Source organism: Saimiri boliviensis, chromosome 8 (assembly GCF_048565385.1).
Source record: "Saimiri boliviensis isolate mSaiBol1 chromosome 8, mSaiBol1.pri, whole genome shotgun sequence".
In the NCBI taxonomy this organism is placed as follows: Eukaryota; Metazoa; Chordata; class Mammalia; order Primates; family Cebidae; genus Saimiri; species Saimiri boliviensis.
Genome location: NC_133456.1, coordinates 23,337,151 through 23,459,046, shown reverse-complemented (window position 1 = coordinate 23,459,046; position 121,896 = coordinate 23,337,151). Strand labels below are relative to the sequence as shown.

General features: G+C 49.9%; 2 protein-coding genes and 1 pseudogene across 3 annotated transcripts; 1 reads left to right on the top strand and 2 right to left on the bottom strand.

Annotated features, from left to right (window-relative positions):
* Positions 1-466: 466 nt before the first annotated feature.
* Positions 467-1,165, bottom strand: DNAJB8 (DnaJ heat shock protein family (Hsp40) member B8). Its single transcript, XM_003926136.4, has one exon. It carries the CDS (start codon positions 1,163-1,165, stop codon positions 467-469), a length of 699 nt encoding a protein of 232 aa, XP_003926185.1.
* A 17,253-nt stretch (positions 1,166-18,418) lies between these two features.
* GATA2 (GATA binding protein 2) lies at positions 18,419-32,098 on the bottom strand. Of its 2 annotated transcripts, none has more exons than XM_003926139.4 (6): positions 31,801-32,098; positions 25,743-26,016; positions 24,667-25,308; positions 22,819-22,964; positions 20,817-20,942; positions 18,419-20,314 (listed from the first exon to the last, which is right to left on the bottom strand). In XM_003926139.4, the coding sequence occupies exons 2-6, from the start codon at positions 25,969-25,971 to the stop codon at positions 20,015-20,017; spliced, it is 1,443 nt and encodes a 480-aa protein (XP_003926188.1). In that variant the 5' UTR covers positions 25,972-26,016; positions 31,801-32,098; the 3' UTR covers positions 18,419-20,014. The 2 variants fall into 2 exon arrangements, with proteins under 2 accessions (XP_003926188.1, XP_010335188.1); XM_010336886.3 differs by lacking the exon at positions 31,801-32,098 and adding an exon at positions 26,645-28,202.
* Positions 28,003-77,744, top strand: LOC120367164 (transmembrane emp24 domain-containing protein 10-like; annotated as a pseudogene).
* The last annotated feature ends 44,152 nt before the right edge of the window (positions 77,745-121,896 follow it).

The following is a 121,896-nucleotide window of genomic DNA, read 5'->3' as shown; positions in this document are numbered from 1 at the left end:
TCACCAGGTAATGCAATTGAACATGGGTTTGGCACAGCTGTCCCGGAAGAACCCATGCGGGTGGGTAGAAGGGGGAAGGCTGCGAGCTGAAACAGCAAGGCCTATGCAGATGGCAGGGGCCAGCAATAGAGAGTAGTTGGGGTCAGGATTGGGTTTGAGGTCATCAGGACAGGGCAGCCATGTTATTTATCAACCCAGATTGTGGGCACAGAAAAGATGACAGACCCCCCTGCAGAACCAGCCCTGGCTTCCTGGGGGAAACAGCTCAGGCCCTGGAGGCAGCACGCATACCCTTCTTCAAGTCCACTAGGCTGGAGCCGGCCCCACGCCCTCACAAAGCTGAGCAAGCTGTTCCATGAACTCACTTGGCACATTTATTAACCATAGGCCTATGTCTGCGGCCCCATGTGTCTGCTGCCCTGTGCTCAGTGGCGGTGGTGGGAAGGCAGGGCCTGGTGCCTGGCACCTACTTGCCATCCACCCGTTTGAGCTGCTCCTTGCCGTTCACGGTCACTGACTTGAGCTGCCCGTTCTCCTCCACCTCCACACGCTCCTGCCCGTTCTCCACGATGCGCTTGGTGGTGATCTTGTGGCCATTGATCATCTCGGTAGACGACATCACCGACTTGAACCCCGAGCTGCCAGGGCCAGAGCCCCCGAAGGAGGTGGATGAGAAGGTGGTGTGGCTGCCCCCGCTGCGGCCCAGCGTGTTGAAGGACGAGAAGGCCTCCATGAAGGCCGGGAACTCTCCAAAGCCTGTGGAGAAGGCCCCCCGCAGGCCATGGCCCCGGCCACCGCGGTCACTGTTGAATGGGCTGTCCCAGAAGTCAAAGGAGAAGGGGTCCAGGCCACCAAAAAACTCCCGGAAGATGTCCTCAGGGTTACGGAAGGTGTAGCCGGTGTCGAAGGGGCTGCTGTAGGGCGTGCTGGCCCCACCGGCGGCCCGCCAGCTGTCGCAACCCGCACGGTCGTACAGGGAGCGCTTCTTGGAGTCGGACAGGACCTCGTAGGCCTCAGACACCTGCTTGAACTTCTTCTCCGCCTCCTCCTTGTTGTCGGGATTCTTGTCGGGGTGCCAGCGAAGGGCCAGCTTGCGGTAGGCCTTCTTGATGTCCTCCTGGGAGGCGCTGGCCTGCACGCCCAGCACTTCGTAGTAGTTAGCCATGGTCGGGGATGTGGGTGAGAGGAGAGGGGACGTGGAGGCCAGGCGGGCGCAGGGACCCAGCTGGTCAGATGGACAGGGGAGAGGTGGCCGCTGGTCTGGGGCCCTTCAGCAGGGTCCTGGCTGGACTCTGCAGGCTCCGGGCGAGATTCTGCCCAGGAGTTCACCTTTTCATAGTACCAGTTCTCAGGGACTGGAGAGGCCCCCACTGAGAGGGGTGGGGGAGGGGAAGGACACTGCAGCTGTGGGGCCAGGCCTGGGTGGGCTGCCCTTCAGAACTCCCTTTATGACATCAGCTCCCGGGGTGTGGCAAACCCCCGCCCCAGCTCTGCACCAGGCAAAGCTGGGCTTGCCCCTGCCGGGGAGGCAGACACCATGGTGGGCCAGAATGGGATGCCCTGTGACCCAGGCGGTGTGGGCTGAGCCCTGGGAGCCAAAGGGCAGAGGCAGGATCGGCCACGGGATCCCAGCCTTGGTGGGTGACAAAGGTCCGTGGCCGTGGTTGGGGAGATGAGCGAAGACCTCCTGGGTGTGTCCACTCAGCCGATGGCTGGGTGGCAACTAAGATGAGAGGAGGCCGAGATGGGGGTCAGGCAGGCTGGGGTGGGGACGGGAGCCTGCTCTTCTCCTGCCCATTCTCTGGCCAGGTCCTCCGTGGCAAGCTCCACAGAGGCAGGAAAGTCTGTCCTGTCTAGGATAGTGGCTGGCCATGGGTAAACACTTGTCAGATGGGCGAGGCTCAGAGACACCAGGTGCTCCAGGTCACACAGTGAGTCAGTCAGGGAGGAAGTGTGAAAGCAGGGCCAAGACTGCGGTGGACAGCAAACCAGCAAACCTAAAGAAGCGTTCCACTCAATTCTGGTAAGAAAAATAGGGATTGATGATAAATATTGATTACTGAGTACGGTGGGTTGGCTAGTGGCCCCCCAAAAAGAACGTTCCCATCTGAATCCTCGGAACCTCTGAATGTGAGCTTATTTGGAAAAGGGATCTTTTGGGATGTAATTAAATTAAGGATATCGAGATGAGATCATCCTGGATTATCTGAGTGGGCCCTAAATCCAGTGACATGTGTCCTCAAAGGAGGTGGACACTGATGGGGTGCTGCAGCTGCAGGGATGCAGCCAGATGCTGGGGCCAGTAGGCCCCCCCTGCAGCCTCCAGAGGGAGTGCAGCCCCATTGGTGCCTCGATTTCAGACCTCCAGCCTCCAGAACTGGGGGGAAGAGATTTCTTTTGCATTAAACTACCCCGTTTGTAATAATTTGTAACAGCCCTGGAAAATGAATCAGATGAGTGGGGTAACCAAATGTTCTTAGGTTTTTATATTCCTTTAATTCTTGTTCTTGTGTTGGATCATATATAGAAACAGCAATTCACAATACTGATTAATATCTATTTCTACCTTCACCTCACCCAGCTCCCGTTAAGATCAAAACCATGCTAAACTACATACTAATCATACCAACGAAGATCCTAAAGTCAACTAAAGATAGCCTGTCTTCCTTCCCTCCCTCTCATCCTCTCTCCCTCCTTCCATTCCTCCCTCCCTCCTTTTCTTCCTTTCTTCCTCCCTTCCTCCTTCCCTCCCTCCCTTCCTCCCTCCCTCCCTCTCTCCTTCTATTGCTCCCTCCCTCCCTTTCCCTTTCTCCCTTCCCTCCCTTCTTAACTCTGGCTTTTTTCCTTCCTTCTTTCTTCCTTCCTCCCTCCCTCCCTCCCTCCCTTCCTCCCTTCCTTCCCCCCTCCCTCTCTTCCTTCCTCCTTCCCTCCCTCCCTTCCTCCCTCCCTCCCTCTCTCCCTCTATTCCTCCCTTCCTTTCCCTTTCTCCCTTCCCTCCCTTCTTCACTCTTGGCTTTTTTCCTTCCTTCTCTCTTCCTTCATTCCTCCCTTCTTTCTCCTCTTCCTTCTTCTAGTCTTTATCCCTTTCTATTGCCCTCCTTTTCTCTTTCTTTTTTTTTTTTCAATGAAACCAAACCTGCTAGGTTTCAGGCTCCTAGCCTGAAATTGGTTAGACAGTATGTTCTAACCAATCCTGAATTCCAGGAGGGATGGAGACTGTAAAGACATTTTGCAAACCCAGCCTCCAGTGACCATCGCTGTCTCCCCATGCAGCTTATCAAGAGCGCGACGCCCCTTCCCCATGCCAGGCATCCACCACCCACACCTGCTGACACATGTGGCTTAGCAGAGGAGTTGAAGAGCAGAACTTCTCCACTGGGTGTGGCTGCAGATAAACCTGGTTCCATATCTCTGTGGCTGGATTTTTGTCACTATGTCTCTGTTACCAGTTAGCACCTGCTGTCCCTGGCAGGCTTGCCCATTGAGGTGGGGGAAAGATGCTTGCCCTACACAGTTCTCCATGGTGGCGGTGGCAGTGAGAGTGGTGCCGCTGTTGACTGTGGTGCCGGTGGGGAGTGGCACGGTGGGTGTCCATGGAGATGGATAAGGTGTCATTAAACAGTAGAGGTGACCATGATAGCAGTGTTGGTGTGGAGGTAGTGGTCACGGTGGGGGTGAGGGGGACAGTAATTGTGGGTTAAGGAGGAGTTGATCACAGTGATGGTGACGCTGGTGGTGACAGCTGGAGAGTAATTGCGGTGGTGGGGTGGATGGTCATGCCAGAGGAGACGGTAATGCTGAGAGCCTGTGTTGTGGGTGGCAGTGATGGTGCAGGTATGATGAGGAGGTGATGGGAATGGCTCCTAGTGGAGCCATGGATGTGGTTGGCGGTGGTGACAGTAATGGTGATGATGAAGGTAAAGATGGTGGAGGTAGCAGAGGTTGCTTCTTGTTCGGCTGTGCCACAGTGACGGCTTCCGGATCTCAGTGGCTTATGACAAACATCTAGCTCCCCCCACTTCACCAGCCAGTGCCTACAGGCAGCTGCCAGGGCCCTGCCTCCCATAGCTTTTCACTGTGGGCCCCAGGCTGAAGGAGCAGCTCTGACCCGCACACCCCACTCTCACGAGGGTGCCGCTCGGAGCCAGCAGGAGCCTGGGCTGCCTCTGCAAGCTTCTGCTGGGCCATGATGTGCGGCACTCCTGCTGCCTCCTGTGGCCAAAGCCAGTGTCTGTGGGGAGGAGAATGACTCCTTCAGGAAGGTTCTGCAAGTCTCAGGGCAACAGCGAGAGAGGCGTGAAATTCTCACAGGGAAGAGGGAGTGAGCAGTTCTCCAACATAAGCCAGATGCCAGTGGTGGGTCTGACAGCAGGGGTCGGGGTGGGGGGACAGGGCGTGGTAATGATGGCCCTGCTGGGAGCAGTGTGGCTGCTGCTGGTGCCGGGACACCAGCAGTGGTGATGGGGCAGGAGGCAGGAATTGTGCTATGAATGGACAATGTGAGGGTGGTTGTGGAAGAGGCAATGGTGTGGGGTGCTACTGAGTGGTAGGAAGGACATGGGGGTGGAAATGGTGGAAATTAATATCTATTTCTACCTTCACCTCACCCAGCTGTGAGTGCCGATGGGGATGGTGATGGTGATTGTACTGATGTGTGGGGATCTGTAGTTTCCTTTGCTAACTTGACATTACACCAGCCTCTTCTATGGTTTCCTTGCATCCTAGGGAAATCTGAGGGATTTTCCAGAATCCCATCACTGGTGTAGTTCCAGGTTAGAGCTTGCCAATGCACGAGATCTGGAGAGTGGAAAAGAGAGGCCGTTGCAGGCAGGTGACAATGGCAAGCTTTGCAACAGTTCGGAGCAATCTTCTTCAGAGCCCTTGCTTCCGAGCCACGGGCTGAGGCATCGATGGGGGCTTCCCAGAACACCATGAGCTCCCTGGCACCTCCCAGGCAAGCTCTAGAGAGCCAGCCACCTCGGAGCTGTGGGTGAGCATCTCGATTCCTTGTTCCCTGACTGCTGCTCACAGACCATTCAGGGTGCAGCCTGTCGTAAATGCCCTCCTTGGTATACATGCAAGGGCTGTGTACTGTGAGGGTGATGGCGGCTTGGATGAGGGTAGTGGTCGTGATGGAGGTGGGTGTGAGGACAGCAGGGAGGAAGCAGACGGTGACTCCAGGGAGACACTGGAGGGGCGGTGGTGGCGGTGGCAGTCTAGTTAGAGGCTTGTGGGTCTGACTGAGGTAGACAGTGGTGGTGATGGTGGTGGTGACAGCGGAGGCAATGATGGTGGTGATGGCAAAGGCAGTGGGAGTGGTGACACTGGTGGCAGCAAAGATGGCAGTGCTGATCAGGTGATGTCACCGGGCGGAAGGTGGGTGGAGATGGAGGTGGAGGAGGTGTGGTGACAGTGATGTGGTGGTGATGCAATGCTGACGTGGTGAAGAGCGCCATGGTCACAGTGACAGAGATGATAGTGATAGTGGCAGTGAAGGAGATGGGGACGTGGCGCTGCGGTATTGATGGTGATGGTGACACTGTTAAGGGTGTTGGTGGCCTGACATTGTAAAGGTGAAGCCTGAGGTTTCCATGACAATGGAATCAGGACAGTGGTGGGGGGAGGAGTGGTAACAACAATGTTAAGAGACAAGGGACCCAGCATGACAAGGCATCCGAGGCTCCTGTAGCTGCCTCCCTGTCCCGGCCCTCCCTGCCCTGCTGGAGACCCTGGCGTTGGTCTGTGTTGTACTCCCAGGGGGACTTTCTTCCAACCACTGCCCTGTTCTGACCCCAGTTCCTGGGGTGTGTCTGTGGGAGTTAGCCAGGATGGGGACAGGGCTGGAGACCCCCTCACTGCTGCCCATTCAGAGCTGTCTTAGAGCACACGGAACAGACCACTCAGTAGGACTTACGGGAACAGGAGTGTCACCTGGGAGCAGATCCCATACCTCACCATCAATAGCACCTTGAGATGGAGGCCCCTGTGGGGAGCTCCCCATAAAGGGAGTTGGGGACCATGGAGCGGGGCAGCGGGCAGAAAAATTTCCCTTCTGCTAAGGGTTCAGGCTAATCTTCCACACTGGTGCTTGGGAGCTGAAGAGAGCAGCAGCGGCTCTGAGGCCCCCACAGGGCCTGCTGGAGAGACAGGCACACACAGGCATGAGTGTGCACTTAGGCCCCACACGTTCCATCCTCACTGCTGTGAGGTCACCTTCCCTCTTCAAGTCTCTCTGTGGCCATTCCCTGGTGGGTGCTTTCAGGGCTTTGCCCTCTCTGGGGAGCCAGCCTAGCTTTCTTGGCCTCTGATGCCCTATGTCCCTGGTCTTGGGCCCACTCTAAAGTCAACCCTGAGCCATGCCAGGGAGAGAAGGAGGACCTTCAGTGACCAGGAGAGGCCCAGAGAGGGCAGGGCACACCCAAGGTCACACAGCAGTACCAGGAAGGTCTCCCCGGGGCGCTGATGGAGCCGATTAAGCAGCCAATTGGTATTCGGAGCAGCCAGAGGCCCCTCTCTGTCTCCGTAATTAATGGAGTGGCTTTTTAAAAGGATTCTAATCACCCCCGATCCTATCTGCTTATCACTAGAGTTCCTAATTAGATGATCCTGGCAGTCACTCAGCTAATTCCCTCCAGCCCCCTGCAGCCCTGCCCGACCCGGGCAGCGCACTCCACCCCCGGCCACCCTGGCCTGGCCAGATGGGCAGTTTGGGGCCTTCTCTCCCCTCAGGGCCCCTAGTCCTCTAACTGCATTAGCTCCAGGATGGATGGGTGACAGCGATGGATGGATGGACGGGTGGCTGGATGGACAGAGTGGCAGGCGAGTGAAGGGGCTGAACAGTGGGCAGCCACAGAGTAGATGGGTGGATGGACAGGCAGACGGGCCAAGGGGCAGATCCCAGAGTGGGGAAGGGCTCAGCCTGTCAGGTGAGACAGCCTGGGTTCAAACCCCAGCACGGCCACTCCCCAGGCGGGTGTCCTTGGGGGAGTCACATAGACTGGCTGTGCCCAGAGTCCTCATCTCATCTGTAAAAGGGAAGTAATGATGGTCCCCTCTCACAGGGTTACTGTGAGGAGCTTAGAATGGAGAAGGAGCCATGTGTGTGTGTGCTGGCCTCCTGGCAGTGTTGATAACGTCTGGGCAGAGACAGATGAAAAGGCAGTCTGGCTGGTGAGCCAGTGGAAGGCGTAATAGGCAGACAGGCCCGTGAGCAGGCTCACATGCAGATTGGTGGCCAATGGGGTGGGCAGGCGGTGGGCTATGTGGGCTATGCAACTGTGGAAGGGCCGGGGAGATCACGTTCTCCCCTGAGGTGCCAGGGAGATCTCCGCTCAGACATCCTGTCAGACCTCCAGGCAGCCTTCCTGCCCAGTCCTTCAAGCCAGTGAGGACAGGTGCTCACTGGGTTCCCCGAGTTCCTTCCCTGCCATCCCAACCCAGGTACACCCTTCCTGGTGGTGGACCATGTGGTCTCTGGAGGCTCAGATCTAGCTCCAAGTAGGGGTTTACTGCCTCAGTGAAGGCATCATTTGTGGGGCCCTCTGAGTTCCAAGTTGCTTCAGCCAGTTAGGGCAGCTTCCCTCTTCCAGGGTCCCAGCCCCAAGGCCCCCTGGCATGGAACAACCCTAGGCAGGGCTGTGACCCTGTGTTCCTCAGTTACTCGAAGCCTCCAGGATGATCCAACCCCCAGAGCCTCTCCGTTCACCCATGGGGCTCTGCAGTTTCTGGGGTGTGAAGTTTCCTGGGTCTTTCTGGAAAGAGTATAGAACAAAAAAGCTGATGTATCTTCCAGAGTAAAGGGCTGCATACATATGCACACATCTATGCCAGCAGATAGCCACCCATTTTCCTATGCACATAGCCATCCAGCTATCCAGCCACCCAGCCACCCATACACCCAGCCACCCAACCACTCAACCAGCCATCTACCACCTAGCCACCCATACATCCAGCCATCCAGCTATCCAGCCACCCAGCCACCCATACACCTAGCCGCCCAGCCACCCACACACCCAGCCACCCAGCCACTCAACTATCCAGTCACCCAGCCACCCACACACCCAACCACCCAGTCACTCAACCAGCCATCTACCACCTAGCCACCCATACACCCAGCCACCCAGCTATCCAGCCACCCAGCCACCCACACACCCAGCCACCCAGCCACTCAACGATCCAGTCACCCAGCCACCCACACACCCAAGCCACCCACCACCCACATACTCACACACCCAGCCACCCCCCCACCCAGCCACTTACCACCCAACTGCCCACACACCCTACGTTTCCTGAGTGCTTGTCCATACGTATGCCATGTGCCAGGCACTCCCCTTGGTCCAGGGATCCATAGGTCAGTGAAGGCACTGGACAGAGCCTTGCCCTTATGATGCTGACATGCAGTTGGGGAGATACAAGAAACTGATAATGCGTGAACATTTAACATGATAGCAGGTGGTCATCGATCCGTGAGGGAAAACAAAGCAGATGGGGGCTTACAGGAAGCTGGGGCTCTTAGGGAAGTCAGATTGGGTGCCCCAAACCTCCACATGCATCCTCAGGCCCCCAGGCCCCCATGCATGTGAGCACATCTGTACACATGGTCCTCCATGAGGCCCCATAGCACTGTTATGTCTCCAAAGGTGTGGCCCCTGCCGGCCCTCTCTGGGAGGTCTGGCTGCCTCATGCCTCTCTCAATCTGGGCCCTCCAGTGACCCAGGCCAGGCCTGCTCCCTGGAGCCCAAGGCACATCTGTGTTGTGCTAGGTCTGCTGGCAAAAAGCCTGGGCAACTCCTATGCAACCAACAATTCCGATCCACAGTCCTTCCCTGCACTGGTCTGAGTTAAGGCTAGAAACAGTTGAATTCAGAAGCATCACCCCTGTCCTCCCACACAGGGAACTCCCAACCCCAGGCCCTGGGAGAAGGAACAGACACACACAAATGTGCGAATGCAGCTCCAACACTCACTGAAAGGAGAGGTGACACTGTCTGGGGCGTCTGGGAAGGCTGGTCAGAGGAGGTGACGCCTCATCAGGGTTTGGAGAGGGAGGTTCCAGCAGGGTCAGCCTCACACACATGAAGGGCCTTGGATGTAGACACTGGACGTCCTTCCCCAGAGAAGTAGCTCATTCAGTCATGGGACATTTCAAGGTGGGAAGAAGGTGTTCATCACACGGCTGTGATCACGTGCCCATATGCAGACCACCCTGTCCTGGGTGCATGAGGAGTTCATCTCCTAAATCCGTGGTTCTCAACTGGGACAGTCCTCCCTCCCCAGGGGACATTTGGCAATGACTGGAGGAGTTGCTACTGGCATCTCCTGGATGGAGGCCAGGCAGGGCTGCTGCTGAACATCCCAGTCTAGTGCACAGGACAGCCTCCACCACAAAGAATCATCCAGCTCCAAATGTCAGCAGCACCAAGGTTGAGAACTCTGTTCTAAACCCTGAAATTATCATTTGATAAGTGCAATTATAATGCAATGTCTTTTCGATGCACCAAAGGCACCAATGTCTTCAATGTGAATATTTAAAACATACAGTTGACCTGTTTGGTGATTTATTTCTTAATAAAGCAAGAGCCTTGTAACATGGGAGTGGTTCCATGCAAAGGCAACAGCATGCACGGGGCTCAGTGGCTCAGTGGCAAGAGAGCAGGCATCTGTAGTCGACTGCATCTGGGACCAAGGGGATGATGGGAATAGAGCCCAGAGAGGGGCAGGGCCTGCACCAGGCAGGGCTCAGATGCCAGGCCACAAACAGAGTGTGAATTGTATCCTGGAGGGGGAGACCTTGAGAAAATTTAAAGCAAGGGGATGACGGGATCCACAGCATGTTCTAGAAAGAGTTCTCAACAAGATTCAATTTTTTTTTTTTTTTTTTGAGACGGAGTTTCACTCTTGTTACCCAGGCTGGAGTGCAATGGCACGATCTCGGCTCACCGCAACCTCCGCCTCCTGGGTTCAGGCAATTCTCCTGCCTCAGCCTCCTGAGTAGCTGGGATTACAGGCATGCGCCACCATGCCCAGCTAATTTTTTTGTATTTTTAGTAGAGACGGGGTTTCACCATGTTGACCAGGATGGTCTTGATCTCTTGACCTTGTGATCCACCCGCCTCGGCCTCCCAAAGTGCTGGGATTACAGGAAGATTCAATTTTTTATCCACGAAATTGGTAAAACTGTCAGTTTGACATTGCCAAGTGTTGACAAGGAAATGGAGCAACTAGAATTCTCACACCCTGCTGGTGGGAGCATGTATTGGAACAACCAATTTGGAAAATCCTTTGGCCTTCTTTTTTTTTTCATTTTTCAAACGGGGTCTCATTCTGTCACCCAGCCTGGAGTGCAGTGGCACAATCACAACTCACTACAGCCTCAACCTCCCAGGTTCAGTGATTCTCCCACCTCTGCCTCCTGGGACTACTGGTGTGCACCACCATGCCTGGATAATTATATATATATATATATATATATATATATATATTTTTTTTTTTTTTTTTTTTTTTTTTGTAGAGATGGGGTTTCACTCTTACCCAGGTTGGTCCTGAACTCCTGGCCTCAAGTGATCCTCACACCTTGACCTCCCAAAGTGCTAGGATTACAGGTGTGAGCCACTACACCTGGTCCTCTGGCATCTTATAGATATGAATGTAAAGTCTCTTGTCTCAGTAATTGCACTTATAAGGCAATTATGCCCCCAGGGAAACCCTGTCACATGGGCATATGGACAAGAACACTCCTTGCTGCACTGTTCACGGTAGTGACAGAAGGGAGCGACTAAAAGGTCCATCGTGAAGAGAATGAGCAAATACACTGTGTTACAGCTTTGAGGAGACTATGACACTACAGTGAGAAGGAGCAGACTCCATGTGTGAGCACGGAGGAGTAGCCCCATCATGGCGGTGAGCAACACAAGCCAGTCATTGAAAGCATCATTGTGACACCATTTATAGAAAACATGCAGGATAATGCATTAAGGATTTATACCTATAGAGTAAAAGCATTAATAACATGCATGGGAAAATGAAGCCCTGGCTACCTCTGGAGTCGGATAAGGGAGACAAGAGGGTCATGAAGGTTCCATGATCTCTGCGGTGTTTCCTCCCTAAGCTGGGCTGGGGAGGGTGTCAGAGGGACTTGACTCTGCCTCTACTTTCCTAACTCCTGGAGTTTGTGCCCTGGAGAGTGAGCAGGAACATGATCCACGTACCACCAATAGCATATGCAAGGTGGAGGGATGTTACCTGGGCTGCGCTTCACCAGCGCTCGACGCCTCTGTCAGCTGCAGGCTGTGCAGGAGTGAGCTGCCGAGATTCCTGCAGCTGCAGGGAGGTGAGCTCTGCCAGTAACCTGGAGGGGCTGGGATGCAGATCCTTTCCTAGTCGAGCCTCTGATGAGAAGCCAGCCCTGGTCAGTAGGTGGACTGCAGCCTGGTGAGGCCCTGGGGAGAAGCTATGGCTGAGCCACGTCTGGGCTCATGGCCCATGGAAACTGTGAGATACTAAACACTGTGATTTCAAGGGGCTAGGTGTGTAGTGGTTTGTGATGCAGCATAGAAAATCAATATCAAGGCTACCATGGTGTTGCTTATATTATTAGCTATATTTTTGGATATCTGAAATATTTCATAATTAAGAGGTTAAGAAAGACCCCTTAGGAAGAAGAGACAGACTACAGGGCATGAGTCTGGAGGCTGGGAGGCCCAGGAGGAGCTGGCACAATGGAGAGGGGACAGGCCATGCAGTGCAAGGTGAGGAAGCAGGATGGGGCTGGTGTCAGGGCCGGTGGGGTGTGTGTGTGTGTGTGTGTGTGTGTGTGTGTGTGTGTGTGTGCATGTAGCAAGTCCCTTCATGCCTAGATTCTGAGGAAAGGGAGGGGCCCATGCCAGCATCCCCTCAAAGCCTAGGAGACCTGGATTCCAGCCTCACAGCATTAGAACATCAGAACAGCCAGATCTGGCAGGGCAGGGGCCAGAGAGAAGGAGCAGAGGCAGCATTTTCCCAGGGTCCCCTGGGGAGCCTGGCAGTGTGGGCTGGGGGTAGGGCGGGGAAGGACAGATGGGGCTGTGGGAGAGAGCAGCTGCCACCCCCCTCTCCAGGGATGCCCGTTCCCCAACTCCAGCCTGCATACCAGTGGGAGAGATGGTGAGACCCTCCCCACTCCTTGCTCCCACTGATCCTCAGTTTCCCTAGTGATACTGGAGGGATGATCTCTGAGGACCCCCCCTGAGTTGGGTGGGATAGAGAAAGACATGAGAACACCTACAGATAGCCTAGGTCACCCCACTGGCACTCCCCCTGGTCCTGGCAGCCTTTCTGTGGTTCTGTGGGAGAAGGAGGAACACAAAGAGCAGGCAGTTTGCCCAGGGTCCCCAAACATCCTGGTCTTCCAGCAGTGGAGGTAGGCTTGGGGGCTCAGTCTGAAGCCCTTTAGGCTACCCAGGATGAGCCTAGAGTGGGGGATAAAATGGCATTAGAAGGATGTCCTTGCTGGGTGGTTTCTCCAAGACCCTCTGTCTTCCTCATATTATCCTTCCAACAACCCTGCAAGATGTGGTCTTGTTTGACTGATGAGGAGCCAGGGATCAGAGAAGCCAAGCCACTTGCTCGAGGCTGCACAGCAAGGGGAAGTCGGGTCTGTGTTTTGTAAGGGGCTTTACCCTGAGTGGCCTTGGTTAGGGACCAGGAAGGCCTGAAGGGCTCCAGGGAAAGAACTCAGATAAAGTTTCCCTAGGATCCTTGATCAGGGTTTTGAAGAGTGAAGAGAAATTCCCCAGGCTGCCCTAAAGGACAGAACATCCCAGGGAGAGAGACCAGCTAGGAACAAGACATAGAAGACAGGTTTTTGTGAATGACCAGGTTTTAAATTAGACATGTGGCATATACTCAGAACACATCAAAACAACAGCCCATGATTATAAAGGGAAAAGAGCCCCTTCCGTGCCCCGGGTCTGCGTCACACCTCCGAACCAGCTATCATCATCCAGGTACATGTCTTCTCAGGTGTTTTTCTATCTCTAGACAAATATTGTAAAAACAAAAACAGAGTTCACTTTACATGTTGTTTTCCAGCTTGCTTATTTTCACGTATCCTAATGTTTCTGTGAGATGTACAGGAGGAAGCTTGCTGGGCAGGAAAGCGTGCAAAACCTAGATCATTTCTGCCCGTGCGAGGCATCTCCAGGCTGCTTCTCCACACCTGCCTGGTCTTTTCTGCGTCTGCTAAGATGAGAGGGGAAAGTGGTGCCCCATGTGGAGTGGGCATGGATCTGATCATTTGTAAGACGGAACACCCATCGGGATGTCTAGTGGCTGTGGATTCCCATTGCTGTTGGGGATGTCCTCTTGTGTATCCTTCCTGTCTCCTTCCACCGCTTGTTACGTGAATCTCCTAATTTGAAATCATTTGCAACTCATTCACATTTTGTAAAACCACATGCTGCCCAAACACACTTGCCTGCTGTCTGGACAGAACAGTCAGCGTTCACCAAGTGAGATGCTAACCAGCTAGTTGTTCCGACGCCACTGGATTGGGTAATCCTCCACCTTTGCATTGATTCAGGATGTCTCCTTTATCACCCATTATCTTGTAAATAATAGGGTCTGTTGTGGGTTTACTGAGTCTGTGCCATTGATCTGTTTAGTGGGACCACAAGGTTTGAACGACTGTGATAATAGAATCTTGTTTCATATCGGAAAGCATTTCCCTCACACACACACACACACACACACACACACACACACACATTTTCTCTCTCACACACACTTTATTTTTCCTAAGTTTTGACTTATTCTGCTGATCTTGTTAGTTTTTCCAGATAAAGTTTGGAATCATTTGTCATTTTGCCTTTAAAAAAAAAAAAATCCCAGCAGAGTTTTAATCAAACTGTCCTGTATGAGAACTCATTTAGGCTCTACCCACCTCCTCCCTTGCTGTCCCTCATCTTTCCCACTCCTCAGGTGACTCTGTACCTGTGTCAGGTAGATGGCAGGTGTCACCCAGGGGTGGCATCCATTTCTGTGGCCCTGAGGACTCTTTCCCATCCTAGCCCTGGGTCACCAGAGGGGTAGGAGGTGCTGTGGGGAAGAACAGCACTGCTCCCTAAGAATTACAAAGAGCACTTGATTTCTTCCTACAAATGGACATCAAAGCCAGGCCTGGAAGTGTCTGTCCCTGTGCAAGGCAGGGAGGAAGGGGCCAGGCAAGCCGAGCTGAGTCCAGGACTGACCAGCCCCACCGGGTACAAATGGAGGGAAGAAGGCCGATCCACTCGGTCACCCTGGCACCAGGCCCTGGGGAATCATCGAGGGCACCCTGACCTGCTCAAGATGGCCTCCTGCAGCTCCCAGCCTGCATGCCTGGCCCTGCTTGGGCACTTTGTGGCTACAAAATTCAAACTGTTTACCATGCAGAGTGACTCGGGGAGCCAGGAGTCACTGTTAGAAGTGAATTGTTTAATGAAAGAGGGAAGAGAAGCTGTAAACTGCAGCCCCTGAGCCTCGGTTCTTTGCTCTGAATTGACTTGCTGGGACTTGAATCTGAGGCTCTCACCCCGATCTCTACTCAACACCATTCCCCAACCTTCCCCAGCTCTGACTGCTGCGTCCTTGTGAGAAACAGCCCCTGCAATTCAGGTCCAGTGGCTCACACCTGTAATCCCAGCACTTTAGGAGACCGAGGCAGGCATTTCCCTTGAGCTCAGGAGTTCGAGATCAGCTGGGGTAACATAGCAAGATCCTGTCTCTACAAAAAAAAAAAAAAAAAAAAAAAAAAAAAAGCTGGGCATGGTGATGCACTCCTACAGTCCTAGCTATGTGGGATAATGGCTTGAGCCCAGAAGTTAGAGGCTGCAATGTGCTATGGTTGTACCTCTGCACTCCAGCCTGGGCAACAGAGTGAGACCCTGTCTCCAAAATGGAAAGAAGAAAGAAAAAAGAAACAGCTCCTGCTTTCCAAGAGTTTCCTGGCAGTAAGTCGAGGGAGTTTGCCACAGGAACAAAATTCTCTGTGTGTGCTATTCCCCACCTAACACCAAGAACAAACGAGGCTGATGAACATGTGTGGGAAAGTGAATGCGTCTAGTCTGCAGGTGACTGGGGTGCGCCTAACACCAGCCCCTGGGGGCATAGGGGACACAAGAGTGACGAAGTACAGCCCCTGCTCTCTTACAGTGGGTGTCAAAAGGCCAAGGGATGCTTTCATCCATGTATCCACTTGTTTCTGCTGGCTGCCCGCCTTCCAGCACTCATGAGAGAACCTGGCACTGTGTGCTGTAAAAATGCTGGTTGACAGGAGGAAGGAAATACACCAGGAGAGCAACAGAGAAACAAGGAGGCCTCTTTTGATGGCTAGTCTGGGTTAGGGGTCTGGATTCTGGCCTTTGAGTCCTGAGGCAAGTTCTAGGTTCGGATTTGGGGGTTCTAGGTTCTGGACCTAGATTCTAGACCCAAGATTCCATGTCCTTAATGCTGAGTTATGGGTTCTGAGCTCCAAGCTCTAGGCTGTAGATTTGGAGTTCCACACCCAGGGCCCCAGGTTCTGGGCTTTGTGTTCTGAGAACTGGATTCTGAGGTCTAGGATCTGGACCCCTGTCTTAGAGGTCTTGGTATGTTCTGAGTTCTGAGCCCCAGGCTGCAGGTTCTGGGTTGAAGGGTCCAGGCTCTGAGCTCTGTGTTTCAGGCTCTGGTTCTTGAGTTCTGGGGCATAGGGCTATGGTTCCTGGTGTGGGGATCTAGGCTGCAGGTTCTCGATTCTAAGCCCTGGGGTCCAGAGCTGGCTCTGGATTCTGGATTTTGGGCCAGGCAAGTAGGATGGTTCACCAGAGGCCAAGTAGAGTTATTATTCATTCTTCATGCTTGGAATGTAAGCTCCTTGAGGACAGATTCTTATTTGTTTTATCCCCTGCTGTACTCCACATCTACAACAGTGTGTGGCATACAGGAGATGTTCAACAGGTACATCCGTGCACACGTGAACACCTGATAGCAGAAACACACAATCCTGCTATCAGGATCCAGGGGCATAGGAGAAAGGGCCATATCTGCCCTCACTGTAGCTACAGCTGGCAGGAGGAGAGGCCTCCTGCTCTGGAGCTATGGAGGGTGGAGGCCAGGGGGCTCAGGGCCACTATGCATCAGGTAGGAGACACGTGTCTACCCTGCCAAGGCCTAGGCTGGCTCCTGTTTGCACTCAGTGTCAAATCCACTGGGAAGGACAGGAGGGGGTACTGGTGCCACACCAGGACAGGAGTGTCCAGAGGTGAAAGTCTATCCTGATGGGCTGGGGCATCAAGGTCAGCTGGGACAAGATGCTGACCTTCCCAGGACTTTGGCCTGTCCAGCTCTAAGCAAGGGACCTCCCAGTGTCAGCAGCATGGTATTGGGAAGAATTAAAGGAAAATCTCCTGGACCAAGTGGACATCAGAGCTGTCAACAAAGAAGGTAGCAATCAGAAATACCCGTCCTCAGGGCCCCCGGTGAATAAAGACCCTGGTGGTCAAAGATGATGACAACTAAGGTTAAGAGAAGCCATGGCTGACCAGAGACGTACAATCAGAGTGACTCGTCATTAGGGATGGTGGAGTCGGCCAGAGATGATGTCTGTCAAGCATAACCTAGTCAGGGAGGGGCATGTCACATACTGGCCATCAGGAGCCAGTGCTCAGAGGTCTTGGCAACCAGAATCATTGTTGATTAAATATATCATCAGTCATTGATCAGGGGCATGGGTGGCTTCAGCTATGGGTGACCGGGAGCATTAGTGGGGAAAGCATAGAGTGTCCATGTCCTTGATGGCCAAAGGTACACAAGATATTCGTGACCAGAATCAATGACTGGAGACATGGGATCCAGAGATCTTGATGAAGAGAACCAGATGCAGACCATTAAGGATCAAGGGCACTGGTAAGCAGAGGCATCAATGATTAGAGAATTTGGTGATTAGAGACATTGGTGACTGGGGATGCTGATGACCAACCAGTGATCAGAGGTATAAGGGACTTTGAAAAATGGGGACATTGGTCAGCAGAGACTTTAAAGAAGATTCAGCAATCACTGATGTTGGACATCAGAGACATTGGTGATAAGAGATCTTGATGATCGCCGGGCGTGGTGGCTCAAGCCTGTAATCCCAGCACTTTGGGAGGCTGAGGCGGGTGGATCACGAGGTCAGGAGATCGAGACCATCCTGGTCAACAGGGTGAAACCCCGTCTCTACTAAAAACACAAAAAATTAGCTGGGCATGGTGGCGCGTGCCTGTAATCCCAGCTACTCAGGAGGCTGAGGCAGGAGAATTGCTTGAACCCAGGAGGCAGAGGTTGCGGTGAGCCGAGATCGCGCCATTGCACTCCAGCCTGGGTAACAAGAGCGAAACTCTGTCTCAAAAAAAAAAAAAAGAAAAAGAAAAAAAAAGAGAGAAATCTTGATGATCATTAAAGTTGAGCAGTCAGGGATATTGGGAACCAGAAACACCAGTGACTGCACTGATAGGAAATTTGATGGGGAGAGGATCCTATGATCAGGGACACAGGTCATCAGGCACATCGCTGGGGAGAGAGAATGGTGATCAGAGACAACTGATCAAGGACATTGTTAAAGAAACACTGGTGATAAGAAACAGTGTGATCGGAGATGTTGGAGATCACATGTGAATGATCAATCTATCTCGAGAAAAAACACTTATCAATCACACTGGTGGTCATACTTATTGATGGCCTAGAACATTAGTGACAAAGCTCATTGGCGATCAACATATTGGTGAGAAGAGATACTATGATCAGGCATACTACTGGTGAGCAAAGACAGTCACTGGAGACATTGGTGATCACATTTTGTGGGTGTCAGTGATCAGACACATGGTTAAGAAAAGGTATTAATTAAATATTGGTGATCAGTTGTTAGTCATCAGGTATCTCTGATGGCAGGCTCTCATGATCAGACATGTCATTGATCTGGAAGGAATATCAGTAATGGTGCCTGTCACTGATGACCAACAACATTGATCAAAGATGACAGCAATCAATGACATCAGTAATCACAGACGTGGCTGGTCAAGTTAGTCAATGAACAGGAATACTGATGACCAAATATCCCAGAAACCAGAGCTAAGAGGAAGCTCAGCACCTGGGAGGAAGCAAATGGAGATGGGGTTTGCAGGAGCCTTGCTGAGCCCTCAGGGGTGAACCACAGACTGGAGAAACGACGGCCTCCCTGCGCTTCCCTAGTATCCTCCCATCCACTAGGACAAATCAGACCCAGACCAAATCAATGACTAAATCAGACCCAGGCCCAATAGGGCCCAACCCCAGATTCCAGGGGCCTTCCCCTCGCAGCCACCCTGGCAATAAAAGCAATGCAATCTGGCTGCCCAAATTCGCACCCGGGACTCAGTATCCCGGGAGCCCACAAGACAGGCCAGAGGCATTCACAAAAAGTATTTTATTATTCTTAACAGTACTCACTTTTAAGGAATAAGAGGATAGCATACATTTTTTACAGACAATATATAAATGTTGTACATAATTAACAATAACTTAGTTCACTAATCCAAAATAAAACAAGCCAAATAAAACATAAAAACAGAAAATACTGCCGATTCTTTTTCTTATGCGGACACTAGTACAAAATAAGTTACTTCCGGCCATGGTGCTCCCCGCAGCGACTGCCCGCCCATATTGCACTTGGTCACTGCATCAGCACAATCCCCTCCTGGGCCAGGGGCCCCTCAACGGCCACCACACCCCACCATCACCGCATACAGAATCTAAGCTCGGGACACATTTATATACAGCTGTACCTTGGGAAGGATCCAGACAGCCACAGCCAAGCTGAACCCAGGACCCCAGCAGGGACACAGCTTCTCCCTGGGTCCTGGACCTGACCTGCCCCCCTCTCCTGCCTTCACCCCCTGCCAGGCCAGCAAATGCCAACCAGCTCCCGGAAACCAAGGGCAGCAAAGGCCCCTCCCCACCCCCAGCTTTCATACTAGGGCTGTGGGATCTCAGCACTTTTCCAAAAACAATTACAAAGCGCCAGCCTTGTGTGCGGGTTTTATTCCTTTCAGAGCAGGGCTTCTGTGGCTGCGTACAATTGACTGGACCCAAAAAGAGTTTAAAAATAAAACAATTAACTCATCAGCGAGTTAAGCTTATGCATTTTTTTTTAATATTTTTTCTTTTGTCTCAAGAGTAAGAGGGGAGGGGGTTGAAGGGTTAGCAGAAAAAGGACGTATTTACAGGGTCCACCTGACAAACAAGACAGACTGTGGCTTGCGCTCAGTAAGGGGACACGGTCACACCAGCTTCAGCCTCAAAGCCAAGGGAGCGATCTGGGAGACGTTTCCCCTTTCAAGAAAATGTTGTTTCCTTCCTGTGACCCAGCCCTGGCCTGGGAATCTGTGCAGGACCGCCCGTGATTGTCTCTGCCCTCCAGGGCCTGGCCCATCGAAGGAGGCACCAGCTCACCCTCCCCAGGCCGTGACTCCTCTGGCTTTGGCTCAGCCCAGTCTGGAATTTGGCTGTTTCAGAGAGGGAAGCCAGAGGAGAAGGGGTACGGGCTGAGGTCTCTGCAGATCTGTCCCCCAGAGCCCTGGCAAGTGGACCCGCCAAGTCCCGAGGAAGAACCAGAGGACTTGGGACAGCTCAGACCACCAAGTCTCCAAGTCCTTCTTAGAAACAAGAGCAAAATAAATTATTTTTGCCTAATCCTTTTTCCTTCTAAAAATGGTTGCCTTTGTCTGTCCCATCCCCTCCTTTTCTCTCCAAAAAGTTGTCCTTGTTCTCCAAACACTGTCCATGCAGGAAACCCCACCTGGGCAGTGGCCGAGAGCGGAGGGCGGCCCCTCAGCGGTGGGGAACATTCACAGTAACTGCTGGCAGGCTGCCGGGCACCCTCCAAGAGAGGGGGTGCTGGGCCGAGCCAGGCTGGCAGGAGTGGTGTTGGCCTTCGGGAAAGTCTGGGCAGCTAAGGATTTGGTCCACCCATCCCGGGAGTGCCTGGTCCTCGACGTCCATCTGTTCCCTAGCCCATGGCAGTCACCATGCTGGACGGGTGGGGGTGGCCGAAGGAGAGGCTGGAGGACGGGTGGATGGGCGTCGGAGTGGGCAGAATGTGTCCCGAGTGGCTGAAGGGCGGGAGGTGGCCCACAGGTGCCATGTGTCCGGCCAGGGCAGCTGCACTGAAGGGGGACGACTTCTCCTGCATGCACTTGGACAGCTCCTCGAAGCACTCCGCCCCTTTCTTGCTCTTCTTGGACTTGTTGGACATCTTCCGGTTCCGAGTCTGGATCCCTTCCTTCTTCATGGTCAGTGGCCTATTAACCTACAGGCGACCACCAGCTTTCAGGGGGCCAATTCCTTCCTCCAGCAACATGTCCCACCACCGCCATAGCGAGGGCCAGAGGCAGGTCAAGCTGAGGGTCCCAGGAAGCCAAGAATTCTGCCTGACCTTCACAGCCCCCTCACCAGATGGCTACCATTCAAGGAAGGGCGGGTTCTGGTGTATGGGGCTAACCCGCACCCTCCCTGGCTCTGCCCACGGCATGCCAGCACTGCCCAGCCAACTGAAGTCCTCCCCAACAGCCTGACCCTTTTTGAGCAGAGAGACCACCTCCCTAGCCTCCGGGACCCTGCCCCAGCCAGCTCCACCTCCCGAGCAGAGGCAAAGCGCCCCCTCTGACGGGAAGCCCTTCTGGCGCTTGCTCAGGGCAGCGGCTTCCCAAGCCAAGCCAAGCTGGATATTGTGGCTGGGGCCTCTTGCCTGGCAGCACAAAGCGCAGAGGTCCCTGGGGAGGGGTGGGGCAGCCAGGGCGGGGCGCACTCACATTGTGCAGCTTGTAGTAGAGGCCACAGGCGTTGCAGACAGGGTCCCCGTTAGCGTTTCGGCGCCATAAGGTGGTGGTCGTCGTCTGACAATTTGCACAACAGGTGCCGGCTCTTCTGGCGGCTGACTGGGAGGGCAAGGCAGCGTCAGCAGGCTGGGCTCTCACGCCCACCTCGACCTCCCTCCCCGACCCTCGCCCCACCCGCGGCCCCCACCTACTCAGTCAAGGAGGGCTAAATCTCACTGGGGAAGAATCAAGGCATCTCAGAACCATGAAATCTTAGAATTTGAGAACGAAATAAGTCAAGACTCACAGAACTTTAGAATAAAGAACTCTCAGAAGCTTGATGTTAGAATCAACATGATTGCAAGAGCTAGAGGGGAGAATTAGCTACCTCCCCCAACTGCCCTGCTATCTAACTCCGTAAATGGGGAAACTGAGGCCCTCAGAAGGGCTCTCTAGTAGCACAGGCATTCTGAGACCAAGCTGGCTTGGTCCCCTCAAGCCCCTGGGTCTGGGGCCGATTCTGTGTCTCCTCCAGCACGACTCCCCTCAAAATCCATAATCCCAGGTGAGTCAGTGCCCGCAGCAGCCAGCGAAGGTTTACAGAGCGCAGAGCTGCACTGGCCACAGACAGACACTGAAATGAGCTCTAACTACAAATTAACAAAGCTAAAAATCCTCAGTTGCACTAGCCGCATTTCAAGTGATCAATATTCACATGTGGCCAGGGGCTACCACAGCGGGCAGTGCAGACACAGAACTTTTCCATCTCTCCAGCTGGTCGAGTGCTGACCCCCACCTATCCAGGCAACCATACCCCAACTTTCAGAGTTTTAACCCCCAGTCCTCTAAGTCCTAGTCCCTCAGGAAATGCCTGGCAGAGGTGGATCTGGAAATACGTGCCTGGTCCCTAGAGAAACTAGAGGGTGGCTTCACCCAAGAAAGCAGATTCCCTCTCCCGGTTCCACCAGTGCCAGCCCCACAGTGACAGAGAAGGTCCCCCAACACTTCTAAGGCAACTGCAGGCTGGAGTGCGCCAGGTGGTGAGCATGGGGGGGCTGGGGGCTGAGACCTGCAGAGCCTGGAATGGCCCCAGGCCCAAGCCTGGTCACCAAAGGGACAGAGAGACTGCAGCCACGGGGGCAGGGAGGGGTGAGTAAGCAGCCTGAAGCTGGAATTCTGACTCAGGGGCCAACACTGCACCTCTACCCCCACCCGGGCCTCACCCTGCCCTCGCTCCAGGGGAAAAAAAAAGGCCCCCAAAGCGGGGGAACGATTTAAGCCTCATAAATCACTTTGCCCTGAAAAAATATATTTATTATTCTTAGCATTTTACGCATTATTTGCAGAGCGGAGGGTATTAGAAATTTCAAAACAGCCCAGCGAGAGGCAGGACTGAGCTGAGGAGACTCTAAAAACTCACAGAGTCCGGAAACAGATACACGAAGTTTCCTTATCTTCAGGCTGCAGATGTCCGGATAGGAAACTCCGGCAGGAGATCCGAAAGGGCATTTTTTTAAAATCACTCAAATGAAAATACACAGTATAGGTGACTCCATGGAAAAATAATAAAGGGCAGGTTTTTTTAGTGGCCGGTGTGAGTTTGTGTTTTATTTAAATAAGCTCGAGGAGCTTGTGAGTGGGGCGGTCGGGGAGGGCTGAGCCACAAGGAAAAGTACTTCATGGCCCTATTTTTAAAAAGAGGTAAGCAGAGGCCAGAGGACAGGAGTCGGACCCATGGACACTCAACTTTAGGGATCCCAGAGCGGAGTGGGGTGGCGCAAGGGTAGCCGGTGGGCTCCCTGCACCCGAGGAGGAAATCTGGCCAAAAAGAATCTGGCCAGAAAGAGGGACGACCCCAACTGACATCCCAGTGCTTTTCACAATAAAAGAGGATTTCAAGGGGCAAAGCGTCTGCATTCGAAGAAGGTTTTTTCCCCTTAATTAACCGCCAGCTCCTGCCCAGCAGCCCCCTTCCAGCCACTGTGCCCGCTCCTACCAGTCTTCTCTTGGGCTTGATGAGTGGCCGGTTCTGCCCATTCATCTTGTGGTAGAGGCCGCAGGCATTGCACAGGTAGTGGCCGGTGCCGTCCCGCCGCCAGAGAGGGGTGGCTGTGGCCCCACAGTTGACGCACTCCCGGCCTTCTGCAGGGGAACAGGGAGAGACACAGGCCCTGCTTAACCGGCAAGGTCTCTGGAGGGAGCCCGTGGCAGGCGAGCTGCTGGCTGAGCTGTGCCGGCGCATCTCAGGCACGAGGTCAGCCTGGGCCTGGCTGCGACGGCCTAGGCTGGAAGAGGGACCCAGAGGGTCTCCCACTTGCGAGGGGACCGAGATTCAGAGTCGTTGAAGGCCAAATTCCCGGCTTCCAATCCTCCCGAGGAGGCAAGGAAACGAGAGAGGAGGGGAGGAGGGGCCCAGGGCCCCAGGCGTTCTGGAGCGACCACGAGGGCGTTTACTGCAAACTTTGCCGAGGGCAGGGCGGTGGCAGGAGTCACCCAGCTCAACTCGCCTGGGCCCAGGAGGTTCTCTCCTTCCCGCTCCAGCCCGCCTCTTCCCCTCTCTTGTCTCTCTCCTTTCTACCCAGCTGTGCCTGTCCCTCCCTGTCTTTCTGCTCTAAGTCCAGGATTATTTCCCTCTTTCTTCCCAACTTTTCTCTTCTTCCATGGAATCCCTAGAACTGAGTCCTGGAAACAATGGATCGAAGTCGTTGTTCTTTAAAATAAAATAAATAATAAGCTCTTTCATTTTTAGACTAAGTGGCCTTATTTTTTTGTTTGTTTCAGTTAAAAGGCCATCTGGAATTCAAATAAAATGCAAAACAAACTTGGGAGAAAGGATCAAGAAAAGGCAAGCTGATGGGCCTGAGCAGAACTAGGACCCTAAGCCGGGGCTCAGCGGGTACTGGGGCCTACGGGGGCTGGGGCTGGGGCTGGGGCCGAAGTTGAGCAGGACTGCTGCCTGGCATCGTGTTCCCCAGGAAGTTGTTCTTGATTTAGTTTAAACTAAATGAGCAATGCAGAGTAGGGAGAGACGGTGGTTCCTGCACTCTGGAGTAACTGTTTTAAAAATCTTCTCGCTCCGTGGCTCAACGGGATCAAGGAAAGAGACATGGACAGCAGGAGTCCCTCGCTAGCCACGGGTTTCTGGGTTTCTGCTCTGCGGCCAGATTCTTGGACAAACCCAGTCTGGCCCCAGCCAGCTGCGGGAAAAGGGGCGGGGGCACTGCAGCTTCAACCCCTCACTTCAGCCCTCAGGGAGGGATAGAGAAGGGCTGAAGGGGGCAGGGAGCAGGAGCAGGTCCTGGGAATTTTGCTTCAGGGGAAATCTCCCAAGGAGATTGGGAACCATTGAAATCCCAAGATCAGACTGATTGAGTTGGAGACCCAGATTCCTTAAGCATCTGGAATCTCCTGTGTGCCTGAAACATGCACACACAACATGCACACAGACACACGTACACACATGCACACACGCTCCCTAACACACACACCGACAGACTTGCTTCTCTCCTCTCACAGGCTCAGTCCTGAGGAGGCTTGAATTTTCACTTAGGATTCAGGGAAGGGAAGGGGGAATTCCCATATTGTGTTCCTGTCAGGCAGTGACCAACCCTGGAGGGGCGTGGGGCAAGGAACTCAACTTCGGGGGCCACGGGAAACCCTTAAGAAAATGCCAAAACTTCTCTCCTCAACCCTCGGGTCTTAAACATCTGTTGGGGACTATTAGAGAGAGACATCACCCATTCCCAGATCTGGGAGGCCGACACTAGCCCCTCTCCCAAGTCACAGCCCCCCACCACAAAAATGCAAATGCTCCCCTCTTCCAGTTCCCAGCACCTGCCTTTACCTGAGCAGGAACGCGCCTTGCTGCGCTGCTTAGGGGTGAAGCTGGAGGCCGGCCCCCCCAGGAAGCCTCCGGGGTGGAAGAGTCCACTGCTGTAGTCGTGGGCAGCCGCAGGCACATAGGAGGGGTAGGTGGGGATGGGGTGGTGTGTAGCAGGCTGACTGCCCATAGTGGCTAGGCCTGGGCGCAGGGGACTGCCACTTTCCATCTTCATGCTCTCCGTCAGTGACACCTGGTACTTGACGCTGTCCTTGTCCTCCCCTCGGGCTGCGCTACCCCCAGCGGAAGATGAGGCTGGAGAAGCAGCCCCTGTGGTGCTGGGGTCAGGAGACACTTCTTTGGGTGGCGTGGGTGGGAAGCCGAAAAGGTGAGAGCCAGAGTGGGCTGCTGTGGGGGTGAGGGAGGCCACTGAGCTCCCGCTGCCTCCCCCGCTCCCACCCCCAGCCCCTGGGTACACAGAGAGTGGGCCTCCAGGGCCTCCAGCAGCTGAGGGGTGCAGTGGCGTCTTGGAGAAGGGGCTCACGGTCCAGGGGTTGTGGTGGTGGGCCGCAGCGGCAGAGAGGGCTGCTTTGCCCCCGTCCAGCCAGGGCAAACCCGGGCTGTGCAACAAGTGTGGGCGGCACATCTGGCCTCCAGTCAGGCGGGCTGCGGGCAGAGGGAGAGAGGGTCAGGGTGGGCAGAAGGATCAGGGTAGGCAGAGGAAGGGGCGCCCCTGACAGACACGTGAGATCACGACTCCCAGAACAAGTCGTCATCCCCTCCCCAAAGAAAACCAGAAACATAACACCCCACCGATAATAATTAGGAATGTCAGTCCGAGCTGAAGGACAAGCGGCATAGAAGGAACCCCACCGGAGAGGCCCTACAGAAACCCTCAAGGGCCAGCTGGAAATGGACAGAAACCCTATGGGTCCCAGACCCTCCCCAATCGGCCGCTGCCCCCACCTTTCCCGCCCCGATTTTTCAGCAACTCGATTCCTGCAGATCCCACATCCGGGAAGCGAGTAGCCGGGCCCTCCTCCCCTTCCTCGCCAGGCGCGCAGCTCCTGGGTTCCCATCCCTGCGGGCCCAGCGCTCACCGTGCGCCGGGCTGTAGGACACGCGCGCCCGCGCGTGGGCAGGGTTGGCGTAGTAGGGGTTGCCCTGCGAGTCGAGGTGATTGAAGAAGACGTCCACCTCGTCGGGAGGCAACAGCTGCGCGGGTTCCATGTAGTTGTGCGCCAGGCCCGGGTGGTGCGAGTCGGGGTGCTGCGCATTCAGCACCGCCGGGTGCGCCATCCAGCGCGGCTGCTCCGGCGCCACCTCCATGGCCGGCGGCGGCGCCTCGGGCTTTGGGTGGAGGCGGCAACGGCCCTGCGCGAGGAAGGGAGTGTGAGGCGTGCCGCCAGCGCCTGACACCCCCAAAGTCCCACCACGAGGTGTCCTGCGCGCCACGGAGCCCCAGCCCAGCTCCTCCGAGAACGAGGACCAGTCCCGTGTGGGAGGAAGCCCAAAGCTCAAAACGAAAGGAAGGCGGGGGAGGGGGTTCAGCCACGCACACTCATGTGGTGACCCGTGGCCCCAGAGCCACACACTCCTGCACATGGAGTCACACCCGGGGACCGGCCCCGACACCAGTGACCCCAACAAACGCACAGAGCAGCACTTCAGTCAGACACTCATACTGAACCCCCCGCCCGGTAGACAAACACAGGAACACAGACTCAAAGTTGGAGACTAGGGCCCGGGCACCCAGTGGGGCACTTGATCCCAGAGACACGCACACACCCACGCTTGGCGCCAGATACACATACTGACCTCGACCCCCAAGTACGCACAAGCAGCCCCTAAGCGCAGTCCTAAGCGGCACAACCAGAACCTCTCAAAAAGGCACACCAAAGCAGTCACCCGTAGCCTGGCCCCTCGCCGGAGCCACCCCCCCAGTCCCCTCAAAGCTAGGAGCGCCCCAGGCCCCCAGCCTGCTCACGAACCCCAAACTTACAAACGCAGCCGTGGGGAGGGGAGGGACGCAGCCGCTCTGAGTGAAAGAGCTCGGGCGGGAGCCCCGGCGGCTACGGGCCCAGGGACGGCGCGTCCAGAGGCTGGCGGGGCTTACAGGGTAGGAGCGGGGGGTAGCGCGCGCCTCGGCCTCGGGCCCGCCCGACTCCGGCCCCTCGGCATCCTCCGGCCGCCCTGGCGCCAGCTGCCGACTCCTGCACAGACATGAAGCGGGGGCCGCGCACGCCTAAGAAGCCCACGCCAGCCAATCAGTGGTGCGCGCCGCCCAACCTCCGCCTCCCATTGGCTGCGTCCGCAATTCCCGAACCGCTGGACTCCGGGACTGACCCGCCGGCTTGTCCCCCTCCGCCGGCGGGCCCCCTCCCTGCGCACTCCAGGCGGCCCCTGCTGCCAACGCGCCCCGCTACCAAGGGACCCTCACCCCAGGCTCAACCACTGCAGCCCCTCCAACGAACACTCCGGGATCCCTCGACGCTCTGGGGCCTCCCTAGCAGTAACTAACCACCAACTTTCCCCGTCCCCAGGAGCCCGGGCCGCGCACCCTCTGGATGGCCTCTCCCCGAGACCCTAACCCTGCTACGATCCTTCACCGCTGAACGCGGTCAGTCCGAGCGCGGCTACCCACCCAGACCGTTCCCTCCCCTAGCTCCAGCGCTGGCTGGGCTGGCTGGGGGTTGGGAGGGCCCAGAGGACCGCTGCAGGACAGCAGGAACCGAGACGGGCAGAGAGGGACAGGAACTGCAGGGCCCTAGAGGGCACCTGAGCCTTAGACACGCGGCCGCTCAAGAGCTGTGCTTGACCCAGTGGAGGTGGCAGAGCCGGTGGCTCCAGAGAGAGGGAGGGGGGATCCTCTCCCCGGGCGTGGCCTTCGAAGGCCAACGGGCCCAATTGCCTGGGGCGAGGCCGTGGAGACCCCGACTGGCGCCGGCGCCAGCTGGAGGGAGACGCCCCTGGGCAGGAGGTGGCATTTTTTCCTCCCGGGGGTCCCCGAGGTGGCCTCTGGTGAGGGGGAGGCGGTGGTCTGAGGTCTCCGTCCCCGAAGTCACCTGAAACTGCTCCCCACTCACTTCCAGCCCGGAGATCCGGCTCTACGGGTCGAGTGGGCCGGGCACACAAGTCTTGCCCCCTCCCACTGTACAGACTGGGGAGACAGAGGCCCGAAGGGAGCCCCGGGCCGACTGGGGTTCCAGGACAAAGGCATTTGGGAGGACCTAGACAGGTGCTGAGTGCTGAGGGGACTGAACCGCGTCCTCCAGCCCTCTTCCCTGCTGGGCCCGAGGCTCCCGGGGCAGATGTCCAGAGGGCCCCCAGGTGGGTCAGGGGCAGGAGGAGGGCTGGGGTCCGGGCCACCCCCGGGAGAGTGGGGGAGGGGCGGCGGGATTGACAGTCGGTAATTGGGTAACTGGAGGCGGCTTCTCAGGCCGGGCGGCCCCGCCACCGCGACGCCGAGCCCCTGACGTCACCCGATTCGCCAGGAAATGAACTTTTTAATAATCCGAGGAGGGAGGAAAGCCCTCGGTCCCCTCCGCTCCGGGGGCGCCCGGCTGGGCCCAGCTCCGCGGGCACGCCCCCGTCACCCCCTCCCCGGCCAGCTCAGGGCAGCGCCGACCGGGCGCGGGCTCAGGCTGGGGCTTCCTCCTGCTTCTGCGTCTGGCGTCCGTTTGTCTGTCCGAGTCCGAAGCGCAGGTAAACCGCGGGCCTTGGGGGGCGCAGAGCTCCACTGGGCTGGGAACCAGCGTGTCTAGTGCCCTGGGGGACCTGCCTGCCCTAGCCGCCTGCTGACCCTCCCGGCTCCCCTCCACTCTGGGGCGCGCGGAGCCGGGTCTGCTCCGAATTCCACTCCGCGGGAACCGAGGCCTGCCCCAGCCGGGAAAGGCGCGCGGGGCCGGAGGCAGAGCGCTAGGTCCCCGGCGCCGGGCCTCCGCGGCCAGGCCGGGCAGGTGAGCGGTCTCCGTGCCTCCCGGTTCCAGCTCCCCTCTACGCGTGCGGTCCGGCCGGGCCACTGTCTCTCCGTCGGTCTCTCAACTTCTCCCATTCTTTAGCTTACGATTCTTCATCAACGCGTAAAATGAGATCGCCGCGGAACTCGAGCCTATTTGGCGTCTCCGGAGCCTAGCAGGACCCTTTCAAAGACACCGCTGCCCGGGGATAATCCCCCGCGTCCGGCAAAGCTGCCCAGCTCGAGCGCGAACCCTGGGACCCAGCGCAGGAGGCAGACCCGCAGCTGTCCGCTGGGCTATGAAGGCCAGGACCGAGCGGAAGCTTCCCGCCCGGCCGCGATCTGCGCCGCGGCTCGCAGGGAAGTGGCTGCATACTGCCCTCGGGAAAGCAGGTAATTCGCCTTTTTCTCCCAAAGGCGCGATAAAAATTACCCCTCACCCCCCACCTCCGTTCTGTGTGCAGCCGCGGTTTCAGCGCCGCGAGCTCGGTGCCTAACCCCTCCGCGGCGGCGTCCTGGCTACTGCGGTAGTGGAGGTGGCCAGCCTGACTGAGTCCCCTGCCCAAACGTCAGCCCTGCGCTGCTGCCTGCCTGGCGCAGAGCGGAGCGAGGGAAGGGATTTAATTACCCCGCTCGGCAGCTCAGAAAATCGCCGCAGAGAGGCTTAGCAGGGCGGTTAAGGAGTGCTTGAGCCGGAGCCTCAGGAGACCCGAACCAGCCTCCTTGCCCGCAATCCAGTTGTGGCGGAAAAAAAGGAAAAAGGAGTTCTGCCAGGTCCCTGCAGCCCTTGGAGTTGCCTTCCTTGACAACGCAGGCAGGGGCCGGCTTAACTGAAGCCTCCACCTCGGTTGCAGGTCCTGCGTAGGATGCGGGACTGCTGCATTCTCTGGCGGAAACGAACCCGCCTGGGAGAGAGAAATGCGGCGCCAGGTAGCAGGAGGCCCAGTTGGCCAATAAATGGGGACCTGCGCTCGTGAGTGTCTGTGTGAGCCAGACAGACCGACGGACACCAACCGGGCCCCTCCCCACTAGAACGGAGACACCATCCTCCCACCTCGGGCCCCAAACTCCTGGGGAGGGTCTAGGCGGCCCCCAGAATCGGCTGGGATCTTGAGACGCTGTTCCAGGCCTGTTGAGAGCAGATTGACTCCAGTTTCTGGCCTTGAACTTTGGGGTCCCCAGATACCTTCAAAAGGACACATTCCCTTTTTCAGTATTTTGTTCGTTCGGGGAGCATAGTTGGAAATGCTGGCGCCGCCTTTGATCACATTAAGAAGCTGTCGCTTTCCTTACTTGGGAACAAGATTTCTCCGAGGACTGGAGATAATCAGCCAGGAAACAATTTTCTAAGGACCCCTTTCAAGTGGCCGGAGAGCTCACAGTGGCGATCGTCACCGTTTGAGTGCGTGCTTCTGCCTGGGAGCTGGGGAGGCAGCAGATTTGGTCCCCGGTTCTAGAGTGCTTCGCCTGCCTCTCCTAAGCCGCTGGTCTCAGGCCGGACACAGAGCTGCCCAGGTCTCCCGGGCCGCGCAGCCCTCCCCTCTGAGCCCTTTGTTTAAACTTAGCTCATCCGAGGCGGCCCCTTTGGGACGATAAGTTTGCCCTCCCTTTGTAACCTAATTCTTCTCGCGTTTCCTTATGGGCAGCTAATTGGCCCGAGGTGTGGGGCTGGGAGTGGGGTGTCAAGAAAACCCATTTGCTAAGGGACTACCTTCTATAGAGAAATTTAATTCGCAACCCAGCTGTCTCCCAGCCCCAAATTGGCAATAAACCTTGAGGGGTACGGAGAGGAAGTGGGGTGCTTTAGCAGATGGGTGCAGAAGTTCCCTTAAAGACGAGTCATTACATCTCAGGCCAGCAGTCATCCCTCCAGAGGGGGTGCACAAGGGGGGACTACGGCTATAACGGCCCCTCCTGCTCTTTGGGGTTCAATTCCAGCCCCCCAAATCAGAAGGCTCCCACCCTCAGCCTCAGTGCAGGTTCTCCCACCCCATTGCTCTTCTGCCTTTTTGGGAATCCTAGAGTCTGTGGCCCCCACGTCCTAGGTGTCTCAGCACCCTGGACCCAGGCGCCTCCGAGCTTCTGTATTGCTTCTGACCCCTACGTTCAAGCCTGGCAGCCTCCCCACGAGGCCCTGCTGAGATCCTCAGACAATCCGGCCGCCCTTCTCCCTCCTCCACGAACAGTCACGGTTTACTTGGAGCGGCCGAGCCGGCGGCCTGACAACTGGTAAATCCGTTTCGTTAGACGCAATTTGTCTGCAATTTGTCAACCCGGCTGGGAAACGCTCTCCAGACGCCTGGGCTGCCGCACGGGCCCTCCCTGGTTCTCGAATCCTGCCTGCTCATAAACGAATCCCAGCACGGGGTGCCTGCGTAGACCTGGAGCTCACCATTAGATGTTCCCGACCTCGGAAGAGGAGGCTTTTTCCAAAACAACGAATTTCCTTCCTTGTTTTCCGGTAAAGGAGCGGCCGCCATACACGGGGGCCCTGAACGCGGAGCCTTTCCCCTCGTGGTTGGAGCAACCCGGAGTTCAAGCCTGGCCGCCACCAAATAATTTTAAATGCCCCGTTTTCAAACAGATCCAGAATGTCGTCTACGCCTACCGGCGGCAGATCCTCAAGCCTGCGGCAGCCCCATTCTTATTGAAATCCTACTAAACGGATTCCGACTCTGGCTTCGGGCGGGGGGAGACTTCCAGACCCGGCACTCTCCCCCACCCGCACCCCAGTCACACAGGATAAAGGGCTGCGGGGCGCAAGCAGGAGCGAGCCGGGTTAAGCCGCGAAAAGCCGGCGCACGGGACCATCCGGCAGGTGCAGCCGCCGCTCGGCGGCCCTGCTCGGACGCATTTGCCGCGGCGGCCTGGGGGTTGGGGGCGGCCGAGACAAAGGCCCCAGTTCGGGGGCCGGGAGGCGGGGGTACTTTTCGAGGCTCTGGGAATGCCAAGGACTCTTGGCCTGTGGCTCCGAGAAATGGGAAGACTGGAGGCCCCAGGAGGGCCTGCTGTCCCCAAGTCCCCAAATACTCCCTTTGGTTCAAGTCCCTATAATCAGGGTTTCCGGTCTCTGTCAGGGCCAAGGAGAGCCCCAAAGGTAGGGGCCACAGGGCAAACAGACCAAGCGATTTGGTGCCCGGCTGGCCTGGCCGGGGGCGGGAAGGTCCCGGCCCAGGCGGGTGGAAGTGGAAGGAACTCACCGAGCGAGGCGCGGTGGGCGGCGCCCCCGGGCGGACGTGGTCGGACCGGAGCTGTGAGCAGGGAGAGGTGCCGGCTGGCGGGCTTGCAGAACCTGGGCGCGGGGTGACGGCGCTCACCAGCAGAGCCTGGGTGGCTCGCCGAGCGGCCGCATGGTGCCCAGCGGACGGCTTTTGTCCGCCTGGTGGGCGATGGGGCCCGGCTAGGGTGGAGGTGGCGGCAGGCAAGAGATAGACTTGAGCAGCGAGCACCGCGGCACTGGCCTCGCTACCTTCCTCGCGCTCACGCTGCTTCTCTCTCCCACACCGGCCCGCAACGCGGCTTTTTATTTCGACATCACTTTGCGGGGGGGCAGGGGGTGGCGACGGGGGCGGGAGCGCCGCAGGGGGCAGGAGGGTGCCCGGGGCTCTGCACCCGGTCTACAGGGTCCAGCCGCCAGGCCGGCCGAGGGCCGCTAGGCACTCAGGGCGCGCACATCCTGTGCATCCACACTCCAGGCCTCTCCCGCCCTGTCCAGAGCGCACACGCGCGCCCCTGACCTCAGGGATGCTCGATCAGAAAGCCTGGGACACGTCTTTACTGAGACTCTCCCCGGGGACCCTCAGGAGCTGCAGGCACACGCAGTCACGCACTATGGTACTCAGACGTCCGCTCCCCTGTCTTCAATCCACTTCCAGGAGTGCTCGCACCGACATGCACACGTTTGTGCACATGTGCACGCAGCTGTGGCCCTGAGGACATTCTCAGACGGCCTGGATCACACCGACACACAAGGCCACACACTCAGATGCAGCTCGGCACACTCAGGACGCCCTCACAGCCAGACTGGTTTAGCTAAGCGCAGAGGCACAGCTCCTCTCCCGGTCCCACCCCCACTCCAGTCCCTAACTCTGGGGGACCCAGAGCACTTTAGACCTCCACCGTCTGGCGTCCCTCTGGCCCATCTGCGGGGTGGGGGGGGGGGGTAGGTAGACTCTCACAAAGGGGGAAACAAGGAAGGGTGAAGAGGGTTTGTTCACAGAAGTGGGGGGCAGGAGGTGGGGAGAAGGTGAGTGTGGGAGTCCTCATCCCGGGAAGGCCCCCGAGTTTGTGGGCAAAGAGTCCAGTCCTTGTGTTGCCAAAGTTCTTACTAAGGGATTCAGCCAGCCAATGTCTCCCCTCACCCCTCACCCCTATGATTCCCATTCCATCAGACCAGGGAGAGTGAAAGTGGCCTGGGTACCTTGGACCCAGAGAGAAAGTCCTTGGCCTTGGAAGGACTGGGAAATTTGAGCTCCTGTGCCCAGGTGTGCCCCAAAGGAGTGTGTCTGTCCCCTGATCTTTGTGACATCTGCTGTCTATAGGTCTTTCTCCAAAACTGGTGGTGACTATTGCATTGTGTGTGTTTTCTATGCATGTGGCCCAAAGTCTACGTCCTGTGTGCCCAGGTGTGTCTGCATGCATTTATGATTATATCAGGAGTGTCTGCAAAACTTGGTATATTAGTATGTCCATTTCTTCTTGTGGGTTCCTGAGAGTGCGCGCATTGGTCAGTAGGTCACAATGCGGCTACTTCAGAGCATGACCCTGGAAGTTGGCACGAGAGAGTGTGTCTGTGGAAATGCTTGTGTGTCCCTTTGGCTCTGTGTCTGTGGGGTCATCGTGTCAGAGACTCGTAATGAGGGAGTGGGGATTTCCAAGTGTTTGCCTGAAAATTACAGTGTGTCCCTGTGTTTGTAGCAGTGTGCGTGCGGCATATCTATGAATTGGTATGTTTTGGAGTATGTGTGTGTGTGTGTGTATGTGCATATATCTAGGCATGTGTTACTGTGTGTCTTTTTGTTGTTGTTGTTGTTGTCGTTGTTGTTGTTTTTAAGACAGGGTCTTGATCTGTTATCCAGACTGAAGTGCAGTGGTTCTGTCACCGCTCACTGCAGCCTCAACCTCCCGGGCTCAAGCCATCCTCCCACCTCAGCCTCCTGAGTAGCTGGGACCACAGGCATGTGCCACCATGCCTGGCTAATTTTTTTATTTTTATTTTCATAGAAACACAGTCGTACTATGTTGCCCAGACTGGCCTTGAACTCCTAGACTCTAGCGATCCTCCCACCTCAGCCTCCCAAAGTCCTGGGATAATAGATGTGCATCACTGCACCTGGCCTGTGTATGTCTTTAATAGTTTGTGCCTGGGTATCTGCATGTGTCCTTGAACTGGTGTATGTGTAGGTATGTGTGTGTGTGGTGTGTTGCATGTGTCTGGATATCCATGTATAATTCTGCAACTGATGGCTGTGGGGTGCGTGTATTTGTGTATCTGAACATTTGTTTGGCTGTATGCATGCCCAACTGTCTTTAACATAGGGTATCAGTGTGTATCGTTGTATCTTTGAACTGCTGGTGGGGAGGAGATGTATCCGAGCATGTCTGCATGTCTATGTACAGCTCCATGTATGAATTGATGTGTGTTGGGGTGGGCATTTGTATCACCTATCTGGGTTGTGGGCAACTGTACCTATGACTATGTCTTTGAAATGCATGTTTCCCTGGCCAGCGCTGCCCTATTCTGTGGACTGCGGAGGTGTGTGTCCTGGGTGACGTGGGGGGAGGGGGTGCATCCTCCAGGATCACCCACCATCCAGACCTTCCTTAACCAGCAGGGCAGGCCGCCAGTGGAGCTCCAGGGTACCATTTGCTGGGCACTTTCTGCCTGTGGGAGGGGAGATGAGCTGATAAGCCTTATCTGCTGTCGCCAGCGCCATGCTGAATAACTGCTCTAATGAGGTGTCCTCGCTGGGACCACCAGATCCCAAGACCCCGGGCCTCACCGGGGAGGGGCAAGGGTGAGCTAGTCTGAAGCACAAGAGCAGGGCCTGGATGCCTACGGGGCCTTTTCTAGTTCTGTCTTGTTTCCTTGGAAAGGGGGTTCCAGGCCTTCCACCTCCCCACCTCACCTGCCTCCTGCCTACTGGGCAGTGCTGGACTGGCCAGACCAGAGCTGGCTGGAGCCTTCCAGTCTCTGGTCTGCAGCCAGGTTCATAGCCTTGAGAGGCAGGAGGTATGGGACCTGGAGGTGTGGGGCCCTCAGGGTGGGGTGGATGGGGAGAAATGGAAATCCAGTGACAGAAAGATCCAGAGAGAAAAGGAGTGGGGAGAGACAAGGAGTGGGGAAAGAGATGGGAGGCCCAAGGACAGATTTTTAAAAACAGTAAGGAAGAGGCACTGGTTGGGACAGGGCTAGGGGTTGGGGACACTCAGGGACAGAAACAACTAAAAAGTGGCAGAAAGGGTCAGAAAGATGGGAATAAAAGCAGAGAAGGTGATAACCAGAGAGACATAGAGACATGAGACATAAGAGAGGCTGGAGAGATAAGAGACAAATAAAGAGATGGGAAGAAAACCCCAGAGAGGCTCAAAGAGCCACTGCGAGATGAGGGACAGAGGTGAGAAGGGCCCTGGAGAAGAGTGGATACACAAAAGAAAGATGGGCTGGATGGGACGGACAGACTGAGATGGAAAAGTAGACGGGGCTCAGCCGCCAGACTCGATGCGCCGGGGCGCGGGGCGAGGCCAGGCTGGGCAGGAGCTGCGGGCCGCCGGCAGGGCGGGGCACTGAGGCGCGGGCGGTGGCGGCGGGCAGGGGGCTCCGCGCGGGGCTGCGCCGCTGTCCGGGGTAATTTTTCATCTCGGCCGGCTAATCTTTGTTCCCGGCGAAGATAATGAATAGCCAATCGTTATCTGCCCGGCTCCCGGAGGCTGCCCGAGAATGGGGTTGTACAGGGCTGGGAATTGTTTCCAAAGTGCCGCGGAATAAATGGTGTTCCTTATCTCTGCCTTCCAGATTATCGGAGCCCTTTCAGAGAGCGCACAACAAATGCGCCCGCCATCGAATGCATCATTTACCACCGCAGATCCGCGCGCTGATGGGCAGGCAGATAGCCGTCCGCTGGGGGCACGCGGGCGCCCAGTGCCCGCACCACCCGCCTGCCTGCCAGGGCCACAGAGTGTGTGCCCCTGTGTGCCCGGCGTGTTTGGATGGACACGTGGGTGTGCCAGGGCATGGGCTAACGCTGATGCGAGTGTGCGGGTGTGTCAAACAAGTGTGCCACAAAAAAGTGCACATGTGCGAGTCCATTCATGCACATGCATGGCGGTCGTGTGTGTGCTGAGTGCCCGAATGTACCCGATGAGGCGGTTGGAGGGTGCACAGGAGGCAGCAGTGCACTGAGCATGTGAGCAGGCATGTGGCCCAGGGTGGCTGGACACGTGGTGGAGGAATGGGAGTGCAAGCCCGCGTGTCCGAGTGCAGAGGATGAGCGTCCTGCGAGTGCCTAACTGTGTTTGCCCTGGAGGTGGCTGTGTATTTTAGGGGGGGGGGGGGGCATGCCAGAGGCCACTAGGGTCGATGTGCGGTGTGCATGCAGGTGCCCGCCCTGCGTTGTGTTTCAGGGCACACAAGCTTCCTGTGCCTTCTGGGGGTGAGCGTCCAGGTTTCAGTGCTCCCTCTGGGAGTGAACTTGTGGTGTGCTCGGGTCTGCGTGAGGCTGTGTGTCCTGCTGTATCTCTGCCCAGGTGTGCCCAGGTGAGCTGCGTGAGGGGCACGGGGGAACGGCAGTAGTTGGGGCCTGTCCTTGTGCCAGCGTGAGTAGACTCTGGGCTGGGGAAGCGACAGGGAATGGTGTGTGCGAGTGTGACAGACGCCAGAGCGGCGAGGTGGAACGTGCTGTGTCACAGGAGACTTTTTGGCAGAAAACGGAGTGGGCGAATTTAGGAGGAGGGGCCGTCCGCGGAGTCTGGGGACACCCGGGGTCCGAGCCCCAGAGCCTCCCCGCCGGAGCTCTGCCGCTGGGGCAAGGAAGCCCGAACCCGCCGCCTGAGGTCCCCGCGCCGTGAGTGACACGCGCCGCCGACAAAGGCTGTATTTTTCCAGGCTTGCGCCCCGCCCGCGTGCGCGCGATGGTCCCCATGGCGACGCAGATAGCGCCGCAGCCATTTTCCCTATCTCCCCGGAGTCTATTATACTGCGGGATTAGCTCATCTCCAGGCAGGTCAAACCCAAAGTCACACAACCTGCGACGCAAGCCCCGCCTCCGCTCCCTGGCCGCCCCTCCCCCGCCCCCCCGGCCCAGGCCCCGGCCCAGGTCTGGGCCCCGGCCCGGCGACCCCCGGCCGCTGTCCAAGCGCAGGCGCAGAGCGCCACCTGGCGGCCGCGGAAGTCTCCGGTGGAGTCCGAGGAGCCGGCTCCCGTGCAGAACAGGTTGGGTGACGGTCTCTACTTCCAGAAGGCGGGCTTCCTGGGAGCAGGGGCTTTGCTTTGTCACTGCTAGTTCTCCAGGGCCAGGCTGACACACAGTAGGTGCTCCATAAGTGTTTGTTGAAAGGATGGGTTGATGGATGGGCAGGAAATTATAGACGGGGTGGGCGGGGTGGGAGGCAAGCTGCCAAAGGCTACAGTTTAGTTGGCAGCAAGAAATCGTTTCTGAGAATGCATCCCACTGAATTTAGAATAAAAGCCAAAAAAAGCCAAACTTTTAGAACCTATGTAGTGGCCCTTACTGACCTCTCAGACCTCATTTCCTTCTTCCTCACTGCATCCCCAGTGGCTGTCTTCCTGTTCCAGAGTGTTCCATCTCAGGCCCTTTGAGTCTACCGTTCCCGCCACCCCGAGTGCATTCCACCTCCACTCAAGTGTCACCCTCCGAGAGCCAGGTCACTCCCTTGTGCCTCACTCTTCCCTGTGAATTTCTTTTTCTTTCTTTCTTTTTTTTTTTTTATTTTGAGACAAAAGTCTTGCTTTGTTGCCAGGCGCCAGGCTGGAGTGCAGTGGTACAATCTCCTCTCACTGCAGCCTCAGCCTCCTGGGTTCAAGCAATTCTCCTGCCTCAGCCTCCCGAGTAGCTGGGACTACAGGTGCCCACCACCAAGCTCAGCTAATTTTTTATGTTTTTAGTAGAGATGGGTTTTCACCATGTTGGCCAGGATGTTCTCAATCTCTTGACCTCGTGATCCGCCTGTCTTGACCTCCCAAAGTGCTGGGATTACAGGCATGAGCCACCGTGCCAGGCCCTGTGCATTTCTTTCATAGTGCTTAACACAGTCTGAAATCGCCTCGCCCCTGTGTGCGTGCTGTCTGGCTCTCCCTCTAGTATGCCAGGCTTCTTGTGGAGGTGGGGGCTCTGTTTTGCTTGTGGCTACAGCTCAGCAATTGGAATCATATCCGACAATTGATTGGCATCAGTCGAAACTCTGGAAATGAGGGAATGAGGATAGAGGGGCCTGGACGGCCTTCATCATTGTCATTTCTCTTTATCACTACGGGAGCTCCTCTTCCCGTCCCGCTCCCCCCATGACTTTCTGCAAGTCATTCAGCAGCCACTCCAGCCCCACTGATCTGCCCCCATCCCAGAGGGGCCTGGGATGGAGGGAGAGAACCACTGAGGCCCCTCCACATCCCTGCACCGCCATGCCCATCGGGGCGGAGAACACTCCTCACCTGGCTCTCGGGAGCTGTGGCCTCTCTAGGGAGGGCTGGCCTGCCAGTGAGACTTCAGTCATAATACAAGATAATTATGCCAGAGTTGTCATGAGGCAGTGATGATTAATTGCTGTGCATGGGGCAGAGACCAACAGCGAGGTATAGAGAGCAAAGAGAAGGCCAGAGCCCAACTGGGCTTCCAGATGGGAGCTCGCCCTGCCCATCTCTGCCCTGGAAGGGGCTCAGCAGGCATCAGGCCAAGCTTTACCTGCCCAGGCAGGCTTGGGACAAACCCTGGGAAAGAGCCTTGGCCAGGAGCTCTGAGAATTAGCTTCACTTCCCTCAGAAATGCCCCAATTCCTTCCTGGAAGAGGAGCTGTGTGACAGCTCAGGCCAGGGGGTCAGGACTCCCCTATCTCCTCCGAGCACACTCACATACATACTCCTACCAGCTGGGTGGCTGAACGAAAGTCATTTTTCTGCTCTGAGCCGCAGGGTCTGCCTCTGCCCACCTCCCTCTAGGATGACTGGGAGAATTATGTGTGAGCATGCATTTAAAGAGTTGTGTTTTGTAAGCCCAGGCTTTGCAAATTGTCAGCCCAAGTCTCAGGGGCCTGTGCAGTGACTGATCATTGCCAACATTTCGAAGTAGAAAGATGTCACGTAAAGAACGTCATTTCCAGCTTCTCTTGAAAAGTTGTAAGATGAGCCACCCTGGGACTGTATTCCTGAATGGCAATGTAAGGGTGGAGTCCTGCAGCGTCACCGCCTATGATAGTGTGCACCAGGGTTCCCACCCACCAGCTGCCGGCCCTTGGGTCGGGCATGTGCCCCTCATGGAAACACCAGTTACTGTGGCTGTGTTGGTTTCGACTTTCCTTCTCTGTAGCCTTCCAATATCTTTCTCCCTCGGGGTACTGTAAACCACTTAGTAATTAATTAGTTAATCAATTAATCTTATCAGCACTTTTAAATAATGTGCTAGGCCATGCTGTGGTGGACCCCAGGTGGACAGCAGCAAACCAAACAGCCATGGGACCTTCCCTCAGGGAGCAGTCAGTCCAGTGGAGGAGTCAGATATGACTCACCACACAGATGGAAAACTCTCCACAGATGATGAGACTGCTGAACACAGATGGCCTGCGGCTGAGTCCAGTCTTACTTGCAGAGATCTACGCTGGGCCAGGCCCTGTGCTAGGCAGCAGAGGACATGGAATAAAATGGAATGCAGTCTCTGTGTGCAGACAACTCGTGGTTTGGTGGAGGAGCAGCCCCATCAACAGGTTCTGTTAATTCCAGCCTGTGAGAATTAGAACCACAGGGTGAATTTTGGAAGAGAGGCACTTACACTAATCTGGAAGCATAATATATAAAGAGTACCTACAAATCAATTTAAAAAATACAATAGAAAAAAAATGATCCAAGCATATGAACAGAAAATTCAATGAAAAGAAAATAGAAATGGCTCTTAAATGAATGAAAACATACTCTCACTCAGAGAAATGAAAATTTAACATGTCAAGATACTTAGGGTGAAGGAAGTGTTCTAAAATTAGATTGTGGTGATGGTTATAACTCTGTACATTTACTAAAATTTATTGAAGTGTATGCTTAAAACAAATGAACTTACAGCATGTCAGTTACATCACAATAAGGCTGTTTTAAAAATAAAACCACATTGAGATACCATTTTATACCTGTTGGTATTAGCAAATGTCAAAACACTGGATAACGCATCATGTTCCTAAGGGCATGGGGGAGACGGCCTGGGGCAAGTGTCCACTGATGCACTCTGGGGTTGGGATGGGCAACACGACACTGTGAAACGTACAAATATATTTACCCTTTGAGCTGGGAATTCCACTCATAGGACTTTATCTGATAGATATGCTTTACATCTGTAAAATGTATCAGGAAATTCACCGCAGCCTCAGAGATTATGGCAAAAGTTTGGAAACAAAAGATGTTCGTCTACAGATGAAATGCTATGCCACTGTTGGAAAGAGAGAGAGAGAGAGAGAGAGAGAAAAGAGTGAGAAAAAGGAAAGAGTAGCTCATTGCATACCGATACAGCATAATCCCAAGATAGAATTCTTGTGAAAATAAAGGTGCAGTATGTGATGTGTTACCACTTGATTAAGAACTGGCTAAGGAGAGAAAATATATACATTCGCTTACGTATTTACAGCGTTTCTCTGGATGGAAAACAAAGCTGTTAAGAATGGTTGACATCTACCTGGGTTTGGGACCTGGGTTTGGGTGGCTGGGGACAGGGATGGGAGAAAGATTTTCACGGTGTACCTTTTGATTCCTGTTGAAATTACATAGATAGGTGATAGGTAGAGCTAGAAAGCTATACACATGCACACATGCATACCCACGTGTATATATACCCTATATAGGAAAACGAGATTAAAATGCAAAATGAGAAGTTTTTGACTAAAACAAAGATTGGAAAAAAAGTTTTCCAAGAAGAAAAGGCAGGGGAAAATTCCAGCCACTGACTAAAACGTAAAGAAACAAGAATTCCCTTGCCTTATTGCCAGGAATGTAAATTGTTCCAACTATTTTGCAGAGTAATTTGGCTGTTTCTGGCAAAGCTGAAGATTGGAATGCCACATGGCCCAGCCAGTCCTCTTCCAGGGATATGAGAAGCCCTCACACATGAACAAGAAAGAGATGTGTCCAAAGACATTCATGGAGCCCTATTTGTTAAAAGATTAAAAAAGAAAGAAATTAAGAAATACCCAGCCTGGGTAACATAGGAAGACCCTATCTCTACTAAAAGTAAAAAGTTTAAAAACTAGCTGGGCATGGTGATGCACACCTGTGGTCCCAGCTACTTGGTAGGCTGAGGTGGGAGGATCACTTGAGCTCAGAATATCGAAGCTGCAATGAGCTATGATCGTGTCATTGTACTCCAGCCTGGGAGTGACAGAGAGTGAGACCCTGTCTCAAAAGAAAGGAGAAGGAAAACAGAAACCAACTTTGGACTCAGCTGACGGCCCATCCTGAGGGTACCAGATAGCAGAAGCTGGGACCTTCTTCAGGTGGACGCCACACAACATTTTCTTTGCAGGCGCCCATGCTGATGTTCATAGAGCACACAGCATTTCAGCTGAAGAAAGAACTGGCAGGATTTTCATCAAGAAAGGGCACTATCATTTATGAAAATGAAGCATATAAAGTAAAAGTTTGGAAACAGAAATGAATTAAATCTTCGGACAGATTTTAAAATAAGATTTAAAAAACAGCAAGACGTGCCATGTTCTTGGATGGGGAAACTTAATACCAGAAAAATGTCAATTTTCCCATTTTTCCCATAGAAATGTAATGTAATTCAAATTACCTTACCAACAGGATAAGTTTTTAAAAACTGGATACAATGATCTCAAAGATTATATGGCAGGTTAATTGCCCAAGAATTACCAGGGAAGGCTGGAAAAAAACTGCTGTGGGGGTTTTGCTTTCCTGGAAATAAGAACATACTACAAAGTCACTATACTCAGATCAATATGGCAGTGGTAGAGGACTAGACAATGGAAAGGAATGGAGATTACAAAAATAGATTTCAGGATATATGAGAAGGAAAAATATGACAAAGGTAGTATTTTGATTTGGTGGGAGAAGGGCATATTGTGAAGTAACTGGTGCCAGCTACAACTGAATATCCATCTGGAATAAAATAAAATTGCACTCCTCTTAGAGATCCAAATCAACTTCAGATGGATTAAAATTTTGAATGTAAAAAATATAAACGACTAACAGTCCTGCAAAAAATCTTGGAGATGACCTGTGCCATCTGGAGAGTGGGAAGAACGCATGAAAGGTCAGGGAATGGAGCAGCCCAGCACGTTCTGGGAAAGGTAGGGTCCCCCAAGGCTGGGATGACGGTGGAGACGTGGGTGTGTGAGAGCACGGGAGTGGAGCACATGGGCCAGGAACACCCAGAGAGGGGCTGGCGCTCTGCCACAGGCCTGCGCCCCAAAGCGCGGTCATTCCCAGCACCACCTTCACGGGTTTCTGCCCAAGTCTTTCTGCTGCATCTCTTCTCCCCTGATTCCTTAATCATTTTTTAAAAAATCAGTTCATGTCTTTATCAACCAAATGATTTCCAAAAGGCAAATTTATATTGCCGCCAAAATCAAGGGCCAATGAGCTTGTTAGGTAATTTTCTGAATCACATGGAAATAAATGCATGGACCATTAAGAAGGAACCAGTGTCTGCCGCTAGCTACCTCGGTGTGCTGGCCTCAATGTGCATTTTTGGAAATTGCCCTGCCACCTTGTGGGCAGGAGGGACTGGGCGGGTAGGGAGTCGGAGTGAGCATGAAGGTGACCAGAAGGTCCATTCCCTAGAAGGTGGGGAGGTGGAAGCCAGGGTCCAGGCCTGGGGCCCTGCCCACCCACTTCTCACATACCGTCCTCTCATCCGTCATTCCAGAACCTGACCACTTCCCGCCTCAACGAGCAGCAGGCCTGGTCCAAGCAGCCGGGGTCTCTCTCCTGGACTATTGGAATAACCTCCTTGCTGGAAGTTCCCCGCTTCCCCACTGTCTGTTCAGAGCACGGTGGCCAGCAGGGGCCTGTGAAGATATGTCAGGCCAGGCCCACACCTGTAGTCCCAGCACTTCAAAAGGCTGAGGCGGCTGGATTGCTTGAGCCAAGGAGTTCGAGACCAGCCTAGGCAACATGGCTAAACCCCATCTCTATAGACAAAAGTTAGCCAGGCGTGGTGCTGTAGTCCCAGCTACTTGGGAGGCTGAGGCGGTAGGATCACCTGAACCCAGAAGTCATGGCTTCTGTGAGGTGTGATTGCGTCACTGCCCTCCATCCTGGGCAACAGAGTGAGCTCCTGTCTCAAAAAAACAAAAACAGAAACAAAAAAAGACGTAAGTCAAACCTGTCCCGTCTGTTCCACACCCTCCCGCAGCACCCGGGCCCCTCACAGCCTCTTTGTCTCATTCCCTTTGCTTGCTCCACTCCTGCCCCACTGGCTTCCTTCTTGTTTCTCAAATAGCTGGCACGTGTCCACCCCAGGACATTTGCACTAGCTGTCCTTGTGCCCAGATACCCATGGGCTGAGACATGGCTCCCTCACACTTTGGGCTTGGTTGCCTTTCTAGACCACCTTCTGATGAGCTGGGGGTGACAACTGGGGTGCAGGTGGGTTCTAGAAGCCCCGCAACCTGGGGTCAGGGTGAAGTCTACCTAGGGCCAGCAGGCAGGCCTGAGAGGCCAGTCTCCAGGCTTTGCAGCTCCTGGCAAGAGGCCCCAGAGCTCTTGCCCTTCCAGAGATGGTAGCCCCATGTTTGAAGCCCAGAACGTGGGGCCATCTGGAGACAAGGCCTGGGATGTTAGAGGAGAGGAACTGGGGACTCCATGCAAGGACCACAGGTCAGCCTGGGCCTGTTCAGACCACCTGCATGGGACATGGCAGGGGCCCGGAACTGGGCATCCAGCAGGTCACTGTAGCAGCATCCATGTGTCCATATCCAGGTCGCTGCACCCAGATTTTCCCTCCAGGGACCACCCCTTCCCACTCTTAGTCCAAGGTGCTCCATGTGAATTGTCTAGCCAATCAGAGCCATTCTGGCTGATCGATTCTGGGCACATGACTCAAGAGGATCCATGGAGAATACAACCTGGAAACTTGGCAAGAATCCTCGGGGACTGCCCTCCTGCTGGGGTCACAGGGCGGATCGTGTGGCCCTGGGAGCTGCGGGTAGCCATCTTTACCTCCACTCTTAGGAGAGCATGCCTGAAAGTGAGGCCAGCACAGAGCAGCAGAGCTGAGAGAGACTGGCTCTCAGACCCAGTGCCGAAAGCCAGCTAGAGCCCTGGCCTTTTCAGTGACATGAGCCAATGACAACTCCCAGTTCTCTCCCTCCAGTCAGTCTGAGGTGGGCTTTGTGCCTCTTACAACTGAAAGAGTCCTGGTAGTCACAGATATGGCTGATTAAAGATGGCCACCAGGTCTTTGTTACTCCCTCATGCTGGGGGCCTTGAGTGTGGGCGTGCTCTGAGATGACTCGACCAGGAGGATATGGTGGCACGGTAGCAGTGACACTGCAGTTTCCAGCCCAGGCCCGAAGGGATGATTAATGCCCACTCCTTGTTTCTTGAAAGCCTCTCCTTGGGAGTCCTGAGCTGCTATGTTAAAAATCCAACTGCCCTGAGGCCACCATGATGTGAGGAGGCCAGAGCCAGGTGGAGAGGCCACCGGGTGGCGAAAGAGCTGCCCGACCAGTTCCCACCGTCCCAGCCCCCAGCCATCTGAGTCATCCCCACTGAGGACACAGCTATCACAGAGCAGATATAAGCTATTCCTGCAAGTCCCATCCAGATTCTTGACCCACAGTTTGTGGGATATAATAATAATGAACTGCTTGAGGCCACTGAGTTTTGGGGCCATTTTTAAAGCAGCAATGGATAGATGGAATGAGTAAAGGGCCACGTATACCTATTGGATTGGGAAGCAAGACAGAGGTGGGGCTGCCGACATGCGCCAGAATATCTCACCTCCTTGGGAATTCTTACGCCCATGAGTGCAGGATGTGTGGGTAGGATAGTGGAACAGAAAGGGTCTTGACAGCAGATTGCCTTGAATCTGCTCATTAGTACTGTGTTGCTAGGATGAGATTCAGCTGCACATAACAAGGAGATAGAAGTTTTTTCTTCTGTCATGTGAGAATTCACAGGTAGGCAATCCAGGGCTACTATCACTCCCTGGTGTCAGAGAGCCAGACTGGCCTTCCTTGCCTCACATTCCAAGATGGTTGCTACAGCCTCACCATTGTATCTACATTCCAGGCAGCAGGAAGGAGGAAGTGAATAAAAGAACAAAAGGTGCACATCAGCTGTCTCTTAAGGAAGTCTCCTGAAAGCTGACACATCCACTTGTATCCCATTGGCTAGGGCACATGACCACATCTAGCTGCAAAGGAGGCTGGGCAATGTCGTCTTGCTCTGAGAAACCACGTGCTCAGCTAAAACTCTGTGGAAGAAGAATAGCTTTTGGAAGATACCTGACAGACTCTGCCACAAGTATCTATGCCAAGAGTTTTTGTAATGACTGGCACGATTTTGAAGAGCTTTTGTTTTGAATCCCTGCTGCCTGCCAGCTCCCATGAAGCTAACTACAAAAGACATAATCAGAGCTTTTGTAAAGGACATGGCAGATGGGCTGACACATAGTAGGTACTCAATAAACAGGGCATCCTTCTTTGCTCTTCTAGCTGCACACATTGCCACTCTCCTCAAGAGCGTTTCTCCACCCCCACCCTCCAAGGATGAGCTCCCTCCCCAGGAGGACACCCTGATTCATTTTCTTCACATCATTTACCATAACTATTTGTTTCTTCTTATTATTATCATTGTTTTTTTTTTTTGAGACGGAGTTTTGCTCTTGTTACCCAGGCTGGAGTGCAATGGCGCGATCTCGGCTCACCACAACCTCCGCCTCCTGGGTTCAGGCAATTCTCCTGCCTCAGCCTCCTGAGTAGCTGGGATTACAGGCACGCGCCACCATGCCCAGCTAATTCTTTGTATTTTTAGTAGACGGGGTTTCACCATGTTGACCAGGATGGTCTCGATCTCTTGACCTCGTGATCCACCCGCCTCGGCCTCCCAAAGTGCTGCGATTACAGGCGTGAGCCACCGCGCCCGGCAACTATGTCTTTCTTAATTTACTCTTCATTCATCTCTCTCCACTCTAATATACACGACACAAAGAGACTGAGAGTATCTCTGGGGTCCCACCAGGGAAATAGAAGTCACTTGAAAAGTGTAAAGCTTAATTTAAAAGTTAAAATTCAGGGACATGATTGTGCAGGTGATGGAATTGCTAAGAACAGGGAATAGTGAGGCAGTAATTCTGGAAATTTGGAGCAAGAAGCTATTACCTCCCCAGGGCTGGAGGGGCAACGGGAGATGGCATTACCAGAGCCCACGGCCTAGGTGATGCAGGGAGGCTCAACAGGCCTGTCCGGTAGGAGCTGGAGCTGTAGGAAAGACAGAGCCATACCAGAGATGACACCTGAGATGGAGAGGAAGTGGGAGAATAACCTGGCTCCTCCTCTGTTCCCTCCAGAGCCTCTCATTGGCTGAATCCAGCAGGAATGCAGCTGGCCTCATCCCTTGGGGCTAAAGTCCCCTCCCCAAAGGGTGACACAGAGCCCAGGGATGGGATAGCAAGAGCTGAGGACAAACTAGCCCAGGGCTGGCACTGGTGGCTTCATCTGCCTTGTCATCCTCTGCATCTGGAGCTTCAAAGGCACAGCCCGGCACACAGTAGGACCCCAATAAACAGTGGACGGATAGATTTGGGTTCTCAACTCAGCACCTACAGAAGCTGTTTACAGTCCACAAAACAACTCTCATGGCCATGAGGGCTCCTAGGTGTCAGGCCTACAGAGGGAGGCATGTTATAGCCACAGTGTTGTGCTCCGCCAGGATCCGAGAGGCTAATTGGAGGATTTAGTCCAAGTTGCTGCATCCTCTGTCCAATGGAGCCTGGCCTCCCTCTCAGCCTCCATCAGCAACCAGAATCTTCCATGACAAGCTCCTATTACTTCAGGGCAGAGGGTGGGCATGCCGTCGCCAGGGAGAGAAAGGACAGAGACAGAGAGATGGGAAGAGAGAAACAGCCGCACAGCCAGGGCTGGGGCTTTGCCTACCATTGCCTTCTATGCGCTCTGTGGCAAAACCCGTGCAAAGCATATAGAGTCTACACAGGGGGCTTCCAACCACTGGCAAAGGAAGAGGAAGCATATTCCTGTGGCCTGGCAAATGCGTGGGGATGGCTTCATCCACATCCTATGGGAAGAAATTTAATTAATTGACAGGTCCAAATGTGAGCAGACATGTCGGGCAGCAGGAACTCTGGCATGCCACTGGTGGGAGTGCTTTTTGGAAAGTGCACTTTGCAAGATAATTTGGCAATACTAATAAGGAGATGTGTACAGGTCAGCTCAGCAGTTCCCTGCACAGGTAAAGTCTCAGCAGCATCCATTGATATAAACACAACCACAGTAACAATGCCTGTGAGCTACCCAGGTTCATTCACAGGAGAAAGGATAAATTAACCGTGTCATGTCCACACAATGGAATACTCAACAGCAATGACAATGAGCAACAGCTTCATGCACCAATGCAGATGCACCTCCCAGCAATACTGCAAGAAAAAAAGCAAGTCGAATAACGTGTATGTATGAGGCCATTCAAATAGCCCTTCTGGATTTCACTTCTGGGGACATCAAAGACCCATTAGAGTTTCCAAGCTGTGTTCAGATGTCACCTCCTTGACTAAAGGGACATGACCATTATATGCAATGTGGGGTCCTGAACTAGATCCTCGAGCAGCACAGAAATAGCTATAAAGGACATTCTTGAAACAACTGATGATGCTTAGATATGGACTGTGGGGTTCCATCAAAGTATCGTATCAATGCAGATTGTCCTGGCTCTGATAAGCACATGTGTTTACATAAGAGAATGTCCTTGTTTTTAAGAAATAAACACTGAAATATGCAACAGTAGAGAGGCATCTTGTCACCACAGTGCTCTCAGATGGTTCAGGAGAAGTACACATGTGTCTCTGTATATATTAATATAGAGAGAATGGTTCAGCCAGTAGGGCAAGTTGTGAGCAATTGGTGAATCTAGGTAAAGGCTATATGGGAAATTGCATCAAAATTAAAAGTTACGAAAATGGGGGGAAACCCCAGTTCTTCTATAAAAATAGTCTCAAGCCTCTCCCTCCAGCACAACCTGTCCCCATGTGTGGGGCATCCAGCATGCCTGCTCTGGCTCTTGTCTCTCTGGGTCTTAGTCCCACTTAGCACCCCACACCCAAAGATCATATATTTTCACGGATGTGTATCCTCAAGACTAAACACGTACTTGAGGCATTCACGTGACTATACATATTTATGGAAAAAGAAAATTCTTGGATTCACAAAACTGAACACTCCAGGGTGGAGTGCCTCAAGTGGTTTTAGTCAGGGTGCAGACAATGCCCAGATGAACAACCAGGCTTCTCTTCCCACCATGGCGGGGCCATCCTCCCACAGACTCTAGTGGCTACAAGGTGGTGGCAGCAGCTCAACTCCTGTACCCTTTTGTGGCCAAGTCCAGTGGGAAAAATGTGAGGTCTTCTTCCAAAAGCTTCTGCTGGGTCATGTGTCATCCCTGAACCAGCCTCTGGGGCCAGGAGTGTGACATGGTCAGACTAGCCGGGCCTGAGCCCCAAGCCCCAAGTCCAACCTCTTCATGAAGCACAGCTGGCTGGGGCAGGGCGGTGCCCCCAGTGGAAAATCAAGATGCAGTTTCAGAAGGACGGAAATGGATGCTAGGTGGCAAAACCACAGAAACCCACCCCAGCCCACGCCCTTGCATGTCTAATATCCATGCACATGCTTCTTCCAGTGCTCCCTCTGGAGGTGATGTGCCAGGCAGAACCACAGCTCCCCACAGTGCCACCCTCATCCTTGGAAACTGTCACTGCCCATGAATTTGTTACCTCACATAGCAAAAGAGACTTTGCAGATGTAATTAAGCAGCTAATCAGTTGATCTGAAAATAGGGAAAATGTCTTGGATCATCCACATGGGCTCAGTGGATCACTCAAGCCCTTAAAAGCAGAGAACTTTCCACGGCTGGTGGCAGAGGCAGAAAGGACATTGGAAAGAGATGGCATGGGGGAAAGAGGGATTTAAAGCTTGGGAAGGAAGGACTGAAAGCCCAGTTGCTGCTTTGAAAACAAAGGAAGCCTTGGGGCTCGTGGCAAAGAAATGGAGACCCCAGGCCTGCAATCATAAGTGACTGAGTTGTGCCTACAATCCTAATGAGCAGGAAAGAGCCCAGCCTGCCAACACCTCGACTTTGCTCTTGTGAGACTCGAAGCAGAAAATACAGTTGAGGCACCCTCTGCCCAGACTTTCAGTGCGCAGAAACTGAAGCTAAATGGATGTTGCTTTAAGCTGCTCAGTTGGTGGCACTTTGTTATGGCAGCAGTGGCAAATGAATACCGGAGGGAACTCTTTCTCTCCCAGCGACAGATCCACTCCAGGAGCTGGCCCCCAGTCACCCAGTGTGAGAGCCTAGGCTCAAGGCCCTCCTCACTCCCAACATCATGCAGAGAAGAAAGGAAAAGTGCCACGTCAACTTCCAAGTGGGGAAAAGGAGGATGGGCGACCCCTAGTCTGCAGCACATCCAAAGCCCTGCTAGAAAATTACTGGGAAACGTTAGACATTGAGCGACCACATACATGACCCAGGATTACAACTCCTGGGTGTCTATCCAAGGCAAACGAAAACACGTGTCCCCAGAAAAATTTGCACACAATGTTCATAGCAGCATTATTTATAATAACTGAGAATTGGGAACAACCCAAATGTCCATCAGCTGAACAGTTAAACAAAATGTGGTATATCCATACGATGGAATATTATATTGCCCTATAAAGGAATGAAGAAGCCAGACACAAAAGGGTTTGTATGATTCGGTTTATATGGAATGTTCATAGCAGAGACAGAAAGCAGATTAGTAGTTGCTAGGGGCTGTGGGGAGAGAGGAATGGGGTTTCTTTGGGGGGGCAATGAAAATGTTCTAAACTTAGATACGACGATGGCTTTGCAATTGTGTGAATATACTAAAAAGCACTGAATAGCATTGAATGGTTCACTTTTAAACGGGTGAATTTTATAATATGGGCATTATATGCAATAGAAAAAGAAGTAAAATGTATAATATCAATAAAGATGTAAAAAGGAAAATGCCATGTTGAGTTTCTTGGGCCGCCAGTTCAACAGGCCAGTTCTGCCTTCTGGGAGGAGAAGGGGTGCTCCCTGCCCACCCTTCCTAACTCCTACATCTGAAGTGAGATTGGGGATCGCAGCGCTCTAGTGGCCAATTCTCAGTGGTGCAGATTCCAGACTGCAGAGGTTGCTTGGGATGGGAAATATTGTCACATAGCCTTTTTAAAAAAACTTTTAGGCTGGGCGCGGTGGCTCAAGCCTGTAATCCCAGCACTTTGGGAGGCCGAGGCGGGTGGATCACGAGATCAAGAGATCGAGACCATCCTGGTCAACATGGTGAAACCCCGTCTCTACTAAAAATACAAAAAAATTAGCTGGGCATGGTGGCGCGTGCCTGTAATCCCAGCTACTCAGGAGGCTGAGACAGGAGAATTGCCTGAACCCAGGAGGCGGAGGTTGCGGTGAGCCGAGATCGCACCATTGCACTCCAGCTTGGGTAACAAGAGCGAAACTCCGTCTCAAAAAAAAAAAAAAAAAAAAAAAAAAAAAAAAAAAAAACCCAACTTTTTTGTCTTTTTTTTTTTTTTTGACCAGAGTTGGGATTTACAGGCATAAGCCACTGCACCCAGCCTCCATCAAAAATTTATTAAGCATTTCCTTGAGTTTATTTTTAAATATACCTGTATTTAAAATATGCATATATATACCTATATTTAAAATATGTATATATATATATATATATTTAAAAATAAACTCAAGAAAATGCCTAATAAATTTTTAAATATATATGTATATATATTTAAAAATAAACTCTTTCTATATATATAGAGAGAGAGGGAGAGAGTAGGCTGGGCATGGTGGTTCACACCTGTAATCCTAGGACTTTAGGAGGCTGAAGAGGGAGGCTTACTTGAGCCCAGGAGTTCAAGTCCAGCCTGGGCAACACAGCAAGATCTCATCTCTACTAAAAATAGAAATTTAAAAAATTAGCCAGGCTAGGTGCTATGGGCCTGTAGTCCTAGCTAATCAGGGAGGCTGAGGCAGGAGGATCGCTTGAGCCCAGAAGTCAAGATTGCAGTGAGCTATGAATATGCCACTGTACTCCAGTCTGGGCAACAGAGCCAAACCTTGTCTCAAAAAATAATAATTATACATATATTTCAGCCACACAGAAGATTAGATCAGATAATATAAAAAACACTTATGTACCCAACATCCAGCTTACATATTAAGTATTAAAATTTCACTAATACAGTTGAAAACAGAAATACAATTGAAATTGAAATTTTAGATAAAATACAACTATAGTTGTAGTTCAAATTTACTGCATACTAGATAGAATGTACAACTTTCTTATGACTTTGGGGTGGGAGGTGATTTTCTGAGCATTGCACAGAAAGCAGAACTGTAAAAAATGAATGATCTATTGAATTCATTGTACTATATAAAAATTTCAACTTCTGCCTAGTGAAAATACTGTAAACAAATTTAAAAGATAATCGAATAGATTGAGAGAATATTTGGAATGTATATAGTGAATCAATATCTACAATATACAAAGTGTTCCAAAAAAGCAATAAGGAAAAGACCAAAAAAATAGAAAAATAGGCAATTCATACAGGAAGAAATATAATGGTCAATTAAGATATGCAAAGTATACTCTTATTCATAATCAAACAAATGAAAACTTAAAACAATGATGAGATACCATTTTTCAGTTAGCAGACTGGCAAAAATTTACACAAGTAACAAGAGCAATAACATTTATCCAATGGCAAGCCTACAGGAAAGCAAGCATTTTTCTACCCTATTGGCAGGAATATAAATTGAAGCAACCTTTTTGGGAGAGCAATTGGCTAGACTCTATCTTAATGTAAATTGTGCATACCATTACTAATCACACCATTAGTAATATAGCATGCAGAAATGCTAGCACATAAGAAAATAAATGTACAGAAATCACTTGTAATAGCAAAAGCATCAGAAATATCTTTAAGCCCATAAATATGGACGGATTAAATAGCTTTTTTTTTTTTTTTTTTTTTTTTTTTTTTTGAGACAAAGTTTCGCTCTTGTTACCCAGGCTGGAGTGCAATGGCGCGATCTTGGCTCACCGCAACCTCCGCCTCCCGGGTTCAGGCAATTCTCCTGCCTCAGCCTCCTGAGTAGCTGGGATTACAGGCACGTGCCACCATGCCCAGCTAATTTTTTGTATTTTTAGTAGAGACGGGGTTTCACCATGTTGACCAGGATGGTTTCGATCTCTTGACCTCGTGATCCACCAGCCTCGGCCTCCCAAAGTGCTGGGATTACAGGCTTGAGCCACCCCGCCCGGCCTATAGCTTTTGATATAACCACAACATGGCGTTTCATGCATCTTTTAAAATAATCGAGTCAGACATTTATCAGCTGATAGGGAATGTTTTCCATAGTTTCTTTTCAAGTCACTCCACAGCTATGTCTGTCGGGGGACAGGGGGTGTTTATATGGGATCTCTCTGTACCTTCTTTCCAATTTTGCAGAGAACCTAAAACTGCTCTTTAAAAATTAACAGTTTTTGTTTGTCTGTTTGTTTGTTTTGAGACAGAGTCTCACTCTGTCACCAGCCTGGAGTGCAGTGGTGTGAGCTTGGCTCACTGCAACCTCCGCCTCCTGTGTTCAAGCAATTCTCCTGCCTCCACTTCCTGAGTAGCTGGGATTACAGGTGCACACCACCACACCCAGCTGTTTTTCATATTTTTGTTAGAGAGGGGGTTTCACAATGTTGGCCAGGATGGTCTCCATCTCCTGACCTCATGATCCACCTGCCTCAGGCTCACAGAGTTGTGAGCCACCACGCCTGGCCTAAAAATTAAGTCTTTAAAATCAAGTTTTAGAATAATAGACATATATGGCCTCATTCATATTTTAAAACCATATAGGATAATATGTATATGCTCATTCTTTAGGGTTACCTATTTGTCTGTAAATGGCATTGTTTGAGTTGTAGTAACAAAGATCATATTTTTTTATAATCTAAAAAAACACCACAAAAATTTAATAAGGCTGGGTGCAGTGGCTCCCTTCTGTAATCCCAGCACTCTGAGAGGCTGAGGCAGGCAAATCACTTGAGGTCAGGAGTTCAAGACCAGCCTGGCTAACATGGCAAAACCTCATCTCTACTAAAAATATAAAAATTGGCCAGGTGTGGTGGCACATGCCTGAAATCCCAGCTACTTGGGAGGCTGAGGCACAAAAATAGTTTGAATCCAGGAAGCAGAGGTTGTAATAAGCCAAGATAGTGTCATTGAACTCCACCCTGGGCAACAGAGAGAGACTTTGTCTAAAAACAAACAAACAAACAAAAAAAATATATATATATATATATATTATAAATATGTGATTAAAATAATAAAAATAAATTCCATTTTATAAATTTGCTTTCATAGATTGTGCCTTTTGTGTCTTATTTTTAAAATATTTGCTTAACCCAACGTCACTAAGATTTTTTTCCTATGTTTTCTCCTAGACTTTGAGAGTTTTAGCACTTATGTTTAGATCTATAATGTCTTTTGGTTAATTTTGTAGAATGCTGCAAGGTAAGGGTTATTTTTCCCCCCTAATGATATTTAATTGTTTGAGCACCATATGTCTAAATAGCAATATTTTTCCCCATTGAAGTACCTTGGTACCTTTACAAAAAATCAATTGGCCATATGAGTGTGAGTCAATTTTTGGTTTATTCTTCATTGATCAGAGTCTGAGACCAGCCTGGTTTAAGGTTTATCTTTACATCAATATCACAACATCTCAATTACTACAGCTTTACAGAAAGGTTTGAAAGCAGATTGTATAATCCATCTGACCATCATGTTTTCCCAATATTATTTTGGCTCTTCTAGGTCCTTTGCCACTCTATATAAATTTTTAAATTAGGCTGTCTCTTTTTAATAAAGATGTAGGATTTTGATTGGGATTGCATTTAATGTATACATCAATTTGAGGATAATTGTCACCTTAACAATATCGGGGCTTTTAGTTAATGCATATGAGTATATCTCTCCATTTAGTTAGATCTCTGATTTCCCTTTGTAAGCTTTCATAGTTTTGAGTGTACAGATCTTGCACATCTTTTGCTCAATATATTCCGAAGTGTTTTATCTGTAATAATATTGTAAGCTGAGTTATTTTTTAAATTCCATTTTCCAATTGCTCATTGACAGCATATAGAAATATAATGAATTTTTATGTATTGATTTTTTATCCTGAAAACTTGCTATATTCATTTATTAGTTCCAGCTTTTCCCAGCCCCCATTCCTTAGAGTTTTCTGTGCAGGCAATCATGCTGTCTAAAAATAAAGACAATTTTTCTATACTTATGCCATTTCTTTCTTTTTCTTGCCTTATTACATTAGCTAGGACCTTCAGTATAAATGTTGCCTAGAAGCTGTGAGAGCGGGTGTCTGCACCTTGTTCCTAATCTTAGCATTGAGCCTTTCATCATTGAGTATGCTGTTACTGTAAGTTCTTCATGGACATCCTTCATTACACTGAGGACACTCCCTTCTATTCCTCGTTTGCTGAGAATTCTTATTGGGAATCAGTGTTAAATCTTGTTAAATGCTTTATCTGCATCTTTCAAAATAATCATGTTTTCCCCCTCTTATTCTATTAATATAATAAATTCCTTTGATTTTTGGATATTAAATCAACTTTGCATTCCTAGAATAAGCCCTACCCGGTAATGATGTTATTCTTTTTATACATTGCTGAATTTAATTTCTTAAAGTTTTGTTGAAGACTTTTTCATCTATGATCATGAGGGTTTTGGGTTCCCAGTTTTCTTTTTTTGTAATGCTCTTGTCTGTTTTTGCTATCAGGATAATACTTAAATCATAAAGTTGGTTGAGAGGTATTTCTTCCTCTTCTATTTCCTGAAATAGTTCATATGGGATAATGATTATTATTATTATTATGAGACAGGGTTCCACTCAGGCTGGAGTACACTGGCATGAACACAGCTCACTGCAGCCTATGTGCAAGCAATTCCCTTGCCCCAGCCTCTCAAGTAGCTGGGACTACAGGTGCATGCCACCATGCCTGGCTAATTTTTGTATTTTTTTTTTTTTTTTTTTTTTTAGAGATGGGATTTCACCATGTTGCCCAGGCTGGTCTCAAACTCCTAGGCTCAAGTGATCCTCCCACTTCAGCCTCCCAAAGTGCTGGGATTATAGGCATGAGCCACCGCACCTGGCCAGGATTGAGATTATTTTTTCTGTAATGTTTTCTTGTAGAAAGATTTTGAATGACAAAATCACTTTCTTTAATTGACATAGAACTATTCAAAAGTTCCCACAGCTTGTCTGTCTGAACCAGATCCAGATAAGGTCCACATATTGCAGTGGGTTGATAACTTTTCTAAGTTTCTTTGAATCTATGCCACCCCTTCTTTTGTTCCTTGCAATTTACTTGTTGAAAGAGTCAGGTCACCTATCTGTAGAGTATCCTACACTCTGGATTCTGCTGATTTGCAGCCCGGTGGTGCCTTTTAACAAGTTCCCCTATCCTCCACTTCCTGTTACATCTTGACAAGATTCGGGGCTGTTTTGGCAAGAACCTTTCACAGGCTCTGTCACAGGATGATGTCTACCTCGTTCATTCAGGATGCACATCACCTGCAGATAAGGCTGGCTGTCTCTCTTTTTGTGAAGTTAACAGCCTTGATGAGAGCTCCAAGATCTATGTCTCATTAGTAGTTGCATAATCACAGTATTCTATCATTCACTCCCATTCATTAGCTAAAATACACTTCCATTCACCAACTATTTGATTGTCCCAAGGAGAAGTTCATATGGGAAAGGCAGGAGAAATGCTTGATTCTTTCCCTATATTTACCAGTTTGCAAAATAATGAGTTGGTTCCGTAGTGCTCTCCAATGGTGATGGGTGAAGTTGCTGTTATTTAAGAATCATTATATACTCATATATCTAATGTAGGCTCCATTCCCAGTGCCTAGAAAGCTGCCACATAGTTGATGTTTAAAAAAAAAAAAAAAAAGCAGGGGCCGGGCACGGTGGCTCAAGCCTGTAATCCCAGCACTTTGGGAGGCCGAGGCGGGTGGATCACGAGGTCGAGAGATCGAGACCATCCTGGTCAACATGGTGAAACCCCGTCTCTACTAAAAATACAAAAAACTAGCTGGGCGTGGTGGTGCGTGCCTGTAATCCCAGCTACTTAGGAGGCTGAGGCAGGAGAATTGCCTGAGCCCAGGAGGCGGAGGTTGTAGTGAGCCGAGATCGCGCCATTGCACTCCAGCCTGGGTAACAAGAGCAAAACTCCGTCTCAAAAAAAAAAAAAAAAAAAAAAAAAAAAGCATCTGGACAAATTCCCACTGATGGGAGACCAAGGCAGGCAGATGACCTGAGGTCAGGAGTTCAAGACCACCCTGACCAACATGGAGAAACCCCTTCTCTACTAAAAGCGCAAAATTAACTGGGCATGGTGGCACATGCCTGTAGTCCCAGCTATTCGGGAGGCTGAGGCAGGATAATCGCTTGAACACAGGAGGCGAAGGTTGCAGTGAGCGAAGATCATGCCATTGCACTCCAGTCTGGGCAATAAGAGTGAAACGCCACCTCAAACAACAACAACAACAAAGAATGAGAGGGAATAATCCAAAGGCTTACAGCTCTGGCTGGAAAGAATCGAACCAAATGATGCCCTAGCTGGAGTGGGAGACAGAGAGCATGATTGGGGATAGTCGGGGACATCTCCTCTCCCTTAAAAATGATTTAAAACCGAAAATCCAGAAGAAGCATGATAGGTATGCTGGTTAGATATATGGGGTAAACAATATGAGACAGAGCCAAGAAGTTTGAAAGAGACCACTTGGAAGGGAAGGGGGAAGACAGTCACACGGGGCAGGAGGATGCTATTTCTCCTAAAAAGCCTTGCAGAACCACTGGCCCCTTTTCAATCTCTATATGTAAAACTTTGATTTACAATTTTAATATTAAATAAAGAAAAAAGGAAGACCCATGGGACCCTGTGGGTGAGCCACTTGGCAACGTCCAGAAGGGTGATAATTTGGACACTCGTCCACCCAGCCATTCCATTTCCATAGGGCAACCTTCGGGCACGGTCCCAGAGAAACTCTCCCTTGAATATGAGGATGCTCCTTGCAGTATGTTTATAACAAGGAAAAACTGTAAGGAAGAGAAAAGAATGGGACAAAAGATTCTTCGGCTTCATCTGAAATATTTTGTTTCTAATATTTAAAGAAGGATCTGAAGAAAATGTGGTAAAATGTGCATTGCAGGGAGTCTGTATTTATAAGATTGCTCCTTTTTATTTTCTGTATTTTAAAATGTTTGCAAACTGAAATGGGAGTAGGGGTAGGGAGGAGATGTTTGTGCCAGACCCAGTGCTGGGTACTGGAAAGATGGGGCTGGATAAGGTAGAGATTAGCATCCGCAGAGGCTCACAATTTTAGTGAATCTTGTGTTAGACAACTTGACGCTCTCAGTCACAGCAATTTCATGAATTTCCTGGTGCCACAGAGAGATCGATTATTTTGGGTTCAGATTCTAATGTCATTTACTAGCCATGTGATTTTCCGTAAGACAATTAATTTCTCTGAGCTTCAGTGTCCACCTCTGTAAGATGTGACAGTAGTATTAATTTACAGAAAAACGATGTGCAATGCAAAGAATAATAGCAAGTCCCTGGCACTGAGAAGGTCCTGGATAAGGAACAGCTGCTGTCGTGAATAGATCTTTTAAGTCCATTTCCCATCCTCCAGCTCCCAACCCCAGAGGGTCTTCCTGCGGATATGGGGAGCTGGGTGGTGTGGGGACAAACAGTCAGGCCTCAGCATCGGACAGACCTAGGTTCAAATCCCATCTTCACCCCTTAGTAACCATGTGACTTTGGGTGGGTCACTCAAAGACTATCTGCTCCCTGCTGAGTAGCGGAGATCGAAGTGAAAACATGCGTTTTGCAGTGCCCAGCACACAGTAGGCCTCATAAATGATGGTCATTGTGACATCAAGGATTAGCTCCCGCTTCCCAGCCCCATGGGGAGAAACTCAGTGTAGGCTTGATTAATCTTCCTCATGATTCCATTCTGGGGCAGAGACTGCTCACTCTTCCTCAATACCCATTTCCTTCTTCTTTCCTTAGTAGCAGGACAAAGCCTACCTGCCCAGCCTCTTTGCACTTCAGAGTGAACACATGATTCAGTTGAACCAAGTGAAAATAAGCAAAAGTTACATCTGAACTTCCAGGTCACACCTTTAAAGGAGAGTGGCGTGTCTCCATCCTTTCTCCCCTTCCCACTGGCTGGAATGAAGATGTGATGAGAGGAGTTGGGGCAGCCACCTTGGGTTACAAGATAAAAGCCTCAGATGAAAAAGGCAGAGGCACAAGATAGAAAGAACCTGGATTCCTGTCCATTGTGGACACACGAATCAGTCTAGGACCACCAAGTTGGGCTTTTCCTTGAGAGAAACATAGACATTGCTCTTGTCTAAGCCACTGTCGTTTCTGGACGTTTGTCGTAGCCACTGAACTTGAGTCCTATATTGAGTAGGCATGGACATGTGCCACAATTGTGGCCATCTGGACATGGGAGATGGTCTTCTGGGGGGCTTTGGGGAAATGTTTTCTTCTTCCTAAAGGTGCACAGGAAGGGACCCTGCCTTCATCTGGCTTTTGGACATGGCTGTGATATGAATCCTGGAGCTGATGCAGCCACCTTCTGACCTTGAAGAGCCAATCCTAGGGAGGAAAGTGAATCTGCCAAGGCTGGCAGAGGGGAAGATGGACAGCCAGGGGGTTCTGGGTGATGTCCCCAGTCCACTGTTTAAGCCAAGAATGCATGCCTCCAGACTCCTTGTGACATGAGAGAACCACTCTTTGATGCATAAGCCAGCAGTTGCCAGGCTTTCTGTTACTTGCGGCCAAAGTAACAGAATATTTTGGAAGCCTCCTCATGAGCTCATGCGTCCTCAACAAAACTGCCCTGGGCTGCATGCTGAAGGGAGCTTCAGGACTTGGATTCTTCCTGCCTTCGTGCAAGGGGCCAGGACTCTTCTGGGACCGCCAGTCCTCATCATGTCTCTCAGCAACCAGGCATGCCAAGAGCTGGGAAAGCTCTGCTCCTTCTAACATCAGGATTCATCAGGCATCCGTTAGGCTGTATGTGGACTCAATTCTCTGAGCCTCTGTTTCCTTATCTGCAGAATAAGTTCATATATATATATATATATATATATATATATATATATACAGTCTCTCTTACAAGATCTTTGTGTGAATCGAATCAGATAATGGATTATTTTCTAAGCTTGTTGTATGTCAGTTTACCGTACTAGAAGAGTGATTTATTGAGAGCAAATGAATGGCCATGATATCTATGTAATCCACAGACCTGTGACATGGCCTCACACCAGCCAGATACTCAGGAAATATTTACAGGGGAATGTTAGGCGTGACTAATCAGGGCACTGCAGTTCTCTCAAGGCTCAGAGATGGCCAAGGCCAAGTCACTCAGGCCAATTAAAGTGAGTCCTAGGACTTTCAGTCAGACAGCTGGAAAAGATACTGATTTTCCCACTCACCTCTTTAATAGTGGGGAGTATGAAGCCAGAACTGCTGCAGTTAATTTGCCACACCAGAGGAGAAGCTTTCTAAGAATGGAATCATGCAGAGGAAACAGACCCCGGACACAGAAAGCAAACAAGATTTTGACAGCATCATTTAAGCCCTTGGATCGAGCCATACCTAAAGACCACCTTTTCCCCCTTTTTTTTCCGAGAGAGTTTGGATCCCTGCTGCTGTGATTTATAACAGAAGGGCACTTGGTAAATGGTTCGGCCTTGGACCTGTGTTTGAAATCACTCCTGCTGGATGGGTGGGCAAAACTGCTAATGGCTAGTCCCGGGTTTTCTCTGCCTAGATATGGTGTGGTTAAGGCTCACCTTTGCTGTGGGAGTTAGAAGGCAATCAAAAGATTTCCTCTTTCCAAAAATGTTCTAGACATCTTCCAAAGTAGAGTAATTCACAAGTGTTTATACCGAACGCTAACTCTGTCCAGTGTTCTACCTCCTGAGTGGGGATGTCCTCACCAGAAAGCCTCAGTTAGACGCTGGTTTCACACTTGTCTGTAATGGCCAACTGCTCTCTCCTTCAGCCCGAGGGTGCCTTTCTTGGTTTAAGTCTGTTCAAACAATGCCCCAACAAGGGCGGCCAGACGAGGAGAGGCTGGATGGGGAGAGGCTGGAACAGACTAGTGCTGGGGAGCGGAGGATCTGCAGGTTGGAATCCTAGTTGTTTGCTTTTGTTTAATTGGTCCTCGTACTTGCCTAGGTGGGCTCCCTCTGGAGCAGGCTCCAAGAGATCTATTGAAGAGCTCTCAAAAGCAGCATCTGGTGCAGGAACAAGGAGGTGGGACTGGGCAGAAGGAGGAGTTGGGCTCGACCACCATGGAGGCTCAGCCAATCTCATAAGGGATGGAGGCTGGGATGGCCCTTGGGGTTGTCCAGAGTCAGAGCAAAGGAGCTGGGCCTTTAAGTGTCCTTGGTGGAACTGGCTGTCTTTAGCTGACAACGATCTCTGAGAAGGCCTCATCAGGAAGAGAGGGGTCTGAGCAGGGGACCTGTGAGACTCGCCACACTGCCCGCTACACTCCCAACTCCAACAGCAGCTTTTGCAAGAATGGGAATGTCACCAGTGCTCCTTCTGCCTGGGCTCCTTTGACCCAGAGATTCCTCACTTCTGGTTGGGAACACCATGAAGCCATGTGGATCACCCCCATACCTGGAACGATGGGGCCCAAATGCCTGTGGAAAAATGGCCCAGGGGCTCTGATGCTCTCTAAAGACAGCCAAGCCCAAAGTGCTGGCCAGCCATTCACAGCTGTCCATGGGGAGAGAGGCACAGGCTGGTGCGGGTTCCTGTCTCTTCCTGCGTCGGGCTGAACTCTCCCTCTCTCCTCTTCGAGTGGCTGTGGGACTCGCTCTGGAGCCCACGTCCTCGGGACTTGCTCTGGAGCCCCCCTCCCATGCCTCCTGAAATGATGCTGAGCTTCCCCCGTGCACCTGCAGGTCCTCTCCGGGCTTGTAGCCTGCATGGGATCCAGCCCAGGAACTGAGGTGGCGGTCTCTCTCCAGTGGGACTTCAGGACCTATCTCCACCTGATCCCCAAGAGGATGGTGGCCTCTCGGAGAACAGTGAGGCCCTGGGCGCCTCCTGCGCTGCCCGGCCGGGGGTGCATGCAGGGCCTGGGGAGAGGGAGTGTTCTGCGGAAGGTTCCTGGGAGGCGCTGTCAGGGTCTCACTCTCAGACTTCCTCCGGCCGCTGTGGGAGGCCTGCCCGTGCCCGCGATGCGTGTGGCACAGCGGGCTGGGTTGCAAAATATATCTGGCATGGCAGTTGGTGAAGGAGTTATGCAACCACCACCAACTTACGGAAACCACCGACCGATGTGCCCCGCGAGCAGAGGTGCCTGGCTTGGCCACGCTGGCCACAGCCTCTCATTCCGTGTTGGCAGTGTGAAGAGTGGCCCAGGCTGTGAGGTGTCAAGAACTGTGACAGGTCTTCCCTGAAGTCACCCTGGGAGTACGTGACCCTTGAGACCCCGGCAGCGCTGGCCTCTTCTCTTCCAAGGATCTCCTTCCCATTCTACACAATCCAGAAGAGAGCCTCATCTGGTTATCAGCAGCCTGTCAGACCCCCGATCCTCCCTAGGAGGCCCACCCCCTGAGGGGACAGGGCCAGCCTGGAGCAAGGGTCTCAAGCAACTGCAAAGGGGACGCAGCCGAACGCCCACCCTGGGACGAGCTGAGGTGGCTCCGCCTGGAGAAAGGCGGTGTCAGTAATCCAGTCACCATCCTTCTGAGGAAGCAGGCAGCCTTCAGGGCACAGATGGCAACACTGGGCAGATCCCAGCTCCATCTCAGCAAGAACTTCCTCCTGCCCAGAGCGCTGCATGGATGGGATGGGATGCCGAGAGGGATGTCCTAAAGGGAATCCCCGGCATGCCTGTGCCCTTGGCCTGAAAATGCCCTTTGCCCACCAGGCTGCTCGGGAGAGTGAGGAAAGGAATTCGGAGACCAAGCAGGGGACACAGTGAGGAGGAGTCTCCTTTCCCTACACCGAGTCCCTCAAGCTCCCCTGAGCCTCCACGTCGCCTCCCCCAGGGAGAAGTGGGTTGAGGGCTGAAATCAAACCCACCTGAAGCTGTTCCCCCCTCGGCCACCTATCCGCTGTGTGGCCCTGCACAAGTCCCTTCCCTTCTCTGAGCCACTGATTTCTCCTCTGAGGATTATATGCCATGACGGACACAAGAATCCCGGACATGACGTCCATGCACAGGAGAAGAAAAGTTCATTTTATTTCAAGCTCACACCTGGCTGCCTTCAGCCCTCACACCGAATCCTTACACATTAGACTCACCACCTTCCGGGCTGACAAAATGCACATCAGGTTGGAATGCATCCTTCTAGACGTTTTCATATGCCCTATGTACGTGTGTATGCATGGCCACAGGAGGGTTATGATGCTTCACACGGTACTCGGCACCTTGCTTTTTGCACTCAAAGATATATCTTAGAGGTCTATTAATGCTAATAAATAGACCCACTCATTCTCCTTAACTACTATTTAGTGCATGGCTACATCATGGTTTACTTAGCTCTTCCTCTGTGATTGGACACTGACGTTATTGCTATTGTTTCGCTCTTACAAACAATGGCTATCTTCACTGATGCCTTCTGGTGTGTATACACAAAGGTTACTTTGAGAATACCAAAGGGGAATCTCTATGTCAGACAGGATGCACATTTGTCATTTTAATAGATACAGGCCAGTCAAAATTCATTAGTAAATAAATACAATTTTCAGTCGTGTTAAACCAAAGGCAAGTTTCAGGTATTGTGGGGTTTTTTCTTAATTATTGAAATTGCCTTTAAAATTGCACAATGAATGCATGCTCTTTGTAGAAAATAGACGCCCATTTTTTTAAGTGCAATTTCCTCCTTTCCTAGCCCATTCCCTTCTCCCAATTGTGAACAGTTGACACAGATTTGCTTTGCATTTGCAAACACACAAATCAATATGAATTTTTTACATAAATGGGATACAGATAGATAGACAGATATAAAACCTGATTTTCTACTTTACTGGCATATCTTGGACATCTTTCCATGTTAGTAGATTCGTATCTGGATCTTTACTTTTAATGGTTACATAGAATTATATTGTAAGAAGGACTGTAATACATTTATTCCATCTCTTATTGATAGACGTTTTCATTGTTTTCCATCTTTTGCTATCATAAATGAAATTGCAGTGAACGTTCTTGTACATGTATACTTGTAAGCTTTGAAAATACGTTGAACTAAAGCAAACAAAACTAATCCTGGAAATGTTGACAGACAGGCGTTAGAAGAGAGAAACTCGCTACCCTTTGGGGAAAGGCTGGTGACTGGAAAGGGGCCCCAGAGGGTCTCTGGGTTCCTAGAAATGGTCTGGTTCTCGTTACAAGGCTGTGTTCTGTTTCTGAAAATTCACCAGTTGTGAATTGTGCATTTTTCTATATGTATTTTACTATTATGTATGTATGTTACATATAAAATTTTACTTTAACATGTAAGTGAAAAATATATCAGTTCTTCAGAGGAAATGTGAGAGATCTGAAGCTCTATAACAAGTTAAATTCTTTTCTATTTCAATTTCCGTTTCAGGGGTACATGTGCAGGTTCATATCAAGGTATATTTCAGCCGGGTGCAATGGCTCACACCTGTAATCCCGGCACTTTGGGAGAGTGAGGTGGGAAGATCCCTTGAGACCAGGAGTTCAAGATCAGCTTGGGCAACATGATGAAACCCCATTTCTACCAACAAATAAATAAATAGCCAGGCATGGTGGTGTGCACCTGGAGGCTGAGGTTGGAGGATTACATAAGCCCGGGAGGTCAACATTGCAGTGAGCCATGATTGCACACCACTGTACTCCAGCGTGGGCGACAGAGCAAGAACTTGTCTCAAAAATAAAAAAGAGGGGAGGATATAGTTCATGATGCTGGAGTTAGGGCTTCTATTGATCCTGTCACCCACATAGTGAACATAGTCCTCAATAGGGAGATTTTCAGCCCTTGCCCTTCTCCTGCCCTCCCTCCTTTGGGAGTCCCCAGTGTCTGTTCTCATTTTCATGTCCAGGCGAACCCAAGATTTAGCTGCTACTTATAAATGAGAACATGAGGTATTTGGTTTTCTGTTTCTGCATCAATTCATTTATGATAATAGCTTCCAGCTGCAGCCATATTGCTGCAAAGACATGATTTTGTTCTTTTTATGGCTTCATAGTATTCCATGGTGTCTATGTGCCACATTTTCCTTATCCAATCCACTGTTGATGGGCACCTAAGTTGATTTCATGTCTTTCCTATTGTGAATACGAGTTAAATTCTAATTTGTGCAAAACTTACACACTGAAGCAGTTGTACAGTTTGCTCACAGATGTTGAACAACTAATTAGGGGAAGCACAGGGTGTAATGGAACTAAATTTATTTAGGGATTTATAAGTCCAGGGAGTTAAGAAAAACTTTACTGAGGAACTTATGTTTAAGCTGAAACTTGAAAGATAATGAAGTCTGTTTCTTCTGTCCTTTTTCTTGGGTTTCAATCACACCCATCTTCTCATTTGCCTGGTGATTTTTAATTGTGTGCCTAACATTGTCTATGAAAAACTGCAGAGATAATATAAAGTTCTGAATGATAGTATCTTTCTTTAGAAAGGATTTACATTTGTTTCTAGAGAACAGCCAGGGTAGAAACATTACCGGCCTTCAATCTTCTCAATCCCATCATGGAGATAATTCACAATTAAGCATCAGTCCTGATGAGAGACGGCCTATTTCTGGTTCACTCGCTTGTTTGGTTTTTAATAATAGTTCTATTGAAATATGATTCTCACATCATACAATTCACCCACTCAAAGTGCAAAATTTGGTGGTGTTTAATATAAATAATTCATGGATTTATGAGAGCATTTCCAAATCAATTTTAGAATATTTTTATAGCTCAAAAAAAACCCATATCTTTTAACTATCCCCCCAAATGCACTCACTACCTCTAAGCAACCACCAATCTACTTTCTTTCTCTATAAATTTGCCTAACTGGACCTTCAATAAAAATAGGATTATATTCTTTTTGTGGTCTTTTGTGATGAGCTCTTTCACTTGACATAATGTTTTCAAGTTTTATCTAAGTAGTAGCATGTGCCAGTATTCCTTTCTCTTTATGACTGAATAATATTCTATGGATATATCACATTTTATTTACTCATTTATCAGTTGATGGATATCTGAGTTGTTTCTACCTTTTAGATATTATGAATAGTGCTTCTGTGAACATTTGTGTACAAGTTTTAGTATGAACATGTGTTTTCATTTCTCTTGGGTAGATACCTAAGAGTAAAATTGCTAAGTCCTAGGGTAACTCTGCACTTGACCATTTGAAGAACTGCCTAACTGTTTTCCAAAGTGACTGTACTAGATTCCCACTGGCAGTGTATGAGGGTTCCAATTTCTCCATATCCTCATCAACACTTGTTATTTGACTTTTTTATTATAGCCATCCTAGTGGATGTGAATCAGTGTCTCCTGGTTTTGAATTGCATTTCCCTGATGACTAATGATGTTGAGCATTTTTTCATATGTTTATTGAACACTGGTATATCTTCTTTGGACATTTCACAATGTCCTTTCCCCATCTTGGTGACATTGTGAAAAATCTGTTGGCCACAGATGCATGGATTTAATTCTAGATTTTTATTCTATTCTATTGGTCTTTATGCTTATCCTTATGCACATACCACACTGTCTTGATTACTGTTGCTTTGTAGTAAGTTTTTAAATCAGGACATGTTAAGTCTTCTTTTTTTTTTTTTTTTTTTTTTTTTTGAGGCGGAGTTTCGCTCTTGTTACCCAGGCTGGAGTGCAATGGCGCGATCTCGGCTCACAGCAACCTCCGCCTCCTGGGCTCAGGCAATTCTCCTGCCTCAGCCTCCTGAGTAGCTGGGATTACAGGCACGCGCCACCATGCCCAGCTAATTTTTTGTATTTTTAGTAGAGACGGGGTTTCACCATGTTGGCCAGGATGGTCTCGATCTCTTGACCTCGTGATCCACCCGCCTCGGCCTCCCAAAGTGCTGGGATTACAGGCTTGAGCCACCGCGCCCGGCTTATGTTAATTAAGTCTTCTTACTTCGTTTTTCTTTCATGTCAAAATGGCCAAAGGACTTGAATTTGTTTATCTGGCTTTTTAAAAAATTATTGAGTTGTAAGTTTTTTTGTGTTTTTAGATAAAGTCCTTTATCAGATACATAATTTGCAAATATTTTCTTCCATTCTGTAGGTTGTCTTTTCACTTTCTTGATGGTATCCTCTGAAGCACAAAAGTTTTTAATTTTGACAAATTATTTATTTATTTATTTCTGTTGTTGCTTATGCTTTTGATGTTGAGTCAAAGAATCATTGCCAAATTAGAGAGAGGTCTTCAAGATTTACTCCTACGTTTCTTTTGATAGTTTTACAGATTTAGATCTTTTTTTTTCCTTTGACAGCTTTAGGGGTACAAGTGAGTTTTGGTTACATGGATAAACTGTATAGAAGTGAATATTTAGGTCTTTGATCCATTTTGAGTTAATTTCTTATGCTTGTAAGGTAAGGGTCAATGTCTTTCTTTTATATGTGGCTATTCTGTTGTCCCAGTACCACTCGTTGAAAACACTATTCTTCCCCGCCTTGGCAACATTGTGAAAAATCAGTTGGCCACAGATGCATGGGCTTAATTCTAGATTTTTATTCTATTCCATTGGTCTTTATGCCTATCCTTATGCTAGTACCACACTGTCTTGATTACTTGGTTTTGTAGTAAGCTTTAAAATCAGGACATGTAAGTCCTCCTTTTTCTTTCTCTGTCTACTGTCTTTTCTGTTCTTCTTTTTCAGAATTATTCTGGCTATTCCTGATCCCCTGCAATTCCATATGAATCTTAGAACCAGATTTTCTATTTTACCATTGGAAGAATTCAGCTGTGATTCTAACAGAGATTTTCTTGAATCTGTACATCAATTTGGGAAGTACCGTCATTTTAACAGTATTAAGATTTCTGATCCATGAATATGAGATGTCTTTCCATTTATTTCTATTTCTTCTTTCTTTCTTTCCCTTCCTTCCTTCCTTCCTTTCTTTTTTCTTTCTTTCTTTCTTTCTTTTTCTTTCTTCCTTTCTTTCTGTTGTCATTTTTCCAAGACAGAGTTTTGTTCTTGTTGCCCAGGCTGGAGTGCAATGGCTCGATCTTGGCTTACTGCAACCTCCATCTCTTAGGTTCAAGTAATTCTCTTGCCTCAGTCACCCAAGTAGCTGAGATTACAGGCATGCACCACCATGACTGGCTAATTATTTCTATTTTCTTTAGATTGCTTAACAAAAATGTTTTATAGTTTTCAGACTGTATTTTTTATTCTTCTTTTGTTAAATTTATCACTAAGGATTTTAGGTTTTTGGTGCTATTGGCTATTGAATTGTTTTCTTAATTTCATGTTGAGATTTTTCATTGCAAGTGAATACAAATAGAAATGATTTTTATATATTGATCTTGTATTTTGCAACCATGCTTAATTCATTAGCTCTAATACTTTCTCTAGTGAGTTCCTCGGGATTTTCTGTTTATAATATTATGTCTTCCATGAATAGATATAATTTTACTTCTTTCTTATCAATATGAATGCATTATGTTTCTTTTAATTGACCAACTAGCCAGCTAGAACCGTAGTATGATGTTGAATAGAAGTGGCAAGAGTGGATATCCTTGACTTGTTCCTGATCTTAGAGAAAAAGTATCCAGTCTTTCACCACTCAGTATGATGTTAGCAGAAGGTTTTTGTAGATGTCCTTTAACAGGTTGAGGAAGTTCCCTTCTACTACAGGTTTGATGAAGGTTTTTATTATCAAAAGTTGTTGGATTTTGCCAAATGCTTTTTTCTGCACGTATTGAGATGATCATTTGGTTTTTCCTTCATTTTATTGACACTGTGTATAGCACTGATTGATTTTTAAATGTTAACTAACCTTAAATATTTGAATAAATCCCGCTTGGTTATAGTGTATAATTTGTTATATATGTTGCTGTATGGTTATATATGTTGCAGTATTTTGTGTAGGAATTTGGCATTCATATTCATGAGATGTTGGTCTGTTGTTTTCTTTTCATGTGATTTTTTTGTCTGGTTTTGATATCAGCATACTGCTGGCATCATAGAAAGAGTTGAGAATTGTCCCCTCATCTTTTTTTTTTTTTTTTTTTTTTTTTTTGGAGAAGAAGTTGTGAAACATAGGTATAAATTCTTTAAATGTTTGGTAGAATTCACCAGAAGTCATCTGGCCCTGAGTTTTTCTCTGGGAGCAGTTTTGTTGTTGTTGTTGTTGTTTAGTAACTCAATCTTTTTGCTTGTTACAGGTCTATTCAGATTGTTTGTTTCTTCCTGAATTAGTTTTGGTAGTTTGTGTCTTTATAGGAATTTGCCCATTTCATCAAGGTTACCAAATTTATTGACATAGAATTGATCATAGCTTTCAATTATAATCATTTTTATTTCTGTAAGGTCAGTAGTACTCGTCCCTCATTCATTCCTGATTTTAGATATTGAGTCTTTTCTCTCTTTTACTTATTCAGTCTAGCTAAGTCTATTTTGCCTAACATTAAGGTAGCCACTCAAGCCCTCTTGTGTTTGCTGTTTGCATAATATATCTATTTCCAATTCATTTTTTCAGTCTGTTTATATCTGTGACTCTAAAGTGTGGCTCCTTTAGACTATGTATAGTTGGGTGTTATTTGTTTTTCCAGGGTGACAATCTCTGACTTTTGACTAGATTGTTTAATCCATTTACATATAATGTTATTATTTATATAATTGGATTTACATCTGCTATTTTACTTTTTCTTTTCTCTGTCTACTGTCTTTTTTGTTCCTCTATTCCTACTTTACTGCTTTACTTTACATTAAATATTTTCTAATGTGGCCTTTAAATTTATGTAATGTTATTTTCAATATATCCTTTTGAGGTATTTCCTTAGTGATTGATCTAGGGCTTACCACCAACTTCAGATTTTTACTAGCTTAACTCCAATGAGATGTTACTCCTAATAACTCTATTCACTTCCCCCCTTTTTAATAGTGTTATTATATATATATATATATATATATATATATATATATACATATATATTACACTTATGAATGTTATAAACCCAACATTACAGTGTTATAATTATTATTTTATATAACTTCAGGTCTCAAAGAAACTGTGAGAAAAAAGGAGAGCAACTATATATTTATAGTTTTTATTATATTAGTCATCTTATTTATTTCTGGTTCTCTTAATTGTTTCTGTGGATCAAAAAAACAATCGGGTGGGGCATGGTGGCTCATGCCTGTAATCTCAGCACTTTGAGAGACCAAGGCAGACAGATCACAAGGTCAGGAGTTCAAGACCATCCTGGCCAAGATAATGAAACCTCATCTCTACTAAAAATACAAAAATTAGCTGGGCATGGTGGTGGGTTCCTGTAATCCCAGCTGTTCGGGAGACTGAAGCAGAGAATTGCTTGAACCTGGGAGGCAGAGGTTGCAGTGAGCCAAGACTGCACCACTGCACTCTAGCCTGGGCAACAGAGCAAGATTCTGTCTCAAAAAAAAAAAAAAAAAAAAATCAAAGTTCTGCTTTGGTACTTTTCCTGGACTACCCTCTTCACCTCTTTCTTTGACTAATCTTAATCTGCATCCTTTCCCTGTAATAAACTGTAACTGTGAATTTCACAGCTTTTAGTGAATTCTGTGAGTCTTTCCAGTGAACTGTCAAAACTTGGGGATCCTCCAAACTTGCAATTGATATGAAAAGTAAAGGCAGTCTCATGGGGACTGTGTCCCTTCTGACTTTGCACTTGGCCTGAACTGCACAAGTAATTCCCTAGGTTAGTGTTTGAAACTTGTTCTAACTCCCAAGAGGGCCCCTCCCAGCTGTCTTTCTATTCAGCAAACTAGCCAGCTTGTAGTTTAGCCTGTTTCTCCAATGAATCTAGCAACATCCCCCACATGGCCTATGGCCTTTCACCACAGCCTCCACTGATTCTGAGAGTGCTCTTGGGCTTGAATTTATCCAAACTCTGTTGCATAGGAAGTCAGGTCCTTTGGGGAGGGATTTGGAGTTTTCTATTTTATGGCTTGCTTCTCTCTCTGGGCAACATCTCTGAGCCATGGCACTCGTGCTTGGGGCAGGAACAATGGTGAGCCAAGACTGCACCACTGCACTCCAGCCTGGGCAACAATGCTCTCCTCTGAGTGACACCCCAGTTTTAGGAGCTGAGCACTCAGAGGAGAGGGGGTGGCAGCAGCCCCAGGTCTCCTCAACTTACCTTTCCCAGCATGGATCCTACATCCCACAGGACTGGAGTGAGCAGTAGAGGCCCCAGGATTCTCGGTGGTACTGTGCCCTATACTCAGCCTTTGTCCTACAAGTTGGGGGTGCTGGGCAGAAGGAAGCCTTCACTCCTGAGATGCACTCACCCAGAATTTAGCCTCAGCAACAGGTAGCTGTGGGAAGAATGGGAAAAATCTGAAGATCTGCCCCTCCCAGGAGAATAGCCCTTCAACAGGGAGCTGCGGGGTGGCGGGGTAGGGAGTCCTGTGTTCTTGGCTGTACTAGCAAGGTGCAGGGTTTCTATCTACTGAGCTGGGAGTGATGCGGAAAGAGGGCCTTGGTTCAAATACCACAGACTATTACAGAGTTTTAGGAGATTTGCTTGAATAAACATTTCTTTTGCCATATGTTCTTAGGACCGTTTCCAGAGACTTTAAGCGATTGTTCTAGAATAACTTTTTTTTACCAGTTTAGATTGCAGCTGGGTCCATAGAGCTCCTCACACTGTCAGGCCAGAAGTATAAACTTCTAGTTCACTCTTGCTTCCAGGGTGTAGTGTCCTTTGGGGTCTGAACGTGGGGATTTTATTAGGGCCCCTGCTTCTGGGCAGTTTCTGACCTCCATTTCTTACCTTCTCAGACACATGTCAAGAGTTCAGTTTACTGTCGGGCGCGGTGGCTCATGCCTGTAATCCCAGTACTTTGGGAGACACGGGCGGGCAGATCACTTGAGGTCAGAAATTCAAGACCAGCCTAGCCACAATGGTGAAACCCCCATCTCTACTTAAAAACTACAAAAAATTGCTGAGTATGGTGGTGCACATCTATAGTACCAGCTACTTGGGAAGCTGAGACAGAAGAATCACTTGAAATCGGGAGGCGGAGGTTGCAGCGAGCCAAGATTGTACCACTGAACCCCAGCCTGTGTGCAGAACCAGATTCTGTCTCAAAAAAAAAAAAATTCAGTTTACTTACTAACTTTTCAGCCTTTCAGAACCTGTCTTGAGAGGAAAATAGTATCAAATGCCAGACACCCATCTGCCAGACACTCATCTCTGGATGTCTCTTCTCTCCTGTATCTTATCTCTGTAATCTTTCATTGCTATAGTACCTCTTCAAAGAGATTTTTAAATATTGAGTCCAAATTTTCTCTCTTTCTTTCTTTTTTTTTTTTTTTTTTTTTTGAGACAGAGTCTCGCTAGGTCTCCCAGGCTGGAGTGTAGTGGCACAAGCTTAGCTCACTGCAACCTACACCTCCCGGGTTCCAGGAATCCTCCTGCCTCAGCCTCCTGAGTAGTTGGGATTACAGGCGCCCACCACCATGCCTAGCTAATTTTTGTATTTTTAGTAGAGATGGGGTTTCACCATTTTGGTCAGGCTTGTCTTGAACTCCTGACCTTGTGATCCGCCTCCCTTGGCCTCCCAAAGTGCTGGGATTACAGGTGTGAGCCACTGCACCTGGCCTAGTCCAGATTTTCTAGTTATTGTCAGAGGAAGGCTTGGTCTGGAAAACATAATCTGCCATTGATGGAGGTATGACCTGAAGTGGTTAACAGTGAAGATGGAAAGGAAGATGTGAGCAGAAGAAACAGTTAGGAAGCAAAAGCAAGAGACCTTACTGATTGATTGGATACGGGAAGAAGAAAGATAATAGGATGTTGTGAAGATTTTTATCTGATAGTTTCATGGTTGGTGGGACCCTTCACAGTGACCCGGGAAGAGGAGCAAGCATGATAAGAAGGAGAGATCATGAGTTCAACTCTGGGCAGTCCAAATTTGAGATGCCTATGTGGCATTTCATTGTTCAGGAAATAATGCATTATTGAAGTCTGAAGTCCAGGAGAGGAGCCTGCACTTCAGACCGAGATTTGAAAATTATCAACAAAGAGGTAAGGACTGAAGCCACGAGGGTGGACAAGAGAGAGAGGGCCCAGAGAGAAGAAGAACCAGGGAGATCACTGGAAAACACTGACTCTGAGGTGACAGAAGAGACAGTTGGCATCAGAGACGCAGCAGCCACAAACTCAGGAGGAATTTAGGAAAGTACATCCAGTAGAGAAAAGCAAAGGAGAAGGGCAGGATCCACACATCGAGTGCTTCAGGTGTCCCAAGCAAAGGAGAGAAGCACCTTCCAGCCAGGTTTCAGTGGCAGTGGGAGCGGAATCCAGGTGGCCAAGGCTGAGGGAGTGGTCAGGTAGTTAAAGAAGCAGAAGACAGGAGTGTAGACAACTCTTTTCAGAAGTTCCTAAGAGGAGTGTGCAGGAGCGCCTCTCTATTCTGCTGGGCCACCTACTTTAGGTGTGCTGCATGTCTGCAGCCTACACTGTCTTGGCTTTCTCACCTCCCACTTAAGCTCTTGAGATAATTCTATGGGGATGAATTAATTGTCGAATCTGGTTATTTCTCCCTTTGCCTCCATCTGTTTGTCCACTCAGCATAATTTAACACCATTAACCACCCATCTCTACCTCTGGTCCAAGATAACACTGTGGTAATTTTTAAACATTGATGAAAATTCCTTGACACTGCCTCCCTTTGATCCCCCGCTTGACTCTGTTTTGACCAGTCCTATCATGAAGGTGTGGTGGAAATTATGCTATGTGACATTCAATGCTAGGTCATAAAAGTCGTGCAGCTGCTGCCTTGCATGATGCTTTCTAACTCATTTGTACTGTTTCATGAGCAATAACTCTATCCCTTTTATTGCTTAGTAGTATTCCATTGCACAGATCAACCACAGTGTGTTCATCCATTCACCAGTCAACAGACAATTGTGTTGCTTTCAGTCTTGGGCAATATGAAGAAAGTATCCCTAACTGTTCTCATATAGGTCTTTATGTGGACATATGTTTTCATTTGGAATTTGCCCCTCGTTCTTTCTCCTTTCCCCATCCTGCTGCCTAACATGTGGACATGATGGCAGAGCTCTAGCTGCCATCTTGAGCCAAGGAATGAAGACCTTCATCTGGGATGGCAGAGTTGAGTTGGGAACAGCCTGGGTCTCTAGCACTGTGCAAATCCACAGCAGCCATGGATTGGCCACCTATGGACTTCTCAAAAATAAATACATTCCCATCTTATTTAAACCACCGTTATTTTGAGATTGTCTATTTCTTGCAGAAAATATGATTTTAACTAATACACTATTGCAAAAATTCCTTTTGGGGAGACAGTATAAGCTTAAGTTACATGGAGTCTCTTCGAATTGCTTACAAATAAGAACTCCAGTTGAAAGCTTTCCTGTGACGGTAGAGAAGACGCACATCTTCGCCAGATGTATCTTGTCTGCTCTTGCACCTAGATCCAAAGCAGTCAATTCATGACCGTGAACATGCTGAGGACTGTAAGAGGAAGATGAATGGCACCTGCTCCATTTGTGGTTCCATTCCTGCTGGCAACTGTGAGCCACTAACTTATCCAAAGTTGGAGCTGCCCAATCCTCTGGGCTTCACGTTGTATGAGAAAATAATTATCATTGACAAAGAAACTTGTAAGTGATCATCTATCACATGCAATGGACAGAAACCAATAAATACATTCCTTCTCCTAACACCTTCTCATAGCATCCAAGGACTTTACCACCTGATTCCCCCACCTTTGCTGCTTCATGTTGGCTTCCATCTTTGTTCAGTTTCCTGACTGCAAAGTTCTTTCATGTACTTTGTCTCATGAAATTCTCACAAGACCCCTCTCACTTAGAGTTTTTTAAATCCCCATTTTATGGGTGGGGAAATCGAGGCTAGGCAAAATTAAGACTTAACCAAGATGCCCCAACTAGAAAGTGGCAGAGCCTCTCCTCACTTCATGTAGGCCTGTTAACACCACATCTTGGGTTCTAGTCATGACTCTAGGCTGTCTGTCTCATGAACCTATACTCTTAATATAGGCTTTGTGTTTGACCCCCTCACTGTGCCTATCCTCAAACATTCCCAAGAAAGCCCTTTCCCCATCTCCACTTTCACAAATCTCCTCCATCCTAAATTTAGTGTGAGCTCAAACATCACTTCAAAAATAAGACAGTACCAGATGTCCTTGGCCTCAGTGATTGGATCATTGGTAATCACATGACACACACTGAACCAGTTACGAGTAAATTCTGGGACTTTTGCTGGTACCACTGGGAAATTTAAAAGTCCTTTTCTCCCCGCTACGGTAGGTAGCCCAACTGGAGAGACAAGAGCCTGAAAGTAGCAGCGATTTCTGTGCCACCTTGTAAGAAGCCCACTTAAGGACAGTAGAGACAGTAACGTAGAGAGACTGGTTTTATTGTCTCTGTCTAGAGCCTTATACTTCCCAGTTATGTCAGCCACACCACCTTGTTTTTGCCTGTATATTTGAGTTGTAATTCTGTCACTTAAAGTCAAGAGTTCAGACTAATAAAAGCCCCTAATTTACAATACCTTCCCTCATTCGTTTAATTTTTTTTTTCAACAAATGGTATGAAGCATTTATCATGCACCGAGTGCTTGCCATGGTCTATTAAACAGCCTCATGGAGAAGACAGACATCAACCAAGAGGAAACACAAATGAATGTGTAATTAGACAAAGTGGCAAATGTTCTGAAGTGGTGATTCTATGCGCGTACCTGGAGAACGTGCACTAAACTGGGAGCAAAGGCAAAACCACATCCTGGCCTTGATCCAGGATCTGGCCTTGCAAGTCCCGGGCATGTTGGAGGGGCATACTTAGTATTCTGAACTTCATCCTAAGAGCCATGAGAAGCACTGCTGGGGGATAATGTTTTAAAAAGTATCCGTTTTTTGCCCACAGACTTCCATCAAGCCTTCTCTTACCTCTTCTCCTATTCAGGTCATCAGGTCATTTCTGCACTCATTGCCTCAGGGAGGGACATGTCAAAGCAGGAAGCAGAGGGAAAAAATAAGTCACTTCATGGCTTTGGCTTAAGTAAGATCAAGGTTTATTTCGCCCTCAAGAAGCAGTCTGGTGAGGAGCAGCCCAGGGCTGGCAGGACAGCTCTTCTCCATCAGAGTATCTGGAGATCCAGGTTCCTTCCATCTTGTTGCTCTGCCATCCTCGGGTTTTGCCTCTGTCTAGCCCCTGGTGACACAATGATCCCCTCCATGCTTGCCTTTCAGACCAGGGGAAGGAGAAGGAGGACTCCAGGGGCAGCGGCTTGTTGCTCATCACTTCTCCTGAAATCTCATTGGCCCAAGCTTAATCACATGACAACTCTGATTACAAAGAGGCTGGGAAATGTGGTCATTAGCTGGGTGACTATGTACGTAACTAAAATTTGGGGTGTCTTATTACTTGTTAACATTTTTAATTGAGGTATAATTCACTTACTATAAATGCACTTTTAAAACTTCCGTGATTCAGTCGTTTTGAGTATATCTACAGAGTTTTGCAACCATCACCCCTATCTAATACCTCTGTTCTAATTTCAGAACATTTTTATCACCCCATAAATAATCTCTGTGCCCCTTAGCAGTCGCTCCTCACTCACCCTTTCCCTCAGCCTCTGGAAAGCTCTAGTTTACATTCCATCTCTATGGGTTTGCCTTTGTTGGACATTTCATGTAAATGCTATTATACATGCAGCCTTCTATGTTGGCTTCTTTCACATATTTTAAGGTTTATGGCATAGCATACGACAGTGCTTCACTCTTCACTTCTTTTTTTCTTTTTTCAGTAACCATGTTGGCATGGCTGTTTTTGTTTCTGCTCAGCCCCAGCTTGGTCCTCACCATCTCCTTCCACCTGCCCATTAACTCCTGAAAGTGCCTCCGTGAGGAGATCCACAAGGACCTGGTAGTGATGGGCACGTATGAGATCTCCAATCAGTGTAGGGGTGCTGGCGTCCTGCGCAGACACCCCAAGGTCACAGATTCTGCTGGCCACATTCTCTACTCCAAGGAGGATGCAACCAAAGAGAAATTCACCTTTACTCTGGAAGATTATGATGTGTTTCAAGTGTGTTTTGAGAGCAAGAAAACAAGGTGGATACCTGACCAACTCGTGGTCCTAGACATGAAGCATGGAGTGGAAGCAAAAAAAATACAAGGAGGTTGCAAAAGCCGAGAAGCTTAAGCCATTATAGGTGGAACTGCAATGCCTAGACCTCTCAAAATTTATTGTTAATGATTTTGCTACATGAAGAAGAGAGAGGAGGAGATGTATGATACCAATGAATCAACAAACACTTGAGTCCTGTACTTCAGTGTCTCTTTAATGTTCTGCTTCATTGGACTAGACACCTGGCAGGTTTTCCACCTGTGTTGCTTCTTCAAGGTCAAGATGTTGACTGAGTAATGAAAGAAGTGCACCCTCCTCCCACCATGTATCTCAGGAGCAGAACATCACTTGACATCCTACCAACAGCACCATCAAGATGCATTGGAGCCCTCTTGCCAGAACTGATCTCTTGGTGTGGGAGGACAAGAGTACCACCTACACCCAACAAGTCAATGAGAGATTTTTAACTTGGTAGGATTTGGACTCATTTTGCAACAATAGGACTAGTATTAGAGTCACCTATAACAAAAAATAAGCATTATCAAGATAATGCCAAAGCCAGAATTTGTACTGGGTTTCCTTGTGGTATCTGTTTGAACCAAGTTTTCTTTCCTTCTCTCACTTTCTCTGCAGCTTGGGTAAAAGAACTCTAGTTCTTTTTTTTTTTTTTTTTTGAGACGGAGTTTCGCTCTTGTTACCCAGGCTGGAGTGCAATGGCACGATCTCAGCTCACTGCAGCCTCCGCCTCCTGGGTTCAGGCAATTCTCCAGCCTCAGCCTCCTGAGTAGCTGGGATTACAGGCACGCGCCACCATGCCCAGCTAATTTTTTGTATTTTTTTTATTAGAGACGGGGTTTCACCATGTTGACCAGGATGGTCTCAATCTCTCGACCTCGTGATCCACCCGCCTCAGCCTCCCAAAGTGCTGGAATTACAGGCTTGAGCCACCGCGCCCGGCCCAGAACTCTAGTTCTTTTACCAAGATTGGTATGGCCATGTTGAACTTGTTTCCTTCTGATTGTCTTCTTTGGATTTCCTTGTGAAAACACCCTTAACTTTCTCCTTGCCTTTAGCCAAAATGTTCACGTAGTTTCTGGTGCTATCTTCTCATAATTTTATGTCTTTTAAAAGGTGGATAGATGTGACACTTCAGAAAGTGAGCTTTAAACTGAAGATAACTCTTAAAGAAAATATCATTTTAGACAATTAAGATATTTATGCTCCAAAAAGACATAATTTACATATCACTTTTTCACTCTTTTTATGGCTAAATAAAATTACTTGACACAGATATTCCATACTTCATCCATCCATTCAACAGTTGGTGGACATTTGGGTTGTTTATAGCCTTTAGCTATTAGGAATAATGCTGCTTTGAACATAATATAAGCTTTTGTTTGAGCATTTGTTTTCATTTCTCTTAGTCATATACCTAGGAGTAAAAGATGGATCATATGGTAGTTTTATATTTAACTCTTTGAGAAACTGCTTACTTGTTTCCAAAAATGGCTGCACCCTCTTACATTCGCCAGAAACAATGCAAGAGGCTTCCAGTGCTTCAATATCCTCACCATTTCATCTTTTTTACAGCCGCCCTAGCAGGTGTGAAGTGGTGTCTCAATGCAGCTTTGATGTGCGTTTTCCTACTGATGCTGAGCATTGTTTCATGTGTTTGTTGCCATTTGTCAAACTTTTTTGGAGAAATGCCCTTTCAAATCTTTTGTCCATTTAAAAAATTGGGTTATTTGTCCTTTTGTTGTTGAGTTTAAGGAGTTTTTTATATATTCTAGATTCTAGACCCTTATCCCTGCCTCAGCCTCCTGAGTAGCTGGGATTACAGGCACGCGCCACCATGCCCAGCTAATTTTTTGTATTTTTAGTAGAGACGGGGTTTCACCATGCTGACCAGGATGGTCTCGATCTCTCGACCTAGTGATCCACCCACCTCGGCCTCCCAAAGTGCTGGGATTACAGGCTTGAGCCACCGCGCCCGGCCTTTGAGATCTTTTTATGTGCTGTCTCAGTCCCTGGAGGGAGTTTCTAGGCTGCAGTGCTGGGAGGGAGGCTTACACAGACTCTTGTGATCTCCCTGATTTACAGAGACAGTGTTCAGAAAAAACAAGGTAAATAGAATTAACAGAGCAGAGTACCAAAGAGAGAGCTGCAGAGAGGGGGTGGGTGGTATTGAAATTCTATACAGGGCTCTCCTTGGTTAGTCAGTGCAATATTGATCATTCCATGTATGTGAAGAAACTTGTGAGGCTAGGTAAAGAACTACTGAAGAGTAGCAGGCAGAACAATCCCTAGAGTTGGCACAGGGCCAGGAAGAGTTTGTGTTCCCACTCACCAGAATGGAAAGTTCTCTTAACTCAATAGTGGCACCAAATTAGTCCTAGACTAAAGGATATTCTGGGTCAATGCTTAAAAGGAAGTCACAAAAGAATCAAACTCTATCTCAGAACAAAGCATAAATAGACAAAATCCAGCACCCAGGATCAAAACACTTACAATGTCTGGCATTGAATCAAAAATTATCAGACATGCAAAGAAACGGGAAAACATCGGAAGAAAAATTAATCAATAGAACAGACCAACACATGACACAAATGATAGAATTATTAGATTATGGCATTAAGACAACTATTATAAAAAATACTCAACATGTTCAAGAAGGGAGAAGAAAATATGAACATGATGAAAAGAGAAAGTGAACATATAAAAAAGTCAAAAATTAAACTTCTACAAATAAAAAATACAATGGATGGGATTAATGGCATTTTAGACATTGCAAAAGAAAAATAAAGCAGGAGAAGAAGGAAAAACAAAGAACAGATGGCACAGAAAACAGCTAGCAATATGCTAGGCTTAAATTCAGCCATATCAATCATCATAGTAAATGTAAATGTTCTAACATTCTAACTAAAAGGCACAGATTATCAGATTTAAAAAAAAATTTTTTTTTGGAGACAGAGTTTCTCTCATTGCCCAGGCTGGAGCTCAATGGTATAATCTCAGCTCTCTGCAACCTCTGCTTCCCAGTTTCAAGAGATTCTTCTGCCTTAGCCTCTCGAGTAGGTAGAATTACAGGCATCCACCACCACACCTGGCTAATTTTTTGTATTTTTAGTAGAGACAGGGTTTCACCATGTTGGCTAGGCTGGTCTCAAACTCCTGACCTCAGGTGATTCACCTGCCTTGGCCTCCCAGAGTGTTGGGATTACAGGCATAAGCCACCATGCATGGCCAAGATTTTTTTTTAATAAGACCCAACTATATGCTGTCTATAAGAAATCTATTTCAAATATAAAAGCTATAGATAGGCTAAATTTTTAAGTGGAATATATATATATTTCATTTGTATATATTATATATATTATGAATACATAAATATGTATAATATAATATATTTTTTGTTATATATTATTTTATGTGTAATATATGTATTACATATATAGCTCATACATAAAATGCATATTCCATATAGAACATATATATTCACATACAATATATATTCCATATAATATATTATTCCATATTCTATGATATATATTCCCTATTATATATTTTACATATATAATATATATTCCATTTACATAATACACACACATACATCATGCAGTCACTCTTTTTGAAAAGCTGGGATGCTATACTAATATCACATAAAATAGATTTCAGAACAAGGACTACTGCCAGGAATACAGAGGGACATTTCATAACGATAAAGAGTTACTTGGTCAAGAAAACATAGAAATCCTAAATGTTAATGCATCTAATAACATAGTTTTAAAATGCATGAAGCAAAATCTAAAAGGAAAAACAGACAAACCGACAGTTATGGCTGGAGATTTCAACACATCCTCTCAATAACTGGCAAAACAGGCAGACAGAAAATCAATAAACGCATAGAACAGAGGTCTGAAAACAGATTAGCCTTGTTTTTGTAAATAAAGTTTTATTGGAAAACAACCACAGACACATATTTACATACTGTTGGTGACTGCATTCATACTATAATGGCAGAGTTGAGTAGTTGAGTTGCAACAGAGATGGTGTGGACTTCATGAACAAATTATTTATAATCTGGCTCTTTTAAAAAAAGTTTGCCATTTTTGCGGGGTGCAGTGGCATGTGCCTGTATTCCCAGCTACTGGGGAGGCTGCAGTGGGAGGACCAATTGAGTCCAGGAGTTCTGCAGTGCGCTATGTCGATCGGGTGTCCGCACTAAGTTCGGCATCAATATGGTGACCTCCCGGGAGCGGGGGACCACCAGGTTGCCTAAGGAGGAGTGAACCAGCCAAGGTCAGAAATGGAGCAGGTCAAAAAAAAATTTGCCATTTTTATTTTTTATTTTATTTTTTTTATTTTGCGGCAGAGTCTCATGCCATAGCCCAGGCTGGAGTGCAGTGGTGCAATCTCGGCTCACTGCAACCTCCGCCTGCCAGTTTCAACTGATTCTCCTGCCTCAGCCTCCTGGGTAGCTGGGATTACAGGTGTGTGCCACCATCCACCATGCCCAGCTGATTTTTTTTTTTTTTTTAAGACGGAGTTTCGCTGTTGTTACCCAAGCTGGAGTGCAATGGCACGATCTCGGCTCACCGCAACCTCCGCCTCCTGGGTTCAAGCAATTCTCCTGCCTCAGCCTCCCGAGTAGCTGGGACTACAGGCGTGCACCACCATGCCCAGCTAATTTTTGCATTTTTAGTAGAGACGGGGTTTCACCTTGCTGACCAAGATAGTCTCGATCTCTTGACCTCGTGATCCACCCGCCTCGGCCTCCCAAAGTGCTGGGATTATAGGCATGAGCCACCGCGCCCAGCCCCACGCCCAGCTGATTTTTGTATTTTTAGTAGAAATGGGGTTTCACCATGTTGGCCAGGCTGGTCTCAAACTCCTGAACTCGGGTGATCCACCTGCCTCGGCCTCCCAAAGTGCTAGGATTACAGGGATGAGCCACCGTGCCCTGACTGCCAATCTCTGATACAGAAGACATGAACAACATTATCAACCAACTTGACCTAATTACTATTTATGGAACACTCCACCCAACATCTGAATACATATTTTTCAAGTACACATAGGGCATTTACCAAAACAGACTATATTCTGCACCATAATACAAAACTTGATATATTTTAAAGGGTGAAAATCATACATCATACAAAGTATCTCCTCTGACGAAAATAGAATTAAATTGGAATTCAATCCCCAACTAAATAACACACTTCTGAATAACCCATGAGTCAAAGAAAAAACTGCAAATAAAATTAGAAACTATTTGAAAAATGCAAATGAAAACACAGCATAGCAAATTGTGAGGCATGCAGATCAGGTCAGACTTTAGTAGGCTGCCATGTACTTAGTTCAAGGACATCATGATCAATTAACCACCGCTGAAGATCTCTGTGGCCCAAGCCATCCTGATTATTGCTCCAGCCCACCTTCACCCTCGCAGGAAGGGGCTACCTCCCTTACTCTCCCGCTTCCTTGAATCAGTTAACTTCCCCCAAAACCTAGTGGTTCAAACACTAACCTTTCGTTTTGCTTACAGTTCTGTGGACCAGCTGAACAGTTCTTGTGTTCTGGGTAACCTGGGCTGATTCCTGCTGAGCTCTTTCATGTGCCTGTAGTCAGCTGAACAACCTAGGACAGCTTCAGTCACATATCCGGCAATTGGCTGGCTGTTGGGCAGAGTGACAGGGGCAATGGACACACATGCCTTTCATCATCCAGCAGTCTAGCCAGACTTCACTGGGGCTGGACTCCAAGGGCAGAAGAAAAGGGCAAGCAAGCCCCAGTGCACAAGGACTTTCCAAGCCTTGCTTTGCATGCCCTTTCTTACTGTTCCATTGTTCCAAAGCAGGTCACCTGTCCAAACCCAGAGACAAGGTATGGAGCAATAGACTCCACCTGGGAAGAGCTGCAGAGTGCTGTGGATGAAAAGAGAAGTATTCATGGCCGTTGATGCAATTTATTCAGGGAGCTTATTTCAATGGGGGCATCTCCCACTATCATCACTGGCCTACAAAGAGTAGCCATGACGCAGCCTTTCCAGGTGCCCATGCTTCCGTCACCAATGTGTTACCCAAAGCTCTGGTCCAGAAAATGGCCTCTGAACTCCTTACCTCAGGGATCATGGTTAGGTGGTAGATGAGTATTTGATTGCTCAAATCTCAATAATTTCCAGAGCCCCAGCTGCAAGTGAGTTCAGAAAAGGTACTTGGTGTTCTTCCAGCTCCAGCCTCTGCAGCACCGGAAGGACCCCAAAAGGTGGTGCCATGGATGCTAAGCACCAGTCCAACGTGTCCAGCCATGCCAATGAGCTTCATGAGGAGGGAGGTACACCCTGCAGCAACAGGGAACGAGACAGGCGGGAGTTCCCTGTTGCCTGCTCCTATCTGAAGGCCTCAAAGTCCAGCTAATTGATGCCATGTCTGTAGGGACCTCCCACCTACTGACGCAGGCCAGCCATGACTAAGGCTCGAATCAGTCTCAACAGGAGAAAGGCGGCCCCCATTCCCTGGCCAGACCAATCCCAGCACACAGGGTGCAGACCCAGAGCCCACAATAATCACATTTGTCACCAGCCCCACCATGTGCCAGGGATAGTGTTCTGCAGCTAGAGAGACCATCTTGTTTAATCCTCAAAACCATCAGGGGCAGTAGGGGATAGTTCCGCTCCTCTGGAGATAAAAACCAAGGCTCAAAGAGATGATGTCACTTACCAATATCACCTATAATAGTGACTGAGCTGGGGGTTGAATACAGATCTAAATCCTCAAAACCACCAGGGGCAGGGAGGGATAGTTCCATTCTACTGGGGACAAAAACCAAGGCTCAAAGAGGTGATGCCATTTACCAATATCACCTATAATAGTGACTGAGCTGGGGGTTGAATACAGATCTAAATGATGGGGAAACCTTCCTGCTGGGTTGCACAGCTGCCCTGCCTACCATCTTCCAATCTCAGTGGTTGTCAGGGGAGGACCCCTCTGCCCTGCTCCCTAGGCACCCAAGGTGTTCTTTGTCCTTCACTTCACACCATGGAGAGCTGCCCCCAAGCCTGTACCTGGCTCTCTGCGGAGGTCTTACCCAGACCCTGTCCTGCTGCCCACAAACATGTCACTGGATAAGAGGGGTGCAATCTTCCCTCTGACCCTAGAGGAAAAACAAGTGTGTGATCACTTGAAAGATGACCCTGTATTTCCAACTGGACTTCCCTGGAGTTGGCTATATTAATGTGGGGGGCACCAGCTGCCCTGATTCAACTTTCCCCTCCCTGAAGAACAGACTTTTCCTAAAGGAAATTCCTTAGGATATTTTACAAGGATTGGCATCACCTCTCACAGAGGCACCAGAGTCCAACCTGAGGCCTGTGCAGGGCCAATCACAGTGACTGTGATTATTTCAGGGGTGGGCATATGACCCAGTTTGAGCCAATAGTCAGCCAGTCTGGTGATTTTTTTCTGGCCCAAGTGGGAAAGGGAAGTTTTCTTTCCACTGGAATTATTGAGCTGGTTAATTATGAGCCTGAAGCCTTTGGGAACTATCCTGTTAGCACAAGGAGAAAGTCTCCAGAGAAAGAAGCCAACACAGAATCCCTGGAGCCAGCCATTCCTGAGGCTGGGAGAGCTTTCAAGTGCATAAACCAATAATTTCTCTTTTATCCTGAAGGTGAATTGGGTTTCTGTCCCATGCACTCAAGTGGAACCCTGACTTCACTTTTGCAATTTATTGCATCCAACAGGATCGCTTTTTGCAAGGCATAAACTACGCCCATTTCTCATCAAGTAAGAAATAAAATCCTCCACACCCAACCCATCACTTCAGCCATCCTGCTGTCTCCCTTCCAGGCCTGTCCAGTCACCTCCTTCTCTAGACACCCTCCCACCCCACACACAGCATGACAGATCCTCAGCAGCCAAGCCCACCTCTCCCTCCTTTCTTGACACCCACAGTTCGGCCCTCTGGTCCATCCTCCCTCCAAGGCGGTCCAGGGGATACAGGCTCCAGGCATGGGGCTGAGCAGAACAGCCTCAGGCTGATGGTCTTTGTGGGCTATGCATCCTATCTGAGAAGCACCTCCGTGACCATCCGTTTCTTTATAAATGACATACTTTGCAGCGCCATTTGCATTTCAGGTCTTAATAAACCTGCAGTAATTAATTTTTTAGATGGATGTTTAAATAGAAAACCTCCTGTTTCCTTGCTTTTCGCAGCCTCTTGTTTCTATTTTCTTGTCTTTCACACTCTGTGGTGACTGCGGGACCCATTTGGTGGGGGTGGGGCCGTGGCTGGACTCTCCTTCCCACTCCCAAGTTGTTTTCCAAACTTTCAGTATCATGAGTAGAAGGAGGGGCCCTGCCTGGGGAGGGCCGTGTGAATCACCCCATGGAAATACTGGCGCCCTGGGCTGGGGGCAGGGTGGGCCTGGTTTCCAGGAAGGGCTTGGGCAGGAAGCCAGGCAGGAAGAGGCTGGGGAATTTCTGGAAGGGCAGCGCAGAGAGGCCTGGGGAGGCCAGTGGAGCTCTCAGGGCAGGGCATTGGCCTCCCCTCTCAGAGATGGGGAATCCTTGGCACTTCCTGGCACATGCCAGGGCATGGGGGTGGGGCCGGGAGGCCAGGGCAGGAGGCGGCGGCCACTCCCCAGCGGGCCTCCAGGACGGGTGGCTGTGGACAAAGAAGGGAGGGTGGGATGGACCTGGCGGAGGTGCCCTAGGGGCTTCTTTGAACTGGGCCCCAGCACCTGCAGCCTGTCCTTGGGGCTGGGAGTCCCATCGTATGACCAGTACTTTCAGCCAGAAGGACATTTGGAAGAGGGGAGGACAATGGAGGGGGCAGGTTGAAGAGGTCGCTGGGCAGAGAATCCCACTGATGGGTGGGGATGGAGCTGCTCCACAGGGGGGCCCTCTCTGAGACTTCTGTAGCCCCCATGGCGTCTAGCCAGGAGGGACTCCCTTCCCATAGGAGTGAACTTACAGGACAGAAATCCAGAGTTCAAGTCGGATAAGCAGTGTAGAGGTGTGTTTCTCTCTCAAGGTAGAGTGGTTGATTCAGTCATTCATCCACTTGTCCATGCGTGAGTTCACTCCAAAAACACTCATGAGCAACTCCTAAGCTCCAGGCTGCCCACTCCTCATTCAGGAAGGTCCTGCCACCTTCAAATCCTGTGCCCCACCCCACAGTGACTGGTCTAGGGTAGGAATGCTATCCAAGCTGGTCCAACTGGGGCAAATGTCAGGACTCTGGCAGGTAATGCCTGGACAAAGATTTACGCCTGGGAGAACGAGGGCCCTGAAGCAGCTGGGGACCGCTTGGCACCCGCAGGAAGAACTGTACGGAGAGTGGCCGCAATGGAGAAGAGAGCAGATCCAAGAAACGGGGAGAGCTCCTCAGATGCTGTTTGAGCGCCTGGATCCACCGCACCTGAAGCAAGCGCTACCCCCAGAAAACAATGTCCACTGAAGCCAGTTTGAAGCTGGTGCTCTGTTGCCTACAACCCAATCATGCTGGCTGATAGGGATGAGTTGAGGGTGCGCAGCCACAGAGCACCAGCAGGACCGGGTGAGTGAGAGGGAGAGCCGGGCAAGCCATGGAGGGAGCGGGGAGGGCACTGGCGCCTGCCACAGAGGCAGCCTCCACCTCACCCTCACGGCCCCTTCCTCCATCTCACCAGGACCCAGCTCACTGACATCATCACCATGGGAAACAGGAACTTCTCGACCTCAAGCCAAGAGCTCCATCTGTTAGAGCAATCGGGCCCTTCAGGGCTGCTCAGAGGGGCAGGTGGAAGCTGCGTTGTTTCTAGCTGACCCGGGAAGAAGACTGTGGTGGGAGGGGGTGAGGGGGTTGGATCTCAAGGTCCCTGTCCACCAATACTGGGTACCATCCGTGCTTAGCGATCACATCCAGCTCAGCAATCACAAGCACAGAGGCCAGCGTGTCTGGCGTGGGACACAAGTCAGGGTCCTTGCTGCTCTGGCCGCTGCCCAGGCCACTCTGGCTGGCACACCGAGAAATCTCTCTCCTCACATGTTCTCCCTGGAGTTTAAGCCAAGATCTCCCCTCCAGTGGACATCCTCCCTCCCAGCCTCATGAAAGATTCGAGATATTTTTAAAAAGCTCTTTCTTAAAAATCTGTGTAAGATGGGCTTACTGCAACCTAGCAGGCACCTGAAGAGACTAAGGATAAAAGTCAAGGCCACAAGAGCCCAGGGAGAAAGGACAGCTGCTGCCAGGCAGGAAGCCTCCAGGACAGTCTGTGGGAGCTGTTGGAAGGCAATGCAGGCAGCAAACACCCCAGGATGGAGGAGAGGGTTGCCACAGCTGTGTGGGCTTGAAGACTGTTCCCCTGCGGGTCCCTCGGGAACAGGAAGATGTGGTATGGTCCTTTCTTCACAGAGAGAGCAGTCTGTGGGGAGGTTGGGGCTCCTTGGGCAATCCCTCCCCTGGGGCCAGGGAAGGCTTCTCTTGGCTGGACCTGCAGGGCACGAGTCAGGGCTCAGCCACTGTGGCCTGCCCTCAGCATCCGCTCCCACCTCCTTCTGTGTCCCAGACCCTAATGCAGAGGCTAGGAAACTAACAAACTTCACAACTGAATTCAGATTAAGTTCCGCCAATAAGGTGTACTTGTGTAATTTGGGAGGCAAACGGAAGGAAGACACCATCTCTACGCGTACCCTTTGGGGGTTTTCTGCTGGTAAGCGAGGCATGGAGGTGGTAGGTGTCTCTGCAAGGACAATCCAGAGTCTCGGCTTCAGCTTCTTGGGTATCCATCAGCAGCTGCAGCTGCTGAAGTGGCTTCTAATCCCTGGATCATAGCTGAGATGCTACATTCTATGTTTTTCTTTTCTTTTTTGAGACAGTTTCTTGCTCTGTCACTCAGGCTGGAGTGCAGTGGTGCAGTCACAGCTCACTGCAGCTTTGACCTCCTAGGCTCAAGGAATCCTCCCACCTCAGCCTCCCGAGTAGCTGGGCCCACAGGTGTATGTATCACTACACCTGGCTAATTTTTTTTTTTTTAATATTCTGTAGAAGCAGGGTGTCACTGGCTAGGCACGCTAGCTCACGCCTATAATCCCAGCACTTTGGGAGGTCGAGGGGGATGGATCACAAGGTCAGGAGTTCAATACCAGCCTAGACAAGATGTTGAAACCCCATCTCTACTAAAAATACAAAAATTAGCCAGGCGCAGTGGAATTACAGGCACCTGTAATCCCAGCTACTAGGGAGGCTGAGGCAGGAGAATCATTTGAACCCGGGGGAAAGAGGTTGCAGTGAGCCGAGATCACACCACTGCACTCCAGTCTGGGTGACAGAGTGATATTCCGTCTCAAAAAAATTTTTAATTTAATTTAATTTAAAATAGAAAGAAAGAGGATTTCACTGTTGCCCATGCTGGTCTCCAACTCCTGGGCTCAAGAGATCTTCCCACTTGGCCTCTCAAAGTGCTGGGATTACAGGCCTGAGCCACTGCACCTGCCCTCAGATGCTGTGTCCTTAAACCAGCAGTTCCCATGATGATCTCATGACTCCCTACTCCCCAGCTACACCAGAGGTCTGGCAACAGCTCCCCTGACAAGCCAGTTCTGCAATGTTTTTTCCGGGACCAGCTTTGACACAGTCCACCAGCCCCTCGACAGGTATTGAAGCACCCGAGTCCCTGTATTAAATCTCCTGCTGCTTAAAACACCTAGAGTGACCTCTGTTTCCTACAACAATATATCAGGCAAAAAGGGCACCCAAGAATGTTCCAGTTGAAGCCACTGGCACGAGTGTAATCGCCTAGCCAAAGATGGAAGAGGGTGGGGCAGAGGCAGGGGCCGGGGCCTAGTTCGGAGTTACTGCATGATGTGACAAGATCAGGAACTAAGTCAAGGACACTGGATGGAGCAGTGGGAAGGATAGGGGTGAGGAATAAGCTAGACTCGGTCATTGTTTGCCTGAGGCCATAAAGAATGACCTTGAGGTCTCAAACCAGGTGGATGAGACCAACGAGATTTCACGTATCTAGGGAGGTAAATAAGGCCTGTAGAGGGACCTGGGAATCAGGCATGCAAGTGAAAGACAGAAAAGCCCCCAAGCCTTGTGGGGATTCTATGCCGGCAGAAGAGACCTGGATAAAATAATTTCCAAAATGACAACTACTTCAGAAAGATCCAAAGATTGGAATAGAAAGGGATGAGCAGTCAGAGAAGGCCTCTCGGAAGAGGGGACAACAGAGTTCAGAAATGAATGAAGAGGCCAGGCCCGGTGGCTAATGCCTGTAATCCCACAACTTTGGGAGGCTAAGGCAGGTGGATTGTCTGAGGTCAGGAGTTCGAGACCAGCCTGGCCAACATGGTGAAACCCCATCTCTACTAAAATACAAAAAAATTAGCAGGGTATGGTGGTGGGCACCTGTAATCCCAGCTACTCGGGAGGCTGAGGCAGGAGAATCCTTGAACCCAGGAGGCGGAGGTTGTAGTGAGCAGAGATCGTGCCACTGCATTCCAGATTGGGTGACAAGAGCAAAAATCTGTCTCAAAAAAAAAAAGAAGTGGATAAAGAGAAAAAGGTGACCACTGTGGGCAACTGAGAGCTCAGTCCAGGCAGAAGGAACAGAGGGCAGAGCCCTTGGTGCGATAAGGAACTTGCTGGGTCCAGGCAGCAGACACGGCTGCATGCCCCGGTGCGGCCGTGTGGAGTTGAGTAAGCACGAGAGGAAGGAAGGAACAGGCTCACAGCAGAGCTGGAGAGATCACAGAAGCTCCCTGATGCCCAGAGCCTCTGTTCGGTCAGAACACCCTGTGTCCACTAACAAGCCTTGCCATTTACTTGGTAAACGAGTGAATAATGTTCTAAAACTCAGATGTCCTAAGTTCTGGTTTTCCAAAAAGGCAGGAACCATACACACCAGTCACCAGAGGCCAGACGCAAAGCATGAAAACTGAGTCACAGGAAAGGGAACCAGAATCCAGTAAATATAGAAACCACTGGTTCCCAAACACCAGACCAGAGGGGGCCAAGCAGGGCCCCCCAGATGACAGGGAGAGAAGGTAAGGATTCCAGGTCAGATTCTAGGTCAAACAGGACTTTTCTGGTGGCAGGTGGCAGTGACCTAACTGGACTGGCTTAACAGAAATCAGCACTATTGACATAGGTAGCTGGAAAACCCAAACACCGGGAGGCCCAGGGTGAGTGGGGCTAAACGCCACGGGTCACCAGGGCTAGCTTCTGTCTTGGAACTCAGCCCACCTCCTCAGATGACCACACTCTCTCTCCTCTGGTGGCAGGATGGCGGCAGCAGTTCCAGGCTTTACAGCCGCTCAGCCCTGAGGCCATGGGGAAACACGGAATGCCTCCAGTTGACTATGGCCATACCATCTCCGAGTCTGCTGCTGTGGGCAAAGGAACGCAAGGATTGATGAGGTTTTGCTGTCATGCCTATGACTAGGTAGGGCCTGATGGAGTCAGCCCCAGTCAAATCACACGGGCTGAGTGGGTGAGCGAATCAAGGTGGGTTTCAAAAGAAGAGCTAGCGGATGTTGGTCCACCAGGGACTTCCAACAAAAGGGAACTTACGCCACAGTGCCACTGCTGCTGAGAATCGGCAGCCACGGAGGCCCCCGGTCCTGTCAGACTGAGCACTTTACTCGTGGTCCCTCAGCCCATACCCACAACCGCAGGCCGGGCACTCCTCATCCATGCGGGCAACGACTGCGTATCAAGCACCTTCTGAGCGCCAAGCCTTGTTCTAGGTGCCCTGGCATCCCCACCTTCAGCAGTGAAATAAGCCACGCTGTGGAGGCAGGGAGTGCCTCCTGAGACCCCGAGAGCACGGAGGGCAGGGGAGGGTTTCATTGGAGGCAGCTTTTCAGGACCGAGGAACCACACCTCGGAGTGCAGCCCTGCACAGCTAGGGGCCCTGTGGCTTTGAGGAGCCTCGGAGTTGGCGGCGCTGTGGGTGGTGAGGGAGTGCGGTCAAAGGGGAGGGGAGGGCTGGCAGCCTCGGGAGGGCTCGAGCAGACGGGAGGCGTCGTGTGGACTGGACCCCGCCAGCTGCGTGTGGAGAGGAGGCTGTGGCCTGGGCGGGAGGCAGGGGTCCCTGGAGGGGAGGCGGGGACGGGGACCCGGAGACGCAGGGGATTGTGCGCAGGGGCAGGATTCACGATGTACTCCGGGCAGAGCCGGCAGTAGAGGGGACAAGGGAAAGAGCCTCGTCTACGCACAAGAAAACCTGGGCCGGGGGTCTGGAGCCGAGGTGGGGCTGCCGTTTTCCAGGGCGCGACCGGGCAGTCCCCCACTTCTGTCCTGTGCGCACTGCATCGGGTGGCCGGGGGTGCGCGCGGCGGCCGCGGGCGCTGAGGAGAGGCCGGCGGAGACCGGGGCACCCGGCGTGTTTTTCAGGAAGGAAGCCTTCGCTCCTGTAACAGGCTGGGGCTCGGCCCGGCCCGCGGCTGCCTCGCCAGGAAGAGCGCCGTCCGCCCCCTCGAGGCGCGTCCGCAGCGGGCACTTTTGAGGACAGGAAGGGAAGAGGTGACCTGAGCATCCACGCAGCTGTGGCATTCGGGGACGGGCGGAGGACGGGGGTTCTCGCCACCCTCAGCGCTGGGGGTGACTCCAAGCCCCCGGGTGGGGGTTGGGGGTGGCCGGGCAGAGTGCCCGGCTCCACAATGCATCGCCTTACCCGGCCGGAATTCCTGCAGGACGCTTTGTTCTCGGATGGCAGAGCTGCTAGAGCCATCGGACCTGTGCGGGGGGCCCGGGGGCAGGCCAGAGCCAGGCCTCAGGAAGCCCGCAGCGGCTTCGGAGCTGGTCACTGCCCCACGTGCCCGCCGCCCTCCCCCGGGAACCCCTCACCCACCGGCGCCACAGCCCCCCCAGCGCCCCCGCCCCTGGAGCCGGCTGGAAACTGGTCCAGGTCCAGCTGGACAAGCTGTGTTAACTCCAGCTGGGGGGCTTCGCGGAAGCCACCCATTTCCTGCGGCCGTGCAGGCTGTCTGCAACAGAGACCACCCCACCAAGCTCCCTCCTCTCTCTCCCAACCAGCCCTCAATGGCAACCTACTGGACACTTAGGAGGTGGTCTCTGGATGGCCCCCAATGGACACTCTTAAGACCTGTCCCGGGACCAGCCCCCGCCCCAGCCGTGGCAAGCCATGTGACGTCAGGAGATCAGCTTAAACTCTCTGGGCTTCAGCTGCCTGCTCTATAAAGGAGGCCTGAGGCTTCTACCGCGGTGCAGTAAAGCAAAGCATCCTTGAGAGGAGAGCTTTTCGGCTTTGGAGAACTGAAGCAGAATGATGCAACCAGAACAATCTGGAGGGAAAGCATGTTAATTTCAGTACTGCCTTGTGTTGTTAGTTTGGTTGGAATTTTTAAAAACAAGCACATCCAGCACTTCTTCTGCACCCCGCACTGCTCTAACTCCTCACCTGCATGCAGGTGCCAGCAGCAGCCGCCTTGAGCTCTCCAACAAGGGGGCGAACACAGCAGGGAGAGGTGGACACAGTGCCCAGAGCCAGGTCACTGACAAACGGATGCAACCCTGGCATCTTGGCCCAGGGCCCATAGTCGCAGACGCTGAACCACATGCCCACATTCTTAAGACCCACTTTTTTTGTTTTTTGGACAGAGTTTCTTCTTGTTGCCCAGGCTGGAGTACAATGGCACGATCTTGGCTCACTGCAACCTCCGCCTCCCAGGTTCAAGCAGTTCTCTTGCTTCAGCCTTCCAAGTAGCTGAGATTACAGGCATGCACTACCACGCTGGCTAATTTTTGTATTTTTCGTAGAAACGGGGTTGTGCCATGTTGGTCAGGCTGGTCTCGAACTCCTGACCTCAGGTGATCCACCCACCTCAGCCTCCCAAAGTGCTGGGATTATAAACCTGGGCCACTGTGCCCAGCCCAGAACCCACTTTTTAGACGAAAGTAGATTGTTCCCCAGAACTGCTTGCTGGGGTGATGTGCACACGTGAGAGTATGAGAGTGTGTCTGTATGAAAGCGCATCTGAGTGTGCACTATGTGTGTGTGGGTGTGGTGTGTGAGTTGTAAGAGTGTGTTGGTGTGTAGGTGTGTGTGTGAGTGTGTGCATAAGAGTGTGTATTGTGTGTGTGAGACAGTCAAGAAACCCCCCTGAGAAGAGCTGGCAAGGAACTAGAGAGTGGGGCAGGGGTAAGACTTGGGAATGCGCCTGAAAAACTTAAAGCCCAGTTAGTCAAAGTTGAATTGTTTTTCTAATGTCCTAATATAAACAACATGTAGGGCAGGGCCCAGATGGTGCCCGGGAGCCCCTGATGGGGTCCTCAGGAAACAGGTGCTCCTGGAATGTTTCCTGCCGCAGGGCTGTGGCAGCAAGCAGGTCACCAGGCTCTTTATTACTGTCAGGAGGGCCCAGCTGCAGCTCTGTCCAGCTGGGTGGAAACCCATGGCCACCGGTCAAAACAGCGCAGGCCTCGGCAGGGACAGGCCCACAGCTCTGCATGCCCAGCTTCCCCAGCCAGTGTGGGGTGCAGCCCTGGGCTGGGACCCAGTGTGAGGAGGCTGTGCTCCACCAGCTCCACGGGGTCAGTGGCAAGAAAGTTATGAGCATCCTTAATTTGCAAAGCTATTGCCAATTATCTCCCCAAAGTGTTGTACCAGCAGCCATGAATGATAGGAATTGTTTCTCTATAGCTTCTATAAGCAAGGAGTATCCTTGCCAGTCTGATAGAGGACAATGACGTCTTCCAAAGGAAGGATTTTGAGCAGAAGAGGGAGCACAGCATGCATATGTGTTAGGAGGGTCGTCATGGTGGCCAGGTTGATTATAGACTAGGGTACAGTTAGGATTGTTTCCAGTCAAAAAACAAACAAACAAACAAAAAAATGACTTCAACGATTTAAACAAACAGGAATTTTTTTTTTCATGTGAGAAATCTCAGGTGCGGTTCAATGGCTGAGGCGTGCCTGGCTGAAATTGCTGTCTCTTTCCTCATGGTCACAAGATGGCTGCATTAGCTCCTGCGTTAGATCCATGTTCAAGGCAAGGAGAAAGAGGAAAGAGGAGGGGCTGTGCCAGCTGAGTTCCTCTCTTTTTGTCAGGAAAGATTATATGGGAATTCCATTTCTGTTTTAAATCGCTTTTTAAAAGCTATCTGCATAAGATATCTGCTAATATATCATGGGCCAAAACCGAGTCACATGCCACCCCTAGCTGTAGTGAAGTCCGGGAAGTATTTGGCTGTCAGCCTCTGCAACGAAAGGCACCAAGGGAGCAGAGGGCTGGGGAGAGACGCTGGGACAATGTGCACAGCAGCTACCTGGCCTCATTGCTGTGGGTCAGCCACGGCCCTGCCCCACCTGGCTCCACTGTGCAATGACCCCCAGCCACCCGCACACAGCTGGGCTCAGTGCTAGAACCAATGAGAGCTCAGCCCACAATACCAGGAGCGTTCTTCGAACTCCAGGCGGGCCTCTAAAATTGTCTGCAGGCTTCTGGTGAGGGTTACGGGGCAACTTCCTTGTCTGTCCAGTGTGACGGAAGCCAACTAGGTCTCAGGCCTCTAGAATGTCCCACCTGCTTTGGTCTCTGGCACCCAAAGGAAGTCCAGTCCAGGGTTCCAGAGACCCACTGGTTCCCGCCAGCCCCATCTCAGCATGGAATCCTGTCTAGGATGACCCTCTGGGATGCACCTGGCTAACAGGCTGCTGTTTGACCACCTGTGCTACCTGTCCAGCTCACTCTCCTGATGTGGACTTCCTGATGCTTCCTGGGCTGGCGTTGACCCCTCTGCCTTGCCATGGCTGCTGACGTCTTACTGTTGCCCCAGGCTTCTGTGTGTAGCCACACAACCCTGGGGTGCCACCAACCTTTTAAAAATAACGTTAAATCGAAAGAGTATATGGGAACTCCATTTCCAGCAAAAGGACAGCAGGCAACACGCAGTCAATGTTCTAATGACCTCTGCCACTTACACAGCACTTAGTATACCCAGACACCGTTCTGAACGCTCTGTGTGCCTTCCAGCGACAGCCCTGTGTGGTGGTGTGGTGGAAATATCAGCCTCCCTGTTTCACAGATAGGAAACTGAGGCACAGAGGTTAAGTAGCCTGCCCGGGTCACACAGTCATGATGGCCTTATATTTCCTAGAAATGGTTAAAGTATATTAAGTATCTTTTTAAATACACAGCAGAGGTTGCAAAAAAAAACAAAACAAAATAAAGGAATATTCATTAGAGTCCAAAGTGGAGGGGCACCAAGAAGGTAGAGCCCACCCCCCACCCCCCAACTCATTGTGAGCTACACATGGCGACTTCCTTCCAGGGAGCACAGCACGGAAACAGAGAGAAGAGTAACTTTGTAAACAAGAAAACTGTGTAAGGCAGGCTCACCGCAGCGCTGAGTCATGTTGACAGCAAGTGCCCTTGCTAGGAGGTGATGAGCAGGGCGCTTACCTCTGGGGGCATCCTCCCCCTCCACACGCCATCCCAGTCTAACCTGGGGAAAAACATCAAACCCCGACAGTAGCACATACTACAGAATGCCTGACTGTGCTGCCTGGAACTGTGAAGGCATCCAAAACAAGAGAAGTCTGAGAAACTGTCACAGCCAAGAGAGGAGCCTAAGGGGACGACTGGATGCGATGGGGAGCCCTGCACAGGATCCTGGGGCCATTGGGTAAAATGGAGAAGCCTGGACGAGCCATGGACTTCAGTTACCATAACACTGCATCGGCCTCGGCTGGCTAACGGTGACAACCGCAACACAGTAAGAGAACGTTAACACCAGGGGAAACTGAGCCTGGCGTCTACGGGAACTCTCTGAACCATTTCTGCAACTTTTCTGTAAATCTAAAATTGCTTTAAAATAAGTTTATCTAAACATAAGCAAAGGCCAGCTGAAAACTCCAGATGCAGCACACAGAAACGGGCCCAGCGCGGCGAGGAGACGGGAACTGCAGAAAAGAGACCCCACATTGGAGGAAAGAAGGAAAACGCTCTGTGCCCTTCCAACAAGATTCCCGAATGGAGAAACTGAGAGGCGAGGGGAGTGCTTACTTGAGAAAACGATGGCTAAGAACTGTCCGGCCAGTCTCAATTGAAAACACAAATTCTCCAAATGGAGAAGCAAAAATCCAAAACCCTATAAATAAAACTAAAGCAACACGTGGATGCGTCGCAGCAAAACTGCAGAACTCAACATATAGAGAGATGCTGTGTGGCAGACGCTGGGGCTCCCAGACCCCACCCCCACCCCCCTCCCCACCCAGGATGGAGGCCTGGTCCCCAGCGGCAGCAGTACTGGCAGCCTGGCCCCCTGCTGTGTCCCTCTCCAGGAACTGCTGTCAGCTGAATGCAGCTGCCTCTCCCCACTTCCCCGTGGGCACAGCTGACGACATGGAATGGCTGGTCCAAGTGGGAACCCAAGAGCCCAGCTCCAGAGCTCCCCAGGGGGCTCCACTGAGGTCTATGCCAATGTTGCTACCTTTGCTCCCTTACAGGCGCTGTCCCCAAGAACACACCCTGGGACACTCCCCAGAGTTTGTTTTCAAATCAGCTGACATCAAGCTCTTCATTAATATAGTTACACAATTCAAAAGTCCAGGAGCCCAGAGAGTAGAAAGGTGGTTGCTAGGGGCTTGGGAGGTAATAGAGAGAGTTGATTGGGACAGAGCTTCAGTTTAGGAAGATGCAACAGTTCTGTGGATAGATAGTGGGCATGGAAACACAACACTGTAGGTGCACTAAATGCCTCTGAACTGGTTAAAATCAGGCTGGGTGCAGCAGCTCACACGTGTAATCCTAGCCTTTTGTGAAGCTGAGGTGGTAGGATCACTTGAACCCAGGAATTTGAGATCAGCCTGGGGAACAAAGCAAGACCTCACATCTATTTAAAAATTAATTAATTAAAAATAACATTAAAATTGTTAAAATCATAAATATTACATTATATACATTTTGCCACAATAAAAACTATCAAGTAGCCCGAAGTATAAAATCAATATCTAGCCGGGCATGGTGGCAGGCACTGTCATCCCAACCACTTGGGAGACTGAGGTGGGAGGATCACTTGAGCCCAGGAGTTCACGGACGTTGCGAGCTATGATTGCATCACTGCACTCCAGCCTGGGCGAAAGTCTGAGTGCATACTGCTACCAATAAATGATTGAATACATTCATAAATAGGAAAAAATCTCTTATGTAGAAGAACTTCAAATAAATTGTGAAGCTATTCCATTCTAAGCAGAGATAGAACCCCACCCCTGGAGTGTGGGCTGCCCAGAATGGCATCCTTGAAAGTGTTCGGGATAGAAAGAGGGAAAGGGTAAACTTTCAGGGCAACCTGACAGACATGACTTGTGCCAGGCGGTCAAGGCCAGCACCACAGCAGCACATCGAGTGCCAGTGCCAACCTCGGATACGACGTGATGAGAAGGAAGCTTTGAAGCTCGCACAGAGAGCTCCTGTATATCCCACAGCCAGCACCCTCTATTAATATTTTATGTTAGCATGGTGCATTTGTCACTATTAATGAGCCATCCTGATCTGTTGTTAACTAAAATCCATACTTTATTTAATTTTCCTTAGTTTTCACCTAATGTCCTTCTTCTGTCCTGGGACCGCCTCCAGGATACACATTACAATTAGTCATGCTTGAGGCTCCACTGGGCTGTGACAGTTTCTCAGAGTCACCGCGTTGATAGTAGGGGAACAGGAGGAGGTATAAGGTAACTCCCTGTACCAAGTGCTCAATTTTTCCACCAATCTAAAACTGTTCTATAAAATAAAGTCTATTAATAATAATGTTTAAAGTACCAAGTATCACAGGGTTTATAATAGAAAGCAGTGGCCTGATCCTTCTCCCTGGGAGCAGTCGGCCTTAATTAGTTCTGATTTTAGTTTTTTATTATAGTCATCTCCATACAGTTAAATACTAAGCCTAAAACTACCATTATGTCATTTATCAACTTAAATCATGCTCTGCTGACTGCCTACCAGGACAGCTGATCTGGACAGTCAGCTAAAACCTAGTTGCTACCACCCACGGCTCCTCCAGTTTTATTTACTATGTTAATTCCTCCGTTAAATAAAACCGGAGTTATCAACCCTCAGTCTTCCTCGTGACACCTTTGCAATTTTTGCTTCGTGTTTAGTGCCTACCTGTGTTACCGTTTACTTGCTTCTTATTCTTTCATTGATTTGCTTTTTCAAATAAAAGTACTTTAAAAGAAAGCATTTACTTCATTATCAGTCTTTAAATCTTATGCTAAGACACATTTAAACTAGTATCCCTGTCCACTGGTTTCCTACCTGAAACCCTCATAAGCACTTGTCCCACACTTTCAACGTTAAATGATATACTTAAACCTCAATCTGCTTCCATGTATTTTGACATCTCTCAGGGAGACAACTTCCTCTGTCCCCACCCTTCCCAACCTGCTCCTCCCTCAGATCGCCTGCATTGGTTAACAGCAACTCCATCCTTCCTGTCATTCAGGCCAAAGCCTCAGAGTAGCCCTGAGCGTTCTCTTTCACACCCCATGTCCACCTGGGTTTCTAACGGGCACTGCAAATCTAACCTGGCCTTTTTGGAGTCGGCAGTTGGATTTATGAGCCTGGAGTCAGGGGAGAAATTGGTGCTGAAGATTATCCATCTGGGAGTCATGAGTGTGAAGATGGCGCTTAGTGAAGATGGTGCTTAAAGACATGAGACTGAGTTAGGTCACCAAGGGAGTGGGCAGATAGAAAAGGCTGGAGGACTGAGTCCCAGAGCGCTCCAAATTCCAGCATCCCAGAGATGGGAAAGAACCAGCTTTGAAGGGGGCTTGAGAGACACCGGCCACGGAGATACAGGGTAAGCTGGTAACCTGCCCTCTGAAAATAAAGAAATAAAGGCACTAATTTGTAGAGTTTGCCAGTTTCGTGGTGTAAATGCTCCCACCGTGGTCCATTTCAGGCTACCAACATGACACCAATGAACAGGGAGCCAGGAGCCTTGCACATAGTCAACTCTTGCAAACTGCTATAATATGAGTTGGCCCTGCTCCCCGCTGCTTGGAAACCAAGCAAACAGAGAGTTACAGAAAAGAATTACAAGCATGGAGGGAGACCAACCATATTAAATGCTGTTGAAAAGTCAAATTAGCTTAGGACTTCTGCAATGATGTATGTAACATGTTGCCACGCAAAAATGTTAAACGCAGATCAGGCATGATGTAAAAATAGCACAACTTCACACTCTGTGAAGTCAAGATCTCCCAGCACAACTTCCAAAGAGGAGCAATAAAGAGAGAAACAACTGCCTGCTCACTGATTTTTAACCTCGCCTCGATTCCAACATGTGCATTCAGGCTATAATTGTCCCTCTAAGCATGGCTTTAACTGCATCCCAATGTTTATATATTTAGTATTTTAATTATTGTTTATTCAAAACAGAATTTTAATTGCCATCATGTTTTTTTTTCAGGCTTGAGAGTTTTTAAGAGTACTGTTTAATTTCCAAACATATGAAGACTTGGTTATCTTTTTAACGAGTATTTCTTTTTTTTTTTTTTTTTTTTTTTTTTTTTGAGACGGAGTTTCGCTTCTTATTACCCAAGCTGGAGTGCAATGGCGCGATCTCAGCTCACCACAACCTCCGCCTCCTGGATTCAGGCAATTCTCCTGCCTCAGCCTCCTGAGTAGCTGGGACTACAGGCGTGCGCCACCACGTCCAGCTAATTTTTGTGTTTTTAGTAGACACGGGGTTTCACCATGTTGACCAGGATGGTCTCCATCTCTTGACCCCGTGATCCACCCGTCTCAGCCTCCCAAAGTGCTGAGATTATAGGTGTGAGTCATCGCGCCCTTTAATGAGTATTTCTAACTTAATTATATCATGGTCAGAGAATATATTTTGTTTAATTTCAATTCTTTGAAACATTTTTGAGACTTGTTTCCCAGCATGGAATCCATTTTGGTAAACTTCCAATGTGGGCTTGAAAAAAATGTATAACCCTAAGTAGGTGTTATATATGTCCTTTAGGTGAAGTTGGCTGATCATGTTGCTAAAATCTGTATATCCTACTGATATATTTCTGCTTGTTCTATGAGTTAGTGAGAGAGGAAGGAGGTATATAAAAACCTCCCACGGTAATTGTGAATTTGTCCATTTCTCACTTTTTTTTTTTCTTTTTTGATTTTCCAAAATGAGAAACATCCTTTTCTTCTTGTCTGTTTTCTGTTATCTGTTGTCTCTCCTGGCGTGTGTTCGTGTAGTCTTGTTTCTGCCTGTACCTAGCTACTATTATTGTGTGCTTGACATTAAAATTCTAAACATTGTTAATAGAAATAATGAGACCTAGAATGCTGTTATCTTCCTCCAGAAAGGTATTCAAGTGGTTTCTTCTAGGTCCTGAGGGCATGAGCAATCCTAAGTCCAGCTGTAGAGTTTGATATCTGAAACTGAGCAGCAGGTCTCGCCAGGACGTAGGTCCCCTCCAGTTCCCCTGTATGCCCGGGTGCAGTGCTGTGGGGTCCCAACCCAAAACATAAGCCTTCTCTCTGTTACCCTCACAATCTGCAAAAGCACAGCTCAGCCCTCAGCCAACTCTTCTGACGCTGGCAAGCGCCTTCAAGGAAAAGTGATCCAAATGCTGAACGCACCTTTCCCCATGTTTCCGTGGCGTGGACCCTCCCCCGCCCTCAGCTCTCCAAAGCCTCCAGCGGGCCTTCGGCTTGCCTGTGTTTTGTGCAGCTCCTCTGGGCGTCCTCTGTGGAGGGGTTGCCACAAACCACCTAGCTCAAAAACCAAAACTCTCACCTCATTTTTCAAAGGAAAAAGCCAAACTTTTTGTTCCACAGAAAGTCTCCTCTTGCAATTCCTAAAGAGATCGCTACCATGGTGTCACATCAGGAATGTGATGAGAATCTGAGGGAAAGAGCCTGCGACTCTGGACTCCTAAGGCAGGTAGTATTAAGAACAGAGCTGGCAGGCCGGGCGCGGTGGCTCAAGCCTGTAATCCCAGCACTTTCAGAAGCCGAGGCGGGTGGATCACGAGGTTGAGAGATCGAGACCATCCCGGTCAACATGGTGAAACCCTGTCTCTACTAAAAATATAAAAAATTAGCTGGGCATGGTGGCACGTGCCTGTAATCCCAGCTACTCAGGAGGCTGAGGCAGGAGAATTGCCTGAACCCCGGAGGGGGAGGTTGCGGTGAGCTGAGATCGCGCCATTGCACTCCAGCCTGGGTAACGAGAGCGAAACTCCGTCTCAAAAAAAAAAAAAAAACAGAGCTGGCAACTCACAGCAGCCAATATGCTAATGCAAAATTCTGTTTCCACCAAAAAAAAAAAAAAAAAAAAAAAAAAAAAAAACCCAGACATGGCGATTCACAACTGTAATCCCAACATATTGGGAGGCTGAGGCAGGAGGATCACTTGAGCTCAGGAAATCGAGACCAACCTGGGCAATATAGTGAGACCTCATCTATACAAAAAAATTAAAAATCAATTGAGTGTGGTGGCTAACACCTGTAGTCCCAGCTACTTGTGGGTTGAGGCAGGAGGATTGCTTGAGTCCGGGAGGTCAAGGCTGCAGTGAGCCATGATCACACCACTGCACTCTGGCCTAGGCAACAGAGCAAGACCTGTCTCAAAAAAACAAAATAAAATAAAATGTAAGCCAATGTCCCCAGTTCCAGTTGAATTCACAGCTACAGTTAAATCCTCCGAGCACATAGGCAAGAAAGAAATACCATTGCCACTTGGTGACAGCGTGCTCTAATTGTGGGGAATGGGAAGCAAAGGCTGGAAGGCAAGTCACAGGTCAGAAGATCATCACCACGGGAGGTTTGAGAGCCAAGCCTCTGCCTCGAAATCTGACAGGGAAGGAATGATCTAGAAGACAGATTCTGGAGACATGCTGGAAAAGAGAGCCTGAATACAGCACAGCCCCTGGCCTTTGCTTCCTGCTGCCCCAGGCCCAGTTCAGCCCATCTGCTCACTTTCCCCACCCCTAGTTCTCACGGTAGGGAACAGGTTATTTACAAAGGGAACTCTAAGGTCTCAGGAGGAATTTTGGTCATCATTTTAGCCACTTCCTATATTCAGCCTCACTCAAGGTCTCTCATCTTGATTGTATTGTCCTAACCCACTTTCCCACCAACATAAATAGTATTTCTAGCTCTTGTCTTGACGCAAAGAAATTTTGTGTTGGAATTGCTATTGGGAAATCTCTAGTGACTCTTCATGTTAAAAGAGGAGGAAGGGGCCAGGAGTGGTGGCTCACATCTGTAATCTTAGCACTTTGGGAGGCCGAGGTGGGAGGATCATTTGAGCTCAGGAGTTCAAGACCAGCCTGGGCAATATGGCGAGACTCCATCTCTATTAAATACATAATTCAATAAAAAAGAAGAGGAAGAGAAATTCAGAGAGCTCGACTAAATTGCACAAAGTCACAGCCTTGGTCTTAGGGCCAGGGTACAGCAGCCATCTCGTGACTCACTGACACTCTCCACAGGGCATCGTGGCCACACCACCTTGTCCCAGGCCAGGGCTTTGCAGCCTGAGCTGTGGGTGGTATGGTGAGCCAGCGGGGAAAGGATGGCAAGATTGAGGGACTGACTTCCCAGAGACTAAGTGGGGTCCACAGAGGCTTAGGGCGTGGGTACAAAGGGAGGTTCCAAGCCCTCCCTGAGCCAGTGAGCATCTTACACTCGCACCCAGACTGTAGTCGGGCATGCTGGAGCCACCACCAATGTGGCAAAGGGACACAGGGTGCTCGGCCGGCCAGCCTGCAGGTCTGCAGATTGCTCTTCTCTTGAGCAAGACTTTTGCAGTCAGACCCTGGCCCTGCCATTTAACTGGCGCTGTGAATCTGAGTGAGTCCCTTCGCCTCGGCCCTCCTCCTCGCCTGCTTCGTGCTGTAGCGATGGTCACACTGCCCATTCCACAGGGCTGTACTGAGAATGATGCGAGTGACTGGATTTAAACTGCTTAGCACCATGCTGGCACGTGGCACGTGCTCAGTAAGTGTTAGCTGTTATTAGAAAAGGAAAGCTGAGGAAGGCTTCATGGCACATGGGATGGATTTGGCGAAGGCTGGGAAAGTCGCCACCTGCCAAGGGTCCACCCCACACCTGGTATTTCCCAGAGTAACTGCCAGCATCACGATGACCATGACCTTGTGCTCAGAAGGTGTCACCACCGGCTTCAGAGCTGAAGATAGTGACACTCAAAGAGACCGAGTGACTTGCCGTGCTGGCAAGTGATGCAACTGGAGTCTTGTTCCAAATTAGGCACTTTACATATTTTACCTAATTTAATCCTCCCAAGAACCCCAGTGCCACCCACTCCATTTGGCAGGCCCAGAAACTGTTAGACCCCTGCCTAGTATTAAACTCCTGGGCAGCGGCAAAGTCAGGATTCAAACCCAGGACCTCCAGGCTCCAGAGTCCTTGCCCTTGGCAACTGTCCTCTGCTGTCTGGACAAGTCCATCGAAGGTGCTTGGTCCATTTTGCAGAACCAAGCAGCGATGTGTGCTGGCTGTGGGGGGAAGGGCAGCATGGCCCCAGCTGAGGGCTTGCTGAGGGAGGGAGAAAAGCTAGAACTCCACATTTGGATGGAACTTTCAAGGGTCCTGTTGCCCAGGCCTAGTTCTAGTTCAAGCCTCTGCTTGAACACCTCCGGGATGGGGGGCTTACTGCCAGTCTGCTCCGCTGTGAACAAACTTGATGGATTAGGAAACCCTTTCCTGGAGGAGAATTTCACCACCTGCAACTCACTGGTCTCTGTTCTGTCTTCCTGAGCCACACAGATTTTACCATCATGTGAAACGATGATAATGATAATAAGAATGTCATGGCGACTGTTTTTATTTGAGAGGGTACAGTGCCCTAATCACCGTGTTTGGGGCTTTTTTTTCTATGTACTATCTCATTTAGTATTTAAAACTAACTACTGTGCCCATCCTCACCCCACCCCAACAAAGACAGGAAGTGACCAATTTACAAACTAATTGTGTTCCTAACATTCTTTTGTAAGGCTGTTGTTTGGATGAGATCGGCTTTCCCACATAAACAATGTTATAAATGGCTGTGGGTGCCCCAGATAGCCCCCCAAAGGCTGGTTTACCCATCCGTCTGATGGGCCCCCATACATTTACAATGAAAGAGAACAGAGGGAGTCAGGTTAGAGCTGCAGTCATTAAACAATGCAGGGAAAGCCTGATGTTGGGAGAAAGATGATTGTTTGTCTCCAGTGCTGGCTGCCTCAGGAAGCGCCAGCCCGAAAGAGAATGGCCAACTTCCCGTGCTGGGGCAGGGGTGGCCTGGGAATGGCTTCAAAGCCCGTCTCTCCCTCTGACAGAAGCAGACAGTGCCCGGCCCAAGATTTTTACCCAAAGAATGGACCCGATGGTAAGACAGTGTGGAGCCTCAGAGGAGTGAGCCAGGCCCGGCCTTGCCACTTCCTGCATGTGGGGTCCCAGGAGAGCTACTGGACTTCTCTAAAGGTCCCCACATGGGGAGCAGAAGCACTATGGTCCTTCCTGGGGGGCACTGAGGAGACAGAGACAGCAGGTGTCAAGAACTGAGTGCAGGCCAGGAGCCGTGGCTCACGCCTATAATCCCAGCACTGTGGGAGGCTGAGGCAGGAGGATCACTTGAGGCTAGGAGTTTGAGACCAGCCTGGGCAACATAGCAAGACCCCATCTCTAAAAAAAAAAAAAAAAAATTAAGAACTTAGCACAGCCTCTGGCACATACTAAGTGCTCAATAATGGTGATTGATATTGTTAAAAATAATAGAAGTTCTACAAGGCCCATGCCTGGGGGAGAAAAGAAGAAAGACATGGGGAAAGAGAGGTCCCAAATGCCAGAAGGCGTGGTGCAGGGTTCATAATGTGGGGAGGGGGTTCCTCCGATCTCAGATCTTGCCCAGCCTCTCTGTTTGGCAATGCACTGGGAATTAAAAGTGAAGAAGCTGAGGGGTGCGGTGACTTATGCTTATAATTCCAACATTTTGGGGGGCTAGGGCGTGAGAATCAATTGAGGCCAGGAATTGAGCAGCCTAGGCCACAGAGTGAGACCTCATCTCTACAAAAATAAATAAATAAATAGCCAGGCATGGTGGTGCACACCTGTGGCCCCCAGCTACTCGGAAGGCCGAGGTGAGAAGACGGCCTGAGCCCAGGAGATTGAGGCTGCAGTGAGCCATGATTGCACCACCATACTCCAGCCTGGGGGTAGAGCAAGACCCTGTCTTGAAACAAACAGAAGTGGAGAAGACTCCCACAGGGGCCTCATGGGACTCGGATTTTGAAATAGGTTAAGAAGCTACCTGCAGTCAGCCAGCACAGCCTCGAAAGCTCCCGATAACCTGGGTTACCAGATAGTAACTTCAGACAACAGAGAACTCCACAGGCAACTGGAAGCCACCTGAACAGGAGGCCGGACCACCACCTCTGAAGCTGCGGCCGGTGGGCCTGGTCTCCAGACTGCTAGTTCACCAAGAGTTCTTAACTCTAGGAAGTCATTTCCCATGATTATTTGCCTTGTGACCTTTTAACCAAGGGCAACTACAAAATTCCAGTCCCAACGTTCAGTTTGATCCTGGCCTGATAGCCACTCGGTGCGACTTTAATGGCCACAGGATACTAAGGAAAGAAAGGTGGACGTCAAATGGAAAGGACGCATTCGTGACAACAGAAGGGGAACGGCACTCCGACGTGTTTTAAGACACACAGGATTTGCAATAGTTCAAATAGACAAAAGGGGGAGGAAAACTGAGTTTCACAATGGGTTTGAGAATGTGCTAGATACCATGGAAGCTGCGTTGAGGCCATGAGCGCCACATTCCTGTTTCAAGCAAGATAGCATCAGCCATTGGCATAGACTAATACCATTGCCTCGAATTTTATACGTCTTGTAATTTTAATTGGATTTAACTTGTCTTTCATTTTCATCTTGTCATAGAAGTAGACAATGCCAATGTTTAGTTTTAGGTGAGCACAGGTTGACTGACTGGCTGGTTTTTTAGAGACAGGGTCTTGCTGCAGTGCAGTGGCTCGATCTCAGCTCACTGCAGCCTCAACCTCCTGGGCTCAAGTGATCCTCCCGCCTCAGCCTCCCAAAGTGCTGGGATTACAGGTATGAGCCACCACACCTGGCCTCATATTTAAATAATGTTAAGCCAAAGTCACAATAGCTAACAGGTGGGAGCAACTCGTGTCCGTCTACAAATGAATTGATAAATATAGGTGGCCAGTCCCACAATGGACTATTACTCAGCCTTAAAAAGGAAGGAGGTTCTGAGTTGCACTGCCGCATGGGTGAACCTGGAGGACGTGATACTGAGTGAAATAAGCCAGGCAGACAAAGTCATGTCTGAAACTATTCTGGAGATGAATAGTGGTGAGTGAGTGTGGCACAGCAATATGATTGTATTTAATGCCAACGAACTCTACACCTTCAAGTGGCTATGGTGGTAAATTTTATTGATGTTTTGTTTTGTTTTGTTTTGTTTTGTTTTTGAGATGAAGTTTCATTTTGCTGCCCAGACTGGTGTGCAGTGGTGCAATCTCGGCTCACTGCAGCCTCCATCTCCTGGATTCAAGCAATTCTCCTGACTCAGCCTCCCGAGTAGCTGCAACTACAGGCATGTGCCGCCACACTCGGCTAATTTTTTTTTTTTTTTTTTTTTTTTTTTTTTGAGACGGAGTTTCGCTCTTGTTACCCAGGCTGGAGTGCAATGGCGCGATCTCGGCTCACCGCAACCTCCCCCTCCTGGGCTCAGGCAATTCTCCTGCCTCAGCCTCCTAAGTAGCTGGGATTACAGGCACGCGCCACCACGCCCAGCTAGTTTTTTTTGTATTTTTAGTAGAGACGGGGTTTCACCGTGTTGACCAGGATGGTCTCGATCTCTTGACCTCGTGATCCACCCGCCTCAGCCTCCCAAAGTGCTGGGATTACAGGCTTGAGCCACCACGCCCGGCTTAATTTTTTGTATTTTTAGCAGAGATGGGATTTCACCATGTTGGCCAGGATGGTCTTGATCTCCTAACTTCAGGTGATCTGCCAGCCTCAGCCTCCCAAAGTGCCAGACAAAATGTGAGCCACCACGCCCCGCAATTTTATTGTTATAGATATTTCACCACAATAAAAATAGATATATAAAAGAAAGCTATGAAATCAACAATGGGAATGGGTGAGTTTTGTTTTGTTTTTTTTAATTAAAAGATTTTGGGTGGTCTCAGGTGAAGAAAACCAGGACACTCACACTCACCCTTTCTCTGAGGGGTCCACTTCTGGGACTACAGGGGAGACTGCACTCCCCACAACACCATCTTGGCCGACCTCGCAGGAAAGGCAGCTCTCTCTGGCCAGCCAGGAGGGCTGGGGAGACCAGTTATCATCGACCCATGATGTTCCCAAACCTGCCTGTTTTGGGATGGCAGCCACCAGGACGGCCTGCCAAAATGAAGATGCCTGGGCCCTGCCCCGGGCTACTGAGTCACAGTCTCTAAGGGTAAGGAGGCCTGGAATCTACACTTTTAACAAGCTCCCCAAGCTCCCCTGAACACCCTACCTGCTAGGGCGTCAAGCCGGGCAGTGCAGAGGCCTGGAGGAGCCCAGGTGTACAATCCACAGCACCAACTTCACTACTGCCCACCACTGCCTGCCGCGTGACTGTGAGCAAGTCACTCGGCCTCTCTGGGTCTCAGTTTCAGACCTATGAGTTGGGCCCAAAAATGCTTATGTTGGGAAGGGGTTGTTTTGAGGGTTAGCAATAGCATACATAAAATGCCTGGTGCCTGACAGGTGCTGAAGAAATGGTGGTTGCAGTTAGAATTCAAGAGCCGGGAGAGACCGACGCAGCTGAAGCCAGCGGAGAGGTGAGCAAGCCGCTCCTGCACGGAGGGCTCCATCCCAAGAGCACACGTGTTTTCCGCAGGGGGAGCACCTTTAACCAGGGACGTGGATGTGGCTTGTCACTTTATCTCTGAAAACGGGACAGAAGTTGTTGAGAGGAAATCCCTTCTCACAGAAAGCAGAATGGTGCTTCAGGAAGCCCCTCCTCTTTTTCCCTCTGCCACCCCCAATCTAGAGCTGGCTCCACCTCATCCTTATCATCCAAACGCCTCGTCCAGGATAAAAAGTAAGGCTCACCTGTGGTTCCAAATTTTGCTGTGTGGCTTTGAGAAAATCACATACCCTCTCTGAGCCTGAGGTCCTTATCTTTCACTAGGGGGTGGAGGGTGGCACTCCTTCATTCATGCAGGGCATACTGATTGTGATAGACACTTCCTCATCCTCATAGGCTGACAGTTCAGTGCCAAGATCAGGCTTTAGTGAAACCACTGCAAATACCTCATTGCAAAATGAAATATCTGCTTTAGAAAGTTGTGATCAGGCAATACTTTTCCCTTTTTTTTTTTTTTTTTTTTTTTCAGCAGAACCTTTCATTCAAATGAAGCCTTGCCCAGGACTAGGTCATGGAAAATCGCTGAAAGGGAAGTTGCTCAGAGACTTCAGGGAGCACGGCTGGAAACCAGAGCTTGATGCCTGGGAGGGAGGAGTAAGGAAACGCCCAGTGGCCAAGCAGAGTCCTGGCACATCGTGGCGACTGGAGAAGCCATCCCCCTGCCTGAAGTCATCATCATCATCTCTCTCTCTCTCTCTCTCTCTTTCTCTCTCTCTCTCTCTCTCTCTCACACACACACACACACACACACACACACAAACACACACACAATGTCAAATGGTAGTGGGTGGGTACAGGGGCTAGACTCAGTCTCCAGACCACTGAGTGTCTCTGGTGCCAGACACCCCGAGCCGCCTAGAAGCTTCCGTCTGTCCTGGCCCAGGGTGCTCAGGGGCTGAGAATCCGGGGGTCCCTGGACACGGAAGACGCTGAGTCTGGGCAGGCTCGTGCTGGAAACCAGCTCGCTGCAGCGGCCGACTATCTGATGGAGCGCTTCCTTCATCAGTGCTAATATCCATGTAGCGAAACAATGAAAGGGTTTCCTATCAGTTCCAAATAGGACGTGAAAAACTCTCAGTGCTAAGAGTAGAGGATGCTAGAATAGGGCAATGGGAAACGCCTGAGTCACCGGAGGGCCTCTTTGATTCCGACAGCCCAATCGCTGAAAAGGAAAAAGAGAGAGAGAGTGGTTCATTAATGATCCGAGGGAGGGGACAGGAAGGACAGGCCCTTCACAGGGGACCTCCCCGGAGAGCTGAGAGCGGGAGAAGCCCGGCAGTGGGGACACCACCCAGGGAAAGAAACAGAGCCGCGGCTCCGCCCGTGCACCTGCCCACCCAGCCGCCCAGCACGTCCGCGAGCCACGTGCCAAGAGTAGTTCTGGTTTCCACAGATAAACGTTTATTTTAAGGAAGAGTATTCAGGAGTCCTGCTGCGTTCTTCACCAGACTTGCCTCAGAGAAGCCGCTCACCCAGCAGTTCCGTGGCCACAGGGATGCCCAGGACAGGGAGGCCCGTGTGCCCACCGCCATGCTCTGGGGCTCTGGGCAGTCCCTCGGCCTCACCCACTGCTCAGATTTTCTGCAGGAAAAATAGGACAGCCACCCATTCAAAGGGTGACCCAGGCCCGGTTCCTGCCCAAAGCCTTTCAGGATGAATCCCCCAGTTCCCCGCTGGCTCCACGTGGAACCTCTGCTCTTTCCTTCTCTAAGGCTGCGCTTGTCTATTCATTAAAAGACAAAACAGGAGGCGGAACAGTGGCTCACACCTGTAATCCAGCACTTTGGGAGGCTGAGGTGGGAGGATCGCTTGAGCCCAGGAGTTTCAGACCAGCCTGGGCAACACAGCAAGACCCATCTCTACAAAAATTTTTAAGACCTAGCCAGGCATGGTGATACATGGCTGTAGTCCCAGCCACTTGGGGGGCTGAGGTGGGAGGACTGCTTGAGCCCGGGAGGTTGAGGCTGCGGTGAGCTGTGATAGCACCACTGTACTCCAGCCAGAATGACAGATTGAGACCCCGACTCAAAATAAAATTAAAAGACAAAATGTGGACACACACATGGCCCCAGCAAGCAAGAATGATTGCTAACTCCATGGTGGTATGCACACATACACCATGTTCCACAAGCTCATCATCTATTAGAGTCAAGAATATTCGGTTATCAGCCTCTGAAATCCAGCAGGAGCCTCATATCCCAGGAGCCTCTGGTATCTCGGGGCCTTTCAGTCCAAGGAGCCGCCTCCATTGGGCCTTCCCCATTGGGATGTACGTGGCCCTGTCCATGTGCTGGGTAGAGAGGAGCAGGCTGTCTGGTGCTCGGTGTGGGACCGCAGCCTTTCCGGAAAGGCTTCGTCATGCACTGGTGTGCAAGGTAGGAGCTTCCAGAATACGCATCAGATGAACCCGAACCCAAGGAGGCTTGCTCGCCTGTGTCATCTGGGGGTCTCCTTCCACAGGAAGCGCATCTGGGTGGACTGAAGTCTCCCAGGGCTCAGGTCCAGAGAGAGCTGGAGGCTCCTGAGAGCGAGGGGCCCCGCTCAGCCCCAGCCCGGAACAATGCGAGTTTCGCACAGCGCAGGTGTGTGCGTGTGGGAGCCTCTTCCTGAAGCCTTGAGGTCAGGGGCTGGGGCCCAGCAGGCTAGCTGCGTTTATTGTCCATTGTCTCAGGCCGGGACAGGAAGCACTTTCTGTTCCCAATTGCTGGGGTGGATTAATTTACAGTGGGAAGCTCAGAGTCTGCAGCACCTGTTTTCCCTCTGAGGGGCCAGCTTCCAGCTTGGAGGGTGTTTCAGGATGGGTCTGGAGACGCAGCCTCCTCCAGAGACCCTTGGCCACAGCCTCTGCCCACTCCCTGCTGGGCAGAGGCTGAGGCCCTGGCAGGCCTGCCTGCTTGCCTGGGTCATGCCGCCCACCCGTGGGGAAAGCTGAGCCTTATGGGGTTCACACCACACTGTCATCGGGGAGCTGTGGAGAGACAGCCTCCGCAATGGTGAGGATTGGTAGTCCCATTCTACAGACGAGGACGCTGAGGCTCAGCAACGCTGGCTACACAGGTCGAGAATGAAATGGTGGGACACAAACCCGAGTCTGCTCTAAGTCCCAGAGCTGTCAACCTCCGCTGTCTCAGGAGCCAGCGAAAGCATGTGACAGAGTGACGCCGGCTGGTGTGTAATGAGGGGGAGCGGCGAGGGGTGGAGGAGAACCCGGGGGTGCAGGCAGGGGGGCCCTGTGCCATCTCCAGGGCAGCGCTGCTCAACCCCAGCCTGCTGTTGCCTTGAAGTAAGGTGGGCCCTGCGTGGCCACATTTTTCCTTGTAAAGAACTCCGGAGATACATTTCTAGACACAGGATAGGTCAGGAAAGCCTGTCTGCAGGCGGCACATTTCTTTCCACCTCTGCTCTGTGCCAGCATGACAACACCAACAGTGTCACCCAGGCACCTCCACCACCAGGACCCATCCTGTCTTCAGGCACCCCCCATTTCCCCTGAGCAGCAGGCACTGTGCTTCCTGTGGACAGACAGGGGACAGGCTTCCGAAAAGGCGGGCTCCCAGCCCTACGCACCAGGCTGGGCTCGGCTTGCTCACTCTGCCCCTGCCTTCCTGGATCAGGTTTTCATCACCATTGATGCAGGAGGCTGAGGAAGAATTCCGGGGTCTGGTGGAGGATGGGGATGCTGACTCTATTTCTATAGGTGCCTCTCTCATTTTTGTAGTATGGCCCCAAGATAGCCACCCAGACCCCCTCCCGCCCCCACGCCAACCCTTAGCCAGCACTGCCAGGCTGGGCCAGCTTGCTCCGTGCCACTTGTTTCATTATTTGCTTGTTTGTTTCCTGGAGACCAGGTCTTGCTCTATCACCCAGGCTGGAGTGCAGAGGTGTAATCATAGCTCACTGCAGCCTCCACCTCCCGGGCTCAAGTGAGCCTCCCATTTCAGCCTCCTGAGTAGCTGGGACATAGATGGGCACCGCCACACCCAGCTTATTTTTTTATTTGTTGTAGAGACGGGGTCTCATCATGTTGCCCAGGCTAGTCTTGAACTTCTGGCCTCAAGCCATCCTCCCGCCTCAGCCTTCCAAAGTGCTGAGATTACGGATGTGAGCCACTGCGCCTGGCCTATGCCACTTGCATACTCCACCAGAATAAGCTTGGCTCCCTGACTTTGGTGGCTTAAGATGGCTGCACTCTCCCTCCCTCTGCCCAGGCCCCTGCCCACCTGCCCTCTGCTAGGCTGCTCCCTCCTCCTCAGGGAGGGTGGATGCTTCATTGTGTGGCCCCGGATCCAGGTTCCCCCACTGTCCCTCTGAGTGACAGGGCTGCCCTTTGTGGAGGGGGAGATTAGGGGCGGGCTGGAGGCTGTGCAGCCCTCCCTGGATGACAGGAGACATCAGCCCCACACACACCACACACCGCAGGGCCTGGAGCGAGGAAAGCCTTGACAGGCCTGGAGGGGATCCAGGAGGGGAGCCGAGGAGGGGGCAGGCTCCTCACACACAAAGGCCGGGCCTGTCTTCACACCTGCGGGGATGAACAGAGCCCAGGGCCGGGAGAGGTGGGGGCTGAGGGGGGATGAATAATTCGCTCTGAAAGAAGCATGTCACAGGGAGATAGCTCAGCCAGACACTTCAAATAAAGGCAAGCAGCCGTGGTGACAGGGGACATTCTTTGCCACCGATGCACCGCTGGGACCTAAGAGCTGAGATGTTGTGAAAGAAAGGCGCCTTGAACCCTTCATAGTTATTTTTACTAAAAAAAAAAAAAAAAAAGGAGAAGGGGAGAGAGAAAATACCACCACAGAAGCAGGGATGGGCCTCGGAGCCCGGAGAAAGGGCAGATAATGAGTTCTGGCACCTTAATTTCACCTTTATCAGAAAGCACGGCTCTTCCTGGGCACACCTGAAGAAGCAGGTCTGCTCATTCTTCCTGCCTCGGCATCTCTGGCCACCCTGTTCCCCGACCCGAGGCACCCCCACCCCGCCACCCCTCCCTCCACAGAACCCTTCCCAGGGTTCCAGAGCCAGCTCCGAAGGGCACTTCTGCCCTGAGGTCCACCCCAGCAAACACCGGAGTTCATGCCCCTCCTCCCAGGCAACCTCACTGTGTCCTCAGGCAGTGACCTTACCTTTTGGCATACTTCTCCCCGCCACTCGGCCAAGCCCTCTGGAGGGGGCACGCGTCCGGTTCTGTCCCACACCCTCAGCGAGCACAGGGTCCTGTACACAGCGGCCACACACTACATGTCACTGATGAGAACAATCACAGTGGCTTCTTTTTTCTTGGGTAAACAAGACAATGCAGCTCCAAATACTAGTATTCTGGAAAAAATCACGCCCTCAGTGTCCACTCACAGAGGAAAACCTAAATAAGTGTGACTGAACCCAGCATGGGGCCATCTAACCACACAAAAGAATGAGGCTGATCTAGATATGTTCATGGGAGTGGACATCACGGACTTCCGTGGGGAAAACTGCAGATGGCACATGCGCATACATGTGCATATATACATACGTGGATATGTGCATGCATGTGGCACAGGAAAAGGTCTGGAGGATTCTTCCAAAACCACAAACCGTGGCTACCTCTGCAGACTCAGGCTTTAGGGAGACAAGGGGAGGTGAGGGAACTGCACTTGTTATTACACACAGTTCAGTATTATTTTAACTGTTTACATCAAGTACTTATTGGTTTTGTAATTAAAGAATACATATATATTGGCTGGCTGTGGTGGATCACACCTGTAATCTCGGCACTTTGGCTGCGCGTGGTGGCAGGCGCCTGTAATCCTAGCTACTCGAGAGGCTTGAACCCAGAAGGCAGAGGTTGCCAGTGAGCTGAGATTGTACCATTGCTCTCCAGTCTGGGCAACAAGGGCAAACTCCATTCAAAAAAAAAGAGGATTGCTTGAGCCCAGGAGTTCGGGGCTGCAGTGCTATAATGGCACCATTGCCCTCTACCCTGAGCAACAGAGCAAGATATCAGTGTGTGTGTGTGTGTGTGTGTGTGTGTGTATGTGTGTGTGTGTGTGTGTGTAGAGATGTATATATATACATTCTCTAGAGAGAAAATATGTATATATACATATATATAAGAGTCAGAGAATGTGTATATATATATATGAAAGAGTCAGATATATATATATATATACACATATACATAAGCGAGTGAGAGAATGTGTATATATATATATGAAAGAGTCAGATATATATATATATATATACACATATACATAAGCGAGTGAGAGAATGTGTATATATATATATGAAAGAGTCAGATATATATATATATATATATACACATATACATAAGCGAGTGAGAGAATGTGTATATATATATATATGTATATATACACATATATATGAGAGTGTGTATATATAGAGAGTTGCCTATACAGGTTTACATATTTACAGACACATATGTAAATATATATATGTTTTATATATATGTTTATGTGTACATGTATGTATGCTTTTTTTTTTTCTCCCCTAACACTGCAACCTAGTAGTTGGATCCCAGGAACCTTACACCTTGTATAATTCCCTCAGATTGTAGCTCCTGATTAGGGCTTGGCTTTTTTTCATTGCATTTTAGGTTTCGGGGTACATGTGAAGAACATGCAAGATTGTTGCATAGGTACACACGTGGCAGTGTGATTTGCTGCCTTCCTTCCCTTCACCTATATCTGGCATTTGTCCCCATGCTATCTCTCCCCACCTCCCCACCCCCCACTATTCCTCCCCCATTTCCCCCCAACGGACCCCAGTGTGTAGTGCTCCCCTCCCTGTGTCCCTGTGTTCTCATTGTTCAACACCCGCCTATGAGTGAGAATATGCGGTGTTTGATTTTCTGTTTTTGTGTCAGTTTGTTGAGAATGATGGTTTCCAGGTTCATCCACGTCCCTACAAAGGACACAAACTCACTGTTTTTGATGGCTGTATAGTATTCCATGGTGTATATGTGCCACATTTTCCCTGTCCAGTCTATCATCGATGGGCATTTGGGTTGGTTTCAGATCTTTGCTATTGTAAACAGTGCTGCAATGAACATTCGTGTGCATGTGTCCTTATTGTAGAATGATTTATAATCCTTTGGATATATACCCAGTAATGGGATTGCTGGGTCCAATGGAATTTCTATTTCTAGGTCCTTGAGGAATCGCCACACTGTCTTCCACAATGGTTGAACTAATTTCCACTCCCACCAACAGTGTAAAAGTGTTCCTATTTCTCCATATCCTCTCCAGCATCTGTTGTCTCCGGACTTTTTAATGATCGCCATTCTAACTGGCGTGAGGTGGTATCTCAATGTAGTTTTGATTTGCATTTCTCTAATGACCAGTGATGATGAGCATTTTTTCATATGTTTGTGGGCCTCCTGTATGTCTTCTTTTGTAAAGTGTCTGTTCATATCCTTCACCCACTTTTGAATGGGCTTGTTTGTTTTTTTCTTGTAAATCTGTTTTAGTTCTTTGTAAATTCTAGATACCAGCCCTTTGTCAGATGGGTAGACTGCAAAAATTTTTTCCCATGTATGTATTCTTAATTGGTGTGGTTTAGCAAGAACTAAACCTTTTCCTAAGGTTTTAGTTTATGTGTATGTATGTATATGTATATGTGTGTTTATATATGTATGCATATATTTTATATATGTATATGTATGTATTCTTTATTGACCTGGTTTAGCAAGAAATAAGTGCTTTCTTAAGCTGGGACTCCGAGGTATGGCTTCGGTTCAGGAGGAAAGACGTGGCATTGGTGAACCCAGTTCAAGTGCTCAAGGACAAGAGGGGAGGGCTTGGCCCAGGCCTCAGCTACCATCCTGCTTTCCAAGGACAGCAAAAGCTCTGCCTGGATTCCCCCAAGCTGGCATCTGCTTGTGCCTCAGAAGAGGTTCACATGCCAGCCTAGCTGCAAGGGAAGCTGGGAAGCGGGCAGGATGTCCTGCCATGCTTAGACCAGGCCAACTCTGACCCAAAGGACCTCTCACCTGCTTACATTTCCTCTTGCTTTGAGTCTACTGCCACTTCTTCTCTTCTCTTCTCTTAAAACAAGAGAACTCTCTCCAAAGACAAACTCCGTTTCTGTTCTTGGAAACTCCCTCCAGCTACACCCTGTGAACGAGTTTCTGTTGGCATTGTTCAGTAATATTTCTGTCTGTGTGTGTGTGTGTGTGCACGCGCGCGCACGTGTGTGGTTTTATTTACCCTAAACACACCAAAATTCTGCATTTCATTATCGCCACCTGCCACCAGGAGGGCACGGTCTGCCTGAGAATGGAACCAACAGGAAAGAATTCAGAAGGAAGCCCAGATCTGAGAAACATGGAGTCCTGCTGCCCCAATGAGCCCCTGAGTCAGCCATGCCTGCAACTACCCCTGACTTTCTAAATGAAAGAACCGATAAATTATGCCAGTTTGGGTTGAGTCTGTCTCTTAAAAGCAAAAATAAAAAGTCCTGACTCCTGCTATAGAAATGATCTTTGAGCTGAGTTTAATATGTATCTTGAAACAAGGTAGTTTTATCCTGGTGTGTAGACATATGTGGTGGCTTCCGCATATATCTACATAAAACCCAGGTGTTCCTCAAGGTCACCGTGACCTTGGGAGATCTATAAGATTGGGCCATGCCACTGAGCCTTCATCCTATTTCCTGTCCAGGGCTCCCTCCAAGATTTCTCCCGGTGCCTTGGTGGCTGCTCTTCTGATCATCTGTGACTCCACAGGGACCTTTGTTCTCACTCATCTGCTATGTCTGTGGTCTCTGCACCAGCCTGAAGGTAAAACTGCTCTGCTTCTCCTTCATCCACCCTGCGCTCCCAAGATGGCTCACCTAAAACACCCGAGCAGATTTTTCTGATGATTTGGGGCACTTTAATGACAGCACTGTAAACCTGCTAATAGGAACACCCTAACTCACAGGGATTCATAAAAGTGTAAACCAAAAAGTATCTGGGGCAGGTCTCAATCAGTTTGGAAGTTTATTTTGCTAAAGTTATGGATGTGTGCCTGGGAGATAGGTCTATGCCTTTCTCCAGAGATGATTTTGAGAGCTTCAGTATTTAAAGGGGAAAAGTCGGCTGGATGGGACAGCGGGAGGGTGTGGTCTCATTACAGAATCCAAATGTTGCAAGAGAAAAGAAGCAGGTGGGGCATAGTGAATTATGAATTGCACTGGTGATCACTATAAGGTAAGGTGAATGGAGAGGAGCTACCTGTGGAGATCTTTGACATTTATGTATCACTATCTGCTTAGGAACAAAAGGAAAGTCAGTTTCTTGCATAACTCAGCTTTCAGCTTAATTTTTTTTTCTTTTGGCAGAGTGAATTGGGGTCCTGAGTTTTTATTTGCCTTTCACAAAAGTAATCAGCAATAACCCCATCACCAAGATTCCTTTACGGTTCCCTTTTCCGAGGCCCGGTGCTCCCTTCTTCCCACCCCTCCCCCTCTCTTCAGCTCTCTGCTCTCCCAAATCACAAATCTTTCCTTTTTTGTTTTGTTTGTTTGTGTGTGTGTGTGTTTGCTTGCTTGTTTTTAAGACAGAGTCTCACTCTGTAGCCCAGGCTGAGTGCAGTGGCGCAATCTCAGCTCACTGCAACCTCTGCCTTCCAAGCTCAAGCAATCCTTCTGCCTCAGCCTCCTGAGCATCTGGAATTACAGGTGCCCATAACCATGCCCGGCTAATTTTTGTATTTTTTAGTAGAGATGGGGTTTAGCCATATTGCCCAGGCTGGTCTTGAACTCCCGGGCTTAAGCAATCCACCTGCTTCAGCCTCTGAAAGTGCTGGGATTACAGGCGTGAGCCACCGTGCCTGGCCACCAAATCACAGCTTATTTCTTCACATGACAGCTTAGCTCTGTTCTCCCGTCTCCTTCCAAATCACTAAACCCCTTCCAGCATACTTCAGGAAGGTATTTTCTTGAATAATGAGGGTTCCCTTCCTAAGAGGGTTCCCTTCCCTGGTTCTGGTCATCTGGACTTTACTCATGTCTCCGGACTCTTGCTTTCTCTCTTAAGCACAGGGATTGCTAGATGTGTGGGGATCAAGTGTGAAGGACATGGTTTCTGAAACAGGAAATCAAACCAGTTTGATTGTGCAGGAGAAACAGCAGCCGGTTGCTGTCTAATCTGAAAAAACAGATATATTTATATACCAAGGCAGATTGTAGGTCAAAGTGTCATCAATTTGATGTTGCTCAAAGCTTGGGAATTTTCTGATGTGGTTTCTGGTGACGCGAAGTGGCAGCAACACAGCCTGTGTGCAGGAGGCTACTCGTCTCCCCTAGGAAGATTTGAGATATTCAAAGCAACCCATAAATAGCCTCTTCCACCCAGCAATGGCATGAATGGTGGAAAGGAGCGTGAAGGCACCAAGCCTTGAAGAAAGAGGCTGGGAGCAAGGACCATCTTAGAAAAAGGAGCTGACCTTCCTTGCCAGAGGCTGGGAATGCTGTCTGGAGAGCTGTGGGGAACTCTAAGGACATCCAGATGCCTTCCGGGGAAGGGGTGTCTCCCCACCTCCACATCCCACCCACACTCCCTACCTTAGCCGCTCCCCACCAACCCTCCAGCCTCTGCTGCAGTGCATGGTGGTGTTATTGCCCGACAAGGCAACAGCCTCCTAACGTGGTTTTCCTGAGTCCACTCTCTCCCCAACCCATCCCCACTTCAAATGGCAGCAATTTTTCTAAAGCACAGATCTGATCCTGCTTAAAATTCACAAATGAGGGCCAGGTGAGGTGGCTCACGCTGTAATCTCAGCACTTTGGGAGGCCAGGGCGGGCAGATGACAAGGTCAAGAAATCGAGACCATCCTTGCTAACATGGTGAAACCCCGTCTGTACTAAAACTATAAAAATTAGCTAGGCATGATGGTACATGCCTGTAGTCCCAACTACTGGCAAGGCTGAGGGAGGAGAATAGCTTAGACCTGGGAGATGGAGGTTACAGGGAGCCAAAATTGCACCATTGCACTCCAGTCTGGGTGACAGAGTGAGACTCCGTCTCAAAAAAAAAAAAAAAATTCACAAATAAGGCAAAGCCCGCAGATGCTGAGATGGGATGCAAGGTCCTTCTTGGCCCACCTGCCAACTGTTCTTGCCTCCCTCTTCCTGGAAACGCCCGTCTTGCATGTGGCAGTGGCCTTTGCATCCCTGTGGCTCTTCCACCTGGGCCATCCTGGAGCCAAAGTCACTGTCAAAAGAGCGGCCTGAAAGAGGCCCCTCCGGAGTGGATGCTTTTTGAATATCATCCGTTATTCAAGTTCTCCGCCCTGATTTCATCCTTCCCTGATCTGAGACCCTTTTCTCCACCGTTGCCCTGTCATTTTATTACTAGTCTCCATCCACCAGAAACGTACCTTGGCACCCGCCTTGTGGAGCCTTCCGGAGCCTTGTCTCATGCTGGGCAGAGAGACCTTTCTGATCGCCCACCCTGGCTGCACCTTGCCATCACCTAGGGAAACTAGAAAGTGGTTCTGATCTCCTCCGTCTGGGGAGGGGCATTTGGAAACTCTCTGGGGTGATTCCAAGGTGGAAACCTCTGGCGGAAGAGCAGGGTGTGCTTGGGCGTCACTAGCTGGTGGGATCCTTCAGCCACAGCATGCGGTTCGCAGTCTACCCTTGCAGAAATAACACGTGCCTGGATGGTTTTGTATTTCTAGAGGACAGAAGGTGGGGGTATTCACAGGGATGGATGGAGTGCATGAGACCCTTGCTACGTCCTTTTTCCCGCACTTCCTCCCTCTATCCTTTCAGCCCTGTGGGATCGTGGTGCGGAAGGGATCGGCCTCAGACGACGGCCTTGGAGAAAGGCCTGGGAGATGCCATGTGTGACCCATAAGAGGATAGAGGAGCCGGGCGCGGTGGCTCAAGCCTGTAATCCCAGCACTTTGGGAGGCCGAGGCGGGTGGATCACGAGGTCGAGAGTTCGAGACCATCCTGGTCAACATGGTGAAACCCATCTCTACTAAAAATACAAAAAAATCAGCTGGGCATGGTGGCACGTGCCTGTAATCCCAGCTACTCAGGAGGCTGAGGCAGGAGAATTGCCTGAACCCAGGAGGCGGAGGTTGCGGTGAGCCGAGATCGTGCCATTGCACTCTAGCCTGGGTAACGAGCGAAACTCCGTCTCAAAAAAAAAAAAAAAAAAAAAAAAAGAAAGAGGATAGAGGAACATTTTACCTAACACTTGCTTCATTGTTAAGTTTTTTTTAAAGGTGTTGATCTGTGCAGTGTAAACGCTTGCAAGCTCCCATCAGAGGTCACGTGCAGTTTGTCTTGTCCTCATTGTTTATGGTTCTAGAAGGCTCTCTCCCCCCCGGGGGGAAGGGCCCCAGGACAGAGATCACAGAGATCACAGGGTTCTTAGGGGGCACTCTGCTGGTGGCCTCTTTCCCTCTGCTGATGGGGCCTTCCTCTCGGGGGACCCTTAGGCCTTAATGCCACGCCCCTGAGGTCTGGCCCAGAGCCCCTCAAAGAGCCTGAGAGGAGCGCTGCCCAAAGTGGCATCAGGCTGAATTTTCCTTTTCAGGGGAAGCACATCCCAGTCACTGTCCCTTTGAAGGCCATCAGGCCGGCTGAGGACGCAGTAGATGGCCCAGCAGTACCCACCAGGGTGGAGCTCCAGCCCAGGCATGTCTTCCCTGAGCTGTGGCTGCCCCCATGAGGGCAAAGACTGCGCCAGCTCTTCCCGTGCAGGGAGAGAGGGCTGGGAGCTGGGACGCCATGTGAAGGGAGCCGTAAGTTTCTGGGCACAAGGAAGCCTGGGGGTAGGGGACTCAGGAGGGAAGCCCCGGCCAGGCTGCTGTGCCCAGGGGAAGTCCGTGGGGCCCTCTCCAGGGGCACAAGGAGGGTCAAGAGAGGGGCCAAGTCAGCTGTGTGGGAAGTTTCTTATTTTTCTTGCTTACTGTTCATTTTTTCTTTTTTCTTTTACCTTTATTATAAAAAACATCAAACTTTTATAAAAGTAAACAGAATAATACACCGTCCCCTAACCCAGGTTCCCGCCAGTTCAACAGTTCTGGACACGGGGCCAGGGTCACTTTGTCTGTTACTGCTGCACACTTGCCGCCCCTGTATCATTCTACAGCAAACTGTATCTACCACAGCATTGCATTAGTACCTCTTTGGATGTTTATATAAAAGGAAAAAGAAACTTTTTAAACATAATCATAATACCATTATGACACCTTGGGAAATTAGTGCTATCTCCTTGACATTCTCAGAAATCTAGTGTAATGGGTTAAATTGTGTCCTCCCGCCCCCCCAACCAGAAAACTAAGCTGCAGTCCCACCCCCAGGACCTCAGAATGTGACCTTATTTGGAGAAAGGGTCAGTACAGAGGTAATCAAGTTTAAATGAGGTCATTAGGGTGGGCCCGATGCAATATGACTAGTATCCTCATCAAAAAGGAAAATTTAGACAGAGACAGACACGCACAGAGGGAAGACGACCTGAAGTGACACAAGGAGAATGCCACATGAGAAGCGGATGCTGCCCCACGTGCCAGGGAACGTCCGCGGTCACTGGAAGCTGGGGGAGGCAAGGAGGGACATTCCCGAGCGCCTTCTGAGGAAGCGTGGCCCTGCCAACAGCTGGTATCTAACTTCCAGCCCCCAGAACAGGGAAAGAATAAATTTCTGTTATTTTAAGCCACTCAGTTTATGGTACTTAACTGTAGTGAACTAACCTGGTCAGTATTCAAATTTCCAATTATCTCACAAATGTCCCTTTTTTTGGAATCGTGATTCAAACAAGGACCCCCACTGCACCTGGTTGATGTGTCTTAAGACTGTCTTAATCTCCTTCCTTTCTTTTCTCTCTTTTTTTTTTTTTTTTTTTTTTAATATGGAGTCTCACTCTGTCACCCAGACTGGAGTGCAATGATGTGATCTCGGCTCACTGCAACCTCCACCTCCCAGGTTCAAGTGATTCTCGTGCCTCAGCCTCCCCATTAGCTGAGATAACAGGCACGTTTTGCATGTTGCCCAGGCTGGTCTTGAACTCCTGAGCTCAAGTGGTCTTCCCATCTCGGCCTCACAGGTATGAGCCACCACGCCCGTCTCCTTCATTTCTTTTCACGTATTTGTTGAAGAAAAACTGTATTGTTCATCCCCTAGAGTTTGTCCTGGTGTGGTTTTGCCACTTGCACCACGATGGCATCATCTAACACTTCACAGTTCAGGGTGCATAGGTCTGTGGGCCCACAGCATGGGCCTCGGGGAGTGTACTAGCAATGCAGAATGTCTCAAGCCCCACCCCAGACTTGCTGGACCAGACTCTTCACCCAGCAAGCCCGCCAGGGACTCGTGCACACACGGAAGCCTGAGAGTCTCCGGGCCCCACATTCCTTCTCCTTTGCATTTCCTGAAATCAGTAGTTGGACCTATAGATGCTTGATTGGATTCAGGTCTGATTTTTTTCAGCAAGATTCTGCCTAGGTGACAATAATTCTTTCATCAGGAGGCACATCATGGCTGCCTATCTCTCTTTTATAATAAGAGTGGCTCATGCCTATAAT

What these genes read in the sequence shown, in the direction of transcription:
- DNAJB8 (XM_003926136.4), bottom strand. Translation starts at nt 1,165, where the DNA reads ATGGCTAACTACTACGAAGTGCTGGGCGTGCAGGCCAGCGCCTCCCAG.
- GATA2 (XM_003926139.4), bottom strand. Translation starts at nt 25,971, where the DNA reads ATGGAGGTGGCGCCGGAGCAGCCGCGCTGGATGGCGCACCCGGCGGTG. An exon ending in TCAAGCCCAAGAGAAGACTG is followed by an intron (nt 20,943 to 22,818) that starts GTAGGAGCGGGC and finishes TTGCCCTCCCAG; the next exon opens with TCAGCCGCCAGAAGAGCCGG. An exon ending in TCTACTACAAGCTGCACAAT is followed by an intron (nt 20,315 to 20,816) that starts GTGAGTGCGCCC and finishes GGTCGCCTGTAG; the next exon opens with GTTAATAGGCCACTGACCAT.